The following is a 120,983-nucleotide window of genomic DNA, read 5'->3' on the forward strand; positions in this document are numbered from 1 at the left end:
GCCCAAATAATCTAGAGTTATCATCCTGAAACTATAGAACTGATCCGGGTCAATGCAACCTTGACCTTTGGCCTATTGCTCTCAAAATCATTAGGGGTAATCTACTGGTAATAACCAACCTTCCTATTAACTTTCATGATCATAGGCCCAAGTGTTCTTGAGTAATCATCCTGAAACGGATTGGTCCACAAACCGGACGACAGACCAATTTATCGACCAACATCTGCAAAACACTATGCCCATCCTTCTTCAAAGGGGGCATAATAAATTGAAAATAATGGCAATGTGTGGGGACATTCAGTAACCTAAGTAAGCTATGTGTTTAAACACATTAAGGGTATTTTAACCTCGCACTTACTCTTTTTGAAACAAGCTAACAAAACAGTGCAAGTAAGTGCTCGTTTGTTTGTTTGTTTGTTTTGGGTTTAACGCCGTTTTTCAACAGTATTTCAGTCATGTAACGGCGGGCAGTTAACCTAACCAGTATTCCTGGATTCTGTACCAGTACAAACCTGTTCTCCGCAAGTAACTGCCAACTTCCCCACATGAATCAGAGGTGGAGGACTAATGATTTCCGACACAATGTCGTTTATCAAATAGTCACGGAGAACACACGCCCCGCCCGGGGATCGAACTTGCGACCCCGAGATCCGTAGACCAACGCTCTTACCTACTGAGCTAAGCGGGCGGGCTAAGTGCTCGTAGAACACGAAATACCCCCTTGATGCATTCAGCAACTGCACAAGGAACAGAAGTTATTAGGTAAATGTACACAAAAATTCTACTTTTCTGGGTCAATGTGACCTTGACCTTTGACCTACTGACAATCATCAAGGGTCATCTGCTGGTCATGATCAACCTCCCTCTTAAGTTTCATGATCCTAAGCCCAAGCATTCTCAAGTTATCGTCCTGAAAGGTTGTCATTGTTCTGTGTCAGTTTGACCTTGACCTTGACTGACTGACCTCAAAATCAAAAGGAGTCATCTCCTGGTCATGACCAACCTCCCTATCAACTTTCATGATCACAGACCCAAGCATTCTTGAGTAATCATCCAGAAACCGTTCAACTGTGCCAGGTCACTGTGACCTAGACCTTTGACCGACTGTCCTCAAAATCAATAGGAATCATCTGCTGGTCAAGAGCAACCTCTCTATCAACTTTCATGATCCTAGGCTCAAGCCTTCTTGAGTTATTATCTGGAAACCAATTGGTCTACATAGATATTTGAGAATTAATCTGATACAGAATCCAAGATTGTAATCCAATATTCATACTGTATTTCAAGGGATAATCTCAAAACATTTATGTCCTTTAATTTGTAACCTCAATCGGAAATATTCGCAAAGTATATGTTTATTTAATTCAATGTTTTATCTTTTTAAAACTCCATCAGGCCTAACAAAAATGGAGCTATGGAAAATGTGGAGTTGTGGCGATTTTCATGAGTATATATTTTTATACAAGTATGTGGGTTCGAAAGAATTCAGAAGGCATTTTATTATTCCATATATAATTTTAGGAAACAAAGGTATGAAAAAAATCTTGACAATGACATACATTTTCCTGCTAGGTACCATACAAAATAGAGAAATTAAGAGAACATATATGCAATATGGGAAAGTGATTCAACTATACTAAAATTTGCATTTGGCTATTTTCATACATTATGTATTTCAGATCTCCTGATGTCTACCTATTATTCAAAACATGTTAGTACAGTAAACAGCTATTTGAAGTTACGAGCTCAGCAGATCATACTGAAAACATTTAACAGATCGCACCCATTCTTACGTCAAAATATTGTTAACAATATTGGACGATATCTGTTCTTTTTAATCAATTACTTCAAAAGTGTATATTTTGGTATCAAGAAGTAGAAAGCTGAATGAATTCATCATGTTAATCTAAACCTACAGAGACAGCAAAATTATCAATGGAATTCGAATCCTTTCCCTTACAGAAGCAAGCCTCTGTGGTGTACATGCTGCGTATTTGCTGTGTATATGCCGCGAACACAGTAGTACGCCAGAGGAGTACATTTTACATACACCGCATGCCGCGTACATGCCGCATACTATTTCGACGAGTACACAGCATGTACGCAGGAGGTCACTAGTACACTTCAAGTACGCAGCACAGACTCTGAAAATTTAAGGAGTACACTGCATGTACGTAGGAGGGACTTGTACAAGAAAATAGTACACTGCATGTACACCGCAGATACTTCGAAATTTATAACACTTATATTTAGTTGCATTAAAGTTGTTTCCCCTTGATGCAGTTACGCCATTTTCTTCAGATGTTTACCAAATTACATGCTACAAAAATTGATTTATTTCATTGAAAAGTGGATGAAGAAAAGCATACTAATTTATTTGATAACATCAATCTACATTATTTTGGTAAGGGTAAATACTTATTGATGCATGTCACTTATCTTTTTTCTGTTTTTTTCTGTCCAAATGATCAGCATTTGCATAAGAAAGTTGGTGGGGTAAGGAATTTACATTATCACAGCAGTTTCGCCACAAGAGTACACAGCATGTATGCAGCAGGAGTACACAGCATGTACGCCGCAGGACTCGGGCCAGGACTTATCGTTCTCATCGCTTGTTCATCTTTTTGAATATAAAATATTTGTTATTTGCCTCCTGTAAGTAAGGTTCTCTCCACACATATTACACGTAGCCGACTTCTTATCGGATGATCGCGTGAAATACTTTAAAAAGACAGGCGGCATTGCTTGCATTTTGACAGTAGATTCACGTAATAGCATGAACAATATTTTCGATTAAACGGGGTGTAAAATTAAGACTATGGGGGTAGGGGAGTCTTATAAAAGATATATTTTGCTTAACTTTACCCTTTGTCTGAATATTGAGTAGATTCTACTATTTTTTTTCAATACGAAATGCATTTATTATCAAGAGGAATCCGTTTTACATAAAAAGAAAATTCGTCACATTTGACTTGTTTACAACACTTTTCGGCATTTTTCTTTACTGAAATACATCTTGAATCGACTTTGATTGAAATCCGAGTCATTATAGTTCAAGTGTTTTCTGATGATTTTTATATGTGGTTCGCACCTACCGAAAACAAGGCGATTTGTAACGGATTAACATCAATTGGGGACTAATAAAATTTCTAAAGGTAAGCAATCAGCGGTACTTACTACAGATTACGATGTCATCACCATAGCGATGTACAATATCGGCACGCTAATATACAAAGTGACACGTCTGACAGCGACGGAAGCCATTTTCGCGCGTATTTACTATGAAAGCGAATTTTGGTAAATTAGATAAACGAACATACTGGTTCTTGCATTTGGTTTTTATTTATTTCTTACAATTTTATATTTTTTTCCCGAATATTCGAATAGTGAAACAGTATTCGAATATTCGTGTCACGAACAAATATTCGAATATTCATAAATTCGTTGCCATCCCTAGTTAAAATAAAATCATAAATGAAACCACTATCGTGCAGACAAGAAATTGTGGACGGACGGACTGACGACGGGTGATCACAAAAGCTCACCTTGTCACTATGTGACAGGTGAGCTAAAAACTAGGTCACCCGATCAAATCAAAGGAAATGCTTGTGAACAATCTAGAGGTCACAGTTATGACTCAATATTTATGAAACTTGGTCAGAATGTTTGGCTTGATGATTTCTAGGTCAAGTTTTAAAAAACTGCGTCATGCAAGGACAAAAACTTGGTCAGTATGCCACATCAAAGGAAGTCTTGTTAACACTCTATTAACCACAATTTAAGCTTAAAACTCATGAGAATCGATAAAAATACTTGTCTTGATGTCCTCTAGGTCAAGTCCAAATCTGGGTCATGTGGGGTCAAAAACTTGGTCGCTTAATCAAATCAAAGGAAAAGCTTGTGAACTGTCTCAAGGCAATAGTTTTGACTCAATCTTTACAAAACTTGGCCTGACTGTTAAACCCCTCAAATTTCAAGGTCAAGAATGAAACTGGGTCATCTGGGGTCAAAAACTAGGCCAGTAGACCAAATCAAAGGAAAGTCTGGTTAACACGCTAGAAACTACAATTTAAGTTCTTGTTGATCCCTGGGTCCAGATTCATCTGGGTTAAGTGGGGTCAAAAATTAGGCATCTAGTCAAATCAAAGAAAATGCTTGAAAACACTTTAGAGGCCACGTTTATGACCACGGCTTCATGAAATTTGGTTAAAATGTTTATCTTGATTATCTTTAGCCGTGTTTTGAATCTAGGTCATAGGGATTCAAAAACTAGGTCACCTGTTACAATAAAAGAAAAACCTTGTGTCTGCAATAGGAGCTGCATTTTTCACTTGAAGTGCATGAAACTTTGTTAAAATGTTTGTCTGCATGAATTCTTGGATCAATTTCTATTTATGTCACGTGTGGTAAAAAACTAGTTCACCCGGTGAAATCAAAGAATAGGCTTGTTTACATTCAAGGGGCCACATTTTTATTCTAACTTCATAAAACTTGGTCAGAATGTTTTTATAATTAAGCCTTGGACGATTTAGAATCTGGGTCACATGTGGCAAAAAACTAAGTCACTAGGTCAAATCAAAGAAAAAGCTAACACAAACCCAGAGCCATCTTTTTGCTCAAATCTTCCTGAAACTTTGTCAGAATATTTGTTTCTGTGGAATATTTGAGAAGCACAAATCTGGGAAATATGGGGGTCAAAAACAAGGTTACTAGGTCAAAGCAAAGAAAATACTTGTTTACACTCTACAAGCTACATTTTTGGTCCAATCTTAATGAAAATTGGTCACAATATTTGTCCACATGAAATCACTAAGCTAAACATGCTTACACTGTTATGGTGTGTTTCTCAGGTGAGCGTCCAAGTGTCATCTTGATTCTCTTGTTTAATATTCTACATGACTCAGATTCAGACTTGTCCAACTTTCATGAAAACAAACATTCTGACAAAGTTTCGGGACGACTGGAGCAAAATAATGACCTTTAATTGGTAAGCAAGCTCTCCATTTACTTTGACCTAGTGACCTAGTTTTGACTTTACCTGACCTAGATATGACATCATTGAAGAATTTGTGATAAAAAACATAATTTCAAAGTTTTATGAAGGTAGAGTAAACTAGATTGTGTTTTACGTTTTGAACTATGTGCATCACAAGGTGAAAATGTGCATTTTTGACTATTTCAGGGGCCATAACTCTGAAAATAGGAGGCAGACCCAAATGAAAAATAAGAGATGTGCAAGTTCATATCATGATTAAGACTCATGCAAGGTTTCATGAATCTATATCAAATACCTTTTGAGCTGGGCGTGTCACAAGGTGAAAATAAGCATTTTTGACTATTTCAGGGGCCTTAACTCTGCAAATAGGGGGCAGAGCCTAACAGCAAGTAGGAGGTGCGAAAGTTCATATCATGATAAAGACTCATGCAAGGTTTCATCAATTTATATAAAATACTTTTTGAGTTAGACATGTCACAAACTTCGGACAGACGAACACACGTACGCACAAGACCAAATCTATATGCCCCACCACTCATGGGGGCACACAACTGTGCCCTCCTAGGGGGTAAACAAGCTTATTCTTTGCTTTGAGATGTTGACCTAGTTTTTAAACCAACATGACCCAGATATTTCATGCAGGCAAACATTTGACCAAGTATAGTTAAAATCAAATATAAAATGTCATCTCTATTGTGTTAACATTATGTAAAAAAAGAACAAATTTTGGCTCTTTCAGTGGTCAATCAGGGACTGTAACTCTGGACAATATGACTGGATCAGACAAATTCATCATGGATTCCAAGAGTTATAATTGTTGTTCAAGATATTATGTCAAGTTTGTATTAAATCAAACTATAGAATTTTAATGAAGTCCCTAAATGGCTGCAAAAAATCAAAATAACCAATTTTTCCCTTTAAAGGGCCATAACTCCGGTATCCATGATGGGATCTAGCCAGTTTTGGAAAGTACCTGAGATATTATGCCAATACAAGTTGTGTGTACATCTGATTAAAACTGATCGCAAAAATGTGGTCTCTATCGTGTTCACAAGCCAAAAATAGAAAATTTTGGCCCTTTAAGTGGCCATAACTCTAAAACCCATGATTGGATCAGATCTGGCCAGTTTGCGAAGGAAACCAGATATCATGCCAATACAAGTTGTATGCAAGTTTCATTAAAACTGATAACAAAATGTGTCTCTTTTGTGTTCACAAGACATTTTGAACGGACAGGCAGATGACGGACAAAATGCGATCACAAAAGCTAACCCTGTCACTATGTGACAGGTGAGCTAAAACATTCTTGTATGAAACTGCTAGCCGGATTTTGAAATAATTTTACACAAATAGCCTTCTTTCAAGAATATTCAAATAAATTTATTACATGACTGTATTCTATTGTTTTTCTGATTGGCTGAAAATGGTTCGAAAAGTAATGAGTAAATGTCATATCAACTTATCTTGGGTTATAAACAGTAGGATAATAAAAATAGATCGAAGTAGGTGCTTGGAAAAACAATATCAACCTGATATGGTCTAAAAATAGATGGCAATATTTCCAATTTCAATTGTCCAATTCTTTGAGAATACAATTGTAATAACATGTCTGACTATACATCTATTCATGTAATAAAACAATTATTGACTTTTTCATACTATTAGGTTGATATCAGGATTTATCAACCCTCAAAAAGTTGTATTCACCTCGCCTTTGGTTCGGTGAATATAACTTTTTTTGGGTTGATAAATCTTGACATCAACCTATGAAAAAGTCGATAGTTGTATATTGATTCGTCAACAAATATGGCCTCCAGAGGGCACTATCACTTTTCATATATTATATGGTGTAAACTTTAAAAATCTTGTATGAAACTGCTTGTCCGTTTAAAAAATACTTCCATATACATGGTCCTTGTTTTTCTCTCATCAAAGATTGCTCAATTTATAATCATTCATCAAAAAACACAGCCAAAAAACATGGATACTTCCATGCTGTGCCCTTGGTTGATATCGCTTTTATCAGGTCAATAAATTCACATATCGACATCACCAAAAGGCAATAATTGTATAGTGTGATTTATATTACTTTCAAACAAAATTAATTTCATATAGATTTAATAGTATTTTGATGAAAGAAATATAAATAATTACAAATATTATGATTCTAATTAAAGACAGACAGACAGACAAACAAATTCTTTATTTCATCTCAGGTACATAATATGTACAACATGAGGAAATACAAATATTCTGCAAAGAACAGTTATGCTTCCAATAGTGAAAATATTATAGCCAACAATGTACATTAAAGGTTGAAGCAAGATAACAGCATTTTTTTTTTCTTGTCATCTATTGGGGAACTCAAGTAAGTTCAAACGATCTGCAATTGATGTCAAGATAATTTAGATATGTGCATTTCAACTTCTGGTATAATTGATATAAATAACGGGAATTCGGCAATGAGACATGCAGAGAAAAGATCACGTCTCCCTCGCTCAAAGATTATTAAAACAGCATGGATCTAGATCCAATGAACTGTGACCCACTTTACACATAGCATGGCCTCACACACATGATTTAGTGATGACTAAGCGCTAGTAGGTTATTCCAAAAACCGGTTACTATAATTAGTACATATATTTATAGGACACTATTTTTGGCTGTTCGACACGCGGGTATAATTATAAGATAGGATTTTGTAAATTTGATATGTCTTTTGCATTTTAATCACATTTGTGAAACAATTCTATTTTAACTAATGAGAAGAGTAGAATTTTATTCCAAATACTTTATAATGGAAAAGTAGTTCCATCTGCGGATATATTTAGTGCATTTAATGTAATTAGGCTATGCACGTTTTAACCCAATAATTCAAGTGTGCTTTACTTTCTTTTTAAGTAAAAGGTGTAATATTTCTTGGAATATCCTGCTTAGTATTTAAAAAAGTGCATACATAATATACATGGATTAGTTGCTGCATTAAACATGTAAGTTGCAATAAATTATAGTACATAATGAACGCTGTTGAGAGATTTTCTATGTAAGCTAATCAAAACTTACTTAAGATTATTCTTATGAAATTGCATATTCTAATTAAACTATTCTCGTTCCAGCTAGACATGAGCCGAGCAAAACAGTGTTCATTATCAACAATGTTTGCATCCTGAAGAAATGATTGTCGTTCATGGTTAAAATATGTACATTTAAGCAAATAATGCTGTTCCAAGCCTTTAAGGCCGGAGTCACAGAGCCTGCAAATATCATCAAGGAAGGCTGTCCCACCCCAGTGGGCTGTTTCAATTGGAAGGCGGTGGTTACATGGTTACATGTTCTATACTTAAACATTCCAATAAAGTGTTCTTTTGGAAGAATTTTAAGGTACGGCTCCAACTCAATTTGCTTTTTAAAAGATGTGTAGATCTTGCCTTTATTGGATAATTGAAGTTGGGCTTGCCATTGTTGTTTATATTGATCTTGAAAAAAAAAAAAAAATTAATCAGATGTTTTCATTTCACATCAAATGTACAACTTCGATCTATTGTCTACCGGCCTCTCGATTAATTTTGGCGTCACGTGTCTGTCATTGGTGGCTGATTTCTTGTCTGTTGCTTTGGACACGGCTTATTATTTAGCAACCTGTTAAGTCCAATTTTAAACCTAGCTGTGGGACTGACCGCTGACAGTCTAATGCAGGCCGTTTTTAGGCTTTAGGAGCCAATTTGAGTGGCTGCTGGCCACGGACAGTAGGTGACCGCCAAGTCAAAGTATAAAATAGAGGGAATTTTGTCCTGAGCATATTAAACTGACTATTAACGTCAGGTGACTGCTGAATCAAGGTGACCGTTAAGGCAGGTTAGACTGTATGTATTTTCATATGTGCCTTCAGATTACCACTACAATTGCATGCATAATTACAACAAGAGGGCCATGAAGGCCCTGTATCGCTCACCTGACCTAGGAATCATCAAGATTAACATTCTGACCAAATTTCATTAAGATATGGTCATAAATGTGTTCACTAAGTTTTTCTTTGATTTGACCTGGTGACCTAGTTTTTGGCCCTACATGACCCAGATTCAAACTGGACCTTGAGATCCTCAAGATAAAAATTCTGACCAAGTTTCATGAAGATAGTCATAAATGTGGCCTCTACAGCGTTAACAAGCTTTTCCTTTGATTTGACCTGGTGACCTAGTATTTGACCCAAGATTACCCAATATCGAACTCGTCCAAGATTCTATTAAGGTTAACATTCTGACCAAGTTTCATTAAGACTGGGCCAAAATTGTGACCTCTGGAGTGTTAACTAGCTTTTCCTTTGATCTGACCTAGTGACCTAGTTTTTGACCCCATAAGACCCAGATTTGAACTAGACCTAAAGATCATCAAGATTAACATTCTAAGTTTCATGAAGATACAGTCATAAATGTGGCCTCTGGAGTGTTAACAAGCTGTTCCTTTGATATGACCTAGTGACCTAGTTTTTGACCCCATCTGACCCAGATTTGAACTTGACCTATATAACATGAAGATTAACATGAAGATTAACAATCTGACCAAGTTTCATTAAGACATGGTCATAAATGTGGCCTCTAGAGTGTTAACAAGCTTTTCCTTTAATTTGACCTGGTGACCTAGTTTTTGACCCTTCATGACCCAGATTCAAACTGGACCTTGAGATCATCAAGATTAACATCCTGGCCAAATTTCATGAAGATACAGTCATAAATGTGGCCTCTACAATGTTAACAAGCTTTTCCTTTTATTTGACCTGGTGACCTAGTTTTTGATCCCAGATGACCCAATATCGAATTAGTCCAAGATTTTATTGAGGTTAACATTCTGACCAAGTTTCATTAAGATTGGGACAAAATTGTGACCTCTAGTGTTAACAAGCTTTTCCTTTGATTTGACCTGGTGTCCTAGTTTTTGACCCCAGATGACCCAATATCAAACTCGTCCAAGATTTTATTGAGGGTAACATTTTGACTAAGTTTCATTAGGATTGGGCCAAAATTGTGACCTCTAGAGTGTTAACAGTCAAATTGTTGACGACGGCGGATGAACGGACGACGGACACAGGGCGATCACAAAAGTACTAAAAATCACATTTGAGATGTTTTTCTCCGGTATTTATCCTCATAATTATGTCTTTTCAAATTACTACTTTCACTAAATGCAAAAGCACAAACTTCACATACATTCGAGGTGTTTCTCTCCTGAATGTATCTTCAAATGTTTCTTCAAAATACTACTTTGATTACATTCATAACCACAAACTGCACATTTGAAAGGTTTCTCTCTTGTATGTATCCTCCTCATATGTGCCTTCAGATGACCACTTTGATTACATTCATAACAACAAACTGCACATTTGAAAGGTTTCTCTCTTGTATGTATCCTCATATGTAATTTAAGCTGACTACTACTTTTACATGCATAATCACAAACATTACATTTATAAGGTTTCTCTCCTGTATGTATCCTCATATGTGCCTTCAGATGACCACTTTGATTACATTCATAACAACAAACTGCACATTTGAAAGATTTCTCTCCTGTATGTTTTCCCATATGTAATTTAAGCTGACTACTACTATTACATGCATAATCACAAACATTACATTTATAAGGTTTCTCTCCTGTATGTATCCTCATATGTGCCTTCAGATGACCACTTTGATTACATTCATAACAACAAACTGCACATTTGAAAGATTTCTCTCCTGTATGTTTTCCCATATGTAATTTAAGCTGACTACTACTATTACATGCATAATCACAAACATTACATTTATAAGGTTTCTCTCCTGTATGTATCCTCATATGTGCCTTCAGATGACCACTGTGATTACATTCATAACCACAAACTGCACATTTGAAAGGTTTCTCTCCTGTATGTTTTCCCATATGTAATTTAAGCTGACTACTACTATTACATGCACAATCACAAACATTACATTTATAAGGTTTCTCTCCTGTATGTTTCCTCATATGTGCCTTCAAATTACTGTTTTTATTAAATTCATAACCACAAACTTCACATTTGAAAGGTTTCTCTCCTGTATGAATCTTCATATGTGCCTTCAGATTACCACTTCGATTACATTCATAACCACAAACTGTACATTTGAAAGATTTCTCTCCTGTATGATTTCCCATATGTAATTTAAGCTGACTACTTCTTTTACATGCATAATCACAAACATTACATTTAATATAAGGTTTCTTTCCTGCATGAGTTCTCATATGCCTTTTCAGTTGACTGCTTGTAATACATGTATAATCACAACATTCACATTTTAAGTGTTTCTCTCCTGTATATATCTCCGTATGTGTCTTCAGTAGTGATGGGCCGACAATCGGCGACACCCGGTTAATCGTCAGCATGGCATTCATGATCGCGATCGCCGGCTTCACTTTTCCCTGTCCGATTGATTACTTGGCACCATAAATGGATAATTTAATTGTTTCTGACCTTTTCTTTCTAGTACTTACGGTTCTTCAGGGCAATTATGCCAAGGGAAACTACTCTTCTACAAAAATGGCTTCCTCCAACGTCTCGAAAGAACTCGAGTTTATCTGTGATCACTCAGATTTTGGAAGACCTATGGCTTTTGCAAAACTAAGTCGGGAAAACCATCATCAAGCAAGCCAAAGTTGTTTTTTTATTTCAAATGTTTAGGGATTGAAAACATTCCAGTTGTTAACTAAGAATCATTCAATGGTTATTACATTTTTTTTGCTGAACTCCAGCGATACTGTCTGTCTGCACCCTGGTGAAATTTAGTTGAGTACCTGATTTGAAGTTTACTATCTTCACAAATATTTTACTGTTACACTGTAAACTTACTTGTGTTAATGAAAGGGTACAACAGAAACAGGATATTTAATCTCAGTGTGTTTCATTTCTCAAGTGACAACATTTTTGAAGTGAACTTAGAAATGTGTTACTAAAATAACCGATTATCCGATTATGTCTGATTAATCGATTCGGTTGGCTTGTCGGATTATGCTGATTAATCGGTTGGCAACTAACCGATTTGCCAATCACTATTCTTCAGATACCTACTATAATTAAAAGAATAATCACAAACATCACATTTGAAGCTTTTCTCTCCTGTATGATTTGCCAAATGTGCTTTTAGCAGACATCTTTCTCTACACTCATAATCACAAACATCACATTTAGGAACCTTCTCACCTGTATGTTCTCTGTCTCATATGTCTTTTCAGTTTAATGCTTAAATTACTTGTGTAACCACAAACTGTACATTTAAAGTGGTTTTCTCTTTTGTGCTTTATTCCTTGTTTGACAGTACAAGAATTGTCTGTGGAAAAATTTCTTTAATTTTATAGCATAATGACTGTATCTGTACATGTACTTCCTTTATGATAGAAGAGTTTGCATCTACAAAAACCGTGCTGCCGTCTGGGTATATCTACAAAAGATAACATCCTGCAGATATTAACACAGACAGATTAGCTCAAACAGACACCCATTTTATAGTTTAAAGATGATCAGAATAAGTGCAAATTTCAGACTTCGACATTCCTTCAACTGGACATTTCTATTGTAGGACTTTCATATTCATACAAAGAGGACACGTGCAAAATCACACAAAGGAAGCGTTTAATTCTGAAATTTAATTTGCGGAATATACATGTTGTGAGATCATTTACATGTTATTTCCTTGGCATCAAATTTCATGGTTTGGGCTCTGAATACATCAATTTGCAATCATACAGATAACACAACATATTTTTTTACATAAACAGGAATTTTGCTTGTTTGAAGAGATTCTAAATGACTTTACAGTTTATCTTGAAACATTTTAAATAAAGATGACATAAATGTCCAAATAGATGCTGTCATAAACACGTGTATACCTTTTTGTAAATACATTTGTATTTTTATGAACTTCTCTCATTTGTAATGGAGCCAAATACTGAATATATAAGTTTAACAATGATTTGCATTGGTCATGGTTAATTATTCAAAAAGTAAACTAAAGTCAAGAATTTATGAGAACAATGCAAGCGCAATATATTGAAGAAAATGATAATCATTATTTTTCATTATTTTTTCAATCCTTGTCTTGAGAAAACATGAATTTGATAAAAGCTGTAATTATGCTACATTATAAAATTGCTTATTACCATTATTCAATGTAAGTACAAATGTAATTTCTAATTTGGGAACAAAGAATCATGAATACTTAAAGGTGTGTTTCTTATCATTTGTAAAGTAGTTAAAACAATGAAACAAATGAAAGCTTATTAACTAGAGGCTTAAATGGGCCTAAGTCACTCACTTGAAGCCGACTTTGACCTAATTAGATCTTGCTTGTGACAAAGTATTAGATTAAAAAAAAAAGATTTTTTTTTTTTAAACATTTAAATTAAAAAAGACTTTTAAAAATATTTCTATTTTTAGCTCTAGCAGGGCCTTAAAGAGGCCAAGTGCCCCCATTTGAACAAACTTGGGAGAGGACTTTATAATGATGCTACAGACCAAGTTTGATGAAGATCCACTATGCATTTGATAAGAAGAAGTTGTTTCAAGGTTTTTCTATTTTTAGCTCTAGCAGCCCCTACCAGGGGCCAAGTGCCACCATTTGAACACACTTGAGAGAGGCCCTTATAATGATGCTACAGATCAAGTTTGATGGAGTTCCACCATGCGGTTGATAAGATGAAGTCGTTTAAAGGTTTTACTATTTTTAGCTCTAGCAGCCACTAACAGGGGCAAAGTGCCTCCATTTGAACAAACTTGGAAGAGGACCTTATACTGATGCTACAGACCAAGTTTGATGAAGATGCATTAAGCAGTTCATGAAAAGAAGTTGTTTAAAGGTATTTCTATTTTTAGCTCTAGCAGCCCCTAAAAAAGGCCAAGTGTCTGCATTTGAGCAAAATTGACAGAGGACCTCACCAGGATGCTACAGACTCAATTTTAAATTAGTGTTATTCTGGCCAGTAGTTTCAGAGATGTTTAAGTAAAAATGTGGACAACGAAAGACAGACGATAGAGTCAGACCATCCACCCCTTACTAATAGCTCATCCTGAACTTTCAGGTTCAGGTGAGCTAAAAATGTAAATCTGAAATTGTCTTATGGATATTTCGCTATAATATCCATTCTGCAAATAAGTTTATCAGTATTCACATTGATTTACCAGACCTCTAGACAGTCCATATACATATTGTTTAGAAATTCGGTATCTGGTATCTTAAACCCTAACCACTAATAACTCATCCAACAAGTACTCTACAGCTGGTCAATTTGCCACCATGCTTACAGCTGTGATTGAGCGCTATTGATCCTGTCTGAAATTCTTTATATAATCAGGGAATTGTGAGAGATGGATGTTATAGCTCCATCATATAATTAGTCAACTTTCCATTTAACTCCCTTGGGCCGAAATGCGACTATAGGCGTTATATTTTCTACCCCTGTAGCGTCGATATGTGACTATACGCGCGTTATCAGGACTCCCCAGGACGGCGATTGACGAGTATAGCCGCGACACTGAGATCATGATGATTGCGATAAGTACTTGTTGATTTTTGATAATCTTGACAAAAGTAAAATTTCTTTGCATACTGGCTATTATTTCTTTGATGTAATAATTACTAGTTGTGCTAATAATTAGTTCCCTTGTTAAAATAAATGTCTGTAACTATGCGGTAATGTAAATGAAATAAAAAGACGATCTCCGCTGTGTTTCGTTCATACTGTATTTCAAAAGAGTAAAATAATGTCGTCGGCCAGAGATCTTTCTTAAAATGATGAAAATATTTATTTATTATCATGCTGATTCTGAAATATCAGTTCCGTCGGATGATGGTTCAGACGATGCGATTCCATTATCAGATAAATGAATGGTCGGAAAATGTTAAGTTTTAGAAGGCTGAAATATTGGTACACTTACATTACATACGATACAAATGGATAAACAAGAGGACCATGATGGTCCTGAATCGCTCACCTATCCCCACATGACCAAGTGTTGAACTGAGTATGACGTTGTTATTTCTATTATTTGACATAGTGACCTAGTTTTTGAGCACATGTGACCTAGATATCATCAAGATAAAAAATTCTGACCAATTTTCATGAAGATCCATTGAAAAATATGGCCTCTAGAGAGGTCACAAGCTTTTTCTATTATTTGACCTAATGACCTAGTTTTTGAAGGCACGTGACCAACTTTTAAACTTGATCTAGATATCATCAAGGTGAACATTCTCACCATTTTCATGAAGATCTCGTGAAAAATATGGCCTCTAGAGAGGTCACAAGGTTTTTCTATTTTTCGACCTACTGACCTAGTTTTTGACCGCACATGACCCAGTTACGAACCTGACCTAGATATCATCAAGCTGAACATTCTCACCAGTTTTCATGAAGATCCATTGAGAAATATGGCCTCTAGAGAGGTCACAAGGTTTTTCTATTTTTAGACCTACTGACCTAGTTTTTTTTACCCCACGTGACCCAGTTTCGAACCTGACCTAGATATCATCAAGGTGAACATTCTGACCAATATTCATGAAGATCTCATGAAAAATATGGCCTCTAGAGAGGTCACAAGGTTTTTCTATTTTTAAATCTACTGACCTAGTTTTTAACCCCACGTGACCCAGTTTCGAACTTGATCTAGATATAATCAAGGTAAACACTCTGACCAATTTTCCTGAAGATCCATTGAAAAATATGGCCTCTAGAGGGGTCACAAGGTTTTTCTATTTTTAGACCTACTGACCTAGTTTTTGACCGCACGTGACCCAGTTTCGAACTTGACCTAGATATCATCAAGGTAATTCTGACCAATTTTCATAAGGATCCATTGAGAAATATGGCCTCTAGAGAGGTCACAAGGTTTTTCTATTTTTAGACCTACTGACCTAGTTTTTGATCCAACATGACCCAGTATCGTTCTTGACCTAGATATCTTCAAGGTGAACATTCTGACCAATATTCATGAAGATCTCACGAAAAATATGGCCTCTAGAGAGGTCACAAGGTTTTTCTATTTTTAGATCTACTGACCTAGTTTTTACCCCCATGTGACCCAGTTTCGAACTTGACCTAGATATCATCAAGGTGAACATTCTGACTAATTTTCATGAAGATCTTGTGAAATATATGGCCTCTAGAGAGGTCACAAGGTTTTTCTATTTTTAGACCTACTGACCTAGTTTTTGACGGCATGTGACCCAGTTTCAAACTTGACCTAGATATCATCAAGGTGAACATTCTGACCAATTTTCATGAAGATCCATTGAGAAATATGGCCTCTAGAGAGGTCACAAGGTTTTTCTATTTTTAGACCTACTGACCTAGTTTTTGATCCAACATGACCCAGTATCGTTCTTGACCTAGATATCATCAAGGTGAACATTCTGACCAATATTCATGAAGATCTCATGAAAAATATGGCCTCTAGAGAGGTCACAAGGTTTTTCTATTTTTAGATCTACTTACCTAGTTTTTACCCCCATGTGACCCAGTTTCGAACTTGACCTAGATATCATCAAGGTAAACATTCTGACCAATTTTCATGAAGATCCATTGAGAAATATGGCCTCTAGAGAGGTCAAAAGGTTTTTCTATTTTTAGACTTAATGACCTAGTTTTTGACCCCACGTGACCCAGTTTCGAACTTGATCTAGATATCATCAAGGTGAACATTCTGACCAATTTTCATGAAGATCTTGTGAAATATATGGCCTCTAGAGAGGTCACAAGGTTTTTCTATTTTTAGACCTACTGACCTAGTTTTTGACCCCACGTGACCCAGTTTCGAACTTGATCTAGATATCATCAAGGTGAACATTCTGACCAATTTTCATGAAGATCTTGTGAAATATATGGCCTCTAGAGAGGTCACAAGGTTTTTCTATTTTTAGACCTACTGACCTAGTTTTTGATGGCACGTGACCCAGTTTCGAACTTGACCTAGATATCATCAAGGTGAACATTCTGACCAACTTTCATAAAGATCCCATGAAAAATGTGACCTCTAGAGTGGTCACAAGCAAAAGTTTACGGACGCACGCACGCACGCACGCACGCACGCACGCACGGACGATGGACGACGGACGCCGCGCGATCACAAAAGCTCACCTTGTCACTTTGTGACAGGTGAGCTAAAAATAACAAAACAAAGCATGTTTCATAAAATACAAAAAAGTATATGTAAATAAACGCATGTTTGTAACTTTAATAATTATTCAAAGATGGATGTAAATATTACAACTTAACTGTCTCAGCGCGTGACACACAACATTTGTGTACATGTTTCGAAATAGATTATACATCAAAATAAACCACTGATATTAACACAAAAATGGGTGTAAATTTATGTAATGCTGATGTAAATATTCAGTGTTAATGATGCATTTCTATTTATGGGAATTTAATGTTCAAATATCTATTAAACGCAGTAGGTGTGTTAAAATTATGAATATTTCGAAGTGAAAATTTCAATGTATATTTCAGTTTACACCCAAGTTAATCATGATTTCAGTTTACACCCAAGTTAATCCCTGCATGATTTCAACTGACTGTATGCGAGTGTGATTATGATAAGGTTAGATAATGTTCTTCGACGTCAGGTGGTAATTCTTATCCCGCCGCAGCAGGTATGTTACGATATCGGCCTCAGGGAGTTAAATGCTTCTTAAAAATATTCAAAATTTGCTGATTATAAAACAAAAAGACTAATGCCCCCATTTGAACAAAATTGGGAGAGGACCGTATAATGATGCTACAGACCAAGTTTGTTGAAGATCCATCAAGCAGTTCATGAGAAGGTTTTTCTATAGTCAGTTCTAGCAGCCCCTAGAAAGGGCCAATATGAACCATTTGAACAAATTTGATAGAGAATGATACTGACCAAATCTGGTGTAATTCTGACCAGTAGTTTCAGAGTTAGAAGATGTAAAAATATTGACACAGTACACCAGGCCATCCATCTATACTAACAGATACCCTGAACAAAGTTAAGGTGAGCTATCAAGGTAGTTCTCTCACCATTTTTTTAACCAACAGAAGTGGGTTTAGCGTGGCTTGGCAATGAAAAAAAACCCAAAAAACAAGAGGGTCATTTACCCTAAAGTGCTCACCTGTGTACAAGGCTTCAAGTGTGTTTGTGTAAGTATAGAGTTAGGTTTCTTATATGTTAGCCTATATTATATACATGTCACACACACATTTGAACCTAGAGCAATAATTTGAACAATTATGGTAGACATTCCCCCTGGCAGCCATGTTTTTTCGACGAATCTGAGTAATTTGAACAATCTTGGTAGCGGGTCACCATTTTTTAAAAATTATTCTAAAATTTGGCTTGCAGTTTCAAACAAGAAGATTTTTAAAGTTTCCACTATATACATATAGGGAAAAGTGACCATGCCCTCTGGCAGCCATATTTTTTGACGAATCAAAATAATTTGAACGATCTTGGTAGAGGGTCACACAAGGACCATTTGTGTAAAATTATTCTAAAATCAGGCTAGCAGTTTCACACAAGATTTTTAAAGCTTCCACTATATACGTATAGGGAAAAGTGACCATGCCCTCTGGCGGCCATGTTTTTTGACAAATCAAAATAATTTGAACAATCTTGGTAGAGGGTCACACAAGGACCATTTGTGTAAAATTATTCTAAAATCAGGCTAGCAGTTTCACACAAGATTTTTAAAGCTTCCACTATATACGTATAGGGAAAAGTGACCATGCCCTCTGGCGGCCATGTTTCTTGACAAATCAAAATAATTTTAACAAACTTGGTAAAGGGTCACACAAGGACCATTTGTGTAAACTTATTCTAAAATCGGGCCTGCAATTTCAGTGCACAAATTCACATTAAATTTTTTAAAGTTCCACTATATACATACAAGGAAAAGGTTTAAACAACGCCCTCTGGCGGCCAAGTTTTTTGACGAGGGTGACATAAGGATCATTTATGTGAAAGTATTTTAAAATCAGACAATCGGTTTAGGAGATGTTGTTTGAACTTTTTTTCTATTTTTAGCTCTGGCAGCCCCTATCTGCAACCAAGCGGAATCGTTTGAACAACTTTGGTAGAGGACCACCCAGCACCAAGGAACATCATGGCCAAGTTTCATCAAAATTCATTCATTGGTTTTGGAGGTTGGTTGGATTTAATGTCGCACCGACACATGATAGGTCATATGGCGACTTTCCAGCTTTAATGGTGGAGGAAGACCCCAGGTGCCCCTCCGTGCATTATTTCATCACTAGCGGGCACCTGGGTAGAACCACCGACCTTCCGGAAGACAGCTGGATGGCTTCCTCACGTGAAGAATTCAATGCTCCGAGTGAGGCTCGAACCACATCAATGAGGGGCAAGTGATTTGAAGTCAGCGACCTTAACCACCCGGCCACGGAGGCCCCCTGGTTTTGGAGGAGATGTCTTTTAAACACAAATGTTGACGATGGACGGACAACTTGACGGATGCACAGATGTACTATGGACACAGAGTGATCACAATAGCTCACCATGAGCACTTTATGCTCAGGTGAGATACATGTAACAAAGGTCTGTTGGATGACAGCGCGCTCGATTATTTGAAGAATTGATTGAAGAATGGGGTCAAATTATTACCACAGGTTTTCAGACAAATGAAAAAAGTAGATTTGACAAAAATTGTTCCTGTATTTGTGGATTTCGATAAGTCTTGCACTATTATACTGAACAAGTGATAAAAGTTCAAAAGCCAAATGTCAAACACTTCATTTCTGTGATAGATATTGGATTCCATGATGAATCTGTTAGATCCAATCACAGGTTTCAATAAAATATCCACTATTCACTTTTAACGTCCGCTACCCTCATAGTCTGCTATCATCTCAATAAACTTACGGAATGTAGAATGGTCTTGTCCTTGCATATTATGATATGCAAATTGCAGTTCTAAAGAACATTCTTGCAGCACAAACAAACAAAATAGGATAAAGACAGTTAATGATATAGTGTCAGCAATACTGGCCGACATTTTACGGAAGAGCACATGGTCAATTGACTGGGTTTTTCCAACATTGCCTAGGACTGGATGCAAGGACACGACCATTCTAACATTCGTCTACATTAATTCCCCCGAGGACACTATAGTGCACTAGCCTACAGTAGGAGATCGTTCAACTGTTCAAGCAAGGCCTGGTGTTGGATAACTGAACTGTAGGCTTATACCTTATCATTTTCATAACATGAAACCTCTAATAAGTTGATTACTTTCTTTTACCTTAAAAAGCACACCAAATACTTCATATAATGCTTTATTTTGTTTTCCAACCGGTGTCAGTGTAAAAATCGCTTCAGTGTTTTTACTTCTGAGTGGAACACTTTTGGAACCCACACTTTTGAGCGCTACTAAAAGATTCAAGCATTGCTCGTCTCTAGCTTGCCTTAGTAAGTAGTTAACCTGACAAAGGACTATATTATTTAAAAATGAATGAGTTTATATATATCACAATAAAGCCCTCTAAGCATAATGGGAAATTCACAAAAACGCGATTCGTACCAGGATATTTTCGTACCAGTATTCACCGTATGAAATTTCCCAAACTGGCATTATCTGGTTATAGTCTATTCTATTAATGGAATAAACAAAAATAATAAAGAAAGATAAAGAGTATGTTGATTTAATAATAGTAACCCTTCTGAATGTCATAATAATTAATGTTCATCAAAAGTGCAGACCACCCCTCAGGTTAGATAACAAAACTTAATAACTGATGCTGATTTTATTTTCTGATGGTCGCGTCCATTAAGATCTGTAACAACATATAAATACCTCTTAGCTGAATTTTTTTAGCTACCCTCAGCTGAATTTTAACTGGAAGTGGCTAGGGGTCCGGTAGCATCCGAAATTTAGATTTGCCTTGTGACTTTCTATCTATCTATTCTATCTATCTTCCGTAGACATCAAACCCCTTGCGGGAACATAGACGTTTTGCGCGTCAAAATCATAAAGAGAAAGAATATAGTGATAAAAATTTAGAGTGGAAGAAAGTAAAAAATAACTTTGGTGATGTAAAAAGGTTAAAACTTGAGTTTGCAGGATAACTAGGGCGAGGCATGTTCAAGGCTGCAAACTGCGGCACTGAACTGCACTAGGGTAGGGAGGTGGGCGACACTGGGGGGAAGTTGGTTCCAATGGTACACAGTTCTTGGAAAATAAGAAATGGACTTTTTAGACATCTTCAAGATTCCTTGTTAAATAAACGAAATCTCACATCCATGTACAAACATTGTCATTCAACGTAAATCTTTTTTTTCTCTGACATGTATTTTGAGCAAATTATGCCCCCTTTTGGACTTAGAAAATTCTGGTTAAAGTTTTACATGCAAGTTACTATCTCCAAAACTAATGCAGATATTGAATCGAAACTTCACATGTATCTTCGGGGTTATATTTATAACTATAGTTGATAGCATCAAGTTCTACAAAGTTCTCTGACCTGCATTTTGGCCAAATTATGCCCCCTTTTGGACTTAGAAAATCTTGGTTAAAGTTTTGCATGCAAGTACATACAGCTGTTACTAAAAGGCATATATATTTGAAACTTTTTTTTTAGCTCGACTATTCGAAGAATAAGGGAGCTATCCTACTCGCCCCGGCGTCCGCATGAGCGTTAGCGTGAGCGTCACACAAATGTTAAAGTTTGCGCACCGACCCAAATATTTTCAAAGTCCATTGAGATATTGCTTTGATATTTTGCATACTTGTTTACCATCATGACCCCAGTCTGTAAAAAGGAGGAGGCAACAGTTACTCCATCAAGCATTTTGATAGAATATGCTTATTGTAATGTTAAAGTTTGCGTACCACCCCAAATATTTTCAAAGTCCATTGAGATATTGCTTTCATATTTTGCGTACTTGTTTACCATCTTGACCCCAGTCTGTAAAAAGGAGGAGGCAACTCTATCAAGCATTTTGACTGAATTATGGCCCCTTTTCGACTTAGAATATGCTTATTGTAATGTTAAAGTTTTACTCATAGCTTATATTATATTATCAAGCACTGAGAATAGTCGAGCGCGCTGTCAACTGACAGCTCTTGTTTATTTTTCTGGATCAATTACCAACCTCACTGGGTCAAGTCCATAACTCTGACATGTATTTTAGGCAAATTATGCCCCTTTTGGACTTAGAAAATCCTGGTTAAAGTTTAACATGCAAGTTACTATCTCCAAAACTGATGCAGATATTGAATTGAAACTTCACATGTGTCTTCAGGGTTATAAAACTAGTTAATAGCATCAAGTCCCATAACTCTGACATGAATTTTGGCCAAATTATGCCCCCTTTTGCACTTAGAAAATCGTGGTTTAAGTTTTGCATGCAAGTAATACAGCTGTTACTAAAACAAGTAAAAGGCATATATATTTGAAACTTGTTTTTTCTTTTTCTAGATCAATTACCAACCTCACTGGGTCAAGTCCCATAACTCTGACATGTATTTTGAGCAAATCATGCCCCCTTATGGACTTAGAAAATCCTGGTTAAAGTTTTACATGCAAGTTACTATCTGCAGAACAAATGCTGATATTATTGGGTTTATAAAACTAGTTGATTGCATCAAGTCCCATGATTTTTGGTCAAATTTTGTCCCCGTTGAACATAAAACTTCTGGTTAAAGTTTTGCATGCAAGTTTCTATCTCCAGACTAATGCAGATACTGGATTGAAACTGTATACTAGATATTTTAACATTTAGGGTAACATTTTCCTGCTTCTGGGACAATAATTTGAATAGTCGAGCATTGGCTGTCTTACTGACAGCTCTAGTTTCTTTTTTAGTTCAATTACCAGGCTTACTGGGTTGAGTCTCATAACAGTTACTCTGATTAGTATTTTAGACAAAGAAGAAATCCTGGTTAAAGTTTTGCATGCAAGTTACTATCTCCAAATCAAATGCAGATATTGAATTGAAACTTCTTATGTGTCTAAGGAGTTATGAAACTAGGTAATAGCATCAAGTCCCATATCTCTGACATGCATTTTGGCAAAATTATGTCCCCTTTTGGACTTAGAAAATTCTTGTTAACGTTTTGCATGCAAGTTACCATCTCCGAAACTAATGCAGACTGATACTGGATTGAAACCCTATAATTATTTTACCATTTAGGGTAATACTCCTGCTTCTGGGACAACAGTTGAATTTGAATACCATAGTCGAGCATTAGTCGAGCATTGGCTGATTATGGACAGGTCTTGTTATATATTCCAAAAATCTACTTGAAAGTGCTACCAAATTGTCAGGCATAGATCCACAAATATAAACACAAAAAATGACTTGCATAAAACACAGGGTTTTTTCTAGCTAATTTGGGAACATAGCCTATACCCCCAAAATTGGGAATTTTGACGCGTAAATGTTCCAAATTGGGAAATGTTTAGTCCCACAGGATATAGTAAAGATGTGTTTAAGTACTTTCTCATACACTTGTTTCACATTGTACAACCTCTTTAAACTTACTGCCATTACAAAATTGTCCATAATTTGGTCAATGTTTGTGCAATTTTGATGAATTTTTTTTCAGAATGTAGATTGGGAATTTTTGCACTAATTTTGGGAAAAATACATACTTTTTGGCATTGGGAATATAGCCGAATAACGGCTATAAAAACAGCCGAAAAAAAACCCTGAAACATGAAAAATCCATCTTTACTAATAAAAAAAGATGATTTCTTTCTTTCCACCATTATCTGACTAGCCCTGAAGTGGTGTTTGATTAGCTATTTACTACTATTGTTAAATAGTCACTGCGCTTGATTAATTCAAAGAAGTATAAAATACACAGAATGGCAACTGGCTGTAATCTCGCGTGAGCTCGTGTCAGAGCGTGATTCGGCGTTATCTCACTAAAAACAAACATCGGCGAGCATGGAGTTACAATTTGTACCTTTAAAACTACATTTAAAATACATGTTAGCTTCTAAAACAAAATTAGTTTAATTTGAAATGGTCTTAAGACACGAAGTACACGTTTTTTTTGCCATCGAAAGAAGCGTTGTCATACGGTGATAGTTATTTTACCGATGAATAATTGCTTTCGCATACAAAATGGCGCGTGGAGAAAGCGCCACTCCCGGTAAACGAGATCTCGTTTTTTTGTCATGGGAGGTTGGGGAGATTTGCTCTATATGCCTTTCAAGTTGCCAATCTATTTATTTTTATAGCTCTTTGATTAATTCTATCACTGTACTTGATTAATTCTATTAAATAATCACTGTACTTGATTAATGCAAGTAAAGAATTACTGTATTTGATTAATTCTATTAAGTAATCTATGTACTTGATTAATTGTATTGAATAATCACTGTACTTGATTTATTCTATTAAATAATCACTGTACTTGATTAATTCAAGTAAAGAGTTACTGTACTTGATTAATTCTATTAAGTAATCAATGTACTTGATTAATTCTATTAAGTAATCAATGTACTTGATTAATTCTAATATGAAAAAGGCAAAGCCTCTGAGCGAACGTAGCTTAAACGGCAAAGAAACTATTCACTGCTTAAGACAATTCCGAGAACCTATTCACTTGAAAAGAAACAAAAATTTAGTGTCATTATACCTGTAACAGCGAATATCATACGTTGCAAAATTTATGGAAAGCCAGTGTCACGGTGACGTCATTGCCTGTTTGTGGCATTCTTATTGCTTTGGCTGTGACTAAATACAGAGTTGGTGCGCCCGTGATATATTACAGACTCCGGTATATACCGGATTAACTAAATTTGAACAAAAATACCTTAAATATATATATTTTGTAACCATGGTGATTCTAACCCTAACCTTTAGTCAGTATATTATGCACATTATACACTAAATGCGTGCGGACATGCAAAAAAATGAGTATTTTTGCCGTGCGTTCCATTTGATAATAATTCCGCGCATGCGCTGAACGGCTGCACCAACTCTGCAATGAGAAACATTCTATTGGCTTTATGCTTATTTATGATATTTTATCCCATTTTCTGGCCAATGCTTGATCTTTTAAAAGAAAATCATATTTTTTTCTACCAACTGGAAATCTTTCTTGCATTATTTTTGAGTGATGGATAATATTCGGCTGTGACTAAATACAGAGTTGGTGCACCTGTGATATATTAAAGACTCCGGTATATACCGGATTAACTAAATTTGAAAGAAAATGTCTTAAATATATATATTTTGTAACCATGGTGATACTAACCCTAACCTCTAGTCAGTATATTATGCATTTGATACTTTAATGCGTGCGGACATGCAAAAAAATGAGTAATTTTGCCATGCGCTCCAATGGATAATAATTCCGCGCAGGCGCAGAATGGCTCTACCAACTCTGCAATCATGAGAAACATTCATAATATTCAGCAATCAAATGAAGTTCTGTATTCACTGCCAACAAAGCATTTCCTGTGAGCACCTGTCCTCTAGGGAAACGCACTTTGTAAAATAAAAGCAAAATTGAAATTATTTCCATAACATAACTTTTTTTAAAAATAAAGACACCTAATGAACATAGAGATTGTAATTCAAATATAAAATTAAAAAAAACAAACAATTTTCCCGACTTCGACGGAAGTAGAACAAAATGGCGGCATCCAAAATGGCGGCGCCCAGACGAGAGGAAAATTTTTCAGCTACATCACTTTGCCCCATTCGGCACACCTTTGTTATATTTGCCTACACATTGCAGTAAGGCGAGCTACGCGCTCGCTATTATACAGTCACTGAGTGTACTTGAATAATTCCAGATCACTGTGCTTGATAAATTCAGTTAAAGAATTACTGTACTTGATTAATTAGGACTATTAAATAATCACTGTACTTGATTAGCTGAATTAAGTCAACACTTTGATGACATTATTTTGAACAACTAATGTTATTTAGAAATTATGATTTATTTCAGAATATTTAAGGCAAGCCTTTACAGTTGACACAGGTACATTTTCATGCTAAACTTAAAAATTTTTATCAAATGTTTACTAAGCACTAAAGGGCAAACATGCAGTAACTAGTCACAATGACTATGTATGAAGAAGTATGAATCATTCTATGCTAGAACGTGTTTTTTGGAAAGCAGTTTCACTCAAGTCCCCAGGTAAACAAGTTTCTGGTTTTAATATGATTTCTATTTTTCTTTTGTTGCAGGAGGTTTGTACCACGTCTGACCATTGAAAGAAGAAAATAAGAAAACAGGCATGTGTTTCACAGACTAACTTCAAAATTGAAGAAGATAAAAGTGTGTTTAAGAGAGAGCATTTGGATTTGATCAATGTCAGTTAACATGAACACCATGCTGAATTTGTTGAAAAGGTATTAGAAAAAGAAAATGAACAAAGAATATCAGAAATCGGAGAAAGACAAATCTGGTGATACTTCTGCAATGGATGAGCACGGTAAGGCAACCAACAAACATGATATCACAGACAAAATTTTTAACCAACCAGAGTCTGAAAATTCACACCAAAATAAGATATATCCAGGCATTGAAACTGCTTGTGCAAACTTCTTAAATGACAGAAAGAAAGATTGCTTCAAAGTATCAAATGGTGAAGTGGTAGACTTATTCCATTCTATTTATGAAGAATTTAGTAAAGCCAAGAATGAACAAATACGGAAGAAGGTAGGGAGCATACCTGACAAAAAACAGAAATTACATGAAATTATTTGTTCAAAATTGAGATTCCCCCAAGGAAGTGTTTTAAGAGGCAGTTTTAATATTTGTAGTTTTAGAATAGATATAGTTGAGGATTCCGATAGAGATATGCTCCAGGAAAAATGTGTATCAAATAATCTCACACTTGAATATGTATTAGCAGCCGATCAAAAACTGAAAGAAATGAGTCATCTTGGTAGAACTGAAAAACTCTGTAGAGTTCTTTGCAAGAAAGTTGGAGTTGATGAAGAAATGGTAAACAAATTCTCGCTTGAGTTAAAAGTTAAGAAACAGGACAGAATTCTTAGAAGATTAAAAGAAAGTAGTGGAAAGAAGAAAATGGAAACTATGATGAAATCTATTTTTTATCTTCCATTGAAGAAAAAGGATTTATTAAAGGAATTGCAAAATACACCAGAGAATTTTGACTTGGACTTCTTACAAAATAGAATTACAGAACTTACAAATGGTTTACTGGTTGATATATTTCAAGCAGTGAAAGGTGATCGCAAACAGCTTCGTAGTGTTTTGTGCAGTCAGTTCGCAAAGCTGTGGTCAGTCAAAGCCAAAACTTTAAATGAGCGAGTAATCAAAACTGTGAATGAAGCAGAAAGGCTGAAGGAATCTGGGCAGGATAAGGAATTGGAGATATTCTTGAATTTGCCTTTCTTTGAAACAATTTACTCTGTTAGTTCATCACCATTTCATACACAGATGAAAGAAACTGAACATGATACCAGACCACCTGTCAGTTGTACAGGTACAGAGAATGAAAATTATTCCCAGGGTTCGGTCTCACAGGCTTGCCCTGCAGGAACTCAGATTAAACCGGAAATTACAGATACAGACAATGAAAATGACAGTCCTCTATATAATCTAGATGACTGTATTGAAGGAGAAGATAATCCTAGTCTAATATTAGATGTTCACCAAGATTATGAATTGGAGGATACAACAACCAGCAAGAAAAGACGCAAAGCTTATGATAATGCTTTCAAACTCCGTGTTGTTCAGTTTGCTGAGAATAAAAGTAATCGTGCTGCTGAGAGAAAATTTGGTGTTAAGGAAAAGTCTGTACGCTACTGGCGCAAAGCAAAAGATATAATACAGCAGAGACCACAGAATATGAAGAAAAACCGTATTTCGAAAATAAAAGACCTAGAAATGATAGAAAAAGATTTATGTAAATGGTTTTTGTATTATCAAGGTAAAGGTTCTATTATTGGTAAGAAAGAAATTATGTCAAAAGCAAAGATGTTGTCTAAAGATCCAAAATACAAAATAGACACCAAGCGTTACTTTTTTGGAACTACGTGGTGTACCAACTTTTTGAAAACATACAATCTAATACTTAGTCGAAGTAAAAAAAAATCAGTGGGAAAAGAAACAGCTTCTGTCAATACAAAATTCAACGATGGAAATTCGGATGAATCCAGTAGATCAGGAGAGGAAATAGATGAAGACATTTCTGATACTGATGAAAGTGATAGCGAATCAGAGAAGATAGGGACTGATGACTTTGTTTGTAATGATGATGATTCTGGTGATGCATCATTTGATGAGATTTGTAATGGTGTTGGAGAACAAGATGCAGTTGAGAAAGATACAAGTAATGGAAAAAGTGAAATTGTTGTAGATGATGAAACAACTACAAACTCAAATGAATGTGAAGTGGAATTAGATGAATTTAGAGATAGTCAAGAAGTTGATATTGAAAACAAATTGCACTTTGATTCTGAAGGTGTACCAGCAACTGATTCTGAAAGTGTACCAGCAACTGTTGGCAATTTATCTGAAGATTCTATTGTGTTGGAAAGTAGACATACAGAAACAGATCATGATAAAAAATGTTCAGAAACAGAAGATGCATTTATTAGCAAAGGACAAAAAAGAAAACGCTCTTATTTTGGCAGTGCATTCAAACTTGAGGTGATACAGTTTGTAGAGAAATCGGGTAAGAGAGCCGCAGAGGAGAAGTTTGGAATAACTGAAAGTCTGTTAAATGAATGGTGTAATGCAAAAGCTTCTATTGAAGAGAAAGCTAAGAATAAAAGGAAAACCAGACATCCACCAAAGTTTGAAGAAGATTTAGTTTTATGGATCCAAGGTATGCAAGAAAGTGGTTCTGTAATTACTGCAAAGTTGGTTGCTACAAAGGCGAGGGCATTACGTGATGAAGGGAAGTATGATATGGATCCTTTTGACTACAAATTTTCAGATAGTTGGGCTCATAAATTTTTGCGGAGATACGGGCTGATTGTAGACAGAAAAAAGAAAAGTGTTAATGATAAAGTTGACAAAAATGATTCCAGAAATAATTCAAACACTGATATCCCACCTGAACTATTAGGCATACCAAACCAGTCAGGCAGCGAAACATCCGATGGTAAGCTAAGACGACAATCATACGATAATGCATTTAAAAGTAGTGTTATCAGCTTTGCTGAAAGTTCTAGTAATGTTTTAGCAGTGCGAGTGTTTAAGATTTCTGAAAAGCTTGTTCGAGACTGGAGAAAATCAAAAGACTCTATTGTAAATGGGCCAAAGGACAAAAAGCGTCATGTTACAGGACATGTGCCATTTGAACAGCTGGAAAAAGATTTAGTTTCATGGTGTGAAAGTTTAAAGAGAGATGGGAAAAAGCTCTCAAGAAGTATAGTAATGTTGAAGGCAAGACAGTTGGCTAAAGAAGGAAAGTATAATGTAGATACTAGTGAGTTTAAGGCATCGTATGGATGGTGTACTAATTTTTTTAGGAGAAATGGTTATGTGTGTGAAGTTGGCGATAGGAGATTTCGTGCAGGACGCCAGCAGGAAAAGCTGATATCAGGCCATGAAACAGAAGTTACAGATCAGGAAGACTAGTTGTTAATGTACCTCTTTTGATTAGTTAAGTCAGACTGCATACATTAAAACACCACTTGCCTGAACATCTGTACTTTGATCACTTTGTCTGGCATTTGCTGTTTACCTCATAATTTCTCTCTGAGATACATGTAACTCGAAAACCAGGAAATAGGGAACATTTTGCTCATCTCATTTTGACCTCGGGTTAGTCCAACTAATTTGACGTGATCCTAGGATATATTGAGATGATTTTTTCATATGGGCAATATCCCCACAAGTGTCAAACACTCGAAAGACCAAAATAGTCGAAGCAATTTCTGATGAAATTTTCATCACTGCCAACGCTTTACATACTGTAGGTTTAAATGCTGATAATTTCTCGTATTGGCTGTAAATTCAAATAAAACTTACATGTATCTAAAGGGGATTTAATTCCTGATAGATTTATGTAAAATTCTCAAATAATATCCAAAATTACTAATTTATGTATGTACTGTACATGATTAATGTTTACCGTGTCTGCACAAGAGTTGAAACCAATAACTTTACATGACTGTACTGTGATTTATCTTCCATTATTTGGTCCTTCAAAGTGTTTACATGACTGTGTACTGTGATTTATCTTCCATTGTTTGGTCCTTCAAAGTTTTGATGTTTAGATTGCCCGTCACAAATATAAAACAATCTGAATGTCGAATTATGTTTGACTATACCTCAGGTGATCTGTGTTTTATTGTACTGACAAGCAATTCGCTGACCAATAGAAAGCAGTGCTAGTCGAGATAATCAAGAAAAAAATAGACTTAATTGTTCATGAATAATGTATTGTGAAAAGTTTGTGCTTTCAGAAGTTCAATGTATCTTTCAACACTTTAAGAAAATTGTTCACAGTTTATAGCAAAATCTTTACCTGTATTTAAGTGTACTAACTTATGTATGTATCTTTCTCATAAGTTTAAGAAGCACACATGGTTGGGAAGTTTACTGAAGCTATTTATATTAACAAAACTTACATATAACAATAGCTGGTGATCTTTCTGTCGGTGCTGTCTGCTCAATTTGTTTGTATGCAAATTTATCTCCAGTGAATATCCAGGGTTGGCATTAAAGCGGGAAATACTCATATTTCCCAGGACGGTGAGAAATACAGGGAATTCCCAGGATATACTGGTAATTCCCCGGGCAATACTGGGAAATATGATTCAGACCAATATATTTTATTCTTAAGAACAGCTATACACCCTAGAATATTTTCATAATCCCTTTATACCAATCCATTTGTGTTAACATTCAGGTGAGTAGTCAGTGACAATACACTCATTAGTTGGTAGGTATCAGTGACAATAATACACTGCCTCATCCACTGGTGTTGACTATATTACATGTTACAAACAACTTAATAGCACCCGTTACATATTTCAATAAATCAGTACAAAATTCAATTTATATCTCTGAACTTTTAACTAGCTATAATAGATGTCCTATTATGTGTACTGCTTGCTTTTTCACGTATATGAGCCGCGCCATGAGAAAACCAACATAATGGGTTTGCGACCAGCATGGATCCAGACCAGCCTGCGCATCCGCGCAGTCTGGTCAGGATCCATGCTGTTCACTTTCAGATTCTATTGCAATTAGAGAAACTGTTAGTGAACAGCATGGATCCTGACCAGACTGCGCGGATGCGCAGGCTGGTCTGGATCCATGCTGGTCGCAAACCCACTATGTTGGTTTTCTCATGGCGCGGCTCATATATTTTTTTTTGACATCACAATCATTGTAACTGTAAATTTGTTGACATCTATACATATTTCATTATCATTTTGAATACAGAGTAATGTGTCAGAAGATTTGTGCCACCTGCTATTATAACTTGATCATTCTTACACGTATTCTCTTTTACAGCTTATCATACTTTTTATGTTGTACTGTTTACTAGTGTTTTCATAGTCAGTTGTAAACATAGTCTTGCTGACTCAAAGTAAATATTCTAGTCTTATGGTCTGACATTTTTTACTGAAAGATGAAGTTCAAGAAAACATGATATTCATCCTTTCAGATACACAGTTTTTGCTTGGACATAATTTGAGCTGCGCCATGAGAAAACCAACAGTGTGTTTGCGACCAGCATCTGCGCAGTCTGGTCAGGATCCATGCTGTTCGCTTTTAAAGCCTACTGCAATTAGAGAAACCGTTAGTGAACAGCATGGATCCTGAACAGATTGTGCAGATATGCAGGCTGGTCTGGATCCATGCTGGTCACAAAGCCACTATGTTGGTTTTCTCATGGCACGGCTCATTTTATCATCATATTGAAGGTTCTGCATGAATGTTTTTAGATATCACTGAGTCTTATTATAGTTAAGCTTGTAAGTCTTACGATGGTTGAACTATGTGTAAAATTGAAAGTACATTTCACAACAGTGAGCTAATATTGTTATGTATGCAAGTGCTTAACCCTTTACTCCATATACATTTAGCCTAATTAGATTTATCATATCCATACAGCTTTACTGATAATCAGTACACTATCTCCATACAGGATATTGGGGAAAAAATGCAGAATTTATACCTGTGTTATTCAATTCAATATTACTATATTTAATATTGTTTTAAACGGTTGTAGGACATTTGCCCCCCAGGACATTTGCCCCCCCAATGAAAAAATAAACTGCTGGACATTTGCCCCCCAGTTTAAATGGCAGATAGGAAATTTGCCCCCCATGGCTTATTTTTGGAATGGACATTTGCCCCCCAATATTTTTGTCCTATATGCCAGTATATATAACTGTATTTTTTGTTCTTTTATTATCAAAATTACTCTAAAAGACAATGTTCAGTAAAAAAAACAACTGTTTTATTGATAATAATTTGATAAATACATTAATTACTTTTAGGTGTTAAGGTAAATAATAGCATATTATTGAGTAATAAAAGTGCTCATAAAAGCGTTGTAATTTCTTAATTAGTGCAATGTTTTTAACCCTCAAACTTGTTAACATAGCTCACAGTGGAGAAATGTATTTTCAATTTTACATTTGAGTATATGTGCTTAGTACTTTTACGTATTTTTCTCACACAAGTGTTCATTTAAATTAAATATTAATTATCACTTAGATATTTGATGTTTTTGTCAAAAAAAAGCAGAATTTTCTTTGAATTTTGAGTCATATTTGCAGTATTTCTCACTTTTTCGCAGTATTTCCCACTTTTTACCATTATTGTAGTATTTTCCAGTACGGGAATTCCCGGTAAATACCTCTGGGAATTCCCATCCCTCTGGAAATTCCGGCCAACCATGTGAATATGTGAATGACCTTTGCTTAAGACACGTGTCATTAAATTTCCTTAATTTTACGAATATTAACTTTGTACTTAGTACAGAATTGCATTATATCAAATGACGAATTGAGCCGCGCCATGAGAAAACCAACATAGTGCGTTTGCCACCAGCATGGATCCAGACCAGCCTGCGCATCCTAGCAGTCTGGTCAGGAGCCATGCTGTTCGCTAACGTTTTCCCTAATTACAGTAGGCTTTGAAAGCAAACAGCATGGATCCTGATCAGACTGCGCAGATGCGCAGGCAGGTCTGGATCCATGCTGGTCACAAAGCCACTATGTTGGTTTTCTCATGGTGCGCCTCAAATGTAGTTGTAAGTCTGTCATTCCAAGTGCTTACAAATATTACTATAATTATGGCGACAGTATGAACTTTTAACTTTTGTCTGACTGTATATCCAGAACTATAGATTAGCCCACCCGCTTAGCTCAGTAGGTAGAGTGTCGGTCTACGGATCGCGGGGTCGTGAGTTCGATCCTCGGGCTGGGCGTATGTTCTCCGTGACTATTTGATAAACGACATTGTGTCTGAAATCATTAGTCCTTCACCTCTGATTCATGTGGGGAAGTTGGCAGTTACTTGCGGAGAACAGTTCTGTACTGGTACAGAATCCAGGAACACTGGTTAGGTTAACTGCCCGCCGTTACATGACTGAAATACTGTTGAAAAACGGCGTTAAACCTAAAACAAACAAACAAACAAACAAAGAACTATAGATTGGGTGATTTGCACGCTAAGTCTGTTTTTATGATGAAGAACAGTAACTGTTGTATTCATAAGTTAGTTATGCATTCACGGTTCCTGGCTGATTAATAAGGTAGTTTATTGTTATAGTATCAATATTAATATTAATAGTGGTTTCCATTGTTCTGTACAGTCACATGGTTTATAATAAAGTACATGTACTTCATGGCTGAGCCAAAAAGTAGATGTTGACCAGCAGAAGTGATGTAGTAACAATGTGATGTACACAACTGAAGACCTTAATGGTGGAGTTAATTAATAACTGTTGCAATTGTTTGGTTTAGTAATCCTCTTTCACAGGTTGTTAAAATTAGTAACAAGAGATCACAGAGTGATCTTGTCGCCCACCAATGTGCCATTTTTGGGTGTTCCAAATTTCAAGACTTACTGACTAGCTCAAGGTCAAATTTCATTTCCGTACACAACACTTTGCATGTGGTCCAAATTCGAAAGCTGTAGCTTGAGAAATGTGAAAGTAGGTCACTAGATCAATTTCAAGGACGAAATGTGAAAGTAGGTCACTAGGTCAAAATCAAGGTCAAATTACACTTCAGAACACAAATTTATGCATGTGGTCCAAATTTAAAGCCTGTACCTTCAAAAATGTGGAAGTAGGTCACTAGGTCAATGTCAAGGTCAAAGTTTGTTTCGGTACACAATCCTATGCATGTGGTCTAAATTTGAAGCCTGTAGCTACAGAAATGTGAAAGTAGGTCACTAGGTCAATCTTAAGGTCAAAGTTCATTTCGGTACACAAAACTATGCATGTGGTCCAAATTTGAAGGCTGTAGCTCGAGAAATGTGAAAGTAGGTCACTAGGTCAAAATCAAGGTCAAATTTTATTTCAGAACACAGAACTATGCATGTGTTCCAAATTTGAAGCCTGTACCTTCAAAATGTGAAAGTAGGTAACTAGGTCAATGTAAAGGTCAAAGTTTGTTTCGGTACACAAAACTATGCATGTGGTCCAAATTTGAAGGCTGTAGCTTGAGAAATGTGAAAGTAGGTCAGTAGGTCAAAATCAAGGTCAAATTCCAATTCGGAACACAAAACTATGCATGTGGTCCAAATTTGAAGCCTGTACCTTCAAAATGTGAAAGTAGGTCACTAGGTCAAAGTCAAGGTCAAAGTTTTTTTCAGTGCACAAAACTATGCAAGTGGTCCAAATTTGAAGGCTGTAGCTACAGAAATGTGAAAGTAGGTCACTAGGTCAAAATCAAGGTCAACTCATGTCAAGGTTCATCTTGCCACTCAAAACCATACATGTGGTCCAAATTTGAATGTTGTAGGTTATTGACAAGAAGATTTTAAAATCTTTTCCCTATATAAGTCTATATGAACCATGTGACCCCCCAGGGCGGGGCCATATTTGACCCTAGGGGGATAATTTGAACATACTTGGTAGAGAACCACTAGATGATGCTACATTACAAATGCCAAAGCCCTAGGCTTTGTGGTTTGGACAAGAAGATTTTCAACGTTTTTCCCTATGTAAGTCTATGTAAACCATGTGACCCCCCGGGGCGGAGCCATATTTGACCCTGGGGGGATAATTTGAACAATCTTAGTAGAAGACCACTAGATGATGTCATATACAAAATATCAAAGCCCTAGGCCCTGTGGTTTTGAACAAGAGGTTTTTCAAAGTTTTTCCCTATATAAGTCTATATAAACCATGTGACCCCCGGGGCGGGGCCATATTAGACCCCAAGGAAATATTTTGAATCATCTTGGTAGAGGACCACTAGATGATGCTTCATACCAAATATCAAAGCCCTAGGCTCTGTGGTTTTGGACAAGAAGATTTTCAAAGTTTTTCCCTATATAAATCTATGTAAATTATAGAAATAAACAAAGGGCCATAACTTACTAAAATATTGTTGAACCAGTCTGCTTTTCAGGGGGACACAACTAGGGTACCAATACATCATTCTGACAAAGTTTGGTCAAAATCCCCCAGGTAGTTTCTGAGGAGATGCGATAACGAGAAATTGTTAACGGACGGAAGGACGACGGACCACGGACGCAGAGTGATTTGAATAGCCCACCATCTGATGATGGTGGGCTAATAAAACAAGTTTTTGCCTCTCAGGTTTGGTCGATATAAGGATTTATTGACTGGAGAAAAAGGATATCAAACTCTGGCTACACCCCTCACTGACACCAGTTTTTTCAGGTTGATAAATTATATCAGCCAGTGAATCATGGACTATATTTTATTTTATCTTGCCTCCTACAAGTTTCTTGCATTTCTATTGGTCAATAGACATCACATGGAGACAGGATATATTCCATATCCTGCTAGTACATTTCAGATATGAATTTTGATTTTAAAAAAATGGCTGCCGCTTTGTTAATTTACAAAATATTAGATCATAGCATGTAAGTAAAGGGTAGTCGGCAAGATAAAATCGTTACACAGCTTGTTGGTGACAGGATACGGGATATATGCTGTCTTGAAAATCCATATCAGGCGCGAGCTTTGCTCGCGCCTGATATGGATTTCCTTGACAGCGTATATCCTATATCCTGTCACCAACAAGCAGTGTAACTAATAGTATTCACAACTGTTTTTATTTTTCAAGGCATTTTGTTAACAAATATTAGTAAAAATAAAAGCATTGTGAGTATATACCGGTTTACAGTAGTTCAATGTGTGTTCATTAAAAGAGCATGCCTCCAGATAAACAATTTTGAAACACCAAGGACTCTTTGATTATTCTGATTATCTTTTCTTTGGAGTTACAATTACTGACTAAAGAAAGCACTATTTAAATTTTTAAAAATTGGACTGAAATCTGAAATTTTACCCCTTGCACGATGTAACTTTGGACATTATGATTAAGGAAGAGTTAAGTTTTGGGCTTTTGGTACTACTATAATTGTATTGTGGTAAATAGATTTGAAAAGCCTTATACTTTATTTTTGTATGTAGTAGATATATTTTTTGTACAATAAATGAAAATAAACTAAGTGGTATTATAGATTTACTGGTTGGTCTTAAATGTTTAAAGTGACCACTAGGATGTCCTTCAGTATTTCTTGAGCCCTCTTAATGGATACAGCTCATCACCATCTATAGGAATGTAATAAGATTACTTGCCAGTTGAAATGTATATTCTCTAAATATCTGACATACAAACGAAACAAAAATTGTTCGAATATGCTTGTTTCTGTTAAAACATGCTTATGCTAAAATGAAATCACATTAAAGGGCCATGACGACAATGTTTTTGTTGCGACCAAGAAAGAGCACTACTATATTTTATCTTCTGTTTTAGATAAAGGGTGTTTAAGAATTTAAATAATGTGTAGCGAAATCAAATTTTACTTGAATTAATACACTCAAATTTGGTTATATGTTGCCATAATGACTCACTCTGGCAATGTACTCGTGAACTTGTTCCGCAGATGTATAACCTTTGTTTTAGCTCACCTAAACCAAAGGCTCATGGTGAGCTTTTGTGACCGGTCAATGTCCGTCGTCAGTCATTTGTCGTGTGTCCATCAACATTTTCTAAAAAAATCTTCTTCTTGAAAACTACTGGGCAGAGTTACACCAAACTTCACAGGAATGATCCTTGGGTGGTACCCTTTCAGAATTATTCAAAGAATTTCATTCAGTGCGGAACTCTGGTTGCCATGGCCGAAAGGAAAAACTTTAAAAATCTTCTTGTCCAAAACTGCAAGGCATAGAGCCTTGATATTTGGCATGTGACATCATCTAATGGTCTTCTATGAAGAATGTTCAAATTGTGCCCCTGGGATGAAAAGAGGCCCCGCATAGGGGGTCCAAAGTTTTACATAGACTTATATAGGAAAAGCTTTAAAAATATTCTTGTCTGAAACTACAAGACCTAGGCCTTTGATATTTTGTATGTAGCATTGCCTTGTGGTCCTCCATGAAGAATGTTCAAATTGTGCCCCTGGGATGAAAAGAGGCCCCGCCCCCGGGTTCCAAAGTTTTACATAGACTTATATAGGAGAAAACTTTAAAAATCTTCTTGTCTGAAACTGCAAGGCCTAGGCTTTTGATATTTGGTGTGTTGCATTGCCATGTGGTCCTCTACCAAAATTGTTCAAATTATTATCCTTGGATGAAGGCCCTGCCCGGGGGGTCCTGAGTTTAACATAGACTTCTATAGGGAAAAAAATAAAAATCTCCTTGTCTGAAAGTTAAAGGCCTATGCCTTTGATATTTGGCATGTAGCATTGCCTAGTGGACCTCTAACAGGATTGTTGGGGTGAAAAGAGGACCTGCCCTGGGGGTATTTGTTATATGAGATATATAGGAAAAAATACTTAATAAATTATCAGATCATGTTTCCTAGACTGTTTCATTATATTTACCTGATGTACCCAAGTGATTATGGGTCACCTTACTGTGATATTGACCTACTGACCTAGTTTCTTGTTTTCTAAGATACAGCCTTGAAATTTGGATGACATGTACAGTTTTGCATACCGATCTTAAAACTGACTTTCAATGTGACTTACTGACCTACTTTCTAATATTTTAGCATCTGTTTGGGGTCACTCTATTAAAGGTCAAGGTCACAGGGGCACGAAAACAGGAAACCACTTCTGGTTATAAACTTGAGAACCACCTGAACCAGGATGTTGAAACTTCATAGGATGATTGGACATGCAGATTAGATGACCCCTATTCATTTTGGGATCACTCTATTGAAGGTTGCAGCGTGCAGAACATGGAAATCCATTTCCGGTCAGTAACTTAAGAACCATTTGACCTAGAACCTGCAAGCTTCATAGGGTGATAGGACTTACAGAGTAGATGACCCCTGTTAATTTTAGGGTTACTCCATGAAAGGTCAAGGTCACAGGGGGGTGAACATCAAAAATGCTTTCCAATCAGTAACTTGAGAACCACTTGACCCAGAATGTTGAAACTTAAAAGGATGATTGGACATGCGGAGTAGATGACCTCTACTGATTTGGGGGTCACTCAATCAAAGGGCAAGGTCACAGGGACTGAACATAGAAAACGGTTTCCAATTCATAACTTAAGAACCATTAGGCCCAGAATATTGAAACTTAGTGGGATGATTTGACTTGCCAAGTAGATGATCTCTATTGTAGCCAACCATCAGTTTCTTTTTGACTTCCGCTTCTGTCCCCTGTTGACTTCTTGCTTTCTACAAAAGCATCTTCTAGTTGTATTTAATTCTGTCAGATTTCGGACATCTCCCTCTTAATATTTTGTTCAATAAAAAGGTGATCAAAAAATATTACTGTAACATCTCTGTTGAAAAAAGTTGATAGTTATCCCAGTCTTAAACTTGGAAATTGTTTGGAAAAAGAAATGTTTGCATTTTCAGGCCTTTTGCTGAGAAGATTTATGTCAGACAGTGGAAATTTGGCCCAAGGGAGATTATGACCGGAGTCTGATAAAATTTAAATACAACTATCTGGCGTATTCATTCATTATATGCAAACAATTTCCAAGTTTAAGAATGGGATAACTATCAAACTTTTTTCAAAAGAGATGTAATATTTTGTGATCAACTTTTTATTTAACAGAATGTTAAAACGGGAATGTGTTAGATGTGTTCAGTTAACTGGGGAATTTGTCCGATATTTATAAATACCATCAACAATAACAAAGACCTTGTGTCTGGCTTGAGGTGGATTATTCTTGGGAGAAACCATGCACATGCCCGGAAATACTGTTACCCAAGAGCCAGATAATCTCATCACACCTACAGCCAGTGATAGAATCACGTATTCAAGAAATAGTTATAACTAGAGCTGTCAGTTGACAGCGCGCTCGACTATTCTCAGTGCTTGATAGTATAATATAAGCTAGGAGTAAAAACATCAACATTACAATAAGCATATTCTAAGTCGAAAAGGGGCCATAATTAAGTCAAAATGCTTGATAGAGTTGTCTGCTCCTGTTAACAGACTGGGGTCATGATGGTAAACAAGTATGCAAAATATGAAAGCAATATGTCAATGGACTTCGAAAATATTTGGGGTGGTACACAAACTTTAACATTACAATAGGCATATTCTAAGTCGAAAAGGGGCCATAAATCAGTCAAAATGCTTGATAGAGTTGTCTGCTCCTGTTTACAGACTGGGGTCATGATGGTAAACAAGTATGCAAAATATGAAAGCAATATCTCTATGGACTTTGAAAATATTTGGGGTGGTATGCAAACTTTAATTTGTGTGAAGCTCACGCTAACGCCGACACCGGGGTAAGTAGGACAGCTCCCCTATTCTTCCAATAATAGAGCTAAAAATCAAATCTTTTCAGAACTTTTTATAGCAGCGTATTTAAAGAAAGAGCGGAAATCAACGTCCATAAACAGGAAAGACATCATGATGTTTAGTTCTGGTTTTGTTTTTATAACTTCCAGCATAACATTATATATTTTTTATTTAATAACGTTTACTTTCTTGAATCAAGAATATACCATCAGGAACAAAGAGCAACTATCAAGGTATTGGACTATCAAGGTATAGGATTTTTATTCCATTTTATAAAATAAACTACCGGTACAATGAATTACTACAAATACATATGAGCCGCGCCATGAGAAAATCAACAACGGGTTTGCGACCAGCATAGATCCAGACAAGCCTGCACATCCGCGCAGTCTGGTCAGGATCCATGCTGTTCGCTTTCAAAGTCTATTGCCATTAGAGAAACTGTTAGCGAACAGCATGGATCCTGACCAGACTGCGCGGATGCACAGGCTGGTCTGGATCCATGCTGGTCGCAAAGCCACTATGTTGATTTTCTCATGGCACAGCTCATATGTATTTCATAATACATCATTTACAGCATAAGAGTCATCTTACACCCCCAGGGTTTAAAATGGAGTTTTGCAAGAAAGCAAGGTCTTTGTCAATCCTGCATTGGAAATTTCAGCTAGTCTAACAATTGTTTCTCCGACTTTACCAACTGCTTTCATGTAAATTTGAACATAATATAAAGTTGTACCATGTAATGTATCCTTCAAGTGTGTTGCAATATCAACGCAAACAGATACTACAACGGGGTACCAATGTTACATAAAATATAATTAAAGAAACTCTTATTCAGAAGAAATTTTATTCTTATATCTTCATAAAATTCAAATACATTTTCACATATTCCAAGGGCAACAGTTTTTGTTTGTAACGAAAATGTTTTTTTTTTTTTTGTGACGTAAACATCAAGAACAAGAGGATGAGCACTTACGGCCAACGTAAATATGGTTTCATATAATTTAAAAACAGCACTACATGCAACATCACTATACCATATGCAATAAAACAACACTGTTTACAAAACATTTTTATGGATCAAGGTAAACAACACTGCCTTACAAGGATGATAAAAGGCACACTGTATACAGGGTTACAATGAAAATCGTAAGAGCACTTATGACAACATGATTTCAATACTTTTCGCATTAGACTTAATATGTCACACAATTTTCAGTCAACACATCTGCCAGGCAGTAAAGAAACATTTTACAGTAGCTCACGATTGTATCATTTGTACACAAAATTACTAGGCAGCTACCGTAATTAGGAATTTTCCGATATGCTTCACATAGGATACATGGTTTAGCACATTTGCGCTAGAATTTGAACATGATGTGTCAGAATCTCCATATGCTTCACATAGTGATTACATGGTTAGTAGCATCATTTTTGGCGCTAAGAAATTTGAAACATTAGAATTTGTGTCTTCAGTGGAACATGAATGCTGATTAATATTTACAAATATTTTTAATTTGTGTGTGGCATTATTTGCAAATACATGTATTAGAGAAAATAAAAACATTATGAATATTACACAATGTAAAGTATCTAAATTTACCTGTCAACATGATTAAAAGAAAATGTTTAAATGGTTACAATGTTTTATGGACCAATTCCTCATATGAAGCCACTTTTGCTCCTTGTGATCTTAATATTTGAGCAGTGCCATGAGAAAACCAACATAGTGGGTTTGCAACCAGCATGGATCCAGACCAGCCTGCGCATCTGCGCAGTCTGGTCAGGCTCCATGCTGTTCGCTTTTAAAGCCTATTGGAATTGGAGAAACTGTTAGCGAACAGCATTGATCCTGACCAGACTGCGCGGATGCGCAGGCTGGTCTGGATCCATGCTGGTCGCAAACCCACTATGTCAGTTTTCTCATGGCACGGCTCATTTAATGAATAACTATACCTTACAATTTGAGCAGAGAAAAACATCAACTTTAGAATGTTGATGAAAACGTGGCCATATAACCTAACTTGAGAGAGTTTTGTTCGTCTGACACACTGGAATACAATATTATACCCTGTCTCTTAAGCAATAAAATATGAGCAAGTTTCTAAAGTTTCTAAGATTTTAATTAAAACCTAACCAATCCTATTATCTAATCTACCTGAACCGTTATTAGCATTTCACTATTTTCCCAACTACGAAAGAAAATAAAAGCTTTCTAAAATAACTAAAATATCAGCTAAAATCTATAGCTAAGGGAAATTTAAGAAGTTGGATATTTAAAATCAACAAAATGTACCAACAAACTACACTCCTTATAAGAATGTCTACAATATTATGCAATAATTCTTCCGAGTTGCAGAGTATTAATCTAAAAAAAAAACAAATTGGGTGAACATAACTCACTGGTTGTCTGGGATATTATACCATTCACTTTTCTTTGACACTTGGGTATTATTTCTGTATTTCTAAATACATAATTATGTTGACCATAATAATACATTATAGATTTGAATAAAAATATGTCTAATGCTTTGTTCACATTTGGCTTGCGGTGGAGCCTGTAGACTGTCCATATCTGCCTTTCCGCAGCCTCTACAATTTTGTTTAGCGAAAAGTTATACAAATTTGAAACCATCGCAAGCCTGTAGCCTGAAGACATTTCGCAGGTGGCATTGCACAATCCACACACAGGAATCGTTTGGAGGCCGTGCTGACCTGGCAGGCAACGCATGATTTTCCGTGGACATGGTGCCCAAAAGAAATCCACAAAAAAATCCTTAACAGGTACAGATATGTCAAAATACACCTAAAAATTGGAGGTACCACAGAAAAGTTTTCGGTTTTGCAAAAATAAAAATTATTGTAAGTGAACAAAAAAGGGATTTGCCAAATAAAAACAAGAATACCGCAATGCAGAGCAGTCATATGACCTTTGACCCCTAAGAGTGACCTTGACCTTGAAGCAAACCATCTGAAACATGCGCTCTGCACGTCATCTCGATGTGGTGTACATTTGTGCCAAGCTTCTTTGAAATCCTTCAAGCAGTTCAAGAGTTACAGAGTGGACACAAAACAAACTCATATGACCTTTGACCCCTGAATGTGACATTGACCTTGAAGCAAGCCATCCAAACAAGCGCTCTGCATGTCACATTGATGCGGTCAACATTTGTTTCAAGTTTCTTTAAAATCCTTCAAGGGGTTCAAGAGTTACAGAGGGGACACGAAACTGCTAACGGACGGACATACGGACACCGGGGGTATAACATAATATGTCCCTTTGGGCATATAAAAACGGCACGACGCTCGTATATGATGTGAACACATACATTGTAGCCCGTAGCCACCTACGATGCCCCAAAAACCGCAAGGAAAATCACAGACTAATTTATCGCATGGCGCCTGGGTCAAATGTGAATTAGGCATAATTGTGTTACCTTAAATATGGGTATTAAAAAAGGTATATTTCTTCTTACTTAATTATGTATAATTTCATGTGTTTTTAAATATGTGAATCATTTTACCAAAAATAACAAATTAATATTATCTTCTCCTAAATATTGATATCATATACTATATACATGTAAGTAAGTAAAAGCAATCAACAAGAAATGAAATTCAAATGAGCTGGATTTTACAGCAAATCAACATAAAAGGTCATATATCAACAAGAAACAAGAGGACCATGATGGTCCTGAATCGCTCACCTATCTCCACATGACCCAGTGTTCAACTGAGTATGACATCGTTATTTCTATTATTTGACATAGTGACCTAGTTTTTGAGCACATGTGACCTAGATATCATCAAGATAAAAAATTCTGACCAATTTTCATGAAGATCCATTGAAAAATATGGCCTCTAGAGAGGTCACAAGGTTTTTCTATTATTCAGCCTAATGACCTAGTTTTTGAAGGCACGTGACCCACTTTTAAACTTGACCTAGATATCATCAAGGTGAACATTCTGACCAATTTTCATGAAGATCTCGTGAAAAATATGGCCTCTAGAGAGGTCACAAGGTTTTTCTATTTTTCGACCTACTGACCTAGTTTTTGACCGCACATGACCCAATTACGAACCTGACCTAGATATCATCAAGCTGAACATTCTCACCAATTTTCATGAAGATGCATTGAGAAATATGGCCTCTAGAGAGGTCACAAGGTTTTTCTATTTTTAGACCTACTGACCTAGTTTTTGACCCCACGTGACCCAGTTTCGAACTTGACCTAGATATCATCAAGATGAACATTCTGACCAATATTCATGAAGATCTCATGAAAAATATGGCCTCTAGAGAGGTCACAAGGTTTTTCTATTTTTAGATCTACTGACCTAGTTTTTAACCCCACGTGACCCAGTTTCGAACTTGACCTAGATATCTTCAAGGTAAACATTCTGACCAATTTTCATGAAGATCCATTGAAAAATATCGCCTCTAGAGAGGTCACAAGGTTTTCCTATTTTTAGACCTACTGACCTAGTTTTTGACCGCACATGACCCAGTTTCGAACCTGACCTAGATATCATCAAGGTGAATATTCTGACTAATTTTCATGAAGATCCATTGAGAAATATGGCCACTAGAGAGGTAACAAGGTTTTTCTATTTTTAGATCTACTGACCTAGTTTTTGACTCCACATGACCCAGTTTCGAACTTGACCTAGATATCATCAAGGTGAACATTCTGACCAATATTCATGAAGATCTCATGAAAAATATGGCCTCTAGAGAGGTCACAAGGTTTTTCTATTTTTAGATCTACTGACCTAGTTTTTAACCCCACGTGACCCAGTTTCGAACTTGACCTAGATATCATCAAGATGAACATTCTGACCAATTTTCATGAAGATGCATTGAGAAATATGGCCTCTAGAGAGGTCACAAGGTTTTTCTATTTTTAGACCTTATGACCTAGTTTTTGACCCTACGTGACCCAGTTTCGAACTTGACCTAGATATCATCAAGGTGAACATTCTGACCAATATTCATGAAGATCTCATGAAAAATATGGCCTCTAGAGAGGTCACAAGGTTTTTCTATTTTTACATCTACTGACCTAGTTTTTAACCCCACGTGACCCAGTTTCGAACTTGACCTAGATATCTTCAAGGTAAACATTCTGACCAATTTTCATGAAGATCCATTGAAAAATATCGCCTCTAGAGAGGTCACAAGGTTTTCCTATTTTTAGACCTACTGACCTAGTTTTTGACCGCACATGACCCAGTTTCGAACCTGACCTAGATATCATCAAGGTGAACATTCTGACCAATTTTCATGAAGATCCATTGAGAAATATGGCCTCTAGAGAGGTCACAAGGTTTTTCTATTTTTAGATCTACTGACCTAGTTTTTGACCCCACATGACCCAGTTTCGAACTTGACCTAGATATCATCAAGGTGAACATTCTGACCAATATTCATGAAGATCTCATGAAAAATATGGCCTCTAGAGAGGTCACAAGGTTTTTCTATTTTTAGATCTACTGACCTAGTTTTTAACCCCACGTGACCCAGTTTCGAACTTGACCTAGATATCATCAAGATGAACATTCTGACCAATTTTCATGAAGATGCATTGAGAAATATGGCCTCTAGAGAGGTCACAAGGTTTTTCTATTTTTAGACCTTATGACCTAGTTTTTGACCCTACGTGACCCAGTTTCGAACTTGACCTAGATAACATCAAGGTGAACATTCTGACCAATATTCATGAAGATCTCATGAAAAATATGGCCTCTAGAGAGGTCACAAGGTTTTTCTATTTTTAGACCTACTGACCTAGTGTTTGACCCCACGTGACCCAGTTTCGAACTTGACCTAGATATCATCAAGGTGAACATTCTAACCAATTTTCATGAAGATCTTGTGAAATATATGGCCTCTAGAGAGGTCACAAGGTTTTTCTATTTTTAGACCTACTGACCTAGTTTTTGATGGCACGTGACCCAGTTTCGAACTTGACCTAGATATCATCAAGATGAACATTCTGACCAACTTTCATAAAGATCCCATGAAAAATGTGACCTCTAGAGTGGTCACAAGCAAAAGTTTACGGACGCACACACGGACAGACGCACGGACGGACGACGGACACCGCGCGATCACAAAAGCTCACCTTGTCACTTTGTGACAGGTGAGCTAAAAATTAAATTGAAAAGATATCTAAATGGAAAATGAACACTTAAGAAAACTACTGGCAGCAGATAAAAGCTTTAATATTGCAAGCATCTTTGAACACAAGTCTCCTTTCAAATGAATATGAAAAAAAAAGTTTAATATTTAAAGATATACTAGGCCTTTTTAGACTTTTACTTTATTAAGTCTAACTGTGAATGCAGTCCTCATGCACTATTACTTTAAATATTTAGGAAAGTTAAATAAAGTTTAAGACTTTCTACATTTGAAGTAAATACCGGTATTTAAGCATAAAATATTTTAGTGAAAGATAGGCGCTGGATATCTTTAATCATACATTTTGACTAGATGATTGGTATTGCAATAATAATGTAGCCTACAGTACACAGTCTTATTTATACAGTAGCACTCGTCAAATAAAGCACCATATAATATGGGTGAAATTTTAGCATTGAAGAATGACATTAAATCATGATAAATGAACATCAATTTACCAACACATCATAAAAGCAGATATTAAGAGCTTCTTTTATTTCAATGCACCTTACCATGCTTGCACTATGGTGATAAATTGTTGCAATACCTGAATTGTATATTTTGAAATATTATTTTCATATACTGGTATGCATTAACAATTGATCTTGATTATTTCTATGTATTTATGATCGTTTTGGATATTTAAGGTAGTTCTGCACGTTTGATAAACCGGAAGTGATGGCATAACGTCATTTATCCGGAAAACGTAGAATAAAGCCTGGATTCGGCGTACGGAAATGAAAATCATTTTATGTATTTATCGCAACCTGTAAGTAAATTTATTACAATGGCACTGTTACTATATTTCTAAAGTCAAAATATGATTTTAAAACATATGACATGTTAAATAATTTTAAAAAATGCCTTAAAATTAGCGTGAAATGTCCGGTTCACTTTAATCATGGTCAAATATCTTAAAAATAAGCACACGGACCTGTACATTTTATTTCATCAAATTATGGGTCATGTCTTTATTCACAACTGTGAGAAGTTTCATCAAAATCTACATTGTAGAAAAAAATCTATTCGCGAAAATGTTATGAAAGTTGTGATTTTCCCATAGACTCTCATTATGAAATATTGCATGAGGTCCATATTTTTCAAATCAGTCTAGCAAAAAATCAAGCACACGACCCTGTCCTTTTTATTTGCTGAATTTTCTAGGTATATTCTGAAGTTTTGAAAAATCAGAGTTTAATCCAATTCTACATTGTAGAAAAAATTTTGATCCAAATGTGCAGAAGTACCTTAAACTAGATTTACAATAGTTTTGGATCATAAAATTTTATACTGCATTTACAATAGTTTAGGATCAATCATACTGCATTTACAATAGTTTAGGATCAATCATACTGCATTTACAATAGTTTAGGATCATTTATACTTCAGTTACAATAGTTTTGTTTATTATTATACTTCATTTACAATATTTTTGGAATTATTAAAACTGCATTTACGATAGTATTATATCATTTATACTGCATTTACTGATTATTTATTTGAGAAAATATAATACAGAAAATAAATATTTGAACAGAAAAATAATATATTTATCTCCTGAAAAATGAAACTTAAGAAAACATTAGAATCTCCAATTAACTTTTAAACTGATAATACTTTAAAGTTATCGTATACTAACTTTAACAGAAAAGACTATAAAGTAGACTTAAAACATTACCAACAAACAAAAAACTTCCACATATACACAAAGGCATGCAAAAACAGCATCTTGCATGCTGGATAACAATTTTGTTCAACGATAAATTTTAAAGTAACATGCAAAAAGAAATAGTATATTAACAAAGAAAAATGACTAGACAACTACATCTACCAGACTACATTAAGCTTAAAATATTTCTAACATAAACAGTTTATTCAAAAGAAAGTTTTGAAATATTCCAAAAATTAATTCACTATATCAATGCAAGGTTTTATCTCAAATGACCCATGCCTTTTACACTTAATTAATAGCACGATAATTAATAACATACTTTATTTCACGAACACGTTTTTGCAGGAAACAATTTTCATACACCCAAAATTTTGTGAACATAAATGAAGCAACAAATTCCGTACAAACTGACAAAGTTGTTATCAATGGTATTACAGCTGAAAAATATTTAAACACACAAACAAAAAATGTGAAATAAGGCGGCAACAAACTCAAGTTTTACACTCATACCGGTGGTTGACAAACTGCATCTAAAAGGTAAAATATACATAAAATGTGGTGAACAATTTACAGAATAATGGATTTCTCACCTACCTGAGAATTTTCAAGATAAAATCTTAGGTAAAGTCCCTATAACATTAAAATACTACATGTATAGACTATTTTAAAGTACAAAATTCGCAAATAAACAACAGTGCAATAAAAACAAAATCATATACTGTGAACATGGTGAAATCATTAATATGTGTGATAAGACTAATACTCCTGGATTTTCTTTTCCTAACTCCTTTAATTCCTGTTCCAATGACACTTTCTTGGCCTCCAACCACAAATGTTATATCAACATAACTGAATGTAACAGTAATACAAACTACATAAAAATTCAACGATAATGCCCTATTTCATGTAATATTTACATGTATTGTCTTTATTCAATTCAACTCATCTTAATCATATTTCATTTGCAGCACATACCAAACTGACTTTAGATAAATTTTTCACTGGAATGTATTTGTGTTTATTCCTATTACATAACAGAGCCGTGCCATGAGAAATCAACATAGTGTGTTTGCGACCAGCATGGATCCTTTGACCTTTGTGATTAGGTGATTAGATTACTACGCATCTGAACTCAAAACCGTGTTTTATTTGCAAACAAAGCATGCAAAACTAAAATCTATTTCCCATACAAATGTTCAGCCTGTCCTATTTAAACATGGCAATTAATAAAGCATAATTAAGTGCACTTTTATTTTACCTTTTTGTTTTCTATACCTTAGGAAACAACTGATATGGTTTGTATGCTATATACCGGTACCTGGCTATACAGTACAGTACTGTATAGCCAGGTACCAGGACAACATTTTACCTAAATTAAAACCTAAATTTTATATATGGTAACTTAATAACTGTTGCATTCAGTTGGAAGCAACATACTGAATTTTACCTAATAGTCTATATATGGACAATACTGATGTATGGGCAATACTACAATGCAAATACATAAAAACAAAGTTGGTTTGTAAATAACTTTTCATTAATTGTGATGTCTAATCACCTTAAAACTATCTGCAGTTCTACTTGAAACTTAGTAATTTTTCAAAACTATCTAAGCTATTCTAACTACTTCAAAATTTAGTCTATAAAAATATTCAGTACGGTCTCTCAAACACCATTCCAACTAGTTATTATCTCTCTACAAAGCCAAAAAGTATTTTCATTTTTCATTACAGAAAAATCTAAGAAAACCAGCCTCTGTAGAGAACAACCTCTGTACAACAAACATTTTCAGGTGGTGATCACTCAAGAGAGGTTTCGCAGTAATGGTAGAGTACACATGTACTCGATACAGGCTGGCACATCTAAAAATGTATTTCAAACAAACCTATCACTAAGTAGTAATTGTAAAATGAAGCCAACATAGTTCTGCACAACTTAGAAGTTCTGCACATTCAGAATACTGATGATTGTTGCAGGTAAACTCTGATTTTTCAAAGCATTGTGATTTACAAAGAAAATTTTCCTAAAAAAAAAACAAAAAAAACAAGAGCTGTCTCCATAGGATGACACATGCCCCCGATGGCACTTTGAATGAATATATAGTTATGGCCGATGTTAGAGTTTAGGACCTTTGACCTACGGAACTGGGTCTTGCGCGCGACACATCGTTTTACTGTGTCACACATTAATGCGTAGGTATTTTAAAATCCATGTATGAATGACAAAGATATGGACCGGACACGCCTATCAATGCACTATCATGAAAAATGACCTTAAAGTCTAAGTGTGACCTTGACCTTTGAGCTACGGACCTGGGTCTTGTGTGCGACACGTCGTCTTACGGTGGTACACATTCATGCCAAGTTATTTGAAAATCCATCCATCGATGACAAAGATATGGACCGAACACGCCCATCAATGCACTATCTTTTAAAGTCTAAGTGTGACCTTGACCTTTGAGCTACGGACCTGGGTCTTGCGCGCGACACGTCGTCTTACTGTGGTACACATTCATGCCAAGTTATTTGAAAATCCATCCATCGATGACAAAGATATGGACCGGACACACCCATCAATGCTCTATCCTTTAACGTCTAAGCGTGACCTTGACCTTTGAGCTACGGACCTGGGTCTTTCGCGCGACACGTCGTCTTACTGTAGTACACATTCACGCCAAGTTATTTGAAAATCCATCCATCGATGACAAAGATATGGACCGGACACGCCCATCAATGCACTATCCTGTAACGTCTAAGTGTGACCTTGACCTTTGAGCTACGGACCTGGGTCTTTCGCGCGACACGTCGTCTTACTGTGGTACACATTCATGCCAAGTTATTTGAAAATCCATCCATCGATGACAAAGATATGGACCGGACACGCCCATCAATGCACTATCCTTTAATGTCTAAGTGTGACCTTGACCTTTGAGCTACGGACCTGGGTCTTGCACGCGACACATCGTCTTACTGTGGTACACATTCATGCCAAGTTATTTGAAAATCCATCCATCGATGACAAAGATATGGACCGGACACGAAAATTGCGGACAGACTGACAGACCGACAGACAGACTGACAGACCGACAGACGGTTCAAAAACTATATGCCTCCCTTCGGGGGCATAAAAATATTGGTAATGTTTTAGTTTTTTCATGTTGAATTTGAGAGAAATAGGCCTTCTGCAAGTTTTCAGGAGTATCCATGAGAAAACTGCAATTTTGAAAGATATTCTTATCTACTGTAAACATCTACAGATCTGTAGATTTTATAAATGTACCTATTTTCTATCAAAAGGTAAGTCCAACTGCTTAATTTTGAGTTATATGCTTATGATTAAATACACTCCCAAATTTGAGACTGTTTTTTAACATCGTATGGAACTAGAGCTGCTTTTGAGAAAAGCGAATGTCTCCCACAACTGCCTAATCATCTAAATAGCAAGTCAGTCTTTATATACTGTTTACTCACTACAATTCAAGGGCCAGAACTCCAAAATGCCTGAACGGTTTCGGCTAATTATCGTACTTGTCTGAGGTCTTATGGTCAAACACATTTTGTTCAAGTTTGGTGAAGATCGGATGAGAAATATTCAACAGAGTGCGGACAAGAGTAAAAAGGCTGATTTTTCTGTAATTCAAGGGCCATAACTCCAAAATGCCTGGACCAATTTGGCTAGTTATCAAACTTAACCTAGGTCTTATGGTCAAACACGTTTTATTCAAGTTTGGTGAAGATTGGATGAGAAATGTTCGACTTCGAGTGCGGACAAGAGTCAAAAGGCCAATTTTTCAGTAATTCAATGGCTGTAACTCCAAAATGCCTGGACCAATTTGGCTAGTTATCGAACTTGGCCGAGGTCTCAGGGTCAAACTCATTTTGTTTAAGTTTGGTGAAAATCGGATGAGAAATGTTCGACTTTAGAGTGCGGACAAGGGTAAAAAGTCAGATATTTGGTAATTCAAGGGCCATAACTCCAATATGCCTAAACCGATTTGGCTAGTTATCGAACTTGGCCGAGGTCTTATGGTCAAACACATTTTGTTCAAGTTTGGTGAAAATCGGACGAGAAATCTTTGACTTAAGAGTGCGGACAAACTTTGTGACAGACACACACACACACAGACAGACTGACATACACACAGACTGGAGTAAATTAATATGTCTCCCACACCACTGTGTGGTGGGAGACATAATTATTTCATGCACATATATTTTTGTAATTATATGTAATATTCAAAGAGATAGTAACATTGCTGTTTTATCATGTAACACTAGAGATGTTATAATAAGTTAAACAAATTTGCAAAACTATCGTGAACAGAACATCACTTAGATATGATTGTCAAACATGCAAACTGGAATGTGTGAATAAAGATGAATGGATTTCATTATATTTTAACAAGTTAGAAATATACCATACATTCGATGTAAGTCTCAAAAACGTAAGATGGCACCAATACTGCTGGCTAACATTAAGTAAACATCATAAGTGAACAAGTTCTGTCTCTTCCAACTGTCCACTTCTGTTGATATCAGGATTTACATCCACTTGGAAAGGCCTCTACATGCACTTGATTAACTTCTTGGATGTGCTTGATTTTCAGTATTTTACAGTTGCTGATTTTGTAAGGGTACAAATGTTGAATGTACAACTTTGCTTCTGCATTCAAAGAGAAAACACTTGATTCACACACTATCAAACTGACAATGGATGAAATTTATTTAGCCTGGTTAGTTATCCAGATCAGTTTTTTTCTTTCATTCAGTAAGTACTGCTCAGTTTCGTAATGTTCACAATTTTGTTCCTGTTTCTGGAGCAGCTGAGAGCAGACTGTCATCTCCAATTGGACTCTCACTGAAAGGAGTAGCATTTTGTTTCGTTTTATAGGTCATATGGCAACATTCCAGCTTTGATGGTGGAGGAAGACCCCAGGTGCCCCTTCATACATTATTTCATCACGAACAGGCACCTGGGTACAACCACCGACCTTCTGTAAGCTAGCCAAATGGCATAAGAGTAACACAGATATATTATTATTGTTACAAATTAGTAAATAGATATAATTATATTATCACTGTTACAAATTAGTAAATTTTCCACCGTCATCTAAATCTAGCTAAAAAAAATCATGCATATGGAACTTTCTTCAGAATACAGAGGCTGAAGCCTGAAAGAAGCAAATTAAAGCAAGTACTATTCATAACCTACTAATAAATGTAATTCATGCTTTTGTAAAAGCATGTGAAAAATGCAATCAAATTAGTGCCTATAGTTTCAGGCTTAGCCTTTCTAACCCCTTTACTGGATTATGTACGTGTATACTGCTGTTATTTCTTTTACAGATACATACTGTATGACAAAATCATCATATTACATTTGAAAATAATTTTAACAACTTGAATTGAAGGATAATAGACAGTCATTTAATTTCACAAAATACTGATTATTTTTTAAAAAAAAAAAAGACTGCTTTTTCATGATTTGCGTATTTTCCTGTCAAGAGGCATAAGGTAAATAAAATATGCTAAATGAAACAAGAAAAGGGAAGTCTGGGAAGTCCTCCCTTCCACTTACAAAGATCCTTTCACATGTTGTTTTTGAACAGTTTTCTGATACTGCATGTGTTCTTGTTCGAGGCCTATCACACATTTCAGCATCTCATTCAACATCTCAAAACATGACTTGGAGTCTTCTATCTCCATGGCAACACTGAACTGGTTCCCAGAGTACACTTCTAGGGCTCCACAAGCATCTGTAACACATATAGGTACCAATATTAATAGTCCGGAATTTTCTTTCTCAGTAACAAAACTGATATGGTTTCCTGATTGCACTTTAAACTGTGGCTGCACTGGCATCTGCATTACATTATAAAGACAAGAGGACCATGATGGTCCTGAATCGTTCACCTCTTCCCACATGACCCAGTTTTGAGTATGACGTCGTTTTTTTCTATTATTTGACATAGTGACCTAGTTTTTGAGCTCATGTGACCCAGTTTTGAACTTAACCTAGATATTATCAAGATAAAAATTCTGACCAATTTTCATGAAGATCCATTGAAAAATATGGTCTCTACAGAGGTCACAAGGTTTTTCTATTATTTGACCTATTGACCTAGTTTTTTAAGGTACGTGACCCTGTTTTGAACTTTACCCAGATATCAGCAAGGTGAACATTCTTACTAATTTTTATGAAGATCTCATGAAAAATATGGCCTCTAGAGAGGTCACAAGGTTTTTCTATTTTTATACCTACTGGCCTAGATTTTGACCGCACGTGACCCAGTTTTGAAACTGACCTAGATATCATCAAGGTGAACATTCAGATTAATTTTCATGAAGATCCATTGAAAAATATGGTCTCTAGAGAGGTCAAAAGATTTTAATAATTTTAGACCTACTGACCTAGTTTTTGACCGCAGTTGACCCAGTTTCAAACTTGACCTAGATATCATCAAGATGAACATTCAGACCAACTTTCATACAGATCCCATGAAAAGTATGGCCTCTAGAGAGGTCACAAGGTTTTTTTATTATTTGCCCTACTGACCTAGTTTTTTAAGGCACGTGACCCAGTCTCGAACTTGACCTAGATATCATCAAGGTGAACATTCTGAGCAATTTTATGGAGATCCATTCACAAGTATGGCCTCTAGGAGGTCACAAGGTTTTTCTATTTTTAGACCTACTGACCTAGTTTTTGACTGCACATGACCCTGTTTCGAACTTGACTTAGATATCATTAAGATGAACATTCAGACCAACTTTCATACAGATTCCATGAAAAATATGGCCTTTAGAGAGGTCACAAGGTTTTTCTATTATTTGACCTACTGACCTAGTTTTTGAAGGCAGGTGACCCACTTTCGAACTTGACCTAGATATCATCAAGATGAACATTCACACCAACTTTCATACAGTTCCCGTGAAAAATATGGCCTCTAGAGAGGTCACAAGGTTTTTCTATTATTTGACCTACTGACCTAGTTTTTGACTGCACGTGACCCACTTTCGAACTTGATCTAGATATCATCAAGGTGAACATTCTGACCAATTTTCATGAAGATCTCATGAAATATATGGCCTCTAGAGAGGTCACAAGGTTTTTCTATTTTTAGACCTACTGACCTAGTTTTTGATCGCACGTGACCCAGTTTCGAACTTGACCTAGATATCATCAAGATGAACATTCAGACCAACTTTCATACAGATCCCATGAAAAATATGGCCTTTAGAGAGGTCACAAGGTTTTTCTATTATTTGACCTACTGACCTAGATTTTGAAGGCACGTGACCCAGTTTTGAACTTGACCTAGATATCATCGAGGTGAACGTTCTGACCAATTTTCATGAAGATCTTGTGAAATATATGGCCTCTAGAGAGGTCACAAGGTTTTTCTATTTTTAGACCTACTGACCTAGTTTTTGAAGGCACGTGACCCAGTTTCGAACTTGACCTAGATATCATCAAGGTGAACATTCTGACCAATTTTCATGAAGATCTTGTGAAATACATGTATATGGCCTCTAGAGAGGTCACAAGATTTTTCTATTTTTAGACCTACTGACCTAGTTTTTGAAGGCACGTGACCCAGTTTCTAACTTGACCTAGATATCATCAAGATGAACATTCTGACCAACTTTCATAAAGATCCCATGAAAAATGTGACCCCTAGAGTGGTCACAAGCAAAAGTTTACAGACGCACGCACGGACGACGGACACCGCGCGATCACAAAAGCTCACCTTGTCACTTTGTGACAGGTGAGCTAAAAACAACCCCGAGCAGTGGTCACTAGCTTAAAGACCCATTACGCTTTATATAGATTAGCTGCACAAATGTGATATTCAAATAAGAATATGAATCTAAACCCTTTCAACTTCCTTTCATCTCTTAGCTATGTTTTTTAAGAATGTTGGGTTCTTGTTGAATACTTACCTAGGATGTAGGAAGTTTTATTGACTGAATTTATATATTTATGATTACCTCCCTTAAATGGGTCTGAGGTTTTTCAAGTCATTGAAAATTTGAAACAAAATGCTTTTGTTACCTTTTCCCTCTAGAAATTACATTTGAGCCGTGCCATGAGAAAACCAACATAGTGGGTTTGCGATCAGCATGGATCCAGACCAGCCTGCGCATTCGCGCAGTCTTGTCAGGATCCATGCTGTTTGCTAACAGTTTCTCTAATTCCAATAGGCTTTGAAAGTGAACAGCATGGATCCTGACCAGACTGCGCGGATGCGCAGGCTGGTCTGGATCCATGCCGGTCGCAAACCCACTATGTTGGTTTTCTCATGGCACGGTTCATTTATCAAAACATCAAATCCAAAACACTAGGGTATTGTTTCACAGGTGTTGAAAATCTTTAATTGTTTTCTTTCATATGAAGATATTTTGAAGTTTCATTCATAAAAAAACATTTAACATGGCACAACTGTAAAAGAAAATTTGAATATTTAATGATTCTCCTGTCAATGTCTTACAAATGGAAATGTTATGACTGGACCAAATGTCATAGACCCAAATGTCAGTTTCAAAGAGCCCTGAATTTAGGTAATATGAGTAAACTCCTTAATACCCCAGTCACACATACGGCGCAGATAGCTACGTTTAGCCACGGATAGAAACGTAGCAATCCGTATCGATCCGTACCTGAGCTGCACCTCAAAGTAGTTATCCGTATCAATCCGTATTAACACTTGGTCAAAACTTATTCAAGACGTACTCCAAACTTGCAAGTTTTGAACATGCACAAAAGTTTGAGCCATCCGTGGCCATTTGAGCATGACTTAGTCCAACTTGGTCGAAACTTATTTCATCCGTAGTTAAACGTACTAAACGTAGTTATCCGTGTTAAACATGTCCTATTTATATGAAACTTACCGACCCGTTACTAAACCTTAATGCGAACATAGTTATGCGTATTGATCCGTAGCTTAATGTAGTTATCCGAGGCTGTCTTAACTTAAGCGTAGTTCAACGTAGTTCACCGCAGATCCGTCAACGCACTGGGCTAGTTGTCAGGCGCAGTAAAATGTAGTTCAACGTAGTACGCCGTACCTATCCGTACTTATTCGCGTCCTGTATTTTTTTGTTCCCAGTTTCTCACTATTTTTCCTGTACTAAGACGTACTGCTCCGTACTTATCCGTGTTGACTCCCCCACAGATCAGTCTTATCCGCACCGTACCTCAACGCACGGACATATCTGTATGTGTGACTGTAGCTTGACCAACAAAATGAAAACTGTGGTAAAATTTACACTTGTTCATTGGTTATGTATGTTTCTGCTTTTTTAACCCTTATCATGCTGGACACGATTGATTCTGCCTTTGCGACAGTGTATATCATGATCATCCGTGCAGTCTGATCATGATCTACACTGTTTGCAATGAAGTCAGTATCTTTGTGGTAAGCATCCCTTTTAAAAGTTAATGGTACTTCCAAATTGAATGGTGGATAAGTCATTATAGAAATTTAGCAGGGTAAAAGTTAAACACACAGTTCCAATCATACAGCAATAATCTGGAGGTGACAGAAGACTCTCAGATGCTTCTCTGGGCATTATTTCAAGCACTGGCAGTTATCTAGATACAACAACTGATCTTCAACAGCCTAGATTAAGATGGCTTCCTCAAAACCCACTTAAATAGCAAGCATGTCTCAAATCCACTGACAAGACTGCAATGCAAACTCACTGACAAGTGCACAGTGCAAACCCACTGACAACAGTATGATAAAAGTCCACTGACAAGAGTGTAATGCAAACCCACTGACAAATGTATAATGAAAACCCCTTGAAATTAGCATAACACAAATCCACTGACAAGAGTGTAATGTATAATGAAAACCCCTTGAAATTAGCATAACACAAATCCACTGACAAGAGTGTAATGCTAACCTGCTGACAACTGCATAATGCAAACCCACTGAAAAGAGCATAATACAAATCCACTGACAAGAGTGTAATGCTAACCTGCTGACAACTGCATAATGCAAACCCACTGAAAAGAGCATAATACAAATCCACTGACAAGAGTGTAATGCTAACCTGCTGACAACTGCATAATGCAAACCCACTGAAAAGAGCATAATACAAATCCACTGACAAGAGTGTAATGCTAACCTGCTGACAACTGCATAATGCAAACCCACTGAAAAGAGCATAATACAAATCCACTGACAAGAGTGTAATGCTAACCTGCTGACAACTGCATAATGCAAACCCACTGAAAAGAGCATAATACAAATCCACTGACAAGAGTGTAATGCTAACCCGCTGACAACTGCATAATGCAAACCCAATGACAACAGCATAACTGCAAATCCACTGACAACAGCATAACTGCAAACCCACTGACAACAGCATAATGCAAACCCAATGACAACAGCATAACTGCAAACCCACTGACAACAGCATAAAATAAATCCCAGACAAGAATGTAATGCAAACATTATCAAAGTACAGGTGATCTGAAAGCAAACTTGTGTTAACTAGATCTTACTAACATTACAGGTAAAAACTTTACATTACAGACAACTTCATAGTTCATACAATACACAACATGACAAATAAAACACACATTTGAATTAACACTGTTCAAGAGTGAAAGGTTTGAAACTGTGTATTTGCTATGATGGGTTTTCATTTGTGCAAAATTTAGGTGAAAAAAGTGAAATTTTTTTCTAGTTTGGGTTCAAATAAAACCACAGAAAAATAATCATAAAAATTATAAAAGGAATAACATCAAAACAGGTAGAAACAGGACAGTCTAAGTTTTCCCTCAAGATCTACCAAAAAACTTTTTTACAGTCACATCAATTTGTACAGAAAAACTAAAGTAATTAGGTTACAGAATATCTTAGACTGGTGATTGCTTAAACTGAAACTACCTAAAATAGGTACTTGTGTAGGTAACATAATTATTCTTATGAATCAAGTACCTAAACTAACAAAAATCGGACAAGATCAAATAAAACAAAACGTAAACAACTGGAAAATACTCAAGGCATGTAAATGAGACTATCTGATCTAAAGGTATTCAAAGATTTCCTGCCATTCCTAAAGTGTCTACAAATAACTGTCAACTTGTGACAAAGGTCGAGGAACCTGATCTCTTAGTGAAATATTATACACTTACTGGCCAGCAAACCAATCAGTGTTTTATAACATCAGCAATAAATTTTTGTATTTTTTTTCTTTGTTTTGACTTTAGTTTGGATGTGCTGGCTGATCTTGGTCTGCACTGGCCGCAAACTTTAAGGCTGAAACACTTGCCGACAGCAGGCTAAAGGCTAAATGAATATCCTCTGTAACAGCCAGTCAGGTGCTTAAATACTGAGATTGGTCCGAAGAAACTTTACTAGACTGTAAGTCTAATAAATTGTCTCAGTTTCCCCCACCTCTGTTATACAAAACAAGGTATAAAACAATAAACACAACATCACTGCAAGCGTGTCGTAACTTACCATATTCCTTCAAGCTTACTGATAATTCAAGCAAAACAGAAAAAGAATAATTAAAAGAAATCATCAATATTTATTTACAAGTAACTTTATTGCACAAAAGGCTCCAGCTTCGAATATGTTACCTCCAAATTCACTGAAAATGAAGAAATTTGTTTGCTTTCTTTCTTCGATACTGTGAAATCATTAATATTTCTAGCAGAAAACTTTTTGTGGATTTCCTGCTTGCATCAGTCCATGAAATTAAATCTAAACAAACAAGCAAGTTTCCCACTCTTGATATCTTGGTACGTGGAAATCCACAAATTCAAGTTCAGAAGCAAAATGTTATGCCCATAAACTTGCAATAATTGCACAGAATTGGACTAAGCTGTTTTTCAACATTTATTAACCTATCCAGTTTTCCCAGCTTTCATACAAGTATGTGTTATCTGCAAGTAGCTAACTAACTTTCCCAGATGTACAAGAGGCAGACGACAAAATGATGTTACATGTACTGCAGCTAACTAATTTTCCCAGATGTACAAGAGGCAGACGACAAAATGACGTTACATGTACTGCCATCTATCAGAACAGCAAAAACACTGCTTGGCCTAGGGATCAAACTCATGGCCCAGCTCTTAAAATGTAGTCTTGTTTTCTTTTATTTTTGTTGGGTATAATGTCTCACCAACACAGTTATAGGTCACACTGCTACTTTCCAGTTTTGCTTGATGGAGAATGACTCGTGATGCCCCTCCGAGCTTTATATAAGGCATAGGCACTGACCTTCTGTAAGACAACTTGATGGTTTCCTCACATGAACAATTCTACATCCCAAGCCAGGTTTCAAACCCATATCAGTAAGGGGCAGGTACTGTGAAATCATTAATATTCATGGGGGACTAATTTTCGTGGATTTCGTGGTTGACTCAATCCACGAAATCTAATCCCAATGAACAAGTAAAATTCCCTTTCATTTTATATTCAAAAGTTGAAATCCACGAATTCATATCCCCACGAAATTGCCGTTTTGACCAAAACCACGAAATTTCATGCCCACGAAATTTAATGATTTTACAGTAATTTAAAGTCAACGACCTTAACCATTCGGTCACTAAAGCCCCATCTTCTATTATATTATCAATGAAAACAGATCAAACTTGCGGCCTCTTAACAGTTTAGTCTTGTGCTCTATCTAACAAGCTAACAAAGCAGCAAAAACCAACTAAATGCTAGTAATTAATCAGCTTGTTTTACTGACTCAAAACTGAATGAAAGTATCACCTTGCATTGCTTCAAGTTTATCCATGTTGTTAAGTAGTAACGCATGTATTTTCTCAATCTCTCTGTCACTGTCTATATCCACTTGTACATTAGCTAAAGGGAGGTAACCTGACACTTTCGAACAACCTGGAGTTGTCTGATCTTGTTCTTTACAACTGCAACAGAAAAAATTGTTACATAAACTTAGGCTTTAACAGAAATTATTTCCGATTTCAATACAGGCTATCGATTCCAATGAAGGGGAGCAGTGGCGTAGTGGTTAAGGTGTCGGCAGCAAATATCAGACAAGAGGGTCATTGACCCTAAAGGGCTCACCTGTGTATAAGGCTTTAAGTGTGTTTGTACAATGTAATGGTACAAGTATTGATAGGTTTCTTCTATGTTAGCCATCACACACATTCTTTAACCTAGGCCAATAGTAAGACAGTACAGCTCTGATATCATATGCCAAAAATCAAGGCTCTAGCTATTATTGATTCAGAGAAGAAGATTTTCAAAGTTTCTTATATAAAAGCCTATAGAAAGTACATGTCACATATAGCGGCATGGCCATTTCTGACCTTTGGGCAATAATTTGGTAGAGAGTTAAACCCTTATATCAAATGCCAAATACCAAAGCTCAAGAGAAAAAGGTAAGTGTGGTAGCTGAAAACCTATTTTAAACCAAAAAGACCCATATGTTCAATGAACCGGAACCATTGAACAACTTTGAAAGAGGGGTACCCAGAGATTGTTTGTGTAAAGTTTCATCAAAATCCATTCAGTGGTTTTGAAGGAGATGTTGTTTAAAGAAATTATTGATGAAAAGTGTCCATGCCCTCCGGCGGCCATGTTTTTTAACGAATCGGAATAATCTGAACAATATTGGTAGAGGGTCAAATAAGGACCATTTGTGTAAAATTATTTTAAAATCGGGCTAGCAATTTCACACAAGAAGATTTTAAAGTTTCCCCTATATACATATAGTGAAAAGTGGCCATGCCTTCTGGCAGCCATATTTTTTGACAAATCAAAATAATTTGAACAATCTTGGTAGAGGGTCACACAAGGACCATTTGTGTGAAATTATTTTAAAAGTGGGCTAGCAGTTTCACACAAGAAGATTTTTTTAATTTCCACTATATACATATAGTGAAAAGTGACCATGCCCCCTGGCAGCCATGTTTTTTGACGAATCAGTAGAATTTGAATAACCTTGGTAGAGGGTGACAGAAGGACCATTTGTGTAAAATTATTTAAAAATCGGATCATTGGTTTAGCAGGAGATGTCATGTGAAGATTTTTCTATTCTTAGCTCTGGCGGCCCCTATGCACAACCAAGCAGAACCGTTTGAACAATTTTAGAAGAGGACCACTCAAGGCACACCCAGGCCAAGTTTCATCAAAATCCATTCAGTGGCTTTGGAGGAGATGTCGTTTAAACACAATTGTTGGCAACAGACTTGATGAACGAACCGACGACAGACACAGCATGATCACAATACCTCACTATGGGCACTTTGTGCTCAGGTGAGCTAAAAATGGTGAAAAAAAATTGTGGAAGAGGTGGGGATGATGAAGTGATAATAAGAGACAATACCAGAAATACTATAACCTAAAAGTAGAAGTGGACTGGAGGAGGGAAAGAGGTGGTAATGTTGGTGTGAGCTTGAAGAAATTTGGCAGATCACCAAATTAACATTTCTGTGTTGGCCAGCAGTTTACAAGAAGATGTTTGATGTCTTTCCTTCTGGTTGCAATGGCATCCAGGATTCTGCACACATGACCTTAACATAAAAGAATCTGAAATGGGACCCCATGGATCACTCCTGAGAAATTTGGTTAAGCTGGCTTGGTAGTTAAGTAGGAGATTATCTTTAAAGACCTGTGGAAAGATAGTCAGATGGATGGACAGCCAGCAGACATCCAACAATTCTAGATGGTCACCTTGAGCACTCTGTTAAGTTTCCTAACAAACATAACACAGGATAAAAATACATAATATCCATGTATCAATTAAAGAAGAAAGCAAAGTAATTAACTAAAAAGATTTAATTTTTTGTATGGTTACATACCAGAGCCAATGGCCATTGATGTAAGCAGCAGGATGATAGAGATTTAGTCTGTTCTTGTTGGCAGCACTCACTTTCATCAACACATCTAGCCTGAAATATAGAACTAGACTGTTACAGAACTAGCCTGAAATATAGATCCAGATTGTTACAGCAATAGCCTGAAATATAGAACAAGATTGTTACAGTACTATCCTGAGATATAGAACCAGAATGTTTTAACACTAGCCTGAAATACAGAACCAGACTGTTTTAACACTAGCCTAAAATATAGAACCAGACAGTTTTAACACTAGCCTGAAATATAGAACCAGACTGTTTTAACACTAGCCTGAAATATAGAACCAGACTGTTTTAACACTAACCTGAAATATAACAGGACTGTTACAGCACAAGCCTGAAATATAGAACCAAGCTCCGTGATAAGAGATAGAGATTAATTCTGTTTTTTGTTAGTGGCACTTACTTCCAACAGTATTGAATCAGACAGAACCAAGAAGAATTTCTCAAGACAGGAACCTGACACATGACAACTTTTTTCTATTGTTAAACACTAGAATCAGACTGTTAAAATGTGACTTACATTACCTTAAACTGTTCATCTTTGTAACTAGAAACTGCTTTGAAAATAAGACAGATGTCTTTCCAAAAATCTTAGTTCCACCAGACTGATGAGCTGAGTTCTGTGTATTGTCACATGATTATGGTAAGCATTTTTTTCATGTTATTTGAAAATCTTTAAAGGGGTTAAAAAGATATGCAGCATAAACAGAATATTGCACATCTAAACTATGAGCTAACTGTAAAACCTATTAGTAAGTGAAAGTTGCATTTTTGCACATCACCTCCTTATGGGAAGCATGTGTACTAGGCTATTTGAAAATCTTTTACATGGGTTAAAAGGTGTAGATTGGACAAGAACTTCTGGCTATGCAGAGTAGCCTTTGATTTCACCATCTGAACAAAATCAAAATTCACTGATTAGCTGCTTTTCCAGAAGAAGATAATTACAATTGTTACACTTTTACTTTTTCTTGTGGGATATATATAACAATGGTATGACAGTATAATATATAATATATCTAAGTACAAAAAAAATACAAACCATTCTTTTTCTTCTATACAATTGCTTGCTTGTACATACAGGGCTCTGGTAGGTTGAACAACTTGAAACATCTAAAAAAAAAAAAGGCATTTATATTTTTACATCTGTGCACACCAGAGACACAGGTTTCAGTTGCAGATAGTAGATTGTCATGTCAGAAAAAATACATAGGAGTCGACATTTCCTTGAAATAATACTGGCCAGCAGTGATATATAATATAATGACAAACAACTTCTTTCAACATTCAAATGTTGGGTATAATGTCACAATGACACAATTATAAGTCATAGAGAGACTTTCCAGCTTTTGACTGTGGAGGAAGACCCTAGGCGCCCCTCTGTGCATCATTTCATCCCGGGCAAGCACATGGGTAGAACCAATTACTTTACATAAGACAGTTTCGAACATGTAAATCCATTCAGTACATTAACATTCATCATCAAAACTGAATCAAGGTGTTTATTAAATACTTATACAGATATATATATATATATTCAAAGCAGCAACTCAAGAAAAACTATGCGTATATATGTGATGACTGGATATTCCATGTCTAAACTATACTTACATATTTCATCTTAAAGGACTGTTCCTCAAGCTTTTCAACTGCCAATACATCTTCTACAGGGATCTCACATAATGGTATACCTCCTTTATACTTGGAGTATGTCAGACTTTTATTGGTCAGACAGAAATACCGCTGCTTAAAGTTTTTCACACCAAACTTTTTGCGACCCTGTGCTCTTTTGATCAGCATTCTGAAGAAAAGATAAGAATACAGTGAAATCATATGTGTATATCAGGATTTAGTCTACCACAGAATAAAATGCCAATGAAGAAGTAAAATCCCAATTCGTTTTATATTCAAAAGTTGCTATCCATAAACTCATAACACCTTATTTTGGTCAAAGCCATGAAATCATGTGTCTAAGAAAAGATTTTTTTTACAGTAAATGACCAACTATGGTAAATATGCCACATTTAACAATACTATTTTATCAACAAAATTATTTTACTAAAAGTCTATTTAATTCTGTGAGTTCAATAAGGGTTTTCTTGAGATTTTATCATTGTGCAAGTCCTTAAGGTAGTTCTGCACGTTTGATAAACCGGAAGTGATAGCGTAACGTCATTTATCCGGAAAACGTAGAATAAAGCCTGGATTCGGCGTACGGAAATGAAAATAATTTTATGATTTAATCGAAACCTGTGAGTAAATTTATTACAATGGCACTGCTGCTATATTACTTAAGTCAAAATATGACATTAAAATATATGACACGTTAAAAAATTCAAAAAATGTCTTAAAATTAGCGTGAAAAGTCCGGTTCACTTTAATCTTGGTCAAATACCTCAAAAATAAGCACATGGACCTATACATTTTATTTCACCAAATTATAGCCCATATATTTATTTACAACTGTGAGAAGTTTCATCAAAATCTACATTGTAGAAAAATTTCTATTCCCGAAAATGTTATGAAATTTATGATTTTCCCATAGACTCCCATTATGAAATATTGCGTGAGGTCCAAATTTTTCAAATTAGTCTAGCAAAAAATCATGCACACGACCCTATCTTTTTTATTTGCTGAATTTTCTAGGTATATTCTGAAGTTTTGAAAAATCAGAGTTTAATCAAATTCTACATTGTAGAAAAAATTTCGATCCAAACGTGCAGAACTACCTTAAAATCAATCTGAATGAATATTCATTTTATCTTTGTAACTTGAGATAAAAGAATTCATATACCTATGAAATGGCTATTTTGGCCAAAACAATAAATTGTATGATATGCGCAGGGATCATCCTAGGGAGAAGTGACTTCTCCCTCCAAAGAATTTAGGGAGAAGTTGAGGAATTTAAGGAGAAGAATCGGCATAGCATTCACTCAGTTTCCTGCCTATATATATCCACTTTCTATGGGTCTAGCTGTAACTTATAAACAGTAATTATTTAAGGAAATTTATTCTTGCATTATCATTTTCATGAATTTCTAAATAAAGTATACACTTAGCTATGAAAAAGTCGCTTTTAAATTTTTATCCGAAATTTACATGTCCGAAACTCGTAAATTTAACAGGTGCACGATCAAAACGCCGTGAAAATTTTCATTCATGTTTCGCTTCTCGTGCTTTTATAATGCCTGATTTTTGCATCAACTTGTTCAGGTTTATACATTTAATTGATTTATTTATTGATTTTTTTCAAAAATAATACCAAACTCGTAGATAATGGCGATCTTTTTACAATATTTTGTACGGCAGTTCTGATGTCCGCGAAATCATTTTTTATCCACAGTACCTGAGCAATTCATTTACAAAAATTGACCGTAATCATGGTAATTGAAATAATTTTTGAAGTAATCTTTCATAAATTGAAAGAATAATATACAATTGTTGCATAAGATCATGCTCTCGTTAAGTTTATCGGCTTTTTACACGCCGATTGAAAATTTTCAAAATGGCGGCGGCTTACAATATTATTGATTGACACTTTGGGATATTAACACTACGATTGGCTGAAGTTTGACAGGCGAGTATGCGGGGTTGACTGGATTTAGCAATGATTTAATCTAGAATATCCATCAAGTTTTACAACTTTAAGTAAACAGATAATACTTCGCTGAAAAACTCGGCGATTTGGAGGCGATAATTAGGTGAAGTGGCCGACTTTAAAGCGACGATATCATTCAAATCACCTTGTAGGATGATCCCTGAATGTGTTGATTTCACCATAATATAAAATAACTATTTCATTATTTATTATGCAAAACTGCCACTAAAACAAGAGCTGTCCGTAAGACAGCCAAGCTCGACTATTCGAAATATTGTCACAGAAGCAGGAAATTATTACCCAAAATGTTAAATATCAAAAGAGTTTTAAGTTCGAAAGGGGACATAATTTGACCAAAATACATATCAGAGTTATGGGACTTGGTGCTATCAACTAGTTTTATAACCCTGAAGAAACATATTAAGTTTCAATTCAATATCTGCATAGTAACTTGCATGTAAAACTTTAACCAGAATTTTCTAAGTCCAAAAGGGGGCATAATTTGCTCAAAATACATGTTAAGAGTTATGGAACTTGACCCAGTGAGGTTGGTAATTGACCTAGAAAAAGAATAAATAAGTTTCAAAGCTATATGCCTTTTGGTAATAGCTGTATGTACTTGCACGCAAAACTTTAACCAGGATTTTCTAAGTCCAAAAGGGGGCATAATTTGCCAAAATACATGTCAGAGTTATAGGACTTGGTGCTATCAACTAGTTTTATAACCCCGAAGACACATGTGAAGTTTCAACTTAATATCTGTAGTAGTTTTGGAGATAGTTACTTGCATGTAAAACTTTAACCAGGATTTTCTAAGTCCAAAAGGGGGCATAATTTGGCCAAAGTACATGTCAGAGTTATGGGACTTGACCCAGTGAGGTAGGTAATTGATCTAGAAAAAGAAAAAATAAGTTTCAAATCTATATGCCTTTTAGTAATAGCTGTATGTAATTGCACGCAAAACTTTAACCAGAATTTTCTAAGTCAAAAAGGGGGCATAATTTGGCCAAAATGAGGGTCAGAGTTATGGGACTTGGTGCTATCAACTAGTTTTATAACCCCGAAGACACATGTGAAGTTTCAATTCAATATCTGCATTAGTTTTGGAGATAGTAACTTGCATGTAAAACTTTAACCAGAATTTTCTAAGTCCAAAAGGGGGCATAATTTGGCCAAAATACATGTCAGAGTTATGGGACTTGACCCAGTGAGGTTGGTAATTGATCTAGAAAAAGAAAAAATAAGTTTTAAATCTATATGCCTTTTAGTAATAGCTGTATGTACTTGCACGCAAAACTTTAACCAGAATTTTCTAAGTCCAAAAGGGGGCATAATTTGGCCAAAATGAGGGTCAGAGTTATGGGACTTGGTGCTATCAACTAGTTTTATAACCCCGAAGACACATGTGAAGTTTCAATTCAATATCTGCATTAGTTTTGGAGATAGTAACTTGCATGTAAAACTTTAACCAGAATTTTCTAAGTCCAAAAGGGGGCATAATTTGCTCAAAATTCATGTTAGAGTTATGGAACTTGACCCAGTGAGGTTGGTAATTGACCTAGAAAAAGAATAAATAAGTTTCAAAGCTATATGCCTTTAAATGATAGCTGTATGTACTTGCATGCAAAAACTTAACCAAGGTGTGACGCCGACGCCGACGCCAGGGTGAGTAGAATAGCTAGACTATTCTTCGAATAGTCGAGCTAAAAACTAAGAAAAGAAAAGTACAGCTGTGTAAATGAAAGATATTTAGTTGAATGAAGTAAAAAAAATATCAATTAATTATATTTCAAATGTAGAAATGCATGAAACATAGACTGTTAAGAGTTACCTACCCTTGTTTGAGAACAACAGGAACCTCTTGTATACCAGGATGGTTGGAATGTGCTTTGGTTGATGAAGATATGATGTCCAGATACATTTTCAAAGAATCAATGTGGGCCTCATCTGATAGTTGTTTGAACAATGGTACCATATAATCCTCTTTCAAACAGAATGACCACTGTAAAACATAGTAACAAAAATTCAAGTTCAATGTGGGCCTCATCTGATAGTTGTTTGAACAATGGTACCATGTAATCATCTTTCAAACAGAATGACCACTGTAAAACATAGTAACAAAAATTCAGGTTAAATGTGGGCCTCATCTGACAGTTGTTTGAACAATGGTACCATGTAATCCTCTTTCAAACAGAATGACCACTGTAAAACATAGTAATAAAAATTCAGGTTCTTTTCGTAACATAACATGTACTGTGAAATAATTATAACTTTGTGGGGATGAAATTGTCAAAGCTTGGCCAAATCATCTATTTCCTGGATAAATGAAATTTGTAGATTTCCTAATTTTGATATTATATAAATGCAAATTTTTTTTTTGATGGGATTTAATTTTTGTTGGACTGATGGAACCATGAAATCCATAAAAAATTATTCTCCCGCAAATATCAATGATTTTACAGCAAATACTTGAAAAAGAAATGCACTATGTAAGACTACAAAACTGCCTATATTCAAAAAATTGTAATTTAAGAAATCAACACAACATTATCAATGAAAATAATGCAACACTGTAAACCTTATACAAAACATGACTAATATATGAACATTGTCACTGGTTTGAATCTGGTGTGAATGGAATTTGACAGTAGTTTCAAAAATCTTTAACCCAGGTCAGAGTACTGTTCAGTATTCCAAGAAGCACAATGGCATATCTAACCTTAATTGTGAGAATTTTCTGGTAAATCATAAAATGATAACAATTACAACAGTAACTTACAGATTTGGAGCAAACCAGGTTGCCAAGCCCTTGAATGGCTTTTGATATCAGTGTTAGGGTCCTGTTTGTTGTGGAATCCTGAAATACACCATTTCAATCCAGGAAATACGGTAAAAACTGCATAAAGTAATAGGCAATCTTTAAACAGTATTTTATTCACTTCATATTAACAAATAAGTGCATTACAATACATATGAACCACAAACAATATTGTGTGGAAACCTTGCGCTTTCTGAAAAATAACTTTCAAAGACTTGATATCAGTGACAACATTAAGAATGGGCAACCTTCATGAGTTATTAGCTTACACTTTCATTTACCAACTTGTAACTAACAGACCTTAATCACATGGCAATGGAGATTGCCTCCCTCCATTACTTTTACCCCCACCCACCCACTTCACCCCCAACAGCAGTAGCACAATGTACTATCGAACATCCTCAATATATATTACACTCTGCTAAATTTCTAAAATGGACTGGTGTATCATTCAATTTTGGCAGTACCACTTCTTATTCAAGGAGTGTTCACTGAAAATTTACTGACTGAATAGTAAACAGTGCAGACCATGATCAGCCTGCACATCTGTGCAGGCTGATTTTAGGCTGCACTGGTTGCAACGGCAAAATGTCTTGCCACAAGCTGGTTAAAGGTTAATGGTATACTTACCACAGTATCCTCAGTCAGATCAAAAAATCTTGGTCCCAGTATCGCTGGTGCAAAAAATCTCAAAAACACAAAACCACTGACAACCTGATACTTTACTTCGCTGTTTTCTGAAAAATATAAACCAAAATTGTAATAACTTGTGCTGTTATTTCATCATCTCCTGTGGAAAAATACAAACTGATAACCACTGAATTATCCCAATAATACTAATTTTTGATATCTTTAAGCTCCTTTCATCACAATTCAATTACTGCAGAATAGAGCATTTTCATGAAGGCTTTATTCAAAGATTTCATGGTTAGCATATGGACGGGGATATGAATGAGGTTGAGTCCAAATGACTTCAGGCATAATGACTTTTGTCTTGTAATCTATCTAGAGATCATACCACTCAGCCAGAGATCTCACAACCAGGCTATCTTATTGCTCATTATTAATTTCATTAGTTATTCAAAGTCATGTTTGTCTATATTTATCACATCTAGAAATTGCAGCCAAGACAGTTCGTTTGAAAGTGTAAGAACACCTGTGACAGAATGGTTGGACATACATGACTTAAACTGATGGTGGCTACCTATATATATTGCTCAATATAATGTCTATACAAAGATAATAATAACAACAAAAATGATATAAACATACCAGGAAACTGGAGACAGGCAGCCTGCTTGAGAGCGTAGAACACCTGGGACATGACGGTGGGACAAACAAGTCCTGAGCTGGTGATAGCCACAAATATTTGTTCAATATACTGACACAGGTTGTCAAGGTTACCGTTTATGTTCTCGCTATCCTGTAACTTGGTTGGGTCAATCTCACATGGTAAATGTTCTGTACAGATCTGAAACATCAATGATACATGATTCAGAGTTAATTTCAAGAAACTGCAGAATATTTTCTATTCATGTAGCACATGACATGCTCCCAGCCAATCAAAGCAGCTTTATTTTGATGAATAATAATATGAGGTATTGTGAAATCATTTGATTGTGTGGGCAAGAAAATTCATGGTTTTGACAAGTAGATTTTTCACAGGACCATGGAACTGTGGATTCCAACTTTTGAACATAAAATTAATGGGATTAAATTATTCATGGGATTAAACTTCATGGACTGACTCAACCATGCAATTCAAAAATATTAGCCCCCCATGAATATTAATGACTTCACAGTGCAATCATATATAAACATCACATCATTACATAAATTATCTGTCAAACTAAGAGACTGAAAATCACTTGAGGCTAAGGGCTAAATTCCCTTTCAAGGGTTGACCATTTGATGGTCATACCGGTATATTTCAATACACTGAAAAATGTCTCGATATTGTACAGATATGAAATTTAATGTTTGTAACAAGCTTGAAAACAAGTTTATTGATAAATCAGCTCTGTATCCCCTCTATATTCATGACAAATTAAATGTGTGTTTAATGATTATCTGTATTTTAGTTTATTATACTAAATATAGTACAGCAGACCATTTTCAAAAAATACCTGTTGAATGGTAGGTTTGAGTATATGATGAAGGTATGGTAGACCAACAAGTTTCATGAGTTCGTCTAGCATCTTGGTCAGTATGGTGTTCCCTCGAAACAATGTGTGATGATCTCTAAAATATATTATACAAGACACTACAAATTTTATTTAAGGTGACAAACATGTTAACAGAGAAAAGAATTTCCATAAACAGCTAAATATGTCATGGTCAGTATTTTCTTTAACTGTTACTGCTTCCTCGCTACATTTTCCCTTGGCTGATGTATAACTGAGCTTCACTTAAGAACCATTACACACAATTTAATGAAACTTCACACAAGTGATCTGTACCAACTTAATTTGTGCAGGGTATATGTACAGTTCTTTCAGAAAAATATTCTGCAGAGTTATGGGACTTTGTTTTTTGTTACTATACTACAGTATAGACTGTCTACAGTGACCAAACTTCGGAGAACTTCAAAAAGGTCATTGTATACCGGGAGTCTCTAAACACAATCTGACTAGGAGAGGTCTTGGTTTAAGGCAAATAACATATGTTCTAATTAGCATTTTATTAAGGACTGTTAAAACTTGGAATATTTCAAATGAACTTTCAGTTTCATTGATAAGACGATGATGCAGTTATTAAGACCGAGAACCACACTCCGTGATTTGTATTGGAGAAGTTTTCCTCTTTTAGAGGGTGGGTCAAAATATCGTTATGAAGGCTCGAAATTGTGGTTCGGGGGCAAAGAAACCATGGCCGCAGTAAGCATCTGACAGAGAGTCGCTAGAAACAAGCCAACTTTAATGTGAACTGCATCTGGAGGAAATAAAAAGGTTGTTGTGGACAGAGTTGCTGAAGGCAAGGGGTCGTTAAGGCAATCTTTACTGTATTTCTTAAGAATGCTTTAAAACTTAATTACTGACAAATTATATGTTATGGAAACACATCAGAATAAGTTGTTGTTTCTAATCTTTCCATTCAAAATTGAAGTGGTTGTAAAGGGAAACTGGAGGTTAACTGCCTTAAATACAAAGGTTTATATTAAATGATTGCTAAGTACATATTCCTCCGTGGTGGAAATATGAAATTTGGGTCTATACATTTAACATTTCCCAAAAACCAACACCACTTTTGAAAACAACTTACAATGTGTGTTTAATCTCATAACTGGCTAAAGCTTCCATAAATGGGACTGTTTTTCCATGATGTAGGAATACTCTCACTAAAGGTTGAGCGGCCTCATGAAGGTGGTCAACAACTCGCCCGAGGATAAATGCTGCACTCGAACTGATTGGCTGAAATTACCATTTTGATTATTTAAAACAGTGCATGTATTATTGAATTTATGTCTGCATCTTTTAAAATATTAAAATTTTCTTATGATTACAGTAACAATGAAAACTTAGATGACAGAAACAATCTTCAACCATGCAGACACATAATTAGTAATAAAAGGTATTCATTGGTGCACTGGTTTTACTGGTGTCCATTGATTGCCATTGATTAATACCATCACACAAACAATGTGTACCAATGCGTTTTGGTTGTTACTGTAAGTTTGCAAAGAAAGAAAATATTGTTTTAAATGTTTTTCGTTGAACAAAAAATGTATAACTGTTTTCATATATTGCCGAATATTAATGACTTGCCCATTTTCGGTCATTTCTATCCAACATTGTCAAAGTACAGGAAGTGGTCTAATCCCAAATAAATCCCCTTGTGAAATATTGTGTTTGCTTAACAAATCAGGTTATTACTATTTACGATGCCATATAACCTTAGGACACCATGCACATTTTCATGCAATCTTGCCAGGTTTAGGTATGTTCTTGAAAACACAGAAAATGACGTCATTCGACCTTCAGCTATTTCCAAAAGTAAAGAAAATGACAGTAGACAAGCTAAACTTGAAAACGAAAGTCACATTTGCACAGTTTCATGACTGTAGGTCAAATACTTTGTGAAATATACATGTACTCGACACAAGTTGGAACAAAGGGACATCTGGACAGAAAAACGCACAGTCCAAAACAAATATCAAAAAGAGGTATTATAAAACCTACCTGTATATCTGTGGATTGTAGTAAAAGATTTCTTAAATCATCGTAATACTGTGAGGAGAATACATGTTCCGTGTTGTATGAAACTTTCAAACGGATCGAACCAGAGTCCTCCGAGGCTGGCTTGAAATCTAGATTTGGCCGCAGAAAATACCTAGAGTATAAATGAAATGAAAAACTACATACAAATATGTGTGGAAAGTAAGATCTCAACCATAACAAAGACATACAGTCACTCTTGTAACTGACAAACAGAATAAACACAATTCAAATGTATTAATTTCAAAGAATTCTTCTGCAAAGGTTGTTAAGATTGAGCTGTATTTGGTTTTGGCATAGTTCGATGAGACCACTAACAGAATGTATCTTGTGTTATGTAACAAAATCAATATCACAAAAACTGCTGTTACTAACTCAACTGTCCAAATACATGTATTCTAGCTTCAATCATTAAATTTTGACCAAAATTATAAATTTATGTAGACAAAAGTTCATGGTTATTTTCAATTTAGAGTTTAAAAAACACAAAATAGATTTTTTTGTAAGATTAAGGCATCTATGATTCCCCCCCCCCCAACCCCAAAAAATAAGTCTACCAGAAATAACAAGAGGACCATGATGGTCCTGAATTGCTCACCTCTTCCCACATGACCCAGTTTTGAGTATGACATCGTTTTTTCTATTATTTGACATAGTGACCTAGTTTTTGAGCTCATGTGACCCAGTTTTGAACTTGACCTAGATATTATCAAGATAAAAATTCTAACCAATTTTCATGAAGATCCATTGAAAAATATGGTCTCTAGGTTTTTCTATTATTTCACCTATTGACCTAGTTTTTGAAGGTACATGACCCTGTTTTGAACTTTACCTAGATATCATCAAGGTGAACATTCTCACTAATTTTCATGAAGATCTCGGAGAAAAATATGGCCTCTAGAGAGGTCACAAGGTTTTTCTATTTTTATACCTACTGGCCTAGTTTTTGACCGCACATGACCCAGTTTCGAAACTGACCTAGATATCATCAAGGTGAACATTCAGATCAATTTTCATGAAGATCCATTGAAAAATATGGCCTCTAGAGAGGTCAAAAGATTTTAATAATTTTAGACCTACTGACCTAGTTTTTGACCGCAGTTGATTCAGTTTCAAACTTGACTTGCTAGATATCATCAAGATGAATTTTCAGACCAACTTTCATACAGATCCCATGAAAAGTATGGCCTCTAGAGAGGTCACAAGGTTTTTTATTATTTGACCTACTGACCTAGTTTTTTATGGCACATGACCCAGTTTCAAACTTGAACTAGATAACATCAAGGTGAACATTCTGACCAATTTTTATGGAGATCCATTCATAAGTATGGCCTCTAGAGAGGTCACAAGGTTTTTCTATTTTTAGACCTACTGACCTAGTTTTTGACCGCACATGACCCTGTTTCGAACTTGACCTAGATATTATCAAGATGAATATTCAGACCAATTTTCATACAGATCCAATGAAAAATATGGCCTTTAGAGAGGTCACAAGGTTTTTCTATTATCTGACCTACTGACCTAGTTTTTGATGGCACGTGACCCACTTTCGAACTTGATCTAGATATCATCAAGATGAACATTCAGATTAACTTTCATACAGATCCCATGAAAAATATGGCCTCGAGAGTGGTCACAAGGTTTTTCTATTATTTGACCTACTGACCTAGTTTCTGATGGCACGTGACCCAGTTTCGAACTTGACCTAGATATCATTAAGGTGAACATTCTGACCAATTTTCATGAAGATGTCATGAAATATATGGCCTCTAGAGAGGTCACAAGTTTTTCTATTTTTAGACCTACTGACCAAGTTTTTGACCGCACGTGACCCAGTTTCGAACTTGACCTAGATATCATCAAGATGAACATTCAGACCAACTTTCATACAGATCCCATGAAAAATATGGCCTTTAGAGAGGTCACAAGGTTTTTCTATTATTTGACCTACTGACCTAGTTTTTGATGGCACGTGACTGAGTTTCGAACTTGACCTAGATATCATCAAGGTGAACGTTCTGACCAATTTTCATGAAGATCTTTTGAAATATATGGCCTCTAGAGAGGTCACAAGGTTTCTCTATTTTTAGACCTACTGACCTAGTTTTTGAAGGCACGTGACCCAGTTTCGAACTTGACCTAGATATAATCAAGATGAACATTCTGACTAACTTTCATACAGATCCCATGAAAAATGTGACCTCTAGAGTGGTCACAAGGTTTTTCTATTTTTAGACCTACTGACCTAGTTTTTGACCGCACGTGACCCAGTTTTGAACTTGACCTAGATATCATCAAGATGAACATTCTGACCAACTTTCATGAAGATCCCATGAAAAATGTGACCTCTAGAGTGGTCACAAGGTTTTTCTATTTTTAGACCTACTGACCTAGTTTTTGACCGCACGTGACCCAGTTTCGAACTTGACCTAGATATCATCAAGATGAACATTCTGACCAATTTTCATAAAGATCCCATGAAAAATGTGACCTCTAGAGTGGTCACAAGCAAAAAGTTTACGGACGCACGCACGGACGGACGGACGGACGACGGACACTGCGCGATCACAAAAGCTCACCTTGTCACTTTGTGACAGGTGAGCTAATAACAATTTCACAGTCATGAGTCTCTAATATTAAATATTTTAGCATACCATGAATTTTGAGCAGTGGCTGTATCCAGGTCTCGCAGTGGAATTTTGACTTCCCCTAGATATACTCCTGGAAACATTCCACCCAGAACTTCCCGGGACACTCTGGAGTCATCGTGCCATAATGAAACCCGTAAGTCACCACTGAATACATCCTCGATGTAGTAGTTGTGCCGATCATGGTTCTGCCCTTTGTTCTCCATCTGTTAATTAATGCAAGTCTTTTGTCAAATACTTGGTAATTCAAACTTTAAAGTAAATTGCTTCTAAATTTCTTGCTGACACTGAAGAAATTATGAAAAGTTTATCTACTATCCTTTTTTCCAAAAATTAAAAAAAAAAGAAATCTATGACAGAACTATGACAGAAATATATATTTGTATAAAGAGCCTACAGTAAAGCATCATGCAAGTCAATATTATGTCATTTATCCAACCTGGAAATTCTTCAAGCAATATTGAGGAGGCATTGGTAGAGAGGGCTAAGATGCTTTCCTACAGAGGTGAAGGTCTCTGGTTCAATTCCTGGTTACTCCCACTGCAGTGTATCCTCCAGCAAGGCACTTTATCACGACTGCCTCAGTAGACCCAGCTATAAATGGGTACCAGCAAATTGCTAGGGGTAAGGTATAACTGGTTCTAACTGTTCTTAAAACAGGGTTGCTAAAAAGCTCTACTGAGGTTACATTGTTTCACAAAGTGGCAGTAAATAAAATTTACCTTTACCTTTACCCATGATTTGACTGTTAAAAGTTAAATACAGTATAACTTCTGTTAACAACACCTGAACATAATAAACACCTCTCTACAATGGCGGCTAATACATTTTGTTCCTTCTTAGCATGAAATTATTTTTCATGTAACATTTAATTTAAAGCTATATTCTAGCATAAAACTGCTGTTATTGTCACCTTTCGGGGGTGTTTTAACAAGACAGAAAATGTGTGCTAAGGTATTGGACCCGTAATAGAGTACCTCCTTTTTAAAGAGTATTCAATTCCTATGATAAAGCTACTTTGACTGCAATTTTCAGGGGGGTGTAGGTTCAAGCCCCACTGGGACCAAAAATTTTTTTCTTTCATATTTTCCTTTTTTCTAGTAGGTTTTTACTTCTTTCAAGCCTTATTATGGATGCATTGTGCAAAAGTGGAAAATTTTCATTTTATAAGCGATTTCTTGCTGTTCAAAGCGAATTTACCTCGGAATCAGAAGGGGTAGAGTTAGACAGTTTTAAAAATACTGAGTTACATACTGTAAAAGATCTCCATTTTGCCTTCATTCTTTAGATTACATATTGTGGAAGAAATGTAGGTAGGTTTTACTTCTGCCCCAAGGTTATTTTTGAATGATGTGAGCAAAATTCAAAACAGACCCACAGGATTCGACCTAAATTTTTCACTGTTGGAGTTAGAGTTATGTCTCATTAAATCTGTTTACTTGAGGCACCCTAGAAAAAAACGATATTTACAGTTTTATTTTGTGTTTTATAATTGTTTGACAATAGTTTGATGTCTCTTTTATCAAAATTAATGATGTAATGAATTAACTGCAAACGTTTTAGACAGTGGCCATCACATTGAAATTTGTCTCTATTTGAGCTTGAGAAAATACCATAAATTATACAAAATTCACAAAAAACGGTACGGTAAAAGTTGTTTAACATTTGCAACACAGTGCGAAACATGGTCAACTTTAACACTTTTCCAAGCAAATGCCATTTTTTAAACATTACTATTAGGGGTCCAATAACAGAGAGATTCTCGCCCTCACCTGCTGTTATAACACCTTTTTATATATGCACATTCCGTGGCAAAGCGTAAACAATTACGGCCCCAAAACTGATAATTCAAATGGAAATGACGTCAACTTGAGGGAGCAACTCAGATATTCCCACACATTTCATGGAAATTTAATGACGTTGAGGTATAATGTGTTTATTTATTAATTTTGTTTTCGTGTTTTATACTAGAATAGCATTAGCATATGTTCATTTCATGTTATAACATCTTCAGAATGCCTTGGGATACATTGGTACCCCTTCCCTACAGGCTCAGGCACCAACCAATTCCTCGGGATTGTGCAGACACTATAACATGGAAAAACATGCGTTATCCCTACATCAAGCAGTATATCCAGGCCGAAAAAATTCATGCCATTACATCAGATAGTTTTAGAGTGTCAAATAATAATTATTATAATGCCAGAATTTTTTTTTCTATTTGACAGAATTCTTAATAGATTAACTTCTATGGAGCAACAACCTCTATACAACAAGAGCACTATCTTGCGGGTGCAGATGCTCATCTGATATTTTTGTCTCTGTAAATTGTCCTTCACCATGATTTTCTAAGTCCAAAAAGGGCCATAATTTTTGCAAAAAGCAATGTAGAGTTATGGTACTTGTTGTGCAGAGTTAGTTTTTAATGGCAAATAACTGCTTCAAGTTTTAAAGCAATAGCTTTGACCGTTAAAGAGAAAAGTTGACCTAAACATAAAGCTTAACCAAGAAATCTGATATTTTCTAAGTCCAAAAGGGGCCATAATTCTTACAAAAAGCAGGATGAACTTATGTTTCTTTCTGTACAGAGTCCGCTTTGGATGTTGAACAAGTGTTGCAAGTTTTAAAGCAATAACTTTGATAGTTTAGGAGAAAAGCTGACTTAAACATAAAACTTGACCAAGAAATCTGATTTTCTAAGTCCAAAAGGGGCCATAATTCCTGCAAAAAGCAGGATGGAGTTATGTTTCTTGCTGTACAGAGTCAGCTATTGATGGTGAAAAAGTGTTGCAAGTTTTAAAGCAATAGCTTTGATAGTTAAGGAGAAAAGTTGACCTGAACATAAAACTTAACCAAGAAATCAGATATTTTCTAAGTCCAAAAGGTGCCATAATTCCTGCAAAAAGCAGGATGGAGTTATGTTTCTTGCTGTACAGAGTCAGCTATTGATGGTGAACAAGTGTTGCAAGTTTTACAGCAATAGCTTTGGTAGTTTAGGATAAAGGTTGACCTAAACATAAAACGTAACAAGGCAATGCCGATGACAATAACTCATCCTGTTTTTCTTCAAAAAATTAGATGAGCTAAAAAACCTATTTCATCATTTCTAGTGGTGTTTGCTCTGGACAGGTTTTACTGTAGTTTAAGTACTCTTGAATGCCCACTTCTAGTTACATTATAAATTCAAAGACCATTAATCTATTAGTATAAGTAACATTAATGACTTACATCAAAAAAGAAAGTTTCCTCAAACTGTGGACAAATTGTTTTCTTCTTCACATTTGTTCTCTTCACCTCCTCCCGATACCGAATTTTACCATAACATAATGTTACAACAGCATATGGGTTACACGCTCCATTGGTTACAGGCAAATCATTGCACTCCACAACTCTGTCAGAAAAAAGTTTAACATTAAAGTAGCCACTGTCTACCACTGTGAAAACTTATACAATATTTAAATAAACAAAAACAATATATGTATTTTGGTGGGACAAAGTCAATCAAATTCACATTGTACAATTCCACAATTAAAACCAAAACTGGGAAAACTAATGTTTGTTTTTGCTGGTTTAACGTCACTACAATACAATTATTGGTCATATGGTGACTTTCCAGCCCTACAAGGAGGAGGAAGACCCCATGTGCCAATCTGGGCATTACTTCAGGCACAGACGGGTACCCGAGTAGAACTACCGGCCTTCTGAATGCCAGCCGGATGGTTTTTCTCACATGAAAGAATTCTACATCACAAGTGAGGTTTAAACTCACAGGCATGAGGGCAAAGTGATCCAAGGTCAGATACCTTAATTACTATTAAAGATACCGAGACCCTCTAAACAGTTAAGACCGTGTTGAAATATGCATTAACATACTGACCCTCGAACAGGCTTAAAGGATGAACTTTGTCTTTCTTGAACTGAACTGACTGGAAAAATGATGGACTAATTCCTAGAAAGTCAGTCAGTTGTTTTAAATGTAGGTTAAATATGAAATGCTGATTACCTTACAGCTAGTCTATGTGAGACACTGTGATCAGGGTCACCTGTCAAACACTCATCAAATCTCAGTTCAAGATGTACTTTACCCTAAAATGTAAGTATTTGCTCATAAATTCATGACAACATGCTACTAAGCAACTTTTGCATCACTTCAACTTTGGAATGCAATAGGCAACAAAGACATATACTGGTATTATTCTTGTTGTCCCTTTTCGTAGTAAATTCTTTTGGTTGCAATGCTGTTTAATTTTCATTCTGATTTCCATTCACATGTTGCTGTGTTTCCCAGCATAATGGATTAGCAAAATTAAAAACATCCAGATCATTACACAATCTACAACATCATAAATAACAAATTTATCAAGGAACACCTAAATTTCAATATTTGAAAGAAATGCACCAAATTATAAAGGAGAATTAATATAGCTAATCTTACTTATACATTCAAATCCTTTTTTTCTATTCGTCCAATTTTAGTTGGAATTCCCCAAACAACATTTTAAGGTCTGAATCAGAGTTGAAATGAGGAACCAGTGCAAGCTATTCTACAAACCTGTACTTCAGAATTAGCTTCAAGAGGTAGAATTGGGAACCAGTGTTCTTTTCCATGGTACTTGTGTAAGTCTTTCTTTCTTAATGACACTTTTCCAATTACCTGAAACAATATGATTAAATGAAAGAGATGAAGCTTCCCTTTGTGTATACCTTATCTCCAATGAGATTACTGCTTAATTTATTTACTCATTTTAAGCTGCAAAAAGGCTGTGCACAATAGACAGCTTTTTTCTTTTATAACCACTCAAAATGCTGTCCAAACGTTTTCACTCTATATACATACATCACATAAAATGACTCCTTCTTCTCATGACCCATAAGGGTATAATGTTGGCCACTGCAGGTGAAAGTAAATGTCAAAGCAGTGTAAATTAATCATTTTTGTACAGGTCTGACTTGTGAGTAGACATTAAATATGTCTAGCAAAAGAAAACAAATATTTTCGATAAAATTAGTGTTCAACATTTCAAAACATTTTTGCTGTAATATTTATGGTATAATGTACTAATAAGTTCATGCACATATACATCTTAAATATTAATATCAACAGGTCAACGTATTACATGTTTTTCTAGATTTACCAAATTTTTTAATAAGAGACCATTATATAAAAAATCAAAGCCTTGAGATGTCTGGTGGTTGCGGGTTTTGCTAGAGTTATTTTCATTTAAATGCCAATCTATAAATATACATGTATAAGATACAAATACTAATGTGCCTCATATCTAAGATAGACTCTGCTTGACCTTACATGAACAGCTGGAAGTCAGTGATGGAACCATAGGCTGGAATACCTAATCATTGACAGATCTTATATAATCTAAACGGCCAGTGTGAATGGATAGAGGATGAATAAGAACTGCTTGTTATTTGATAATTCATCCGCATTGTTCATGAATGGGACTACTTTGTGTAGCACATGAACTTGGATGTGATTTGGAATCAAATAAAGATGCTACATGATTGTCAGAAATACACTTAACTTTGGTAGCGGGATAAAGCCGCAACCAAGAAGACTGATTTCTGGCAGGCCTTTGTGTGGTCCCTTAATAGAAAGTTAAGTGTATTACCTTATCAGGTTTCTCATACACATAACAAGACAAATATCTGAATTGCCGTGGTATTTCACCATGAAATTCTTCACCATAGAAAGGACTGAAATAGAAATACAGTAATTAAATTTAATCTAGGTTAGTGACAGTATTGTAAGACAACTTCCAAACACTTCTAAACAGCATGTTTGTTTAACAGAGGTCTTAAGCCATTTTTCAACATAATTTCAGTTATGTAACATGGATATTAAACTCATTGCTCAACCCCTTGCAACTTTAAGTAATAAGTCATGTTGCGTGACACAATGTTCAACAATATCACAAGACACATGACAATGCAATAGGATGCAACAAAAAGTGCAACATTAATGTTGTGATGTTGCTGTGTAGTTTGTTGATCGTTTACTGTTCTATGTCAAGAAATGACATGCAATATGACACACTACAAAACAATGTAGGACAAAAGGCATGACAATCTGACACAAACCTCAACATGACTGGCTACCACATGACATGTGATACGATACTTTACAATGTGACATACTGCATGTAATTAATGTTGTGTCCTATTGTTGTGTATTGAGTGATGTGCAGTGTTGCATTGTTATGCCTTGTGTCAGCATAGAAGAAGTGTAGAAGTATTGTGTGTCACATCACAACCTGTGTAAACCAGAAAGAGTTTGCAGTCAACATACAATACCAGCATGACATGATGCTCGACAAATGTTAATGTCACATGTCGTGTAACATTGTCTTTTTTTGCATACCAGACCGGGATTTCCGGTATTTTTATCGGTGCTGGAAAAATCCATCTTACACCCCGGGGTGTAAGATGACTCTCGTGCTGTAATTGACATATTACGAACTACATATATGTAGCAATTTACATTTTATTTCATAAAAACGGAATAAAAATCCAATACCTTGACAGTTCCTCTTGTTTCCTTATAGTATATTTCTCGATTCAAAAAACGTTATTTCATCAAAAATTCATAATGTTACGCTGCAACTGATAAAAATAAAAACGGAACTAAACATTGTTATTTGTCTTTGAAATGTCATGACGTCTTTCCTGTTTACAGACGTTGATTTCCCGCGCTTTGTTTAAATACGCAGCTAGAAGAAATAGTTCTAAAAAGAAAGCCGTTCAATTGATTTTATTTCCATTTTTATTTCTTTAATATAGTATGCAAGAAAAAGATTCTGTCACTGGTTGTAGGTGCAGATGGGAATATCCGGCTCTCGGGTAACTGTTTACGTGGTTACTCGGTTGGAGCCTCGTAACCGCCTAAACAGTTCCCCTCGAGGCCGGAAATTCCCATCTGCACCTACAACCGGTGAAAGAATCTTATAGCATTGTGATGCACTGTCATGCATTGTGTCATACCTGGACCTAAAATATGACAGACGAATCATTAAAAGAGCTTAAAAGGATTATATACAATATAACTTTAACTATAAACAGTTCTACCATCATATCAATTTCTTACTTTGAGCATTTCTCTACCACATTAGTTCTGTATATTTCCTCTCTGTCTAGTGACAGTGTACAAAATGTGTTCTTTGCTGTTCCATTGCCTCCTGGAAGGTTCTTGGCTTCTCCTGAAATAAACAGGAAAATATTACATTATATCCCTACTTCGGGATTGGTACATTTTGGAAGATGAAACAATCATTAAAGAGCAAAAATTAAGTCTATTAATTCTGTATATATATTAGTCTTGTTTCTTTTACTCTGCAAGTAATAATGGTGACAAGGTTATAGAGATTGTTGTTAAAATGTCATCTGACTTCTGACAGCTAAAGATTTACAAAAGTTTTATGAGCATTAGTTGCATTTCTAAATTTAAGGTAACTTGACAGGGAAAACCAAGATGGCGTCAAGAAATTAGGGTTGGTCACATTTTTACTCTTCTAGACGACGTGCTGCTACAGAGGTCTAAAGATGCATTTTAATCATTTAACACATACATAAACACTTGTAAAAATCCATTTAATTTATAAAAATATAAAATCAAATGTTCTGAAACTCACCATGAAGTCTAGTCAATTTTTGTGCGTATTTTGCGGAAAAGTTATGCATCCAAACTGAAAATAATTTATATCCTCATATGTTTCAATGTGTCCTTCAGGTGCTCCACCTATGAATAAAAGAACTTATCCACTGAGTTTTATGCTATTTGCTCTGGAATTTCATCAGTAAATTATAAATTTCTATATTTTACACCCTAAACAGTTGAAACCTGCTTGCAGTATGAGGGTCGTTAAAAAATTTAAAAGTACATGTAAGTTAATTTTGTCTTTATTTCTGAGACTTTACATCCTCACATATTAAGAGTTTTGAGTGATGTGTTCATTTCTTAGTAATTCTACATTGTTTGTAGTTTAATTTTATAAAACATTTACAATCTTTCAAATCTGTGTCCTAGTTCAAATGTGTTTGCTACTGTTTGAATAACCCTCAATGTCAAAACTTTACTGACTTGCATGGAAATCTCATGGAAAGCGTGGATCTTAGGCCATACTAAATTAATATCTGTCTAATGTAATTGATAAAGTACATTTTCTTGATTTTCTGTTGCCTCCCAAAAAATATAGAGACAGTTTAGATAAGGATTTCTTCATTTGAACATGAAGGGTCATAAAAAATAATGTAATATACCCAAAAACAGCTATGTTTTGGTTCATTTTCCATTCATAGGACTGGGTGAGTTTTACAATAAACATATTTTTGGAATTGCATAGCCCCTTGTTACTGAATTTATTTGCAACAAAATATTGAAATTTATAATTTACTGATGAAAATCCTGAGCAAATAGCATAAAACTCAGAGGATAAGTTCTTTTGTTAATAGGTGGAGCACCTGAAGGACATATTCAAACATATGATGATATAAATTATTTTCAGTTTGGATACATATCTTTTCCGCAAAATGCGCACAAAAATTGACTAGTTTTCATGGTGAGTTTCAGAACATTTGATTTTATAATTTTATAAATTAAATCCATTTTTAAAACTGTTTATGTGTGTGTTAAATGATTCAAATGCAGCTTTAGACCTCTGTAGCAGCATATTGTCTATAGGGGTAAATAATGTGACCAACCCTAATTTCGTGACGCCATCTTGGTTGTTCATACTTGGTTGTACCTTAAAAACTGTTTAATGACAAGAGATTTTTAATGCATACTTATGACAAGTTTCCCCAATTCGTGGGAAGAAATAGCCTTGAAAACTATTTATCTGAAATTTTATTGAAAACGGACAGTAGAGAGTCTGTGCATCAAAGATCTTGGAAATGTGTGAAAATAACCGAAACGGCTGTATCCGTGTACTGCTACATTTTAGAAGTAAAATGGCCAGTATGACAATGATTTTGAATGGCAACTGCTGTGTATTTTCCCTACAGATGCAAACTATGTTTTCCTTCCCTAGGAAAAGGTATTTACCAATTTTTACGCGCAAACTCTCAGTAATTCTCACATCTTTACTAGCCATTCTCATCCCATTTTTCTTTGCGTAAAACTAACACGTCGTATTTATTTAAAGGGATTGTAACAAAAACTGTCACAAGACGTTCCATATAGACAACTGGATTATTAAAAGATTCAAAATTTGAACAATCTCTTTTCTAACGAAGAAAGTACCTTTTTTCATTTTTTGTTAAAACAAATAAATGAAAGGAGTTTTTCTTTCGAACATCTGCCTATTCTTTCATCACCAAAAAGTGATCCCACAACTCCTCCACTACCAGAACCATCACATCCACTCCTACAAGATTCCATACTGCCGTACACAATATCGTCAACAATCCTTCTTCCCACGCACGATCAAGGAATGGAACAGTCTTCCACCAGACGTCATGTCAGCCGGTTCAGTTGAGTCATTCCGTGCTTAACTGTCCCAACTCTTTATCTAATTGTCTTTGTCTACTTTTCATCGTACTATACATACTTTCACACTTTTACTCTTTCCTATTCTCTCATCGCATTTAACCTGGCAATCAACTTCAGTCAATTGAAGATGGCCAGTAAACCGGAAGAAGAAGAAGAAGAAGTGAAACTGAATTAACAAGGACAGTGAAATCATTGAAGTAAACATTGATAGTAAACATATGAACCACTTTGAATAGACAAGAAGAATTCATCTTTCAATAAGGAATGAAAGAAGGAAGTATAATCATAAATGTAGGACCTTATAGCAGAGCTGCATGTCATTTGAACAGTTATAAAAAAAGGAAAGATCTCACGAAGTGTAAAATTAGGTAAAAAGAAAAAAAGACTACAGTACTATGGTTAAATTCAAAAGATATACCTGAAGGTAGTTCTGCACGTTTGGATCGAAATAACTTCAGGTAGTTCCGCACGTTTGGATCGACAATAAAAAATTTGGTAAAACTCTGGTTTTTCAAAACTTCGGAATTTACTTAGAAAATTCAGCAAATAAAAAGATAGGTCGTGTATTTGATTTTTGCCAGACTGATTTGAAAGAATCGTATCTCACACAACTTGTCATTATGTAGGTCTATTAGAAAACACAACATTCATAACTTTTTCGTGAATATAATTTTTTCTACGATGTAGATTTTAATGAAACTTCTCAAAATCGTAAATAAACGTTGTATAGGTCCATGTGCTTATTTTTGAGATATATGACCATAAATAAAGTGACCCGCAAATTTCAAGATTATTTTAAGATATTATTTCGAATTACCTAGTATGTCAGAAGTTTTAATATCATATCTTAACTTTAGAAAGATGGTTACACTGTCGTTATAATAAATTTACTCACAGGTTGCCATAAACTGATTTCCATTTCCTTACCCCGAATTCAGATTACGCTATCACTTCCTGTTTACCAGTCGTACCAGAACTACCTTAGATACAGGGTAAAATAGCCAACCATTCGGTAGATTTCACAAGACTAGGACTGGACCCTACATTACTCTAGGGGGTATTTCAAAGACGAATTATTCTTATATAGAAAGAATTTGCGTAATACCGTTTGCGTGAATTCATGCGGAATAAGGTAGTTTAAGCTCGCAGTAGGTGTAGTGATGGTGATCTACATGCATGTACATGAACCAGGAAAGAGTAAAAGGGTGCATTTATACTTCCTTGCTATTGAGCTAGCTTTTATAGCGACATGGTAGAGTGTCCGCCTTAGGTGTGATAGGTCCTTGGTTCGATATCCGGTCAGGTCTCAAATATTTACAACCTGTTACATTTGGCGTCTAACGTAAATAACTCACGAGTAGATATGAAATGGCACCTTAGAACGTCCTAATTAAGGAAGTTCAAACTCCTGAAATTCGAGAACGAATTCTAAAATGGAGAGTATGTGTATGTAGTAAGGTAGACTATAAGGGTGCACTTATATTTCCTTGCTATTGACCTAGCTAGCATTTATAACGACGTGATAGAGTGTCCGCCTTAGGTGTATGAGGTTCCGGGTTCGATTCCCGGTCAGGCCTGAAGTGTATTTGTAGCCTGTTAATTTAGGTAAAAACAATCAGAGAAGTATGATGGCAGTGTACGTTGTTCAACGACGGTATTTTCACTGCTTGTATCGTCATATTTGGTACAGACATATCGTTCTGCCAACACATTAATCACTTGAATTTCGTTAGTTTGAGGCAAAAGGTTTTGCAAAGTGGCCAAAACTACACAATAGTCTTACTGGGTGAACACCTGTGTTTTACTTTATTTTGAATTAACTTATTATTTGCCGTTACGTATATTTCTCCAGATAAAGTGGAGAGATTGTTTGGGTTGTTTTACTTTAGATTATATATTATTGATATGGACAAATCAGTTTTTCTCTCTAGATATTATAAAAGTATTTAGCGACGTCTATGCTTTTAAATTCAGTATCTTGTAGAAAGTAGGGAAAACATAAAGTTTAATTTTCAAATTATTCGTAACACCTCACACTTACCAGGATTGAATTCCGTAGACCGGTCCTGTTCCCACTGTTTAAAAACATGCAGATTACTTGGTAAAGGTTGGAGTCTGGTGAAGATTTGACTGTCAGATATACAATAGTATGACCTGCAAGCAGTGTGAGTCTGTTTTATGGAGTTAGGAGGAGAAAAAAGGCAAGAACCTAGAATGGAACATTGGGATCTGGAATTCAACTAGTTTTTTGTCTGTCTTGTATTGACTTTTGCGTATGTTGTTTGTTGTAAGCGTTTTTTCCTCCTCCTTACTCCCCCTATTCGCCCCCCTACACTTTCCATTGCATTTGCGCTACTTTTTTTGCATCCATCCCCCTTTACTTTGAGTTAGTTTTTGTGGCTCCCCTTTATTCTGGTTGACGGAATCCTAAGCCGGTACACTATTGTTTTTTCCTGCTTATATGGATGCGTTTGTGTGATTGTGAGTATAAAACGGTGTCATACTTTTTTCTATGTTATTTAGTTGTGTGTGTGGTTGTGTGTTTTATTTTGGTACACGCGTGTCTGCGCTTTTTGTTGTTTACGTTGTAGTTTGACTGTTATTAATTAAGGAACGTAGCATTCCCTTTGTATATTCACCCTTGTTCTTCTTTTCAAAGTCCCCCACACACCCCCCGCCACCCACACACACACCATTTTACGAAACAACCCGTCTGTGATATTTTCCATTTCAGCTTCTATTTGTTTTGGGCCTACTTTGCATATGCGTGGCTCTGAGGCTTTTTTTGTGCTCTGTGTTTCCGAGAAATATACCCTTACCTATTATCTTTTGTAAAAATAAATATGGATCACTTTTCAAGTTTTCGCTGAAATGGAATAATTATGAGTGTTGCCTAGCTAAGAAACAATATTTACTTAATTGGCATCTGCTAAAGCATGGAGCCTATTTCAACCATGTTACAATGGCGACAATCTTTTTAGTTGACCTTTGACAGCTGTTGTTACATCTTGCTAGAGCAAGAACTATGCCTACCTGGACAAAAAAAAAAACGCCCGTTTGCAAGCAAACTGGGACATGAAAATTAAAACAAGAGATGTCAGCAATTACTGGTAAAGAAGAGTAGCGGAAAAGGATATAGCTATACAAAATACAGCCTGCAGAGATGTGGTATGATTTTGGGTAAGGGATGAGGATATTAAAGGGATATCAAGATACAAATTTATGACACTAAACTGAAAGTAAACAAAAAATGCCAACGGCGGAGAGGGTGTATGCGGCGTTGTCGACGAGGGATAAAGATACAATATCAAGAAAATAACTGAAATCTAAGAAAGCTGAAGCTGTTTGTAAAACACATTTGCCGCCTATGATGACCTGGAGGCAAGTCGATATTTAATTTTGTACGTTGTTACCTTGACCCTTCGCCAAATGACCTCGAACATATCACAAGTGCTCTACTGAATACAGGCAACCATCCTAGTAAAATTGAGAGCCAAAGTGTTCTTAAATTATTGTTTCAGCCTAAAATCACAATGACCATGACCTTTCAACTACAGACCCATAAATAACAGGTGTCATTTAATGAACACATGCAATCATAAACCAATTGAAGTTTGAAGACTTTAAATAGGCCTAAGCATTTTTTACTTGTTTGGCGGAAACCATTGTCAGTCTCGAGGTATCTTTGAACTTGACCTTTGACCTACTGACAACCAAAAAGTAGAGGTCATCTACAGACCACAGAAGGCACGCCACGGCATTCTTTGGTTATTAAGCGAAAACCGCTTTCAGTCTCGTGGTAACAGTAACATTTGACCAATACAATATGGATCATCTAGATCTTATGACCACATGAAATCATCTTTTAAAATATGACGAGTGTGTACTTAAGCATTCTTTAGTTATTGAGCGGAAACATTTCCAGTCTCAAGGTAACTGCTGTGACGATGACCTGAAGACAACAGGGGGTCATCTACTGCCTACTTTAGTTACTCGTCTGAAACCGTTTTCAGTCTCATTTTATTCTAATTTAGAACTACTGACCCCTAAAGCAATATGGGTTATCTACTGACAACAAACAATAGACCAAAATGAGACCCTGCAAGCATTCGCTAGTTAATGGTCGGAAACCAATTGGTCCACATGCCAACAGACAGATAGACCGACAATAAGGAAATCAATATACCACTCTTTTTCAAAGGGTTGGGTAAAAAATAAAATATTTGGGTGGACAGGAGGTAAGTCCCTATGCTGGAGGTGGAGAATGTGGATGAGTGCTACCAAAAATCAACATCAAGAAACATGTTTGAGCTGAGAGAAAACAAACAAACTAGAAGATGCTTTTGTAGAACAATGCTCCCCAAAAGTTTTAACAGACAAGAAGTCAGTAGAGCACAGGAGTGAAAATTAAAGACACTGACGGTTGGCTTACTGATTCAAATGCAGTTCTCAAGATATTGATTGGAAACGACGTTCCATATTCTGGCCCGTGTGACCTTGACCTTTGATCGAGTGATCCCAAAATCGTTGGGGTCAGCTACTCTGTATGTCCAATCATCCTGTGAAGTTTCAACATTCTGGGTCAAATGGTTCTCAAGTTATATCTCGGAAACGTTTTTCCATGTTCAAGCCCCTGTGACCTTTACCTTTGATACAAAAGCAATAGGGGTCATCTGCTATATAAGTCCTATCATCCTATGAAATGTAATGTTTCTTGGTCAAATGATTGTCAAGTTATTGATCTGAAACGGTTTTCCATGTTCAGGCCCCTATGACCTTGATTTTTGATTGAGTACCTAAAATCAGTGGGTCATCTACTCTACACGTTCAGTCATCTTTAAAGTTTCGACATTCTGGGTAAGGTAGTTCTAAAGTTACTTGTTGGAAACATTTTTTCCGTATTTAGGCCTTTGTGACATTGATACTTCGATGGAGTGACCCACAAAATCAATAGGGGTCATCTACTCTGCATGTTTAATCATCATATATAGAACCAAAATTCTGTGTTCAGTATTTTTCAAATTATTGATCAGAAACGGTTTTCTGTGTGCAACAACCCTGTTACATTGACCTTTGGATTGACCCCAAATAAATAGGAGTTGTCTACTGTGCGTGTCCAATCATCCCATGGCTTTTTTCAACATTCTGGGTCAAGCGATTCTCAGAATTTTCTATTTTCCGTGTGACGTTGATCTTTGGAGTGAGCCCAAAAATAATAGGGGTCATCTATTTCATAAGCCCTATCATCCTATGACGTTTGAAGGTTCTAGGTCAAATGGTGCTCCTGTTATTCATTGGAAACAAGAGCTCGTAGAACATGAATGCCCCCTTGATGCATTCAGTAATTGCATAAGGATCAGAAATTACTTGGTCACTGTACACAAAAGTTCTGCTGTTTTGGATTCATGTGACCTTGACATGATCAATCTCCCTAATACGTTTTATGATCCTATACCCAAGCATTCTCAAGTTATCGTATGGAAACAGTTTCTGGTCAATGTGACCTTGACCTTTGATCTACTGGCCTCAAAGTCAATTGGGGTCATCTGCTGGTCATGTTCAACATCCCTATCAACTTTCATGGTTCTAAGCCCAAGTGTTCTTGAATTATCATCAGGAAACAGTTTAACTGTCACGTGTCACTGTGACCTTCAAATTTGACCCACCGATCTCAAAATATATAGGGGTCATCTGCTGGTCACGATTAACATCCATATCAACATTCATGATCCTACCCCCAAGCATTCTCGAGTTATCATCTGGAAAGTAATTGGTCTACACAGGGGCCCACTGACATCTGCAGAACAATATACCATCCTTCTTGGAAAGGGGACATAATGAAGCATGACAGACGGACACGGTAAAAACAATATGTCCTCCCCTTTAGGGAGAGACATAATTACAGGGGCATTAAGGGGTATGATGGTAGATGAAGGGGCCGGTGCAGGTCATAGATGAGGAATACTAAGAAACAGTATCAAGAAACCTAAACACTCGGGCTTGGGTAAGTAGGTATTTGGATTAACATTTCTTTGACTGGAGCTAAAATTACCAGAATTCAAACCTCTTCTCTTCAACAAGTTACCACTTCCTACATACTAAGGCAGATAATGAAATTAAAACAAAATTTAACCTCTTAACATTTTTTATTTATTGTCTTTGCAAATACAAACACTAACACAAATATTTTGTAATGATAACCTTAGTTATAAAAGATAATATTTTACTTGGAACTGTTTTTAAATAAAACAATAGCTTCCATATAAGTGACTGACAGACATACATACTGACAGAGTAATTACCATGGTTACTAAAGAGCTTCTGCCAATGACTGTCCTACTTCAGACATATTGTAGGCCTATGTCAGATAGTTTGAGACATTTAAATCACAAGTAAAAGTTTTCTACTTACAAAAAGTAAAATCAAAATTATTACTTATAATATTATTCATCAGAAATTTGCAATGTAACGCAGACAATATAGATTTGAGCTGCGCCATGAGGAAAACCAACATAGTGCAATTTGCGACCAGTACGGATCCAGACCAACCTGCGCGTCCCCTCAGTCTGGTCAGGATCAATGCAGTTTGCTAATGGTTACTCTAATTGCAATAGGCTCTTGAAGCAAACAGCATGGATCCTGACCAGACCGTGTGGATGCACAGTCTGGTCTGGATCCATGCTGGTCACAAATGCACTAAATTGGTTTTCTAGGTGTGGCTGAATATACAAAAGCTTTACCAAATTTAAACAAGAGCAAAATGTTTTTTAACCTAAAGTCTGAGAATATGGAACCTGGTTCAGAATGGTTGTATAATCAGGCCAAAGATTTATGAAGAGTTTAAGTGCATTCTGTAAAATAGTTCATATGAAACCTGTTTACATTTGAACACTTCAGTACTGCCAAATGAAAAGAGAAATAAAATTCCTTGATAATTCCTTCACTTTTCACTCACTAATTATGATTTTCACTCATAAATACTACCTTATAATCTTATATTATTCTTATCATTATTATTATTATCATTATTATTATTATTATTATTATCATCATCCTTGTGTTAAATTGTGCAAAACAAAGACAGAATATTAGACAAAGATAAAATTAACTATACAGTATATATAGTATTACCAACAAAAGCTGTCACAGGAGGCAGCGTGCTCAACTTTTCTCCGTACTTGACACTGAGTTAGAGCTTTGCCAGTAAAAACTTAATAGAACTTTAACCAAAAAATGTAAGTTTAAAACTAAATAAAACTTTAATAAACAAGAGCTCCGCCAAGCGGGGCAATATACGCCCGAGGGCTTACATCATAGGATGGGAGCAAAATTTTAAGAACTTGACTGTTGTAGCCCCAAAGGACTGGAACAACAAAAGGAAAACTTCAAAAAACAAATCTAAGTCCACAAAAAAAATATTTAAAGTCTACAAAAAAATCCTTATCAGGTATAGGTATGTAAAAATACACCTTAAAGTTGGAGATACCATCCATGTTGTACCACAGAAAATTGGTCTCGGTTTTTCCCTACGGCCAATAATAAAAAAGTTTCAAAATAAGCTATTTATAGTAACATAAAAGGGAAGTAATTCAAAATTTTTTTTATTTAAGTACAAAAAAGAGATCTGCCAAATAAAAACAAGAGCACTGCAATGCAGAGCAATATACACAAAGCAAAGTCATATATGACCTTTGACCCTTTAGTGTGACCTTGAAGCAAGTCATCGGGAACATGCGCTCTGCACGTCGTCTTGGTGTGGTGAACATTTGTGTCAAGTTTCTTTGAAATCCTTCAAGGGGTTCAAGAGTTACAGAGCGGACACAAAACAAACTGATATGACCTTTGACTCCTAAGTGTGACCTTGACCTTGAAGCCAGACATCCAAAACATGCGCTCTGCACATCGTCTCGGTGTTGTGAACATTTGTGTAAAGTTTCCTTGAAATCCTTCAAGGGGTTCAAGAGTTACAGAGCGGACACAAAATTGCTAACGGACAGACGGACACCAGCGTCATAACATAATACGTCCCTTTGGGCGTATAAAAAAATTCTAAGTTAAAAAGTAATTCAAATCAGAGCTAAGAGGACTGCTTCTCCTGGTGTAGATTTTGATAGTAAGTAACTATTTCAAGTTTAAACTCAAAAGCTTTGATCATAGTAACAGAGGTATCACCGTATTTGACTTTATCAAAAACTTTAATCATTCGCCATGCTGAAGCCTATGCGAGTGCAATAGCTCTACTCTTTCTTCGAAAAGTCGAGCTAAAAACCAATGTGCACATAATATTTTGTACAACATTAACCTTAAAAATCTATACAAAGATTAACTGATCATCAACATAAAAAGATCAATATCTTTCACTCATTATAATGATTATTCAAGATTTAAAGGTATATATAATCATTCTTACTGTAACATTGTTAATGTGCCTGAACATACCAAGTATTTTCAACAGTAAATATCACACTGTAAACAGTACAGTACTGAGAAGATTATAGTGCATAAGACATAGATATTCTTGGAAGTACTGAGATGATTATAGTGCATAAGACATAAATATTTCATTAAAGTACTGAGAAGATTATAGTGCGTAAGACATAGATATTCTTGGAAGTACTGAGACGATTATAGTGCATAAGACATAAATATTTCATTAAAGTACTGAGAAGATTATAGTGCGTAAGACATAGATATTCTTGGAAGTACTGAGACGATTATAGTGCATAAGACATAAATATTTCATTAAAGTACTGAGAAGATTATGTGCGTAAGACACAGATATTCTTGGAATATGAGACGATTATAGTGCATAGGCATAAATATTTCATTAAAGTACTGAGAAGATTATAGTGCGTAAGACATAGATATTCTTGGAAGTACTGAGACGATTATAGTGCATAAGACATAAATATTTCATTAAAGAACTGAGAAGATTATAGTGCGTAAGACTAGATATTCTTGAAAGTACTGAGAAGATTATAGTGCGTAAGACATAGATATTCTTGGAAGTACTTAGAAGATTATAGTGCATAAGACATAAATATTTCATTAAAGTACTGAGAAGATTATAGTGCGTAAGACATAAATATTTCATTAAAGTACTGAGAAGATTATAGTGCATAAGACATAAATATCTTATTAAAGTACTGAGGAGATTATAGTGCATAAGACATAGATATTCTTGAAAATAGTGTCTGAGAAGATTATATTGTATAGAGTACAGAGATAATTGTTATAAGACATATATAATAAGACACATGTTATATAATTGCATAAGACATGGATATTCCTAAAAGAAAATGGCTTCAAAAATGCTTAAAGTCAGTTACACTTAATCAAGATGGGAATAATTGTAAAGTGACTCTTAGCATTTTGCAACACTGCAAAAAAAACACTGTTGAAACTACATTCAAAATTCCCTGACAATTTTGCAACACAAGACTTAGAAACTACATTCAAAATTCCCAGATAATTCATCGACCTCAAAAATCAAATTTCTCCGACTGGATGAATTCTCGGCAGGGTAAAATAGACGGTAAGTATGCAACAGACGGCAATGGAACAGCTACAGGAGCAGCTACATTACATCTAGTGAAAGGTGATAGTGTAGATGTCTAGTGTAACAGTTACACTGGAACTAACCTTGGCCACTCTTCTCAGCAGGGTAAAATAGACGGTAAGTATGCAACAGACGGCAATGGAACAGCTACAGGAACAGCTACATTACATCTAGCGAAAGGTGATAGTGTAGATGTCTAGTGTAACAGTAACACTGGAACTAGCCTTGGCCACTCTTCATTTACTGGTTTTCTAATCAGTGCTGATCCCTACAATTATCATATTATCTTTTAAATGTCATCTTTTATGTATTATTACTTTTAAGTATTATTTTATATTATTTCTGACATGGACAGGTTATTCTGATGCTATGCAAACAAAGAACTGCGTTCAAGAAACGCTTGATGCCCCTGGTGGCATCCTTGTCGACAGATTTTCCAAACGAGGTCAAGGTCACGTCAAACTGAGGTCAGGTGATGTTTGAAGATGAGGAATGGTCACAGGTTACATCTGTATTAGTATCAATTCATTCTTGTAAGCGGTATTGATGCTAGACGAAGCGGTCCCATTTGGTTAACCAAGAGATGGCCCATATAAAGCGACCCAAGTCCAAAACAAGGTCAAGGTCAAATTGAGGTCAGGTGATGTCTGAAGATGAGGAATGGTCACAGCTTACATCTGCATTAGTATCAAGTCATTCTAGTAAGGGGTATTGAATCTAGACGAAAAGGTCCCATTTGGTTAATCTCGTACGGATGGATGAACGAACAAACGGACGGACAGGACAATCACTTTATGCCTCCCGCATCAGCAGATGCCGGGGGCATAAAAACTGCGGTGATGGTTAAAGTATCAGACAACAAGAACACTGCCTTGCGGGTGTTGACGCTCATAGATCTGTTTTTTTTTTTGTATAACAGAATTATTGTCCTAACCATGATTTTCTAACTCCAAAAAGGACCATCATTCTTGCAAAAAGCAGGATAGAGTTATGTTTCTTGGTGTACAGAGTCAGCTTATGATGGTGAACAAGTGTTGCAAGTTTCAAAGCAATAGCTTTGATAGTTTATTAGAAAAGCTGACCTAAACATAAAACTTAACCAAGAAAACTGATTTTCTAAGTCCAAAAGGGGCCATAAATATTCCAAAAAGCAGGATGGAGTTATGTTTCTTAATGTACAGGGTTAGCTTATGATGGTGAACAAGTGTTGCAAGCTTCAAAGCAATAGCTTTGATAGTTTAGGAGGAAAGTTGACCTAAACATAAATCTTAACCAAGAAATCTGATATTTTTAAGTCCAAAAGAGGCCATAAATCTTGCAAAAAGCAGGATGGAGTTATGTTTCTTGCTGTACAGGGTCAGCCTATGGTGTTGAACAAATGTTGCAAGTTTCAAAGCAAAAGCTTTGATAGTTTATGAGAAAAGCTGACCTAAACATAAAACTTAACCAAGAAAACTGATTTTCTAAGTCCTAAAGGGGCAATTATTCTTGCAAAAAGCACAATGGAGATATGTTTCTTGATGTAGAGAGTCAGCTTATCATGGTGAACAAGTGTTGCAAGTTTCAAACATAAATCTTCACCAAGAAATCTGATATTTTCTAACTCCAAAATGGGCCATAAATATTCCAAAAAAACAGGATGGAGTTATGTTTCTAGATGTACAGGGTCAGCTTCTGATGGTGAAGAAGAGTTGCAAGTTTCAAAGCAATACCTTTGATAGTTAAGGAGAAAAGCTGGCCTAAACATAAAACTTAACCAGGCAACGCCAACGCCGATCAAGTGATGACAATAACTCATTTTTTTTTTCAAAAAATCAGATGAGCTAAAAATGCTCAAGAAAGGCAAGGAAGTCCTAAGTTATCAACAAACAACATGCGAAACCTTATGGCAGATGTACATTTGTATGTTATTACAGCTTTTTGCAGCATGACAGACAACAGCGGGGAAAACAATCCAATAACACTAATCAGGTATGAATTTCCCCTGAACTAAAGTCATCAAAATTACCCACAGGTTTAAGACAAAGAAAAAAAAAACGAAAAAAAAACCTGAACGCTGAATTAAACGAAACATCGAAAGCTTCACTATCTGAATCATTTCAAATAGCCGAGCTAAATACAAAATTTCTTCAAGCACAAAAAAACTGTAGCTTTGCTAAACTGACACGTTGATTTAACAAATTTATGCCTTTGGGTAGAATGTAGTACCGTAAACGAGTCTTTTTGCACATGTGACTTTTATGCAGCTGAAGATACTAACACTGCACATGCATTATTCAAACATTATCGTCTTCCGAAGTTTCTTTTTTGCATTTTGCAACTGTACCTTCTGTTGTAGAATGCTTTAAAGCCTTGTGATTTCTAATATTTGTTATAATTACAGATTTAAAGAAATGGCCACAATACTCGCACGTATGAAGCTGACAATGTTTGTTTCGACGCTCAGGTGAATCAAAAACTTCATTACAGTGCTTACATGTGTTCTTATGCATTTCCACATGTGCAGCATGCCTCTTCTTGTTAGAGAATATTTTTCCACATATTTTACACTGGTGGTTAATATCCTCCTTTCCTGCTGAATGCAGCAACATGTGATTCCTTAAGTCCTTTTTCCTATTAAATGTTTCATTGCAAATTTCACAATGGTGCCGTGTGATTTCTCTCACTCTTGTATGAATAAGCATATGTTGTTTTCGAGTTTCTTTCGAAGAATACTCCTTATTGCAAATTTCACAGGGAAATTTCTGTCTTTGACTGTGGAACTTCACGTGAGATTCCACCAAACTTTGACTACTGAATTTTTTATTACATCTAATCATGGGGCAAGGAAACTGAGGTTTAGGCTTTCTCCAATGTGTTCGTAAATGGCATTTTAAACTTAATTTATTACGGTACTCTTTGTCACAAATACAACACTTATATGGAAACCTATGCGAGACCGATAGATGAAATTTTAAAGCTAAGTCATCTTTACACTTCTCTTCACAAATTGTACAAGAAAATGGACGTTCCAGTCTAGGAACTATCCTTTCTTTCGCAATGCGAGTCAGTTTACTGAAACTTCTACGGTGAGGATTCCTCATCTCTTCTCCAGTACTACTATGTGCTGTTAAGTGCACTTTGAGGCTTTCAGGCCTTTTAAATGATGCTTTACAAATGTGGCATATGTAGACCCAAAATCTTTCAAATTGAATGTTTTCCTTTTTTCCTTGGCATGTCTGTATTTCATGTGGTGAAATATCATTCCCAGTGTCTTCCAACTTGCAGGCCATTTTCAAGGACAGGAGACAAGTATTGTAAGTTGCAAGACTGCTTTAAATCTGATATAATAGTGTTCCTTCGCCAAGATTACCTGTAAAAATATATAGAAACTTATATTAATTAACAATCTGAAAAGATAATGCTAAATATCAGATTTGACTGAACTTTAAACAAGGGGGTCACGGTCACTTATCTCTTTTTGGCTGTCTATAAGTTGCATTTAAACAGACTATACAGCAAGTCTAGAGATCATGTGAAAGAGCTTAACTAAGCAAGAAAAGCCCGCCCTTATCCACATGTACTTTTGTGTATGTGTGTGTGTTCGGGGTGGGGGGGGGGGAGGTTGTTGGGTGTAACATCACATCAAAACAATTATAGGTCATATGGCGACATTCCATCTTTTGATGGTGGAGAAAGACCCTAGGTGCCCATCCCTGAATGGTCTCATCACGGGCGGGCTTCTGGGTAAAACCACCAACCTTCCATAATGCCAGCTTGATTGCCTCCTCGCTTCAAGAATTCAAAACCCTAAATAAGGCTCAAACCAACATCGTATCATTAACTTTAACCACTAGGCCATGGACCCCAGCACCACTCCAAGTCTAACAATAGTGCTTACTGAATGGCAAGGAATATGAAGATGTGAATGCTTATTTCACATAAAGGTCATGCATGACATGCATTTAAAGCCTCTTACATACAAGACAACCGTGTCAATAACAAGAGCACCGCCTTGCGGGTGCTGACGCTCATCTGATTTTTTTGTATTTATAATAGAAATATTGTCCTACCCATGATTTTCTAAGTCCAAAAGGGGCCATAAATCTTCTAAAAAGCAGGATGGAGTTATGTTTCTTGCTGTACAGCGTCCGCTTATGATGGTGAAAAACTGTTGTAAGTTTTAAAGCAATAGCTTTGATAGTTTATGAGAAAAGCTGACTTAAACATAATACTCAACCAAGAAAACTGATTTTCTAAGTCCAAAAGGGGCAATAATTATTGCAAAAAGCAGGATGGAGTTATGTTTCTTGCTGTACTGGGTCAGCTTATGATGGTGAACAAGTGTTGCAAGTTTCAAAGCAATAGCTTTGATAGTTTAAGAGAAAAAGTTGACCTAAACATAAAACTTAACCAAGAAATCTGATATTTTCTAAGTCCAAAAGGGTTTACAGATAAGAATGTTCACCCGATTTGTTCCATTTTCTTTCAAACGTAAAATAACCAAGGAATACCAAATAAATCATGAGGATTCGAACTGGCAGAAAAAAAGATATAAAGTTACAAAATAATGTTAAATATCTTGGGGAAAACTATTTTTAATGATTATTAACCCTTAAAGTATTTATGTTCTCCACACATTTTGGTAGCTGTTACAAGATACAAGGGACGTTTTTACAAACAGTTTTTTTTTTACTTAATGTCGGTTAATTGATTATTAAACAATTAGTTCCGTGCCGATTATCATTTTATCTTAAAAAAACATATTATCATGCTTAATTTATTTTCATTTTTTTTGCTGAATTTCAAAAATATAGAATTTATTTAAGGTTTACAAGCACTCATTTATCTGCAGAGCTTCAGATAAGGTTTTGTGCAATTAGTAACGGTACTACCAGATTTTCTGTGAAATTCGTAACGATACTACCTGATATTTTTTCTAATTAGTAACGGTACTACCTGATATTTTGTGAAAATACTAATGGCAGTTCCAGATAACAGACAAAAATAAGCATAAATCATATCATCGGTGAACAGTATCTCACTCGAATAATCAAAGCCTTGAGATGTCTGGTGGTTGCGGGTTTTGCTAGAGTTATTTTCATTTTAAATGCCAATCTATAAATATACATGTATAAGATACAAATACTAATGTACCTCATATCTAAGATAAACTCTTCCTGACCTTACATGAACAGCTGGAAGTCAGTGATGTAACCATGGGCTGGAATACCTAATCATTGACAGATCTTATATAATCTAAATGGCCAGTGTGAATGGATAGAGGATGAATAAGAACTCTTTGATCATTGATAATATTCATCCGCATTGTTCATGAATGAGACTACTTTGTGTAGCACATGAACAAATTCCTTTGGATGTGATTTGGAATCAAATAAAGATACTACATGATTGTCAGAAATACACTTAACTTTGGTAGCGGGATAAACCTGCAACCAAAAACTGAAAGTAAAACTGTGAAAATTTAAATTACACATATTCAAATCAATTCATCGATGGAAGCCAGTTAGATTTAACATAATAATACATTATATGTCGTTCTTTTACCATATATGACAAAAAATGTGTACAATATTTCAATTAATCGCACAGTTATAAAACATCGGTTTTTTTTTGCTCTCGGACATGCTGACAATTAAACTAAGTGTCAAATATGTAACCGTGGCGCTGATTGGCTGAACACAATCGACTGTAGTGTATCGGATAATCTGATTCGCTTCACACTTCTCGGGAAAATCTCTCAAACTTGTACCTGAAGTAAGCAGAGCTTACATTATGCTACTGGCGTGTGTTTCGTGTATTCCACACTCATTTGACACCGTGCAAATTGACAACAGTCGGGATAGTGTTGACTAGCGCAACTTGGCGCAGACATGCAATTCGGCTCATCTTCCCAGCGTTCGACACTAACGGTGTCCCGGGATCCCAAAGACACCAAAAATCCGCAAGGAATCCTAAAGTTCACAATTTCGGTGTTCCGTCGGGACTCTTGATTTTCAGATAAAATATGATTCTAAACAATGAAATTCCCCAGTCTTGTTCGCTCAAACATCGGTCTTTTGCTAAGCCAGGGCGTTCAGTTGACCCGAGGTCCTGGGTTTTGACCTGCGAAAATCGAGAAAAACTCGTATTTTACCCGCATAAATTACGGCACGTGCGTCGGCTTGACTCGCGGAAATTTACTTAGATGCGTTCCAAGTTCGAAAGTTCTGCCCCCTGTCAATCAAAATCCCAGTGAATTTCAATATTGTTCGCCGGCACAAGCGGAAATATGGCAGTAGGTGGAGCGTCGTATGTTAATTAGCTACCGACAGATGTCAGTCACGCCACGCGCCAAATGACACGTGCTTATCTCGCGGTTTGTATTTAGTACAATATGCCTTGTCATTATCAAAGGTGTTTATTGATCAATGTTTACAAGTTAATTGATAAACAATGCAGTCTTAGATTATCGTGTTTGTACAATTATTTTGTGTGCTCGATACGATTACAATTTACATGAGCCGGTCGGCTGTTACGGTCTATAACAAATTTATTGTCATTGCCGAGGCTTTGTTTGGGCAAAACAAATTAAATAAGCAGAAATTATACCTGGTATGATGAGAAAATAAAGTTAAAACAGTTATCTTTACAAGAACTTTAACTGTTACTTTTGTTTTTCGTATTTGTCACTCGTTTTCTAGACCGATATTTTCGAACATTTTTATCATTTCTTACAAGATTTTTCTAGTACAAACTAAAATAAAAAGCCAATAAAACGTCTGCATTTACGAAAAATATGTTCACTGTTGCCAAAGCAGCTCTTATTTAGAAGAATTTGCTGATAATAAAAGCATGCAAACACTAAACCCCACCCACTTTTAGGCAATGTGCAAAATAAAACAACTAAAATATGAAATGTTTAAGAAAATCTGTTATGACCAATGTACTAGTTTTAGATAAAGTCTGTGGGAGTTGCATTAATAAGGCCTAAAAAATCTTTGTATCTGGTAACATGCTAAAAAAAATTAGGGTAGGTAGGTTGGAACATATTTGTTTTTTTTTGAATTTTTTTTTTATTTAAGGGAGACTTTTCGGATTTTTTTTTTATGTCAAAAAAATGATTACAAATAAGGGGGTTATAAGGGGGAATGAACTAGGCGGCATACATTTAGACGAACTACAACAAATGGCAGAGGAGTGCGATGGTAGTGAAGATGAGGGGGAAGAGGACTTGGACAGAAATGACATTATTCTTTTACAGCAAAAGTCATACCAGCTATTGTTGTTATTGATGTAAAATGGAAATAAAGTGGAAATAAAATACATGTAGTAGTGTAAACAGTTGTGTTTGTTAGATTTTAGTTTTTTCATGTTCTTACCACATTTTGTTATCAGGGACTCCTAATTTTCAGCAGGGATTCCTAAATTTCCCAGCAGGTATTCCTTCGGGATACCTGGCAAAAAAGTTAGTGTCGAACGCTGCTTCCTTTGAAATTTGTAATACTGTTTACATGTTGTACTGATATGACCACATTTTAAAATAAATTCGTATTGATACGGCCACATTTTAAAATAAATTCGTATCCGACCCCTAACAAATTCGTAATTACGAAAATACAGCCCTTATCTGGAGCTCTGTATCTGTTATCAACAGTTAATTTTACAACAAACAAATCGGCACAGAACAGTGTATTAATTTAGAGTTCCTCGGTTATTTAGGTTTTGAAAGAGAAGGTAAACAATCAGGTGAATGCTGGTATCTGTAAAGGAAGTGGCTATTCTTACGGTCCCGTAGGAATAGCCTCTCAGACTATTCTTACGGCTCTCCCGTAAGAATAGTGAAAATCCCGCAGGTGGTTATTCATACGGCAGTTTTGTATAACAACACATTGTATTGAAGTCATTCAACTGATACATTTTGAATTTTTTCATATTTGGTCTTTGTGTTACAAATAAAATGTCAGGGCTGAATAAATGCAAACATGTCCAACTGATGTGTGATGTGTAAGAAACGTCAAGTATAAACTAAATTAAAGGCCAATTAACATAATAGAGTGGTAAGAGATAAAAATTTGTACTGTTTACGGTATGTTCGTTATATTAAAATTGTTTGATTATGTAACAAATTTATGGAAGTAATAAAATGTGTTATAAACTTATATTCAGGAAATCACTTCCCCTTGGTCTACTCTGGATTTCCGCATGGGAAAAGTAAACAAGTTTGGTGAAATTATATCAGTCAAATGAATTCCTATGATGTGTAACACAAAACTGCCATATGAATAACCACCTGTGGGCTTTTCAATAATTTGTATGGGAGAGCTGCTGGAATAGACAACTGCATGCTTTTCACTATATTGTTACGGGAGAGCCGTAAGAATAGACCGTAAGACTAAGAATAGCCACTTCCATCTGTAAACCACTTAGATCCAAGTTTTAAGTGAACACTTGTTAAGTCTTATTTTTTATTTCATTTTCAACAAAATTTGAGACATGTATAACCCTAAATCTCTAGAAAAAGGAGGTTCATATCCCTAGAAAACCCCTAATAGGCTTGTATCAGATTCTAGAGATACGGATCCGTACCCCTAGACACTTCCTAAAATCTTATTCACTGAGAAATCGATTAACGGACGACTAGAAAATCGTCAGACGAAATGCCAGTCCTCGGGTTACCAGATGACTAGAACGCAGGCTAGGTTACCGGACGACTAGACACTTCCTTCTTTTTCCTTTGTTAGTAGATCTATATAGCTTTCCCATGTTTGGGGGTTTTGTAGATGAAGCATTTAAACAGCCCATAAGACAGCAATTTCCCTGGTCACAGTTTTACCTATGTTTTTATCCCCAGTGGTTTGGGAATATTTATTATTATTATGCTATATCAAGGTGACCCACACGTGTTCGGACTCCTTTGTTAGCCACTTCCTTTAGACACTTGAAAAGTTGAATATGCTGAATATTCAACATTGTCAAATTGAACATCTGTAAAATGATGCTAACATCAGAATTTCTTAAAATAAAAATCACTGCATATGCGCTAGAAGGAGACATTTGGACAGCTAAATCGTGTTTTTACCTTATTTGTACATTTCTCCAGCATGCGTGAAGGAACCGTTGTTGTTGTTGTTGTTTAAGGAGATAACTAAAGCCCGGAATCGGAACCCGGTATTTCCGATCCGGAATAATATTAAGGTATACAGACACTAAATTTCAACTTCAAGATACAAGATACAAGATACAAATTTTATTTAAAGTCGGTGTTAAATATACAGACAACATTAGCTATGTATAGCTATTGACCGACATAAATAACAAATAGTATATTTAATAACATAATAAAAATGTACCTATTAAAAGAGTCACAACATTAGCAAATCAAGTTTATAAATAGTACATGAGTTATACATACAAATTGGTTAAACCTGAAAAACATCTGTTAATCTTGGCCTAGGCCTAAAAGCTAGTTAAAAGCAAATAGATGGTAAAACACTGAACTGAAAAAGAACACTAATGCGTTTTTAGAAAATGGTTTAAGACATCTACCACATCAAATCAAGAAGTCGTCTGCAGATGTGGACTGCACGAGATTTGGTGGAAGGGCATTCCACTCACGGGTGGTACGGGACAGGAAGTTGTTCTTGTACTGTGTTTTCTAGTAAGGTGGTGGACAGGACGTTGGAGGTACTCCACTAACTGCCTCGTAGAAAGTAGTCAGTCGTATTTGCTGCCTGCGTTGTTAGAGAGGATGCCAGTTGAGGTCGTTCAGCATAGATGTAACGCTGTCTAGAGTGGTTTCCAGTAACAAAACGGGCACCCCTACGTTGCACTTTTTCCATTGTCAGAATGTCTTGTTTGCGACAGGGGTCCCATACTGGGGAAGAGTACTCGAGATGTGGTCTAACAAGAGATGTAAATGCTTTCTGTTTCACTTGGTTGCAATTGTAGAGATGTCGTCTTTAAAGGTTGAGCATTTTGTTAGCTTTGCCAGTAATATTGTTTCTGTGGTGTTTTCAGGTAAGATCTGAGGTGAGTTCAACTCCGAGGTAGGGATGGGAATCTACCTTCTAAAGGATGTTGCCTTCGATGTTATACATTTGTAGCTAGTGTCACTATGAGTCTGTTTCCAGGCAATGTTCAGTAGATGACATTTAGCCGCTTTAAAATTCATGAGCCAGGTGTGAGACCATTCGACCAGAGAATCCAGATCTTGCTGAAGTTGTACCAAGTGCTATAAAAATAACATGCCTGGAAACAGACCCATATTGACAGTACCTACGAGCACAGTATGGCGACAAATCACAAAATTTCTTGGAAGACAAGCATCCTAATTAGAGGACGGTCATTGGATATTATAAGTAGCTATCGGTTATAATAGGCTTAAAGTAGTCTACTTAAATATATAACCCGTGTAATTAAGAAGTCTTTTTAGTTCTGTACTTCCTAATGTTAAATGTATAATACATAGAATGCAACTTGTAAATGCCATAAGCTATTAGCTATGACCACTAATGACCGCAGTGTGTTCGTGGTACATAAGAGTCTGTGACGAGTTGAGAGCGCGACTGTCTACGACATGTTAAAATTGTCCCTCTCGCTTTTCATAGAAGGACCCAGAATCAACCAATGTAGAAAACAAGCATGGACTTCTGTTACTGATCCTGTAAGTACCAAAGCTGAGTATCATTTCCCCTAAAAATTTAATGCAGAGGAAAGCCTTATCCAAAAACTGATTTTTTATGTATTCGTTTCATCGACAATAACTATTTCTAGAGTTTGTGTGATTATTTTGTATTTGTAAAGTTATGTAGTAAGTTACATGTTTTCCACAATAGTATTACGATATCGATAAAGTTTGCATTGGCATATGTTGTGTTTATTGCTGAATTGATACGTATTTGAAATATGAGCCACGCCATGAGAAAACCAACATAGTGGGTTTGCGACCAGTATGGATCCAGACCAGACCAGACTGCGTGGATGATCCAGACGAGCCTGCGCATCCGCGCAGTCTGGTCAGGATCCATGCTGTTCGCTTTCAAAGTCTATTGCAATTAGAGAAACCGTTAGCGAACAGCATGGATCCAGACCAGCCTGCGCGGATGCTGGTCTGGATCCATGCTGGTCGCAAAGCCACTATGTTGATTTTCTAATGGCGTGGCTCATATTAAGATTGTACGACGTTATGGATTGCCTTTTGTAATTTTTCACTCATAGAGCGTTGGCCTTTTTGAACAACTAATATTTGCGATCGTCTTTTTTATTATAGAAAACAAACAGGATTATTTCCTAATACGATTAACATAACTTCTATCTGGTACCAGGGGCGTTTGTTTATTTCAGTCACTGATTCTATTGCTTTGGTAACACTTATCGTTTCATATCTGATTCTAGATGGACCCATTGTGTCCTTACTTACCGTGGCTCCTTCACTTTACCAATATGCAAAGTAAGTCTATGTAAGGGAAATCACGATCATCATATTAAATGCGTTCTCGAATAATAAGAAAGGCTAGGCCACATTTAACCATCGTACGTTTAACATATCATACAAAGTTTCCATAACGTGCAAAGGTTTGCTACTTGGGCTTAGTGTCGGATTGAGCAGCCATTTTGATATATCTTTTACAGGTTTAAACAAACAATATTTAAAACAGCAATGCAGAGAAGATATTTACAACAGAAGTTAAAATCTTTTCAATGAAATGTAAGAAGACTTAATATACTGAATCAGATGTGTTTCGTACATAGGCTAGACCATTTCTAAAACGATTGTAAGTACTCCACAAACGTCATGTCAGGTTCGCCAGTCCCGGCGATATGATTGTGTTTTTGGTTTTAAGTTTTTAATCTTTTTATTTGGACACTATTTTGGTCTTATTTAAAGAAGTATTTTGGCACCTAGGACGACACTATGTACCCGGATAATCTTAACTCTGTTCAGCGACCCTAACTCAGTGCCAACATGGCGGATGTAAAGCCGATACAGCTTTGTTTTCTGTGTAATTTCGATGTATAAAGGAATGTTTCGGTTGTTATACCTGTCTCCATTGATCAAGTGTATATTATTTCAAAATGTATCATGTTAAATATATCAACCCTTGTGTTTTCAGGTGAAATACCGACGAACAAGGCAAACTTTTCACTGAAAAATTTTACAAAAAATCTTAAAAAATACTTGTATGCTTTTGATGCCTCTACTATTTTATTGTTTGAAAGCAAAATATACTGCTTTATAGACCCGTTTACACTATGTTGTTAACCCACTACATGTTGACACAATACAAGTTCAAATGTACTGACAGCGAGAAAAGGGATAAAAACCTAATTTCGAGTTGATAAAAACAGAACTCAGTTTACATGAGGAATGGATAAAAACCTAACTTAAACGAAATCGCGGGAAGGATAAACACCTAACTGACTAGTGTTCTATAGAAATGAATGAGTTGACATGTACATGGTCTGATTATTGTAAACATTACTTTACTTTATAAAGCAGCATTGTTTTCAAACTTTGTCATTAATTTTACAAGATGTTATATGTATTCCCACTTCAGTCAAATATTTTTTCATAATTTTAATATTATGCAAATAGCAGTGTTTGCAAAAATCTGGATAAACCCTCGAAAATAATTCAATATAAAAGTAAAATTATTATATAATTATATAAGAAATTATTTAATACCACCGATGTTTGAAGTTCTGTAACCCTCAACCTTCTCTCCCTCCATCTCTCTCTCACACACAAACTGTTTCAGAAGAATTGCGTTTGTTTCAAATCTTGTATATCTTATAGTGTAAGAGATTTTAAAGAGGTGCTAATGGAATATTTTGATATTGTTTAAATGGGGTTAGATTTATGATTAATTATTAAATATGATATTTTTCAGACGGTAAGTAGGGAAGGAAAGTGTGTGTGTGTGTGAGGAGTTTGGGGGGTGGGGGGGGGGGGGGGGCAGTAGCTGTGGTAAAAAATAAGCTGTTCAGATATTTGCCTTTTAAAGTTTATAAAAGTCTGAAATCGCACAAGCAGGGTTCGTGATCTTTTGATGCCATGCCCAAAACACTGTCCACGCAATGGAACAAAGCCAGATGAATTAAGAGAAAGACTCTTAAAACGTTCCGACTTGTTTTTAGTCATACTTGTGATCTCTGTGTGCTTTTGCTTTTCATATGCTGACTACTGGCTCCCATAATTTCTTTGACAGTGACTTATTGTCTCAGCAGTTGGAATTCTACTAACAAACTTGTCCAAATACTTTTTCGGCGACGCCGTCTAAATTCGTTTTCGTTACCTAAGCCACGTGACTTAAGTTAGCAAATCAAACTACTTGATAACGCATTATAGATAATTTATCAAAATGGAAGATTTATGCAACACTCTGTCTAATTGGACGAGAGTGTCAATTTCTTTCACTCTGTTGATTGTGCTACGCTGAGTGAAATGTAGACAAAACGTTTATCCTAAACGACGCTGTTCACAGTTTTAAAGCTAACTTTGGCTCAGTATATTTAGCAAGAATATTGATATATCTCAAAATGACAAGTAAGTTTAATAAATATGATAAAAACCTGTTCAAATACCAACATATATCAAATTAAAGAAAGAGCTGAATACGGTCTGCGTATCACATGAATAAGGGTGTGATAAGAGTCTTTTATGTAGAGAAGTGCTTTTTAAAAGATTTTCCTTGTTACAATTGTCGTCTGTATATGAAAAAGTTTCTTGCTTTTGTGACTTATTCAATTTGCATATTAAAATGAGTACTTGTTTGCTTTGATATATTTGTTATAAATTATTTAACTGATTTATTATATATGAATATCTTTCTTTAGTATGATATGCAAATATTGAACTCAGTTGAAATCTGTTTTATTATATATATGCTATATAATGACTGAATCTCATTACACTGAAATGAAGGTACGCTGCATATAGTTTATCTATGTGATATGACTACGGTCAAACTTTACTTATGAAACAGAAATATTGAAATAATTACAATTGTATGTTTTGTTTGACCTTCACTTTTTATAGGTGTGACGTCATTGTCCAAAGATTCATGAATAGCGAATATGCATTTGTTAAAGCGGGATCAGTTGGCCTATTTTAGAAATAAATAAAAATAATAAATAAAAAAATACGTTAATTGATTTTTTCTCATGTATTCTAATCAAACTTGATTTGTAGCATCTTTATTAGGCCCGCAGCCAACTTTGTTCAGCTGGGACATTTAACCCCTTTTAGGGGCTGCTAGAGCTAAAACTAGAAATGCCTTTATACAGCGTCTCATGAACAGCTTGGTGGATCTTTGTCATACTTGGTCTGGAGCATCATTATAAGGTCCTCTTCCAAATTAATTTATATAGGAACTTGGGCCCTATTAGGGACCACTATAGCTAAAACTAGATATGCCTTTCTTCGCATTAACCACTAAAATGTAGTGGATTTTTATCAAACTCGATGTGTAACAATATCGTAAGGTCTCTTGCTATTTTGTTACAAATGGGGGTAGGGACCAATTTAGCTAAAAATATAAACACGTTTAATGACCTATTCTCACGAACCGCTTCATGAATCTTCATCAAACTACTGCTGTAATTATTCGTCTAAGGATAAACGAAACAAAATTGCAACCCTACGAAACCTTTGCGAAAAATTAAAAGAGAACCATTTAAATTGTTAAAGTGTGGTGTTTAGTTTTGCAAAATGTTAGATGAAAGATGAATGTTAGATGAAAAACTCATAAACTTCTTTCCTTATTACAATTCGCCGACCATCATTTTAAAAGATATTTCTTGTTTAAGTTGTTTACGGTTCTGATTTTTTATCATAGTCACCGAGTTACAGTGTGCGCAAGACTTAGCCAAAGAACCAATCAGATCATGGAAAGTGACGCTTAAAGACACAGATGCATGTTTTTTTTTTCTAAAACTGCAGCAATCGAGAGACTCTCAGCAAGTACATCCCGGATTTCATACATTAAATCATCTTTATCATCTCCATACACTTGAAGCAACACACAATCTAAATGATATTTTTTTGTTTTCTCATTTTATACGTTAACAATTCTGCTTGTCCGCGGACACACAGAATGAAAAATGCACTTGTTTGCTGGCAAAAAAATCACGAGTTGGACAAGTTGGATATAGGAATCCCACATCCCTGCAGGGCAGGGTGGGTCAATGAACTTCGAGCATCTATAGTTCATACATAATGCACAGACGAACAGCTATGTTTCCGTTTGGTTAGATGTTTATCCATTCTAAGTTCGTATTTATCCAGAAACTAAAACCCACCTCATAATCAATATAGTTTTTAAGCTATATGTAAAAATGAATTTCAAACTTTGATACTGTTAAACATTGTCTAAGAGATGTTTATTGAACTAATACAGTTGATAAGTAAGGTCTTATTGCAATTTCTGGTACTTTAAAACAGTTAGAAACATAAAACATGTTCATTTTGAAGACTTCTTTGAGTATATTTTAATGAATTCCAGCCACATAGCCGACTTGTCGATTAAAATATTTAGTACACAAAACATGTTATCAATACAGGATATTATGGCTATCAAAAGTTTTACGCTAACATTGCATACTAACATAAAAACATGAAAAAAGACAGGGAAATTAATTACATATATCGTCTTTCTGTCAGCCATGTTGGCACTGAGTCAGGGTCACTGAACAGAGTTAGGATTATCCGGGTATATAGTGTGAGGACCGTCGTCCGAAATAAGAAAATTCCGGGGTGGAATTTTAGTGGAGACTGAGTATGGGGAGTACCTGAAAATAACCATGCAATCCTGAACTCCGCTTTCCGAAACTTTTTATTTCAATACTGATACATACAGTTGAATCATTATGAATCAAATATTAAGTTTCTTATAAATTGTACAATAAAAAAACAGAAATAGGAAAAAACAACGATATACTCGGCATTACATATCTAACTCTAACTAACTCGCATGATAAGCTTAAATTAGCAGAAAACATTTTTAAATTCAATCGCAGGCTTCGTCTAAAGGAATATTTTGCTTCAAAAATAATAAATGACAGCGAATGCGAGAGCGATGATAACAATGCAGATACAGATAATTATCATGGTCTTCCATTCTACAATAAATCTCAGTCATCTTTTACTCCTCCAGCTGGTCGCGATATGTACTTAGACTTTTATATAACAGCTGTAACTGAAGAAATATTACAGAATTGTAACAAGAAAAGACGATATAGTAATATTTCAAAAACTGAACTAGATTCGCTCAGAAAATTATCTCAAGATGAATCGATTGTTATCAAGAAAGCTGACAAATCTAATACAATTGTTATAATGAACACGGAGGATTACAAGAAAGAGATTCTGAGGCAACTTAGTGATGGTAAATATTATGAAAAACTTAAACAAGATCCTAAAGATAATGTTCTTAAGAATATATCTACATGTATTGAAAGTATAGAAGAGACAAATAGTAATGTAACTAAGGAATTTGACATGTTTCCAGAGTCTGTTAGAACTCCGGTATTTTACGTGCTGCCGAAAATACATAAGACTCCCGACAGCAATCTACCGCTAAATTATCCCGGGCGACCCATTGTGTCGGCATGCAGCTCGCCCACGGAGAACATTTCAAAATATCTTGATTATATACTCAAACCGCACATGATAAACTTACCGTCTTATATTAAAGACACAACTGACTTTATTGAAAAGATTAAAAGTTTCAAATTCAAAAGTAAGGCTACTTATTTAGTGACACTAGATGTTTCTTCTCTATACACAAACATACCGCACAGCGACGGAATAGACGCATGTAAATATTTTTTGGACGAGCATTGCCATGGATGATTGAAAAGTGACGATGTCGCAAACCTCATTAAACTTGTTCTGCAAAATAATTATTTCAAATTTGATGAAGATTTTTATCTCCAAAAAATGGGTACTGCGATGGGCAGCTCAATGGCACCATCATACGCATCGTTATTTATGGGAAAATTTGAACAAGACTTCCTTAGAAATCGAGATCTACAACCGACACTTTGGCTGCGTTTCCTGGATAATATTTTTATGGTGTGGGATCATTCCTTGGAAGAACTAGAACTTTTCATCAGAGAGTTAAACAGTTTTCATCCTGACATAAAGTTTACGCATACTATTTCACAAGATTCGCTCTCTTTTCTAGATGTAAATATATCCAAGGGAGAGAATTTATGTGTCGAAACTAACATATATGTGAAAGAAACTAATAACCACCAGTACCTGGACTATACATCATGTCATCCCAAACAATGTAAGAACGGTATTCCGTATAGTCAAGCAAAACGCTATAGACGTATAATATCAGATGATGACAAGTTCAAACATTCATTATCACAGCTTCGTGAATTCTTCGTTGACAGAGGTTACCCACATGATGTGTTAGACCGTGCCTTCCAAAAAGTAGCAAGATGCTTTACAGACTCAAGTTGGGGACAAAAATAGTGTAATTCCTTTTACTATTGTGTATGATCCAGCGCTTCCACGTATTGGTAACACTATTAATAAATACTGGAGTATTTTGAACCTATCAAAAAGCTTTACAACTAAATCCGTTTATGAGAACTGTAAACCTGTTGTTGCCTATAGACGTCCGAAAAATTTACAAGACTATTTGATAAGTTCAGAGTTCAATAAGCAAAGTGATAAACTTTATCTCTCACAGAGATGTAATGGTAGCCGATGTTCGCATTGTACCAATATCGAAACAGGTTCAGAATTTACCAGTCAAATGACTGGTCAAGCATACAGTTTACATCATAACGTAAACTGTAAAAGTAACTGTGTAATTTATTTGATTACTTGCAAAAAATGTGACAAATAGTATGTGGGACAAACTAAGCAACCTGTATCAAAACGCATGAACAGTCACCGATTTGATATTAATAGTTTTACTGACCCTACTTTTTCCTCAATGGTTGCATCACATTTCAATTTACGAGATCATTGCTTAAAGGACTTTTCTTTTATGCCTATTGATGTTGTAAGAAATGACATTGATCGTCTCTGCAAAGAAACAGTGTGGATACATAAACTGAAAACGCTCTATCCAGATGGTTTAAATTCTAAAGTTTTATTTGATATTAATTGACCAATCAACTAATTGTATTGATCTACATATATAGATATGTAATGCCGAGTATATCGTTGTTTTTTCCTATTTCTGTTTTTTATATACATAAGTGTAGGAAATTTTGTATAAACACTATCCGACAATTTACTCGGTATGTTTGTTAAATCCGTTTAAAGGAACGTTATTTTTAATTTATTTAACATTGTAACTAATGTAGATCTAAACTTTGTATACATTTAACCGCCTTTTTACGCGACGTTGTTTAACGACGTCACGTCCGTTGTTTTTATTGTTATTCTTCCCTGAGGAAGGCTTAACGCCGAAACGTTGGAAGTTAATAATTATCTATGAACAAACGCTACACGTGTTGTTGTTGATTTTTCTTATTTATAAATTGTACATAATCTAAGCCCGTTGTCATAATAATAAAATGTATGGCAAAATGTGTTTAAACATAATCTAAATTTGTTATTGTAACAATCAGATATATGCCTGTATCTATTATTTAATAAGCTTTTAACAATTCAAAGGTATAACATATTAGCGATTTTTTTCTTGAACATCCCGAATATAGTAATACTTCATGAAGTATGGTAAAAACAATCAATTATGCACATAGTTAGTCTATGGAAATTATTTCTTACTGAGCTTCAAATAGAACAATAATTGAACAAAATGTTACAAGGTAAAATAAAGTTCTGAACTAAATAATCTTGACCTGAAAATAACAATGCAATCCTGAACTCCGCTTTCCGAAACTGCGGTTGCAGGATGCGGGCTTAAATTTATAGAACTACTTCGGTCCTTGGTAACGTATTTGACAAGGAGACGATTACACATTCATCATTCTCATCCATCAGATGTTCGTCAAAATCCCGAGACCGGGGAACCACGGTAGACTTCTGGTATGCGAGAATGACATTCATTGACCACTGGTCAGATCCTGGGTCTTGAATATTAATGTGGACTGGTGTTCTTGGTCTGGTTTAGTTTTGTCGTGGGAAACAGAAATGTAAGATGCGGCCACTTTGATGACCCATGTATGACAACGATTTCTTACACCTGGGAAAATAGTATAACTATTGGAGTTTCTCGGAATTGTTAGATCAGTTCTATAAGAATGGGAAGAAAAAAGAATCATCTGGAAATCTACCTGATATATTAATAATTTAATGTTGTTTTCATTTATAAAAGAATATTATTATTAGATATTAACAGGTTTCTATATTTGGTTTACATTTAATTATAATACAGTATACAAATGACTCCATCAAAGCTTTTGCATTATTCCAAATTCCTTTAAAGATGTACCATGCTCCTTTTTTGCTTAAATGTTTCACCATTACATATTGATTTAAATCTAGAAAATCCTCATCAAACATACTTAACTATACAGTAACAACCATTTGTTCCACACACACTTCCAGATATTCATACTGTTAATAATTTCACATTGAATAGTATGTGGTATTTCGAAAAACATTACACACTACCGTTTTTACTCAGAAACATGTTTTTATTTTATTATTTCATAGATAAATATGCAGTAGTTGTTAATATACATGTACAATGTATTCAGGTATGAAATTTTGGCACGATATATCTTTAACACTGTATGAATGACGTTCTTTTTATTCAAAATATTCATAATGCGAGATAATTATGTACTTTTCGATATAAACTACAAACAAGAGCTGTCCGTAAGACAGCCAAGCTCGACTATTCGAAATATTGTCCCAGAAGCAGGAAAATATTACCCAAAAAGGTTAAATATCAAAAGAGTTTTAAGTTCAAAAGGGGGAATAATTTGACCAAAATGCACGTCAGTTATGGGACTTGCTGCTATCAACTAGTTTTATAACCCCGAAGGCACATGTGAAGTTTCAATTCAATATCTGCATTAGTTTTGGAGATAGAAACTTGCATGTAAAACTTTAACCAGAATTTTCAACGTCCAAAAGGGGGCATAATTTGCCCAAAACACATGCCAGAGTTATGGGACTTGATCCAGTGAGGTAAGTAATTGATCTAGAAAAAGAAAAAAATAAGTTTCAAATCTATATGCCTTTTAGAAATAGCTGTATGTACTCGCACGCAAAACTTTAACCAGAATTTGCTAAGTCCAAAAGGGGGCATAATTTGGCCAAAATGAAGGTCAGAGTTATGGGACTTGCAGCTATCAACTAGTTTTATAACCCCGAAGACACATGTGAAGTTTCAAATCAATATCTGCATTAGTTTTGGAGATAATATTATAACTTGCATGTAAAACTTTAACCAAAATTTTCTAAGTCTAAAAGGGGGCATAATTTGCTCAAAAACATGTCAGAGTTATGGGTCTTGACCCAGTGAGGTTGGTAATTGATCTAGAAAAAGAAAAAGTAAGTTTCAAATCTATATGCCTTTTAGAAATAGCTGTATGTACTTGCACGCAAAACTTTAACCAGAATTTTCTTAGTCCAAAAGGGGGCATAATTTGGCCAAAATGAAAGTCAGAGTTATGGGACTTGCTGCTATCAACTAGTTTTATAACCCCGAAGACACATGTGAAGTTTCAAATCAATATCTGCATTAGTTTTGGAGATAGTAACTTGCATGTAAAACTTTAACCAGAATTTTCAACGTCCAAAAGGGGGCATAATTTGCTCAAAATACATGTCAGAGTTATGGGACTTGACCCAGAGAGGTTGGTAATTGACCTAGAAAAAGAAAAAATAAGTTTCAAAGCTATATGCCTTTAATTGATGGCTGTATGTACTTGCATGCAAAAACTTCACCAAGGTGTGACGCCGACGCCGACGCCGACGCCGACGCCAGGGTGAGTAGAATAGCTAGACTATTCTTCGAATAGTCGAGCTAAAAAACCCTCACACTTTTAGCATCAAAAACAAACAACTCCGGTCAATCATTTTAAGATGATGATCGATTTAATTAAAAAAATTGCCACTATTCTGATGACGTCATAACTCGATCCAGTCGCAGAAGTCCGACTGGCGAAATGGCTTAGAATGAACTTAAGACGGAAAAGATTGGTTTATGAGAATAGCTCCATTTCGTTCTTATCAATTATGCATTTTGTCAAACATATTTTAAGATGATATACGTGAGAAGGCCATGCAGATATTATATATGTATTTAATTGATATCTAATATAAAAGCTATGATATGTGTTCCTGCAACATGATTAATCCCCGGCAAATAAGTTGTTATATATAACAAAGCCTATGTCATGTTATTGTTTGCAATAGACGTTTTCAATGTCCTGGTTAATGTTTTCCTCAGATAATACACTTTACTTAAGCAACCCACGAATATGCTACGTTTTCATTGTGATTTACCAGATGTTTATGTAACTTATAATATTGTTTAAAAGTCTGTCCACATACATGGCACTCATGTGGTCGAAATTCTGAATGATACAGCAAATGCATTTTTAAGAATTCTAATCCTTGGAAATATTTTCTACACGGTTTGCATCGATATGTTATCCCTTTTTCTGCATGCCTCTCCATATGTTTTTTAATATTAGAGCTTTTGGTAGATTTGAAAATATGGCCGCACTGCTGACATGTATGCAGACGACAGTGTTCATTGAGACGCTCGCGTGTTCTGAAGGATTTGTTACACTGCTGGCACGTATTTCTATGACATTCCATATGTCTAATGTGTGATTCTTTTCTGACGAATACTTTGCCGCACACAGTGCACTGGAAACACCTCTCTCCTGTATGAATAGCCATATGTTTCTTCAATGTTTGTTTACTAAAATAAGATTTACTGCATATGTCACAAGTAAAATTCCTTTTCCTTTCACTGTGAATTTTCAAATGTGAGTCCAACAAACATTTCCGGCGAAATGTCTTACCACATTCTGAACAAGAAAACGGCCATTCGTTTGTATGGATGACTTTGTGTCTTATCAGCCACTCTTTTGCTGCAAATTTCCTACCGCAAATGTCACATTTAAACGGATATTCTCCCGTGTGAGAGAAGGTATGATGTTTCAAAGCTTGACCATCCATAAATCTTCGTGCACACACTTTACATGAATAAGGCCGTTCTGCGTTATGAATTCGCATGTGTCGCCTAAGGTGGGCACGTTGAGTGAACGTTTTGTCACAAAAATTACATTTATTCGGCCGTATCCCCGCATGTATATTTAAGTGTGATTTGAGATTAGCATTTCGTGTGAATGAAGCCGGGCATAAGTGACACCGGAAGGCCGAAACTCGGGTCACATTTTCCTTCCATCCTTCGTCTGTCTGTATGTTATGCGGTGAAGTATAGTTTCCGGCGGTTTCCAAATCATTAGCCATCATAAAACACGACGAACACACGCAGCAAGTCAAAAATGTTCTAGATCTTCGATTCGGTGTTTCTTCTTTTATGAACGAGTCTGCAAAGAGAAATCACATAAAGACATAATCGAATAGAATAAAGTCAGTATTATCTTTGCTACGTGCACGTGTAACGGAAGCCTACACAAGGCTTATTTTGACTTAGTGTTTGTGACTATGAATAAGGATTCAGAACATACCTGTGACTTGAAGTTTTCTGCTACAAGAGTTTGATACTGAGTCGGATTACTGACCCATGTGTTTGTAATTTACTACATAAAATCAAGGTGATGCTGAAATATATGAGTCGTGCCATGAGAAAACCAACATAGTGGTTTTGCGACCAGCATGGATCCAGACCATCCGCGCAGTCTGGTCAGGATTCATGCTGTTCGCTAACAGTTTCGCTAATTGCAACAGGATCTGAAAGAGAACAGCATGGATCCTGACCAGACTGCGCAGATGCAAACCCGCTATGTTGGTTTTCTCATGGCGCGGCTCATATTATAATAGACCTCGGCTTCCTTGTGAAGGCAACATTTATGCACACTTCCTTCTTTCGCACTTAAAAATTGTAGATTATAACAAGGCAGTTTGAAAGACAGCTATATCCCCCGCCGCTGTTATGGATAGGGAACGGGTTGATGGTATTCGGCGGAAGCACTGACGTTGTCAATTATATTTTATAGTCCATGTGTGTCGACATCAATGAATTTGAAAATTTTTCAAGGGGTTTAGGAGATACAGAGCGGACACAAAATGGAAGGCTCAAATCTTTGACTTTTAGCTGTGACATTGACCTTGAGCCAACACGGCGGATTCATGAGTTCTGCATATCGTCTTGATGAAGTTATCATTTGACATAAGCATCATGAAAATCCTTCAAGGGGTTTAGGAGATACGAAGTTCAAACCTTTGACCTCGAGTTGTGACCTTGACCTTGAGCCAACATGGCTGACTCATGAGTTCTGCACATCGTCTAGATGAGGTAATCATTTGACCCAAGTATCATGAAAATCCTTCAAGGGGTTTAGGAGATACAGAGCGGACACAAAATGGAAGGCTCAAATATTCGACCTTAAGTTGTGACCTTGATCTTGAGCAGACATGGCTGACTCATGAGTTTTGCACATCGTCTTTATGAGGTGATCATTTGACGGACATACGGAAGGACGGACGGGGACCATTCCTATAACCCCTACCACTGGCGGGGATTAAAAATTTGAATTGGAACTGAGAAGAGAAAGCACGTAAAAACTATTCTTGAAATAGTATATACATTTCCACCACATTTTATTTTGTACTAATATTGAAAAACCTTTTAATTGTCTGCTTTTTAATGGGGGGGGGGGGGGGGGGGGGGAGTGAAGGAGGTAATTTTAAACCATTAGATTTTAAAGGAAAATAAAACAAAGCCTTTGATATCGCAGTTTGACCTTCACATTTTAGGTAGGAACCTGCGTCTTTCTCGTGACATTTTAGGTAGGAATCTGTGTCTTTCTCGTGACATTTTAGGTTGGAATCTGTGTCTTTCTCGTGACATTTTAGATAGGAATCTGTGTCTTTCTCGTAACATTTTAGATAGGAATCTGTGTCTTTCTCGTGACATTTTAGATAGGAATCTGTGTCTTTCTCGTAACATTTTAGATAGGAATCTGTGTCTTTCTCGTAACATTCTAGATAGGAATCTGTGTCTTTCTCGTGACATTTTAGGTTGGAATCTGTGTCTTTCTCGTGACATTTTAGGTAGGAATCTGTGTCTTTCTAGTGACATTTTAGATCGGAATCTGTGTCTTTCTAGTGACATTTTAGATAGGAATCTGTGTCTTTCTAGTGACATTTTAGGTAGGAATCTGTGTCTTTCTCGTGACTATAAAGATAAAACCGTTATGGTCACTGTTTGTGCCAAGTGGTTTAGACACTCTTTAGTGCTCGAACATTAGATCCATATTATCTCTTACGTATGGATCATTAACTGTTAATCATAATTACATTGATCTCCCTATCATGGTCAGACTTTATGTGCTACAGAGTACCTATTGATAAGAAACAAATATAACGATCTTGAGCTGACCACTTTTTATTTCGTTTCTAGATTCACGCATGTAGAAAATATATTTTTAAAAGCAGTATTTTGTCTCTGACAACTTTTTGCATGTAATGAGGTAAATAGCATTTTTAGATGTACAGTCAGTACCACAACCGCAAGTCAAATTTCTCACCGGTAACAGAACTGGTAATACATGTATTTAACCTTTAGCCTGCTGGAGGCAAGTGATTCTGCCTTTGCGACCAGTGCAGACCAAGATCTGCCCGCACGTCCGTGCAGTCTGATCATGGTCTGCACTGTTCGCTATTCAGTCAGTAAATTTTCAGTGAACACCCGTTTAAATATTAAGTGGTACTGCCAAAATTGAATGATGGACCAGTCCATTTTAGCAGGGTAATATTTAAAGGTTTACAAGCTTCTTTTCCTAAGTAAGTTTTACACTTATTTAAAAAAACATGTAGCCTAACAAAAGAAAGAATTATCATATTAAATGAATTGAAAAAAAGAGATATGTTTCATTGTTATAGTACATGTCTGCCCTCTACTTATAATCTATTTGCTCAGCGGGAATAAAACAAAATACTTAAAATCAGGAAGTCGTAGGTTGACATCCTGGTTGGGACGCAGAAAGATTAAATTAACGGAAAATATCTTTTCACTGTTACAGTACATCTCTGCCACCTACTTAGCTCAACAGGAAAAAACAAAATACTTAAAATCGGAAAGTTGTAATTAGAGATCCTGGTCGAAACATATGCTTCACATGGTGATTTAGAAAACCTACTCTTGTTTTAAGTATAATGTTTAACCTTTACCCTGCTAAATTTTCAAAATGGATCAGTCCATCATTCAATTTGGGCAGTACCACTTATTATTCAAAGGGGTGTTCACTGAAAATGTACTGACTGAATAGCGAACAGAGCAGACAATGATCATCCCGCATGTATGTTCCGGCTGATCTTGGTCTGCACTGGTCGCAAAGGCAGAATCACTAACACTGCTGTTTTAATGTATAATGTTTAAGTATGAATGGGATTTTAGATTACTGAATATTTTTGCATCGTATCCTAACAAGCAACCAAACATATTGTGCAGGAGAAGGAAAACCGTTACAACACTTTTGAAAAGTATGTTTTCTGAGTGATTGTCTTGTAATTTAACGTTTGTACATTTTTATATGTTATAGAAGGCCATGTTTCAACAAAGATGTTGTAAATGTTTTATTTGCATGTCTGTACATGTCACCTTCTGAAAATAAAGACTTTATTAGACTTTATTATTATTATTATTATTATACTAGAGACAGTATCATGTATCACGTCTTAGCTCAACCGTCGTCCAAATCTCATTCTCTGAGATAACCTCTAAAAATAGACTGGCATTTGACATTATTTCATAAAATAAAAGAAAAATACAAAATTCGATTATTTTTGACGATTTCTTTATTATCAGTCTAGTGGCTAGTCTACCGGACACGGGATCGACATGGGACTAAAACTGTATGATCTTAATGTTCAAAGAAAAGTTTTTATCAGAGTCAAAGTTATGTTAAAAAGGCCAGTGATTATTCAAAAATGCAGTCCTTTGATATTTTAAGC

General features: G+C 35.7%; 5 protein-coding genes across 7 annotated transcripts in view; 1 reads left to right on the plus strand and 4 right to left on the minus strand.

Moving 5' to 3' along the window:
* Nucleotides 1-7,184: 7,184 nt before the first annotated feature.
* LOC123554500 (zinc finger protein 658B-like) lies at nucleotides 7,185-20,334 on the minus strand. Its single transcript, XM_053547905.1, has 2 exons — nucleotides 20,275-20,334; nucleotides 7,185-12,441 (listed from the first exon to the last, which is right to left on the minus strand). The coding sequence occupies exon 2, from the start codon at nucleotides 11,396-11,398 to the stop codon at nucleotides 10,193-10,195; it is 1,206 nt and encodes a 401-aa protein (XP_053403880.1). The 5' UTR covers nucleotides 11,399-12,441; nucleotides 20,275-20,334; the 3' UTR covers nucleotides 7,185-10,192.
* Nucleotides 20,335-20,376: 42 nt separating this feature from the next.
* On the plus strand, nucleotides 20,377-31,091 carry LOC123554499 (uncharacterized). Its single transcript, XM_045344700.2, has 2 exons — nucleotides 20,377-20,441; nucleotides 26,184-31,091. The coding sequence occupies exon 2, from the start codon at nucleotides 26,365-26,367 to the stop codon at nucleotides 29,554-29,556; it is 3,192 nt and encodes a 1,063-aa protein (XP_045200635.2). The 5' UTR covers nucleotides 20,377-20,441; nucleotides 26,184-26,364; the 3' UTR covers nucleotides 29,557-31,091.
* Nucleotides 31,092-49,732: 18,641 nt separating this feature from the next.
* Nucleotides 49,733-84,980, minus strand: LOC123554502 (ras GTPase-activating protein 3-like). 2 transcript variants are annotated; one of them, XM_053547907.1, is made up of 21 exons: nucleotides 84,898-84,980; nucleotides 82,942-83,053; nucleotides 81,470-81,554; nucleotides 80,398-80,499; nucleotides 79,849-79,931; nucleotides 79,074-79,236; nucleotides 75,852-76,051; nucleotides 73,162-73,312; nucleotides 72,245-72,393; nucleotides 71,110-71,224; nucleotides 70,256-70,454; nucleotides 69,614-69,720; nucleotides 68,945-69,022; nucleotides 68,001-68,167; nucleotides 64,179-64,368; nucleotides 63,610-63,680; nucleotides 62,508-62,597; nucleotides 60,454-60,608; nucleotides 59,191-59,208; nucleotides 53,292-53,469; nucleotides 49,733-52,571 (listed from the first exon to the last, which is right to left on the minus strand). In XM_053547907.1, exons 1-21 carry the CDS (start codon nucleotides 84,950-84,952, stop codon nucleotides 52,508-52,510), a joined length of 2,532 nt encoding a protein of 843 aa, XP_053403882.1. In that variant the 5' UTR covers nucleotides 84,953-84,980; the 3' UTR covers nucleotides 49,733-52,507. The 2 variants fall into 2 exon arrangements, with proteins under 2 accessions (XP_053403882.1, XP_053403883.1); XM_053547908.1 differs by lacking the exon at nucleotides 59,191-59,208.
* Nucleotides 84,981-94,305: 9,325 nt separating this feature from the next.
* Nucleotides 94,306-104,023, minus strand: LOC123554503 (gastrula zinc finger protein XlCGF7.1-like). 2 transcript variants are annotated; one of them, XM_045344707.2, is made up of 3 exons: nucleotides 103,965-104,023; nucleotides 97,380-98,255; nucleotides 94,306-95,171 (listed from the first exon to the last, which is right to left on the minus strand). In XM_045344707.2, the coding sequence occupies exons 2-3, from the start codon at nucleotides 98,173-98,175 to the stop codon at nucleotides 95,155-95,157; spliced, it is 813 nt and encodes a 270-aa protein (XP_045200642.2). In that variant the 5' UTR covers nucleotides 98,176-98,255; nucleotides 103,965-104,023; the 3' UTR covers nucleotides 94,306-95,154. The 2 variants fall into 2 exon arrangements, with proteins under 2 accessions (XP_045200642.2, XP_045200641.2); XM_045344706.2 differs by having other exon boundaries at nucleotides 94,306-98,255.
* Nucleotides 104,024-114,493: 10,470 nt separating this feature from the next.
* Nucleotides 114,494-120,983, minus strand: part of LOC123554504 (gastrula zinc finger protein XlCGF8.2DB-like) — an 8,449-nt gene continuing 1,959 nt past the window's right edge. Inside the window, exon 2 of the mRNA XM_045344708.2 lies at nucleotides 114,494-117,394. Within this exon, the coding sequence (XP_045200643.2) occupies nucleotides 116,295-117,317 (1,023 nt within the window). The 5' untranslated portion in view covers nucleotides 117,318-117,394 and the 3' untranslated portion in view covers nucleotides 114,494-116,294. The remainder of the gene's footprint in view (nucleotides 117,395-120,983) is intronic.

This window comes from Mercenaria mercenaria, chromosome 7 (assembly GCF_021730395.1).
Source record: "Mercenaria mercenaria strain notata chromosome 7, MADL_Memer_1, whole genome shotgun sequence".
NCBI lineage: Eukaryota > Metazoa > Mollusca > Bivalvia > Venerida > Veneridae > Mercenaria > Mercenaria mercenaria.

Coding starts and splice junctions, on each gene's coding strand:
- LOC123554500 (XM_053547905.1), bottom strand. CDS start 11,398: ATGAATGCCATGCTGACGATTAACCGGGTGTCGCCGATTGTCGGCCCA.
- LOC123554499 (XM_045344700.2), top strand. CDS start 26,365: ATGAACAAAGAATATCAGAAATCGGAGAAAGACAAATCTGGTGATACT.
- LOC123554502 (XM_053547907.1), bottom strand. CDS start 84,952: ATGAGAATGGCTAGTAAAGATGTGAGAATTACTGAGAGTTTGCGCGTA. Junction 73,313..75,851: donor GCCACTGCTCAAAATTCATG/GTATGCTAAAAT, acceptor TTTATACTCTAG/GTATTTTCTGCGGCCAAATC. Junction 62,598..63,609: donor TGTATAGAAGAAAAAGAATG/GTTTGTATTTTT, acceptor TCTATATTTCAG/GCTAGATGTGTTGATGAAAG.
- LOC123554503 (XM_045344706.2), bottom strand. CDS start 98,175: ATGGCCTGCAAGTTGGAAGACACTGGGAATGATATTTCACCACATGAA.